Genomic DNA, 144,179 nt, shown 5'->3' with positions numbered 1-144,179 from the left:
ATCCCATGCCCTTGACCAAGCTTTCCTACTTCCAAGAGGAGATGAAGACTTACAGAAGAAGGATCCAGCAGTATTTGACTCCACTCAGGACCCCTTTGTCCTACAACTCCTTGAGGAAGTAAACTAGTTGAAGGCCGAACGTCAGGCCGAAATACCTGACTGGAACCAACCTAGGCCTGGCCCTCTTACAAGGAGGATCCTCGACACCTCCCTCTAAGCAAAGACAAAGCAGAAGCTTGGCTTACAACTCTACATTGGAAGGAAGGACCCGATTGAACACCTTAACCTCTTTGAGTCCACCATGGCATACCAGATGCACACTGACGAAGAACGATGTCTTCTCTTCCCCTCTACCCTCTCTGGTAGAGCTCTGAATTGGTATTGCCGTCTTCCACTTGAGACAGTAGACTCATTTGAAGAACTGAGGAAACTATTTGTCTCTTAACACATCTTCCAGACAAATCGCTTGCAATCCGCAGATGACTTGTACACTATTTGCCAAAAGCCGAATGAGTCACTATGAAAGTATGCTAGCCGTTTTAGCCATGAGTATTCTCGCTGCACTGAGGCAGATGACAAGACCGCCCTTAAAGCCTTCACGGCAGGCCTACGCGACTATTTTTTCAAGTACATGATCAATGCTAACATTTGGAAGACTTACTCTGAGGTAATGGCACAGGCTTATAACCATGCCTCCGCCGAGGCAATGACATATCAAGGGAAACTCCCAACAACTATCCCTTATTAGCAAATGGGGAGTGGAAGCCAAATCTAACCGAATGAGAAAACCTCAACCTTCCAAACAACAGTGACGCTTCCCTCTGCCCTACCTAATACCTCGCCAAGTCAACATGCGTATCATTCTAAGGGCAAGAGGTAAGACTTCCATCTTCACTAGTCTCATTTTAATAAAAAGAGTAAGGGGCACTATCGCGATAACCAAAGGTATCACCACGATAATACTCGCCCCCATGTAGTCAATGTAGTGGGCCAAACACGTATCAAGAATGGTCCTACCCCGAGGTATGAGACATACACACCTTTAAACGCCACATGCACGACCATTTACCCCAGTATGACTCACTTGATACCAAAGCCAAGGCCGAGGGAGCCAGATTTCAAGTCCACAAAGAACACATACATGTTTTATAGTTACCACGAGTATAATGGCCATGACAGCGAGAAATGTATCACCCTCCGTGATCATATAAAAGTTTTGGCACGTGAAGGAAAAATTGACCAGTTTTTCCTTCACCCTCCAAAGGATAACTGCAACCAACGCCAAGTGAATGTGATATATTCCATAAACGGTGGCACACCCATATCTGAATCTTCCAATAGGGCAATGAAAAACAATGAACGAATGTTGAAGCCTGGCCACCAAGTGTTTCACGTGGAAGACATCAGGGGAGGCAAGTGTTTAATGTGATAATTATAAGCACACAAATTAACCCTCTTTTTATCAGTTGTAGTGAAGTATGTAAGTAGGGATCGTTCTGGACCGGGGATTAGGAGGGATTGTTAATCACTTGGATTTGACTCAAAAACGTAAAAACACAATATAAGACACCAAACTAGACCCAAAGAATGCAAAACTAGAGTTTAAAACACTAAGACAAACCAAAAGACTCAAAACAGCAAGAAAACATTCAAAACTGCCTTAAAACTACTTTCTGAGCAGTTTTAAGCACTAGAGAAGAATTTGGACGAAAATAGTTATAACTTGACTCAAGATACTCTAAAAACACAAACTAAATTGATTTCTAACTAATTTGACACTCCAAGTAAAGGGGGATTTTGATTTTGACGAATTTGGAAACAAAACTTAATACTTTGTAAAACGAACAGATTTTAAAAATGAATTTGATGGAATTTAATGGATGGGAAGCTAGCTAAGGGGTTCATCTCCACACATGTTATACTTGCACACAAAACGATTTCTAATTGCTTTTCAATAAACCATGAATTCTCAACGCCCCAGATTAACCGTGAATTGCACTAATTAACCCTTAGATTTTCCTAACGTTATTGAATTGGATGATTGCATACGACAACCCAAAACATTCCCCACAAGTCCCCTACATGATTGCATAATAGAGATACAAGCAAGAATCATTAAGTTCTTTGAAAACCATAAGCATTGACGAAGCACTTGTTACTATGATTGCATGAAACTTATGCCAAGCATTTACTTAACGCGATTGAGATCATCAACCTTTACTACTTGTGAATATAATTCCATAACGATTAGGTGAAATTTCCTTATATCCTAGCATTAGATTTACGCATGATGATTAATCGTGCACTCTCAACCAACACACACAAATCAATGTAATTCACATAGATAAGTAAATTGAATTCACAACTTATGAAACGCAATTAGAAGTAATCAAATCATATCGCAAGCATAAACATGTATTTCGAATCCCCCCCTAGCCAAGGGGGGGGGTTTAGTTCCTCATACGTACAAAACAAAGATAAGTAAATTTAACCATTGAAATCGAGGAAAATAAACACCTAAAAATTCCAACAACTCAAACTTGAATTGTATGAACGTTTAGGCACTCTTCTCTTCCTCTTTGTTGTGGCACAAGGTCTAAGGAAAGGTTTTGGGGTGGTGTTTGTATGTGGAATGGAGTGGGGAGTGGTTGAAATGGAAGGGGATGCACGGCAAGGGGAGAATGGTGTTGGAATTGGAAGGTGAAATGCTGGAAATGAATGTGTTTTGCACGGCAAAAGGGAAGTGTGATGGTGTGTATGGGATGCATGGGTTTTTATAGGGGGAATGGGAGAATATGTGGCTAATTGTTTAAGAGTGCATGTGGCTCTTATGATTGAGAGTGCATGTGGCTGAAATAATGATGGAAAAACAGCTAGGAAAAGAATGATTAAAGAGGGAATGCATGTGGAAGTGTGGCTGCAATGAAGGAGAAAAGCTGGAATGGATGTGTGATGCACGGCAAGGGATGAATGGTGCTGGAAATGAATGTGAAAGCATGTGAGTGACAGCTAGGGTGAATGATGATGAATGCATGTGGATTAAAGAGGGAATATGGAAGAGAATGTGGTGCAATGATGAAGTAGGAAGCTGGAAATGCAATGTGAAAGCCACGGCAAAGGCTTGTTGCTAGAATTGAAAGGTTTTGCACGGCTAAGGATTTGTTTATTGGGCTAGGCCCTTTGTTTTATGTCCTAAAGTGCATACAAGGCCTTCAATTTCGTCCATTCCTTTTGGTCCAAGCATATGCTATCCATTTCAAGCCCAATTTTGCTCCAAAATGCTCCAAACTGCACCTTTTTGCTTCCTTAGCCATATGAACCTAGAAACACACGAAAATGGCATAAAGGACTAAAATAACTAAAGAAACACAACGTAAATGCATGAGAACAAGCCAATTAAGTCGCATAAATATGCTCCTATCAAATTCCCCCACACTTAGCTTTTGCTAGTCCTCGAGCAAAACAGAAAAACAAAACAAAACGAAACAAAACAAACAAACAAAAGACAATCTAAACCTTCCAACGTTGCCTCAGGGATTTCCAATGCACATGACATGTTAAAAATTCATTATCTCCACAGATTTTAGTCATCTTCACACTTAAGTACATTCTTAATCATAGTCACCACATACTAGTTCACAATTAAGCATTTAAAACCATGTTTTGAATGTAGTAACATGCCTTAGAGAATTTGCTCAATTTCTTACAAGATATGCCCTCAATTTTCACTCAGAATTTCTTACTACACACCCTAATCTAGTTATATGTGAGAAGATTGATGTAAACATGAAAAGAACACTCACATATATATATATATATATATCACAAAGATAGCAATTTCTGGAGTTAATAAACATGTTTAGATATGATCTCATGAATGGAATGCTACTACTTAGATGCGAGAACCATTGACACCATATGCTCATACCAACTTCAAACTCCACAAATTGAAATGCACAACACTCAAGATAGAAGTCAAGGGTTGTAATGGGGCTTAGGGTATTGGTTAACAATGGAAAGATAGAGGGAAACAAAGGTTCTTAAAGCAATAGCAAGCAAAGTAATGAAATTGAAACTTAGAACTCACTTTAAAACACAGAAATCAACTTTTAACACAAAGGGAAGAACTAAGCAACAATCAGGGCCATATTCAACATTTTTTGGACCCTTTTCTCAACTACCATAAACATGTGAACTTATTTTCATTTATTTCATACTCTTTTTTTTTTTTTTTTTCTTTTCACAACTTTTTCTTTTCTTTTTCTTTTTCCTTTTCTCTTTTCCACCCGTGCCTATGGCACACTAACTCACATGAAACCTACTTCCCCCACACTTGGGTTCTGCCAAACATTAATCAAAGGGAGTTAAATTCAAATCATGCTTTGTTATGCTTCAAGAATAAGGGCATGGAAAGTCCTAATCTAGGCTAGGTGAGGATAGTGTGGGTTAACAAAGAATGTAAGCTTAACAAGGCTCAATGGGGTTAACTTAAACATATAATGAAGTAGGATACACGGCAATTTGGCTTTGGTGGTGGTCACTACACAACTTCTTCTTGAATATGTGTTATGCAAATCAATAACATGCTTTGAATGAAATGGGCATGAGTTCTAGCATTTAGAACTATATGATGAAACGCCTTCTAAGTAGTAACCAAGCAAAGAATAATGAGATCATGTAACGACTTTTTAGAAAACAATAATGCACAGATTTTAACTCTCCAAATAATGTTTAGGCTCAAGTCGCACAAGGTTGTAGCGTTTGTTTGAGTTCCTTCCTTCAAGCATGTTACAAAAACTAATTTTTCTTTTATGATTGCATGCGAAGTCATACATTATAACCATAACCAAGCATATACCAAGAGTAAATCAAACTTTTCTTCATGTTTATAACTCTTTTTAACAGTCATGCAATTAAAAACCAAATCCTCATCATTGCGTTGGAAGGTACCCTAAGACACAAACACACAAAAACGACTCAAAACACTCTTTTTAGGCTTTTCAAAAAAATTTTAAGTGATTTTCGGAGTTATAAAACAAAACACACTAAAACACTCCAAATCAGCTTAAAAACATTTTAAAACAGCAAGTAACAACACTTGAAGTTATGGGTGATAAAATCCAACGAATTTGCATCAACATCCTTAATTTGCATCAACATCCTTAGTTACCCCCCACACTTCAATCAAACATTGTCCTCAATGTTTTAAGCCTAAATTCACACCAAACAAAAGTAAACACATAAACAGCAACTAAACATACTAAACATGGCAGAATGTATCTAACAAAGAGAAGAGTTTAGGGACGCAAATCTGGTTATGGAGTGTAAATTCCATCTTCTCCTTGGTGATTGCATTGAGGCTTGATCTTGAGTTTTTTCCACAGGCTAATCTTGAACTGGGCTGGAGGATTCTGACACATGGCAGGCAAGCACGAGGTGGAGGTGATGACCTGTTTCTTTGTTCAATCTTTCCAATTCGTATTGAAGAGGGTTAGAGGATAACTCAGCATATGCAGTTGTTGCATTTGCTGACTATCCACAAGATTGATGTTTTATTGTCACTCGTCTTAGCTGTTCTCTAAGCAGATGTGGTCCCTTCTCTGGAAGTGTATCAACCGTTGAAGATGACTACTCGAGAGCAACGCTAGGTAAGCAACCAGGGAATAGATTCCAGGTAGTCGGTTCTAGATTGGAAGACTGACTCCAAGTGCCGGCTGATTGCTCTCTTTCACTTTGCCATGCGAGTAATAACAAGGACAAAGGAAAAGACAGGGAAAGAGCATGATATGAGATACCTTTGCTTTCGGCCTTGATGATATGAGATACTTTTTCTTTTGAAGAAGCAGCGAATGAATCAGCACATATATTTGTTGCGCTTGTCTCCACAAGCTTCGATCTACCGTTTCCTCCTGCCTCATCTGTACTCCAGGCATCTGGTATCTTCTTTGGGGGTACATCAATGGTTGAATAGGTGTTCTCAAGGGAAGAAGAAAACTGAGCATGTTGAGAGGTTTGGTTGCAGCTACATTCTCGGCCGAGAAGAAAAGTCATGCGTTTTTGGATGTATGCCTTGCCATGAATGTTGACGTATATAGGAATTGTAATGGCAAGTAGTAGTGCGGATGCGGCAATGACCTCCACGCGTTTTCAACTTTGTTAGAGATCTTTTGACAAAGTTGCACGCTTTATCTGAAAAGCCGAGATTGCGGCTTTGTCATCCACGCTTGTCGGCAAAAGTGTGTAGTTGGGATAATGACCTCCACGCGTCTTCAACTTTGTTAGAGATCTTTTGACAAAGTTGCACGCTTTATCTGAAAAGCCGAGATTGTGTCTGAAGAGTTGGCGAACTTTACGCAGGAAAATCCGGCTTTGAAGAGTGGTGTCTCTTCAATTTTGAATCGGTGGTTGTGTCACCTCTCCTTTTATAGATGTATCGATCACCTCTAACATGCACACTTTGAAGATTTCCCATTCGTGAAAGTCGTCTTCAGCCCTTTGAGATTTTACTCCATCCAAACCTTCTCTTTTAACATCTTTGAAAATGGCTAACCCATCTAACATTTGCTTAGATTTGAGTCTCAGCAGTGATCCGGTTGTGCCACGTCAGGGTAATGTATGGTGCCCGTCTTTCTTATCTTCTAATGGCCCTATTACAGGTGAAGACTCCGTGATGACAGATGCAACAACAGCTACAATAGTAGCTAGGAACCTCCTCACTCCTAAAGATAGTAGGCTGCTTTCAGGACGGTCCGATGAGTTGGCCGTTCAAGAGTCCCTAGCTCTCAGTGTTCAGTGTGCGGGCTCTGTGTCTAACATGGGCCAATGCCTACTTGCTCGATCCCGTCAAGTTGAATCATTGATGGCGGAGGTGGAAAATCTTAAGCAAGAGATCAAACAGCTTAAGCACGAGAATAGAGGTTTGCACGTGCTTGCAAATAACTATTCGACAAGCATGAAGAGGAAGCTTGATCAGCTGCAAGAATCTGAAGGTCGAATTCAAAGTGACCGTCAAAGGTTTGCGGCTTTCTTCCAGAGGCACCTTTTTCCTGCGTCATCTAGCGTTCCACCAAGTATTGAGGCCTCAAATGATCTATCTTTGATGCCTCCCGCTCCGATGCCTCCCAATCCAAGAGTTTTGCCACGTAGTGGGGCTTCACGTAAACAACCTTTGTGAATGCTCCATCTTTCTCCTTTTTTTTTTTTTTTTTTTTTTTTTTTTTTGGGCACTCACTTGAAATTTCTCGGAGATCAATGAACATGCTTTGTTTTATTCAGTGTATTGGGTTGCCTCCCAAGTAGCGCTTTCTTTTACGTCTTGTAGCCGGACGAAGAACCCAATCACTCCAGATTGGAGCCCACGGCACCCAAGGGGTGTCATCCACGGTGTGCTCCACAAAGTTCTCATAATAGGGCTTCAAACGATGCCCGTTTACCTTAAATTCATGTCCCATTTTCAAGCTTTGGATTTGGACTGCACCATGAACAAAAACATTAGTAATAACAAACGGTCTAATCCACTTGGAACGTAACTTACCGGGAAACAAACGTAAACGGGAATTGAACAATAGCACTTTCTGCCCAATTGAGAATGATTTCCCACGGATCATGTTGTCATGGAAAGCTTTGGTCTTTTGCTTGTAAATGCTTGCATTATCGTACGCCTCGTGCCTTATCTCATCAAGCTCATTTAATTGCAATCTCCTTTGACTTCCCGCTTCATCGCGGTTCATGTTAAACTTCTTGATGGCCCAAAGTGCTTTGTGCTCCAATTCAACGGGAAGATGGCACGCCTTGCCATAGACAAGTCGAAAGGCGGACATCCCAATGGGGGTTTTGTACGCCGTACGATACGCCCAAAGTGCATCATCTAACCGTAAGCTCCAATCCTTCCTTGTTGGCCCAACGGTCTTCTCAAGTATTTGCTTGATCTCTCGGTTGGAAACCTCGGCTTGGCCATTCGTTTGAGGATGGTAAGGTGTAGAAACCTTATGGGTGACATGGTATTTCCTCAATAACGCTTCAATGGTCCGATTGCAAAAGTGTGACCCTCCATCACTAATGATCACTCGTGGCATTCCAAACCTTGCAAAAATGTTAGTTCTAATAAAATCTGCAACCACTTTAGAATCATTAGTCCGGGTGGCCTTGGCTTCCACCCATTTTGACACATAATCAACCGCAAGCAAAATATACATGAAACCATACGATGAAGGGAAGGGACCCATAAAATCAATACCCCAAACATAAAAAATTTCAACATTTAGGATAGAAACCTGCGGCATTTGGTCCCTTGCACTAATTCCACCCATTCGTTGGCATTTATCACAAGTTAAGCAAAAAGTTTTAGCATCCTTAAAAATACTAGGCCAATAAAATCCACATTGTAACACTTTGAGGGCCGTGCGTTGTGTGCCAAAGTGCCCTCCACATGCATATGTATGACAAAAACTCAAAATTGAATGACATTCAGAATCATGCACACAACGACGTATAATCTGATCGGGACAAAATTTCCATAAGTACGGATCATCCCACACATAAAACCGTGCATCATGCCTAAGTTTATCACGTTGGTGCCTAGTGAACTCACTTGGAATACGTTTTGACACCAAAAAATTAACAATATCGGCATACCAAGGTGCACTAACCTTAATGGACAGCAATTGTTCATCGGGGAATGTCTCGGCAATGGGTAGGGCCTTTTCATTGTGCACCATTCGGCTTAGGTGGTCAGCCACCACGTTTTCACTTCCCTTCTTGTCCCGAATCTCTATGTCGAACTCTTGAAGTAGCAACATCCATCGAATTAGCCGTGGCTTGGCCTCCTTTTTAGTGAGCAAGTACTTCAGAGCTGCATGATCAGTGAAAACAATTACTTTAGTACCAATTAGATATGATCAAAATTTATCTAAAGCAAAGACAACGGCAAGAAGTTCTTTTTCCGTAGTGGAGTAGTTCAATTGTGCATCGTTCAATGTCCGTGAGGCGTAGTAGATGACATGCAGCCTCTTGTCCTTTCTTTGTCCTAAAACAGCTCCTAAAGCATAGTCGGACGCATCACACATGAGCTCGAAAGGTAGACTCCAATCTGGTGGAACAATGATGGGTGCCGTGGTCAACAACTCCTTAAGTTGGTTGAATGATGCCGTGCACTCCTTGGTGAATTCAAACGTCACGTCTTTTTGTAGGAGACCGCAAAGAGGTTGTGCAACCTTCGAGAAATCCTTGATAAACCTACGATAGAATCCTGCATGGCCAAGAAAAGAACGAACCTCTCTAACCGAAGCTGGAGAGGGTAAGTGACGTACAAGATCTATTTTCGACTTATTGATGTGAGAATTATACGCACACAAATTAAACCCTCTTTTTATCAATTGTAGTGAAGAATGTAAGTAGGGATCGTTCTGGACCGGGGATTAGGAGGGATTGTTAATCACTTGGATTTGACTCAAAAACGTAAAAAACACTATACAAGACACCAAACTAAACCTAAAGAATGCAAAACTAAAGTTTAAAACACTAAGACAAACCAAAAGACTCAAAACAGCAAGAAAACATTCAAAATTGCCTTAAAACTACTTTCTGAGCAGTTTTAAGCACTAGAGAAGAATTTGGACGAAAATAGTTATAACTTGACTCAAGATACTCTAAAAACACAAACTAAATTGATTTCTAACTAATTTGACACTCCAAGTAAAGGGGGATTTTGATTTTGACGAATTTGGAAACAAAACTTAATACTTTGTAAAACAAACAGATTTTAAAAACGAATTTGATGGAATTTAATGGATGGGAAGCTAGCTAAGGGGTTCATCTCCACACATGTTATACTTGCACACAAAACGATTTCTAATTGCTTTTCAATAAACCATGAATTCTCAACGCCCCAGATTAACCGTGAATTGCACTAATTAACCCTCAGATTTTCCTAACATTATTGAATTGGATGATTGCATACGACAACCCAAAACATTCCCCACAAGTCCCCTACATGATTGCATAATAGAGATACAAGCAAGAATCAGTAAATTCTATGAAAACCATAAGCATTGACGAAGCACTTGTTACTATGATTGCATGAAACTTATGCCAAGAATTTACTTAACGCGATTGAGATCATCAACCTTTACTACTTGTGAATATAATTCCATAACGATTAGGTGAAATTTCCTTATATCCTAGCATCCAATTTATGCATGATAATTAAGCGTGCACTCTCAACCAACACACACAAATCAATGTAATTCACATAGATAAGTAAATTGAATTCACAACTTATGAAACGCAATTGGAAGTAATCAAATCATATTGCAAGCATAAACATGTATTTCGAATTCCCCCCTAGCCAAGGGGGGATTTAGTTCCTCATACGCACAAAACAAAGATAAGTAATTTTAACCATTGAAATCAAGGAGAGGAAAGCCCCTAAAAATTCCAACAACTCAAACTTGAATTGTATGAACGTTTAAGCACTCTTCTCCTCCTCTTTGTTGCAGCACAAGGTCTAAGCACGGGTTTGATGGCTGGAATGTGTATGAATGCACGGGTTTGGTTTGTGTGTTGGAGATTATGGAAGAATTTCTGTGATGAATGGAGGTGTGGAATGGAATGGATGGTTTTGCACGGCTTTGAAGTGATTGTGGATGCTGGAATGGTAGGGAAAGCACGGCACAAAGGGCAGTTTTGGGAGATGGTAGGGGGAATGCACGGCTTTTGGGCAGATTGTGTGAAGTGTGTATGAATAATGGTCCATTTGTGGCTGCAATGGAGGTTTATTTATAATTGGATGAATGATTAAAGAAGGAATATGACAGCTAGGGAGAGAATGTGGCTGCCATCATGAAGAGTGCATGGATGTGGCTGAATAATCACATGGGAAAGCATGTGGCTGAATGGATTAAAGAAGGAATGATGATGGGAGAGTATGTGGGTGACAGCTAGGTTGGTTGGTGGCTGCAATGGAGGTGTGGAATGATGATGGGAGAGCATGTAGGTGCGGCTATGGTGGGAATTTTGGGCAGAAAATATCCTAAGGCTTTATTACTTAGTTTAGGAAAGGATGTAACTCCAAATCCCTAAGGAAAAGGAAACACAAAGTCAGAAATTAAAGGGAAAAACATGTAACTTGCGGCAAAGGAGTGCAAGAAAGGGAATGTGCTTTATTTCTGAAATTAGGCAAAGATTTTGGAATAGAAAAGGTATGTAAGTTGTGGCTGAGTTTGACATGAAAAGGGAATGTGTTTTAATGCTTTAGAATAGGAAAGAAGGCCCTCCCTTGCACGGCAAGGAAGGGAAACACCAAGGGGATACACGGTATGGCTTAAGGTTGCAAGTTTTGTGACCTAGAATAGGTAGGAACCTTCTTTGACTAAGATTCCTCATTTGATTAGGAATCCTCTTCAATTTCGTCCATTCCTTTTGCTCCAAACGTAAGCTATCCATTCCAAGCCCAATTTTGCTCCAAAATGCACCTTTTTGCTTCCTTAGCCATATGAACCTAGAAACACACGAAAATGGCATAAAGGACTAAAAATAACTAAAGAAACACAACGTAAATGCTCAAGAACAAGCCAATTAAGTCGCATAAATATGCTCCTATCACTTATCAACCTTAATACCGTTTTCAGAGACTATATGACCTAAAACTATGCCTTGTTTAACCATGAAATGGCATTTTTCCCAATTAAGAACAAGGTTAGTTTTAATGCAGCGTTTTAAGATTAAACTAAGATTATGCAAGCAACCATCAAAAGAATCACCAAACACGCTAAAATCATCCATAAACACTTCAATGATTTTCTCAACATAATCAGAAAATATGCTCATCATGCATCGTTGAAATGTAGCAGGTGCATTACATAAACCAAAAGGCATGCGACGATATGCAAAAGTACCGAAGGGGCATGTAAAAGTGGTTTTTTCTTGATCTTCTGGTGTTATTGATGCGTGAATTATACGCACACAAATTAAACCCTCTTTTTGTCAATTGTAGTAAGTATGTAAGTAGGGATCGTTCTGGACCGGGGATTAGGAGGGATTGTTAATGACTTGGATTTGACTCAAAAACGTAAAAACAGGTTTAAAACACTATACTAAACTCGAAGAATGCAAAACTAAACTTTAAAGCACCAAAACAAACCAAAAGACTCAAAATACTTAAAAACACAAAATAAGATAGATAAAGACTAAGACTTAAACAAAATATGGGGGGGGGGGATTGAGGTTTGGACGAGATTAAACTAAAATGGATAGATTGCAAAGAAAACAAATTGTAAATACGAATTTAATGGAATTGAATGGATGGGAAGCTAGCTAAGGGGTTCATCTCCACACATGTTATACTTGCACACAAAATGATTTCTAATTGCTTTTCAATAAACCATGAATTCTCAACACCCCGGGTTAATTAGGTCCGCTTAAATTAACCGTCAAGTTTTCCTTAAGTTAATGAATTGGATGATTGCATACGACAACCCAAAGCATTCCCCACAAGTTCCCTACATGAATTGCATAATAAAGATACAAGCAAGAATCATTAAGTTCTTTGAAAACTATAAGTGTTGACGAGGCATTCGTTACTATGATTGCATGAAACTTATGCCAAGAATTTATTTAACGCGATTGTTTATAAGCAACCTCCACTACTTGTGAATATAAGTTCATAACTATTAGGTGAAACTCACTTATATTCTAGCGTCATATTCATGCATGAAAATTAAGCGTGCACTCTCAATAAACATACATAAATAGGTTATCAATCAAACAGTTAAACAAATTGAATTCACAACTTATGAAACGTAATTAGAAGTAATCAAATCATATTGCAAGCATAAACATATATTTCGAATCCCCCCCTAGCCAAGGGGGGGTTTAGTTCCTTATACATACAAGACAAAGAGAATTGAAATTAAACATTGTAATCGAGGAAAAGAAACACCTAAACATTCCAACAACTCAAACTTGAATTGTATGAACGTTTAGGCACTCTTCTCCTCCTCTTCGTTGTAGCATAAGGTCTAAGGATAGGTTTGGATGGATGGGGAGTGGTTGGAGTGGCTGCAATGGAGGTGATATGGTGCAGAAATGGAAGGGAAATGCTGAAATGAAAGGAGAACTCACGGCACAAAGGGTTTGTTGTGTTTGTGTTGTGGTATGTACAATGGAATGAGGTGTGTCTTGGTAATGGGAATGCAAGGGCTTTTATAGGAGGAATGGAGGTGCATATGGCTGTTTGTTTAGAATGCATGTGGCTGGTTAATGATGGAAAACAGCTAGGAAAGCATGTGAAAGTTGGAATTGCATAAGGAACCCACGACATTGGCAGTTTTTTATGTTGGAATTGCATGTGTGTGCATGTGAAAGCTGCCAAGATGGGGGAAAATATGGAAAATGGAAGTGTGATGCACGACTTTGGGAGAGAATAGGAGTGCATATGGCTACAATGCATGTGAAAAACAGCTAGGAAAGTTGGTGGAAAGCTGGAAAGCATGTGGCAAGGTGTGTAGGTGCTGGAATTGCAAAGAAAACCCACGGCAAAGACTTGTTTGGTTGCATGTGATGATTTCTGTGGTGGGTTATGCATGGCAAGGCTGGAATGTGGTGTAATGATGAAGGAATAATGTCTTGGTGGCTGGAATGATGAAGTGGAATGCTGGAATTGCACAAGGGGATGCACGGCAAAGTAGGGAAGTGATTGTTGTTTGTGTGAAGTGTGTGTGAATGCATGTGAGTGGCAACTAGGTTGAATGAAAGGTGAATGAATAATGAAATAGGGAAGCATGTGAGTGACAACTAGGTTGAATGATGATGAGTGCATGTGGTTGAATGAAAACATGTGAATGAATGAGAATGTGCTAGGGTGTTGAAAGGTTTTGCATGGCTTTGAAGTGATTGTGGATGTTGGAATTGGAAGGGAATGCATGGCCTTGGGGTTGGTTTAAGAGAGAATGGGCTAGGCCCTTTGTTGTATGTCCTAAAGTGCATACAAGGCCTTCAATTTCGTCCAACATTTTGGCTCCAAGCATAAGCCATCCATTCCAAGCCCAATTTTGCTCCAAAATGCTCCAAAATGCATCTTTTTGCTTCCTTAGCCATATGAACCTAAAAACACACGAAAATGGCTTAAACTACTAAAACAACTAGGAATTAACAATATAAATGCACGAAAACAAGCTAAGTAAGTCGCCTTTGGATAGGCATTAGATCTATCGGCTAATTGTATGATCACACCATCGTTTTTCAACGCTCCTAGGTTCATAGATGTATAAATTGAATATGGCATGACATTTATAGATGCACCTAGGTCTAACATGGCAGATTCAAACCTAGAATTACCAATAACACACAGAATTGTAAAACTACCCGGATCTTTGCATTTTGGGGGCAGCTTGCGTTGTAAGATGGCTGAGACGTTTTCACCTACTTTGACCACCTCCTTGGTTGAAATCCTCCTCCTATTGGTGCAAAGTTCCTTCAAGAACTTGGCGTACCTCGGGACTTACTTGATTGCATCCAAAAGGGGGATATTGACTTGAACTTTCCGAAACGTCTCCAAAATGTCCTTTTCCGCTTCTTCTTTCTTTGTTTGTTTAAACCTACTAGGAAAAGGAACATTCGCAGGAAAATCATTAGTAGGAACCGAACTTCACACGTTTTTACATTTATTGGATGAATTGGACGACTTGGGATCACTTGGAACTTGCGGCACATTTGGTTCCACCTTGGTCGTGAGTGGCCTTTGCTCCTCCTCTTCAATTCTCAACTCGTCCTCCTCGTTGGAACGTGATTTGGATGGTTTGAGGTCAGATCCGACTTGCTTTCCACTTCGCAAATGCATAGCTTTTGCAGATTCGAATCCACCTTTCGGATTGACCACCGTTGAGCTAGGCAATCTTCCTTGCTCACGAAATTGCCCCATGAACTCGGCAATTTGTCCCACTTGCTTCTCCAAGTTGTCCACCCTCTTGTCTTGGATTTGCCTCTCTTTGTTTTGAGTTTGGACTTCCTGCGTCAAAGTAGTAAGTAATTGAAAAATCTTATCATTATCACTTGAATTACCTACATTGCTTTGGGCAGGTTGTGCTTCGGCTTGTGGTGGTGCCAACGGCTTTTGATAGAAACCCGGGGTTTGTTGCCTAAATCCACTTTGTTGTTGACCTTGTTGGGGGTCTCGCCATTTGAAATTCGGATGAGCACGCCAACAGAGATTGTAAGTATTAGAAAATGGATCACCACGTGATTGGTATTGGTTGCCATATCCCACGGCATTGAGTGTCTCCCACCCTCCATTCTCGATCAATTGTGGGCACGTGTCCGTAGGGTGTCCTTGCATGGAGCATACGCCACAAGAAGCTACAGTTTTGACTTTTGGACCTTCCACCACCTGAGAAAGCAACGTAGTAAGGTTAGCCATTTGATTTTGAAGTTCAGTTATGGCACTTACCTCATTGACTTGGTGTTGCCGTGGGGTACTCCTCTGTCCAACGCCTTCGTATTGTTGAGCGTTCAATGCTCGATTAGCAATCAAGGTCTTTGCAGCCGTGGGGGTCTTGTCCACCAAGGCTCCTCCCGCTGAGGCATCTAGCATTTGACGTTTGATTGGTAGAAGTCCCTCATAGAAGTATTGTAAGAGAAGTTCCTCCTTCATCTGATGCTGTGGACATGAAGCAACAAGAGATTTAAAACGTTCATAATAAGTAGGAAAAGATTCACCTTCATTTTGTTGAATTCCACTTATCCTTTTTCGTAGGAGGATGACTCGAGAAGTTGGGAAAAACTTCTCCAAGAAAGCCCGTTTCATGCTCTCCCAAGATGTGACAGTTCCGGGAGCCAATTCATACAACCAATCTTTAGCTTTATCCATTAGAGAGAATGGAAAAGCTTTCATCTTCAAGATGCTTCCATCGACATTCACCGGGATCATGCTCGAACAAACAACTTTGAACTCCTTTAAGTGTTTGTTTGGATCCTCCATGGACAGCCCATGGTACTTCGGAATGTGATGTAACAAACTTGACTTCAATTCGAACTCGGCAGTCTTATCTGGAGCCGCCCTAGGATATTGAATACATAGGGGTGCGGCATTGTCCAATCCCGAAGCGGAAAGCTCCTTGATTGTTCGGTTGCCCGTTGCCATGTCTACTTCACCTACTCTTGCCGTGGGTTTCTCTTCTTCAGATTCAGAAACGGACTCGGAGCTTTCACTTGATTCGCTAGGATCTGGGTTCTTTCTCTTTCGTCTTAATTCTCGCTCGAAATCGTCGTCAAAGTCCGAGACATGTTCACGAATCGGATGAGAACTCCGAGTCATAAACTAGTACCTAAAACAAGAAACAAAACAAGATTAAGAATCTGGAATAAAATAAAAACAAACGAAAATAAAACAATCCAAGAGATTAGCAAAGTTGCTAATCCCCGGCAACGGCGCCAAAATTTGATGTGATAATTATAAGCACACAAATTAACCCTCTTTTTATCAGTTGTAGTGAAGTATGTAAGTAGGGATCGTTCTGGACCGGGGATTAGGAGGGATTGTTAATCACTTGGATTTGACTCAAAAACGTAAAAACACAATATAAGACACCAAACTAGACCCAAAGAATGCAAAACTAAAGTTTAAAACACTAAGACAAACCAAAAGACTCAAAACAGCAAGAAAACATTCAAAACTGCCTTAAAACTACTTTCTGAGCAGTTTTAAGCACTAGAGAAGAATTTGGACGAAAATATTTATAACTTGACTCAAGATACTCTAAAAACACAAACTAAATTGATTTCTAACTAATTTGACACTCCAAGTAAAGGGGGATTTTGATTTTGACGAATTTGGAAACAAAACTTAATACTTTGTAAAACGAACAGATTTTAAAAACGAATTTGATGGAATTTAATGGATGGGAAGCTAGCTAAGGGGTTCATCTCCACACATGTTATACTTGCACACAAAACGATTTCTAATTGCTTTTCAATAAACCATGAATTCTCAACGCCCCAGATTAACCGTGAATTGCACTAATTAACCCTCAGATTTTCCTAACGTTATTGAATTGGATGATTGCATACGACAACCCAAAACATTCCCCACAAGTCCCCTACATGATTGCATAATAGAGATACAAGCAAGAATCATTAAGTTCTTTGAAAACCATAAGCATTGACGAAGCACTTGTTACTATGATTGGATGAAACTTATGCCAAGAATTTACTTAACGCGATTGAGATCATCAACCTTTACTACTTGTGAATATAATTCCATAACGATTAGGTGAAATTTCCTTATATCCTAGCATTAGATTTACGCATGATGATTAATCGTGCACTCTCAACCAACACACACAAATCAATGTAATTCACATAGATAAGTAAATTGAATTCACAACTTATGAAACGCAATTAGAAGTAATCAAATCATATCACAAGCATAAACATGTATTTCGAATCCCCCCTAGCCAAGGGGGGTTTAGTTCCTCATACGTACAAAACAAAGATAAGTAAATTTAACCATTGAAATCGAGGAAAAGAAACACCTAAAAATTCCAACAACTCAAACTTGAATTGTATGAACGTTTGGGCACTCTTCTCTTCCTCTTTGTTGTGGCACAAGGTCTAAGGAAAGGTTTTGGGGTGGTGTTTGTATGTGGAATGGAGTGGGGAGTGGTTGAAATGGAAGGGGATGCACGGCAAGGGGAGAATGATGCTGGAATTGAATATGAAAGCATGTGAGTGACAGCTAGGGTGAATGATGATGAATGCATGTGGATTAAAGAGGGAATATGGAAGAGAATGTGGTGCAATGATGAAGTAGGAAGCTGGAAATGCAATATGAAAGCCACGGCAAAGGCTTGTTGCTGGAATTGAAAGGTTTTGCACGGCTAAGGCTTTGTTTGATTGGGCTAGGCCCTTTGTTTTATGTCCTAAAGTGCATACAAGGTCTTCAATTTCGTCCATTCCTTTTGCTCCAAGCATATGCTATCCATTCCAAGCCCAATTTTGCTCCAAAATGCTCCAAAATGCACCTTTTTGCTTCCTTAGCCATATGAACCTAGAAACACACGAAAATGGCATAAAGGACTAAAATAACTAAAGAAACACAACGTAAATGCATGAGAACAAGCCAATTAAGTGGCATAAATATGCTCCTATCAGATAACCGCAACCAACGCCAAATGAATGTGATATATTCCATAAATGGTGGCACACCCATATCTGAATCTTCCAATAGGGCAATGAAAAACAATGAACGAATGTTGAAGCCTGGCCACCAAGTGTTTCACGTGGAAGACATCAGGGGAGGCAAGCATTAAAAGCCTAACTGGGATCCTATATGTTTCTACCTTGAGGAAGAAATAGGTATCATCTATCCTCACAACGACCCACTGATTGTGGAGGCTCACATAGCCCACTTTGATGTACGACGAATCCTGGTAGACACGGGAGCGTCGGTCAATATTATGTTTGTTGAAGCTTTCAAAACACTTAATGTAGCTGAACACTTTCTCGATCACTCGGTTTCACCTCTGATAAGCTTTTCTGGTGATGTCGTGCAACCTTTAGGGAGCGTACATTTACCCTTCACCATCGGTACAAGCCCGTACACAGCCACCATCACCACTAACTTCTTGGTGGTTGACTGCCCAACGACATACAATGTCATCTTTGGGCGCATATGCATTAATGATCTCAAGGCCATGGTATCCACACATATGTTGTTGATGAAATTTCCAACCCCCTATGGCAATGGTTACATCAGAGGAGATCAACTTAATGCACGATTATGTTACAACACTTCAGTCAAGCAACAACACTTGTATGTACCCAAAGAAACACTTTCTATACATGACCAAGTTATCAACACCAGCTCGGACAAAGACAAATTGAATATTCATGGTGGTAACAATCAACCTGACGATCCTCGAAATGACTCTTTCACCCAGCAAGCACAACCTGCTGAAAAGTTGGAGAAGGTTTCTATCTTAAAAGATTATCTAGATCACATAGTGAAGATTGACACCACTTTGTCACCACCCATTCAGTTGGCATTGATCTTTTTTTTGCAAGAGAACACTGAATTCTTCGCCTGGTCATACGAGGACATGCTAGGCATCTCTCCCGATATCATCTGTCATCGCTTGAGTATTGATCCCAGGACCAAGCGGGTGAGACAGAAGCGAGGATCTTATGATGCTGAACGATATGAAGCAATGAAGGCAGAAGTTGAAAAACTCAAAAGCATAGGCTTCATCCGTGAAGTCAATTATCCAACGTAGGTAGCAAATATGGTCCTTGTTAAGAAAAATCCAACCAAGGAAAGTTTCTTGCTTCAAAAGATCTTGTGGAGAATATGTGTCGACTACACCGACTTAAACAAAGGATCCCCGAAGGATAGCTTTCCCCTTCATCTCATTGATAGACTTGTAGACTCTACAGCAAGGTGTGAACTCTTGAGCTTCATGGATGCTTACTTAGGGTACAATCAAATCCTCATGAACTCTTCGGACCAAGAACACACGACCTTCACCACTGATAGAGGACTATATTGCTATATAGTCATGCCATTCGGCCTAAAGAATGCAGGAGCGACTTATCAAAGATTAGTCAATTCAATGTTCGCTGAAGAGATTGGGAAAAGCATGGACGTTTATGTTGATGATATGTTAGTCAAAAGCAAACATGCTGACCAACACATTGCCAACTTGTCTGAAACCTTCTCCATCCTGAAGAAGTATCGAATGAGGTTGAACCCCAACAAATGCGTTTTTGGTGTGGGCTCTGGAAAATTCTTAGGCTTCATGATTAGCCAACGAGGCATTAAAGTTAACCCCGAGAAGATCAAAGCAATCATGGACATGAAAAAACTAGTAACCTCAAAAGAAATCCAGAGCTTTACTAGCAAGGTGGCAGCCTTGACCAGGTTCATCTCTAAGGCCACAGACAAATGCGTTTCTTTTTTTCAAAGCACTTAAGGGAAGTAAGAAGTACATCATGTAGACTGATGAATGTGTCGAAGCATTTAAAAACCTCAAGGAGTACATGAGTAAAACCCCTCTGCTTTCCAAACCTGAAGTTGGCGACACCCTAATTGTCTATCTATCTGTCTCAGCTTCAGCAGTTAGTTCTGTCCTTATTCGTAGGGATGGTAGTATCGAACGACCTGTCTATATGATAGCAAGGATCTACAAGATGCGGAGACATAATACTCCAACATTGAGAAATTAGCTCTAGCATTAATTATGTTTGCTCGGAAACTTCGCCCCTACTTCTAAGCACATTCCATCATTGTGCTTACCAATCACCCTCTTCGACAAATACTTCAGAGTCCTGACACTTCGGAGCAAATGATCAAATGGGCTATAGCACTGGGAAAGTTTGACATCTCTTACCACCTAAAGCTAGCTGAAAAGGGCCAAGCAGTTGCAGATTTCATTGCGGAATTCACTTATCCCGTTGACATTTCTCCTACACCTAAGGCAGCAGTTTCATCACCCCTGGAAACTTGGAAGGTAAAACCAACACTCCCAGTATGGACTCTATATGTTGATGGCTCATCCAACCAACATGGTTGTGAAGCAGGACTAGTCCTGACTACCCCCGACAAAGTGGCAATGGAGTATGTTCTTCACTTCAAATTCAAGGCGTCAAACAATGAAGCTGAGTATGAGGCCCTTTTAGCAGGCTTACGTTTGGCCAAACACATTGGAGTTAAACAAATTAATATCTTTAGTGACTCCCAATTGGTGGTTAACCAGATCACGAACAACTTTGATGCTAAGGATAACTACATGGCCGTGTAACTTGCGCAAACGCAGCTTTTGCTCAAGCACTTCCACTACCAGATCACCCAAGTCCCTCAAGCGGCAACAGTCATGCAAACGCTTTGGCTCGCCTTGCCTCAGCAGTGGAAGACAAGATTGGGAGAAAAATTCATGTCGAATTGTTGGCAACACCAAGTACCATGGTCACAGAAGTGTGCAACTTGCAACAAGGGGATAGCTGGATCACCCTAATTCATGGCACTCTCCTAAATGATAAAGTCCAACCTAAAAAGATTCGATACAAGTCTACCCGCTACCTGATCATTAATGACCAACTCTACAAGTGAGGTTTTAACCTACCATACTTACGGTGCCTGACACCTGCGGAAGTGGAAATTGTCCTTCGAGAAATACATGAAGGAGTTTGTAGAGATCATGCTGGATCTCGATCCTTAGCACACAAGGTTTTTTGCCAAGGATATTACTGGCCAACACTCCACCAAGATGCCATCAGAATATCCCGTTCATATGATAAGTGTCAACGCTACGTAACTATTCATCACTCCCCTCCCCAGCCTCTTACTCCTATGATCAGCCTTTGGCCCTTCGCCTAATAAGGACTTGATTTGATCGGCCCAATGCCTGCAGGAAAGGGCAAGGTCCGCTATGCAATCGTTGCAGTTGACTACTTCATAAAGTGGGCCGAAGTAGAACCCTTGGCAACCATTACTTAGGTAAAAATAGAAGACTTCGTATGGAAGAACATCCTTTGCAGATTTGGCATTCCTAATGCGATAGTCACAGACAATATGCAACAGTTCGACAACAAGAAGTTTAGGATGTTCTATTCTAAGTTCAACATCAACTTATGTTTTGCCTCCCCGGCTCATCCCTAGTCTAATAGACAAGTTGAGGCCATCAACAAAACAATCAAGCGCACTTTGAAAACTAGCTTGGACAAGGCTAAAGGTTGTTGGCTAGAATTTGTACCCTAAGTTCTTCGGTCATACCGTACTTCATATCGCACTTCAACAAGAGAAACTCCATTCTCACTTGCCTTTGGTACAGAGGCTGTTGTCCCAGTTGAGCTTGAGCTAGCAACATTCCGAGTCCAAAACTATATGCAAAGTGAAAATGACAAACAACTCACCCTCAGCTTGGATCTAGTCGAGGAACACAAAAACCAGGCTCACTTAAGGAAAGTCACCTACAAGCAGCGCATCTCCAACTACTATGACTTAAAAGTCAAACCTCGTTCTTTCAAAGTAGGGGACTAGGTATTGAAGAAAAGACTAATCTACGATAGAGTCCCGAGTGAAGGCACGCTTAGCCTAAATTGGGATGGACCGTTTGAAGTTATTGGCATCAGTCGCTCTGGTTCTTACAAGCTCAGAAGCTTTGATGACAAGACCCTTGGCCATCCATGGAACACTGATCACTTAAAGTACTATTACAAGTAGACTCCCACTGTATAAGTGTTGAACTACGTCCATTCGGCATCCTAGGTAATGAAGGCCATTTGGCATCAATTCAATAAAGAAGTGATTTAGACAACCTTGTCTTAACTCCCTTACATCGCTATCACTAAAACGCTCAGGTTTGAAGCTTCAACACGAATGCTTACAACATGAAATAAAGTCTATATATATGTCAACATGACTTATAACCAAACAAGAGATCTATTCAAACATAACCAAACATTCATCAATGATAGTACAAATACTTGGCAAATAACATCAAAGCGCACAGTACAAGGTTGCAAACATGCATAAAAAAAAAAAAAACCCTTAGCCTTATAACATGGCATATGCCAGACAAACAACAAACTAGTACATCCAGAGTATATGGCACATGCCAGACAAATAACAAACTAGTACATCCAGAGTACATGGCACATGCCACACAAACAACAAACTAGTACATTCAAAATACATGCAAAAAAAAAAAAGGCACTATGAGTCATCCTCATCTGAGGCCGAACCCCTGACAATATCACTCTACGTTTCAACCGCATCGCCATCGCCACCATCCTCGGTATCTCCAGAACGATCCTCATTCTACTGAGACTGCTCACCGACACTAGCCTCATTATCAGAGTCATCCTCACTACTAGGATCAACTACGAGGATGAAGGCTTCACCTTTTTGTCGGTACTCATCCATCTCATCACGGTACTTTTGGATAATGCTTCCATTATCGTAACGTTCAAGGATGGCCATCAATTTCCTTTTCTCAAAATTAGCCACCCGGATGCAGTAAGGTTTAAAAGCATCTTGAAAAGCTTGGGAACCTAAGAATTCCTGCACGGCAACATTCCTCTAAGTTGGGATACTCCTCTTTAGCTCAGAAACTTCAACCAAGGCACTATCCAACTCCCCTTTCACCTTGGAAACTTTGAGGATAGTAGTCTCCAACTGTTTCCCAGTCCCCTCCAGTTGTTTCTTGAGCCTCACGTTCTCACCATTTCGCCTATTCAAACTCTCAAAGTGTTGATCTTTGAGGCGGATGGCCTCAGCCAAAGCTTTGCTCGTTTTTCTAGCATCATTCACAAGCTGGTTATTCTTTTTAAACTTTGCCTTGTACCGCTCAACCTCTCGTAATCTGTTGTCGTACTCAGTCATGACCTATATGACAAGATGATCGTCACTACCAAGAAAAAGAGGGAAGAAAGTAAAGAAATGACAGAATAACACTTACATAAGAAGATAGCCTTATCATTCGGTCATGATCTGATTCATTCTCATCTAGCGGCTCGCCAAGCTCGTTAATAGTGGATCGACGTCATGCCAAGCAATTATTGACAAACCTAAAACTATTTGGCTGCATGGCAACCTTCAAATCCTTCCAATGGATGCTGCCAACCTCTTCCTTATACTTCCTTTTATGGCTGGAGCTAGGGTCACCTTCTTGGTCAGTGGACTTCATGGTTGGAGGAAAGATAGGATCGATGGTAGGAAGAGGAGGTAATAGTTGTCTCTCCTCCCCTGCAACTATGGCAGCAGCATACCCGATAGCCTCAGCTTCAACTCTTTTTGAGGTAGTGATCTTGAGGACCTCCTCTTGCAACTTAGGTTTAGGGGCTGGCCTCACCCGGTGTTTATGAGCTCCCTTGTGAAACAAAATGTCATCTACGGGAACTAACATGGGTGCTTTCCCTTTCTTGATGCTAGTTCCCCCTTTCTTGCTCATTTTCTCCACTGAACAAGAAAAATCAAAGTAAAGAATGCAACTTTGTAAAAGAAAGAGGGGGCAAAATGAAGGATACAACTTACTTGCTCGTCTCTGGCACTCCGACACTAGGGGTTGGAAATCGTACTTTCGAAACAAAGGTCGTAGCTTACCCAAATGTGTATCCTCCTTAGGCACCCTTAACACATTCTCTACATCAGCCACTTCCCGTCCGGACAATTTAATGTTGCATCGAGTGATTGCATGAAGGAAAATGTTAGACGCAAGAAGAAACTACAACAAATAGCAAACAATGCGAACAATGGATACATTACAACCTACAATCTGGAAGTGAGTAAGAACACGTCGCTTAGGCGTGACACCCCTAACATGCTCCCAATCATCATAAAGAAAGCACCAACGATTTTTCCAAGTGCAGTACGCCTTTTTCTTACCAAAGACAATACGCTCTCTCACTCTGACAGGCACACTCGACATACCCTGGGCATGCTTTCATTGGGCACATCTTATAGCATTAGCGCCACTGATGGAAGGAAGGCTCACCACCACATTCCATCCAAATAATATAAAACCCAACCAAGGTATCCCAAAAACCAGGATTGAGTTGTCCAGACGCATATCCAATGAAAGATAGCATCCGTTGCAACCAAGGGTACAAAGGCGACTTCATCCCTAAGGTCAATAATATTTGGTATAGAACAAGACATGACCCTTGGGCGGTTCAAAGAGCAATTCTACATGATGTACCAAACTCATTCCTACATTGCGGGGGATACTACATGACTGCCTTAGGGCTTCAAGCTGTCTTTCGCTATCCAACAAGTTTTTCTCTAAAAGGTCCGCTGTGAACTCAGAGCAAAATATGGGTATGGCGTCAAAAACAACCCCCTCACCCACTGACATGAAGGAGGAAGAACCAATATTGGCTAAAGTTTGACAATTGCGAAAATCATCCAGCGTTTCTTTGGCACAAGACTCTAACAAAGGCCCTGAAGACTCCAACATTGCAAGCTCAAACCTAGAGCTAGAGCTAGGGGAGCCCTCATCACTAGGACTTCTAGACTCTGACATCTACAACCAACAGAAACAAACTCTATCACTACATGAAAGATCGAAACATAAGGAAGTTCCTAGGGCATGAAGAAAAAGCTCAACCAGTTCATCATGTTCTTAACCAAATACATGAACACTTAGACAATTCAACCAGAATGAAAGCATGTGATCTAGTTGAGAAGATTACCAACCTGAAGATGATGCAAAGCAATGCCGGAATCCCTCTCAACTAGAGAACACTCTGTCTTCCAAAATTACTACAAAATAAGCAAATGAAGGCAAGTTAAAGAGTGGAGACTTATCCTTCTTATATAAGTTCAACAAGAGCAAAGAAATTAAAAATTCAAATTCAAACCATGAGAAAGCCCCACATGGAAAGTCTTCAAACTTCCACAAGCTAGGGAATTTCAAACTTCAAATTTTATGTTCCCCCTATTCCAAAAAAACAAAAAACAAAAAAAGAAAAGAAAAAAAAAAGAAGAAGGGGAACACAACAACTTCATCAAGGGAAGACAACAACAATTCTCAAAAGCTTCACACACTCTTGATCAAGATAGTGTGAAGCAAAATCAATTTATGGTGCCAACAAAAGCTTTAACAAGTGAAGGGCAACAACAAATGCCAAAAGTCTCACACACTCTTGATCAAGATAGTGTGAAGCAAAACCAATTTATGGTGCCAACAAAAGCTTCAACAAGTGAAGGGCAACAACAAATGCCAAAAACCTCACACACTCTTGATCAAAATAGTGTGAAGCAAAACCAACTTATGGTGTCAACAAAAGCTTTAACAAGTGAAGGGTAGTAACAATTCTCAAAAGCTTCACACACTCTTGATTAAGATAGTGTGAAGCAAAATCAATTTATGGTGCCAACAAAAGCTTTAACAAGTGAAGGGCAACAACAAATGCCAAAAGCCTCACACACTCTTGATCAAGATAGTGTGAAGCAAAACCAACTTATGGTGCCAACAAAAGCTTCAACAAGTGAAGGGCAACAACAATTCTCAAAAGCTTCACACACTCTTGATCAAGAAAGTGTGAAGCAAAATCAATTTATGGTGCCCAACAAAGCTTCAACACAAAAGCTTCACCTACAAAGTTTCAACACAAGAGCTTCATCTACAAAGCTTTAATACAAAAGCTTCACCTACAAAGGTTCAACTCTCAACTACAAAGCTTCAACACCAAAGTTTCAACACAAAAGCTTCAACACCAAAGTTTCACCTACAAAGGTTCAACTCTTAACTACAAAGCTTCAACACAAAAGCTTCACCACCAAAGCTTCAACACAAAAACTTCAATACAAAAGCTTCACCTACAAAGCTTCAACACAAAAGCTTTAAAGCTTCAACACAAAAGCTTCAACACCAAAGTTTCACCTACAAAGATTCAACTCTCAACTACAAAGCTTCAACACGAAAGTTTCACCTACAAAGGTTCAACTCTCAACTACAAAGCTTCATCAATGGAGAGCAACTACAATTCTCAAAAGCTTCACACTCTTGATCAAGATAGTGTGAAGCAAAATCAATTTATAGTGCCCAACAAAGCTTCAACACAAAAACTTCACCTACAAAGCTTCACTTACAAAACTTCAACATCAAAGCTTCATGCAAAAAAGAAAAAAAGGAAAGAAAGAAAGAAAGAAATGAGCCTAGGCCTCCCTTTCTTTGGGCTTAACAACTTTCATACCAAATATATATGAAGGAGGAGTTTTGGATAACCACTTAGAAAGGAAAATGGTGAAGTTTTGTTTGGAAAATTGCCTACTAGCAAGACACCTACCACCGGAGACTTGGGGGACTCCTACTATATACCACTACACCTTGATACTCAGAAATTTCGCGACTACTCAGTGCCTTGGATTTTTCAAGTCCCCAACCGAGAAGTTTTTCCTCACTCAAGAAATTAAGGGAGCACTACTTCAACCTACAAGGTCCACCCATGAAGTTTCAACATGAAAACTTCAACAAAATAAAAAAATTCAAAGAACTTAGTGAAGGATACGTTAGTGTATTTAACACAACACATTGAATGAAGTAAAGCTTATTTATTGATATCTTCGATAAATTACAAATACATGAATACATATGAATCAAAACAAACAGGAGGGCGCCTTCACAAAGGCTACTCAGGAGAAGTCTCAACACTCGGCAAAGCCCCAGAAATAGGAGGCACCGGAGGGTGATTATTTAGAGCCTCAGTACTGAGCAGAACCCCAGAAAGAGGAGGCACCAGAGGTTGATCATTTAGAGCTTCAGTATGTGGTATACCCCTAGAGGACGAAGGCAATAAATGCCTTTCGAACAAACTCACAAACCTCTGATGATCATTTAAAATCTGACCCTTAGATTCCTGTAACTGGTCAAGCTTTTTCTTTATGGTTGTAGCATAGCTATGTGCGAGCATGTGCAACTGTCTATTCTCGTGCTTAAGCCCTTTGATCTCTTGTTTGAGACTTATCACTTCAGCCACCAATGATTCAACTTGGCAGGTTTGAGCAAATAGGCGTTGGGCCATATTAGCCACAGAACCTGCACACTGAACACTGAAAGCCAGAGAATCCTTAACAGGCAACTCATCGGATCGTTTGGAAAGTAGTTTGTTGTCTTTGGGAGTGAGAAGAATCTTGACCATCACCGCAGCAGTCATATCATTCTTCATCACAGAGTCCCCAATAGTAAGGGGACCAGTAGGAGATAAGAAGGATGGGCGCCATATGTTATCCTGAGGAGACATGGCTACCTCTTCTACAGTATTCAAGTCCAAACGATGGTCGGACGGGCCAGACATTCTCAGAAAAGATGAAGAAAAAATGAGGTACAGTAAGTCTCAGAAGTACGAAAATAAGGAAAAAATTCCTACAAGCAATAACTTTTAGAATGGACTCCTTGAACTTAATTGGTGCTCTTATAAAAGAAAGAGCCAGATCTTCAATAGGGTGCTTGTTCAAAAATCAAAGAGGCACCACTCTCCAAATTTCGAGAAGCGGATTTCCTGAGTTAAAATTTATTAGCAATCTTCACACGCGACATCAGTTCCTCGGATACCAATGACAACTTTGCCAAAGAACTTTGACAAAATTAAGACAGGTAAATGTTGAAGGCCCAGTTACCCTACTATTACCCACAAGGATAAAGGAACAGCACCACTGATTGATTATTGGAAAATTCTTATGTGTGTCAACCTCTGTGCTCCATGGCAAAGTAGACTTGCAAAAATGCCTAACCTTTCTTCATATATGAGAAAACACTCCTAACAAGATTGCTTTCCCAGAAATCGAAGAGGCACCGCTCTCCGAATCTCGAGAACCATATTTCCAACAAGATTGCCTGCTCAGAAATCGAAGAGGCACTGCTCCCTGAACTTCGAGAAGTCAGATTTCATTGGATAAAATTTGTCCACAATCCTCACATGCAACATCAGCTTTCTGGATACCATAGACCACTTTTTCAAAGTACTCTGACAAAGTTAAAACACGTGAACCTTGCAGCGACCACTACATTACTCTGACTGAGTAGGGTAAAGGAACAGCATTACTACTCGCTGTTGGGACAATTCCTATATATGTCGACCTCTATCCTCCACAGCCAGGCAGACCTACCAAATAAAAAAAAAATGCTCAATCCTTCCTCACATCCGAAATGGCACTCCCAATCTAGCCTCTCGGAATACTCCGTCTTCTTCTCCCTCGACAATACCCATGCCAACCAGCCACATCAGAGCAAGAATATCTCATATCATCAGGGTTGAAAGCAAGAGTATCCCATATCATGCTTTTTCCCTGTCTTTTCCTTTGCCCTTGCTCTTACCTGCAAGACAAGGAGAAAGAATGCAATCAGTCAGAACCTGAAATCAAACTTCCGATCTAGAACTGATTGCCCGAAACCTTTGCCTGATCGCTTGCCTAGCATTGCTCTCGAGTACTCATCCTCAACTGTTGTCAAGGTCACGAATTCCTTCGGCAAATACCTCAGAACAGTTGGTACGATATTGGCTCTTTACACTGAAGCTGCCAAGCATGGAAGAGTCATTGAGAAGTGGTGCTTTGAAGGACCATTTAAATGCAAAGGTTACGCACCATTTCTACTATACAAAAGATCGAAGCAGAAGGTTTAACCGCAAACTAGAACAAATCATTACAGCACAACGCCCTTCTTGTGGAACCACACAATCCAGATGGAAGAGTCTAAGTCAAATCCAAGCTCGGTATCATTGCTCTAATTGAAGAGATCGAGAAGCCTCAACAGTTTTTTGCTAGCACTATTGTCGAAGAACAAAGCTTCGCTATACCACATCTATTACTTTGTCAAACAGTAAAAGTATCCCATATCATCAGGATCGAACATACTCCAGGTTTGACGAACTTGTTTTGACCCTCAAATTCTGGAGTCAGCTTGCTCATTTGGAGGAAACCAGAAAACCCTCCAGCCCAATTCAAGAATACACATGTGGAAAGTCAAGTACAACAAAACGCGTGCCGATTCATCCGTCTTCTCCAAAAACAAGAGTACCTTATATCATCTCTCTCCCCTGTTTTTTTTCTTTATGCTTGTTGCTGAATGAGAGACAAGGAGAATAAGTATAATCAGCCAAAACCCAAGATTAACCTACCGATCTGAGACTGATTGCTTGGAACGCTGATTGCCTACCTTGTCTATCACCTCCTTCAACAGATTTCCTCGCTTAGAGACTTAGGGGACTCCTACTATATGGTTTGTATCGCACTTGACCAAACCTGAAACTACAAGTAAGCTTCAAATGAAAATGATACATTACCTTGTGCGTCAACGCCAACTAAAGATACCACTCCTGGATGAAGGAAAAGTACTTCTAAAAGAAGATGCCACATCTACTTACAGGACATAGAAGGCAAGTGAATGCGACACCACACTTCGGTACTTGGAAGTTTCGTGATTACTCAATGGCTTTGATCTTGCAAGTCCCCAACCGAGGAGCTTCCCTCACTCGGGAACTTAGGGAGCACTGTTTGTACCATACTTGACCAATCCCGAAACTACTAAGCACCGTTCAACAACATACCATCAAGGACCCACAAGACTTTTCCTCCAACCAGGAGGCCAATCACAACACGACACATGTTGGTATCAGAGGCCAATCACAGTGCAACACGTGTCGATATCAGAGGCCAATCACAACACGACACATGTCAATGTCAGAACAAAACTAGAAACTCTCTTCTATAAAAGGGGATCATTCTCCCACAATAATGCCTAATGTCATTTGTACTAAACTATTCATTAGAACTCACTAAAAGAGAGCTTGAACCTATGTATTTGTGTAAACCCTTTACAACTAATGAGAACTCCTCTACTCCGTGGACGTAGCCATTCTGGGTGAACCACGTACATCTTGTGTTATTTGCTTCCCTGTCTCTATTCATTTACATATTTATCCATACTAATGACTAGAGCAATCTAGCGAAGGTCACAAACTTAACACTTTCTGTTGTACCAAAGTCCTCGCTAATTTTGTGCATCAACACGTCTAGACATCACATATGCAGTGAGCTAGGCAAGCTAGTTTATGCACTCTCTCACTGTTGATCACCTTCACATTATTAAAAGAATTTTGCGCTAGGTCAATAGGGCAAAGAATCATCATGCGTAACAATAAATCCATTACCATTAGTGGCTACACAGATGCAAATTAGGCAGGGAATGCACTTGATAGAAAATCTACCATAAGCTATTGTACATTTTGGGGGAGGGGGAGGAATCTTGTTAGTTGGAAGAGTAAGAAGTAACAAGTAGTAATTGCTCATTCTAGCGTAGAGGCTGAATATCAAGTTATGGCAGCCATTGCCTGTGAACTTATTTAGCTTAAAGGGCTTCTTTCAGACTTAGGGTTCCCTACTCCATCCTCTATGTCCTTTATGTGCGATAATCAAGCAACCATGCACATCGCTGCCAACCCTGTGTTTCATGAAATAACCAAACATATCGAAGTGGACTACCATTTCATTAGAGCTCAAGTTCAAACTCAAGTCATACAGACCATCTTCACACGAAGCCATGATCAACTAGTAGATCTCTTTACCAAGGCACTGGCATTAGCTCCATTTCATCGTTTTTTGGGCAAGCTTGGCTCAATTAATCTCCTCGATCTAGCTTGAGGGGGAATATTTGACGATATGGAGTGACTGATGCTATATAAGTCACCCCACTGATGCTGCATATGTATATTAGACGATATAGGGTGACTGATGCTGCCAAATTTTATGTTCCCTCTTTTCATGGGATTCTCTATTAAGTCTAATCCCTTAATTTAAGAAAGATTGACAACTAGATGACTTGTTGATAGTTGTGTGCTAGCTACTTACTACACTCCCTTAATTTAAAGAGTGACAGCTTTAGGGTTTACTGGGTTAGTAGAATTTGCTAAGGTAGGATTGCTTGTAACCTTGTACCTTATTATATATCCCCCATTATACATTCAATCAATCTATGAAAAATACATTGAAACTTAAAGCTAAAATATCCACAAATTGCTTCTGCCATTTGCACCAATTGGGTTCAGTTTATCTGTCTTTGGAAAATTCTTCAAATTGGGTTTTGCACCAGATGTCACGACTTACAGCACTCTAATCGGCTTTCTTCTTCAAAATAGAGAGGCCGAGGCAGCATCAATTTTCAACAAAATGTTGTAGAGTGGTAATTGCATGCCACATGTTGTTAGTAAAGGTCTTTTGCATGAAAGACAACAACATTGTAGCTATCCAATTACTTAAGAAGATGGAAAAATGGGCTTGCAAACCTAACGTGGTTATTTGTAACATGATTATCGACAGTCTTTGCAAAGATACACTAGTTGTCGATGCACTGCACATGTTAAAAAGGATATCTCGGATTGATTAGTCAAACATTGTAAATTATTCATTAGTGATTTACTTCCTTATTTAACCCTCAGTCAGCCTTGATTATAGGTAATAGAGTAGGATCGTGATATACATTGTGTATATAAGAATATAACCTAGTTTTGTGAATAAACAAGAAAGAAATTCCATCGTATTGAGTTCTTTTAGATGGTACCATAGTGATCGAACTGGGAAAAACACAAAGCAAGAAATACAAACCCTAGCAAGCATAGCCATGGGTGACAAACCAAACAAGTCAACCTCTTCAGACATGACTTTGTATCAAAAGTGGGAAAACCCTAATCACCCACTCCACCTTCACCACTCGGATCAACCCGGTGTGATACTTGTGCCGCAATCGCTAGTGGAAGAAAAAAAATTAGGGCTTGTTAATGGAACAATCAAGAAGCCAAGTGATGAACATATTGAAGAACTAGAACAATGGAATCGATGCAATAACCTGGAGAAAACGTGGTTGCTTGGTTCCATGTCAAATGAGATCTCGTGAAGTGTCATACATTACAAGGATGCACAGCAAATGTGGCTCAACTTGCAAGATAAGTTTTCTCACGTGAACATCGTTCAATTATTTCATATAGAAAATGAAATCCATGACTGTGTGCAAAACAATATAACAGTAAGCTCTTATTTTACTAAACTTAAGCGTCTTTGGGATGAATGTGATGTCTTGTGTTCGATCCTAGCATACCGTTATGAGACAAAGAAGGAGATAATGTCATATGTCGAAACTCAGAAAACGATGAAGTTCTTCATAGGCTTAAATGACTCGTATGCTACGGTTCGTAGCAACACTTTGTTGCTCGAGCCACTACTTACTGTAAACAAAGCCTATGCACTTGTCCTTCAACGTGAGAAACAAGCCGAAGTCTCAAGTGGAAATAGCACTATCCAACCAGAAGCTGATGTGTTCACTGTGAAGCGCGTTGGTCACGAGACTAAATCCGAAAACAATGGTCAGTGCTGTGGAAAGTGCAACAAAACAAACCACAGTACAAAGAACTGTCGTGCTTATGTTAAGTGCACCTTTTATGGCTGGAAAGGTCACACCTTTAAGTTCTGTTACAAGAGAAAAACAGCTGCAGAAAATGAGTCAAGTCATTCCTTTTCTTCCAAAGGGAACCAGGTTACATCACATGAAAAAAAGGAGGTGATGCCCAACTTTCATTTCTATAAAGAGGATTGCAAGTAAATCCTTCAAATGTTGAGCAAAATAAGTCTTCCTTTCGCCTCAAACGTTGAAGAACTTTCAGGTAAAGCTTTTTCTTTTACATATAATGGGAAGAAAAATATATGGATCCTAGATAATGGTGTTATGAACCACATAGTTTGTAGCCCTGATCTTCTCACGCATTCAAGGCATGTTGAGAATCACACTGTTGAATTACCAAATGGCTCTTTTTCCAAAGTCACCCATATTGGACAAATGATCTTCTCACCCAATCTCATTCTTGATAATGTCTTAGGCGTACCACCTTTTAGGTTAAATTTGATAGCCATCAACAAATTAGCCTATGAATCTTTATATATCACCATTTTTCTAAACCATTTTTATGTTATACAAGACCTACGCTCGGGGAAGATGATTGGGACGGGAATTGAATGGAAGGGGCTCTACTACCTCGACCCACCAAAGAAAGGAATATGCAACCACGTTCAAGTCACTTCTCCTAGCCTTTGGTACCAACGCCTTGCACACCCCTCTCAAAAAGCTTCCTCGTTATTTCCTTTTTCCAATAATAAGTCTTGTGATTCCAATAATTGTTTGATTTGTCCATTAGCCAAACAGACAAGATCATCTTTTCCATTAAGCTTTATTTCTAGTAAATCATGTTTTGAGTTAATACATATTGATATTTGGGGTGGCTATCAGGTTGCGTCTCTTTCAGGTGCCAAATATTCTCACTATTGTAAATGATCATACTAGGAGCACATGGGTTTATTTGATGAAGCATAAATCAGATACAAGAGAACTCTTAGTCCAATTTATTCACATGATCGAAACTCAATTCAATGCTAAGGTCAAAATAGTGTGCAGTGATAATGGCCCTCAATTTAAACTTGCAAGTTTCTATGCTCTCAAAGGAATCCTACATCAATCTAGTTGTGTCAACACACCCCAGCAAAATGGTGTCGCCAAACGTAAACATCGGCACTTACTTAATGTGGCTAGAGCATTACTCTTCCATGCTAGTCTTCCAAAATGTTTTTTTTTTTTTTTTGGGGGGGGGGGGGAGGAGGGGGATGCAATTCTTGCTGCGGCATACCTCATCAATAGGACACCAACACCTCTCCTTCAAGGGAAAATACATATGAAAAACTGTTTCATAAGGAACCAAACTATTCCCACTTAAGAGTCTTTGGCTATTTATGTTTATGCTTTGCATTCACTCATGCACAACGACCTTCCAAATTTGATCCCTGTGCAAGTCGTTGTATTTTCCTTGGCTATCCTTGTAGTCAAAAGGGTTATCGATTATTTGATCTTACACTTAAGAAGGTTTTTGTCTCACTAGATGTTGTGTTTTTTGAGGATCAATTCCCTTACCAAAATCATGATCTTTCCGCTGTGCCACACTCCATTTCATTTCGTCCCACTTTATTTTTGCCATTTCTCAACCCCCCCTTCTTCAGCCAATCTCTCAGGGGACACTTCTCCTGATCCTCCTAGCCACCCTATCATCACATCCCAAGATCCTACTTCTCCACCACATCTCTTCCCAACCATGGTTACTTCCCTCAACAACTCACCTTCTACAACACTGCCCAACCCTCCATCTTCACCTTCACAACCACTTTTTGCTAACTGTGTCTCTCATCCTCTCTAACGAGGCACGTGACCCACAAACCATCCACCTTTTTTGCAGGACTTTCACATTGAGGCAGCCCTTCCTTCCCGCGTTGGTCCCACATCTTCCACCAGCATGGTTAAGTTCTTAGGTACTTCTCATTCTCTTTTTCATCATTTATCCTATGGTCGTTTGTCTTATCATCATAAAATCTTCACCACCTACTCTTCTCAAGGAACCTATAAGTTTTTCACAGGCTATTCAGGATCCAAAGTGGTGTGAGGCCATGCAACATGAAATTGCGGCACTTCAAGCCAACCACACTTGACCCTTATGCATTTGCTGGCCAGAAACATCCCATTGGCTGCAAATGGGTCTACAAAATGAAGTTTAAACCTGATGGAAGCCTCCAGCGGTACAAAGCTCGACTTGTTGCAAAAAGATATAGTCAAATGGAAGGTGTTGGTTACCGAGAAACCTTTGCTTCGGTTGCCAAACTGACCACTGTTCGTGTTCTTCTCAATGTTGCCTCACTGTGAGGTTGTCATATGGCCCAACTTAATGTGAACAACACATTCTTGCATGGTGATTTATATGAAGATGTCTATATGTCATTGCCTCCTGGATTTGGACAAAAAGGGGAGACTCGAGTTTGCAAATTAAACAAATCCATTTATGGTTTAAAGCAAGCCTCGAGACAATGGTTTATCAAACTATCCAATGCTCTTAAGGCTGTTGGATTCCATCAATCATGGTCTGACTACTCATTATTCGTCCGAAGTCGTCAAGGTAGTTTCATAGCATTACTGGTCTATGTTGATGATGTGATACTCACAGGAAATAACTTACAAGAGATTGAAGAGACCAAGCAATTTCTTTCCTTACGTTTCAAAGTAAAGGACTTGGGGCAGCTTTAATACTTCTTGGGGATCAAATTTGCAAGATCAAAGAAGGGAATCACTTTATGTCAACGCAAGTATGCGTTGGAAATATTAGACAATGCTAGTTTCCTTGGTGCCAAACTCTCACGGGTTCCTTTGGAACAAAATCTGTCTCTCACACAAACAGATGGGACATTACTAAGTGATCCATCTTCATATAGGCGACTCGTGGGTAGATTAATTTACTTGACCATCACAAGGCCTAATCTAACTTATGTCGTTTATGTATTGAGTCAGTTCATGGATAAACCACGACAACCACACCTTGAAGCAGCTCACAAAGTTCTTAGGTACATCAAACAAGCTCCTAAACAAGGAATATTTCTACCTTCCACATGCTCATTGCAATTACTAGCATTTTGTGACGCTGATTTGGCTAGATGTAAAGACACTAGAAGATCAATAACTGGTTATTGCATCTTACTTGGTCAAGCACCAATCTCTTGGAAAACAAAGAAACAAAGTATTATATCTCATTCCAGAGCAGAGGCAGAGTATCATTCTACGGCCACTACGTGTTGTGAAGTCATATGGTTAAAGAACATTTTGAAAGATTTAAGAGTAAACCATGCACAACCTGTTATGCTATTTTGTGACAATCAAGCAGCTTTACACATTTCTTCAAATCCGGTATTCCATGAACAAACAAAGCACATAGAGATAGACTAACACGTAGTGCGTGAGAAGATTCAAGGAGGGATGTGCGAACAGCCTATATACAAACAAAAATCAGCCAGTTGACTTGTTTACCAAAGTGCTTGGTTTGGTTCAATTTGAAACATTGCTTGACAAGTTGGGTATTATCAATATACACTCCGACTTGAGAGCGAGTGTTAAAAAGGATATCTCGGATTGATTAGTCAAACATTGTAAATTATTCATTAGTGATTTACTTCCTTATTTAGCCCTCTGTCAGCCTTGATTATAGGCAATAGAATAGGATCGTGATATACATTGTGTATATAAGAATGTAACCTAGTTCTGTGAATTAATAAGAAAGAAATTCCATCATATCGAGTTCCTTTAGAGCAAATCTTCTCAAAAATGATTAGTAAGGGTATTTCCCCAACTGTTGTTACCTATAACACATTGATTCACAAAATCTGCAAAATAGGGAAGTGGAAAGAAGCTACGAGATTGTTGAATGAAATGGTGTGCAAACATATCTTTCCAAATGCGCCCACATTCAATGTCTTGGCTGATACTTTATGCATAGAGGGGATGGTCCAAGAAGCAAGGAACATGTTTGAAATGACGATTCAAAGCAATATTGAACCTGATACGGTTACTTACAATTCGCTTATGGATGGTTACTGTTTGTGAGGAGAAATGGACGAGGCAAACAAATCTTTGATCGAATGCTTAGCAAGGATTGCATGGTTGATGCTTATAGTTATAACATATTGATAAACGGCTATTGTAAGCATATGAGGATAGATGATGCCCGAATGCTTTTTACGGTTACTTATAACACTCTTATGAATGGGTTCTGCAAGATGGGGAGAATACAGGATGGGCAAAACTTGTTCTCTCAAATGCAAGCTAGTGACCAACTTCCAGATGTTCAATCTTATAATATTTTGCTCGATGGTTTGAAAAAGATGGAGGGAAAGAAGTTGGATTTTAATATTGTAACTTACAGTATTCTTATTGAAGGATTATGCAAAGCTGAAAAAGTTGAATACGATCGGGATCTCTTTCGTAGTTTGTCATCAAAAGAAATTCAACCTAATGTCAGGACATATACTATAATGATCATTGGATTTTCTAATTGGGGGCTAGCAAGTGAAGTAGAAAACTTGCTTAACGAAATGGAAGAGAGAGGTTGTTCTCTAGATGGTTGCACGTGCAACACAATTATCTGAGGGTTTATCCATAACAAAGAGACATCAACGGCAGTGAGGCTTATTCAAGAAATGGTGGAGAGGGGTTTTTTTGCAAATGCATCAACTGCGGAATTGATTGTTAATTTATTGTCTAAAGATAAAGTAGATCCCACTTTGTTGGCATTTATAGAAGAGGTATTCATCAAATTCCCCCCTGAACTTGTGACCATTAACCAATTTCCCCCCTCAACTTTAATTTTGGCCAATTCCCCCCCCCCCTCAACTCTCATAATTTGTCAAATTTCCCCCTCAACTTTAATTTAGCCAATTCCCCCCCCTCAACTCTTATAATTAGTCAATTTGCACCCTACTATTAATTTTTAAATTTGATCATAATTAAACAAGTGTGTGTAAGAAACTAAACAAGATGCATGTTAATCATGTTCCTATATCTTTATCCTATTACAAATAGATTCAAATTTAGAATTTTACAATTTATTATAGATAGTATTATTAGTCATAATAAATCAGTATGGAGTAATTTTATTTGATTTTTGACTATACAAAATTGATAACGAAAGGGATTGATGTGTAAATTTTTGTATGTGAATACAATTTTCTTTATAAAAGTGAAAGCTAAGTTCAAGTAAATTGCAGAGAATTGAGCTTTAGTGAAAAAAATGGCTAGTCTATTCATAATTTTCGACTCCTTATTAAAAATAACCCATTTTATTGAAATAGGTCTGATCCATGAGTTTAGGATTATTATTTCTTTTTGTTTTTATTTCTTCTTCTACATGCTTTAACGGTTTAACCCGATTCATAACTTTTTCTTATAATCAACCCATATCACATACTAATTGTATTATGTTTTTGTACATTTTACCCTATATTATGTAAGTGAGTTTATGTTAATTTTAGTACTTTGTTGGAACTTATTAGAAAGATTGAAAATTAAGAAAATAATAGATGGAAAATTAAAAAAAAAAAAAAAAATTAACAATAGGGTGCAAATTGACTAATTTTGAGAGTTGAGGGGGTGAAATTAGCCAAATTAAAGTTGAAGGGGGAAATTGACTAATTATGAGAGTTGAGGGGAAAAATTGGCCAAAATTAAAGTTGAGGGGGGAAATTGGCCAATGGTCACAAGTTTAGGGGGGGAATTGATGAATACCTCTTTATAGAAAGACCATGATGAAATTGAATTGCATCATTTCAGTTTTGACGAATGATATGTGTTATTAATTTAATTTATCAAGTGATAGAGCAACTTTTATGTTACTCTTTTAAGATGACGAGTTATGTTGGAGAAGCAGAGTATATGGACTGATATGAAGTTCGTAGACTTATTTATGACTTGTTTACCTTCTCTTTTGCTTTTTGGTGATAATTCTGTTAAGGATATGAGTCTGATGGAAGAAGCAATGGAGGAAATGATAACTACAGGAGGACTTGATCCATTTCTTAAAGTTGTGCAGTTTTGCTCTAACACCAGATACAATATACACATCTGATCAAACGATGTGATGTGTAATTAGAAGGATATGCGGATGCCATCCTTCAGTATACAGACGCCGAAGCATTTGGTCTCTCAGACATCAGAAATCTTCAGCATTGTTGCAAACAAGTATCTGAAGCTTCATTTCACTCGCTACTAGACAGCCAAATTCAACAGAAGAAATTGAATTCGCCTCATCTAAGTGCTGCCCGGGATTTGCAGGAAACTTCGTTTCAGAGGTTACTCCCCGCAGAACCATAGATGCCCATCTTGAACAACAGTCCGAACAAACTATGACCTGCAAGTTTGAAGGCGTTCCTCTCATGGAGCAAGCTTTTCATTCTCTCTGCATCACTACCTTCCAACACCAGCAAAGATGTTGGACATAAGCACTTAGTCCCCTCCGCATCCTCGCTCCATCTCAGTATCTTCTTCGTCACCCTCTCACCCATCTCCACATACAAGCACCCAAGAGCGTCCTCCAAATCACAACATAAACAATATTGCAAGGAATCTTCAAAGCCATCTTTTGTGTTTCTTCTATACTCCCTGCCCTCCGTAGCATATCTATTAAACACCAATAGTGCTTGATGTCCGGTGCAATTTCATACTCGTCGATCATCTTCCCAAAGTTCAGCCCCTCATCAATTAATCCTCCATGGCTGCAAGCATTGAAAATACTCAATAATGTCACTCGATTCAGTTTGAGACCAACTTTCTCCATGCTTGTAAAATTCTCAACAGATTCTTTCCCAATTCCAAGCATTGAAAATACTCAACAATGTCACTCGATTTGTGCATCACCCGACCGGTTGTACTTGTTTGTCACATTCTTTCCTTCCAACAGCGGATGCTGTGGGAAGTACCATTTTTGTGTACTTGTTTGGACAAAATATTGTACATAATTCAATCACGCCGTGGTCCTTTAGTTCGACATTCATTTATTTGAAATGGAAAGTAGAATTCATGAACACTATGTTAATCAAAATACAGAAAATATTCACCTATTTGTGTAAATCCTCAGTTTTTGTTTTCCGGATTGCGGGTTTCAGATGAAAAATTATACAGAAAAGTAGAAGACTAGTTCCAAATACCAACCTTGAGCAGCGTGAAAAACTAGTCGTGTTTTTTTTTTAACAAATAATATTATCTGCACTAAAAAGGTGGGAGAATGAGCTAAACCTTATCATGGGCTAGTAATTAGCAATAATGTGGTTTAAATTTGCCTTTGACGACAATCAAACATAAGATCCCTCACTTACAAATTAAGAGAAATAATAAAAAACTAATCGTGTTTGGATGTGATAACTGCTTGTTTGTTTTTTACTTTTTAATTTTTGAAATTAAAAAAAAAACTTTTCAATTTACTGTTTTACTCTTACATTACACAACCTTCTTCAAGGACCCAGATACTCTCTGGATCCAAAGGAACTGAGCTTAATGATTAAATAATCTTGACCGTTAAAATTTGATTCAACGGCTACAAACAGGAGGCTCCTCTAAAAATTATAATAATTATAGCCGTTGAATCAAATTTTAACGGTCTGAATCATTTAATTCTTGAACTCAGTTCCGTTGAGTCCAGAAAGAATCCGGTTCCCTTGTTTCAAGAGTTGTATTTTTTTGTTTGAAGGGCTTTTATGTGCAATTATTTTGTATGAAGCCTTTGGGAACAGTGAATGAGTCGGTTTTCACCAAAAATAGGAAAATCGCTCGTTATTAAAGCTAATAAAAAAAAACAAAGTCGTGCTAACAGGTTGAAGCAGATTCTTGCCTCCATAAATCATCCTCAGCAAAAGTTATTCGGAAAGAGGATTTACGCACGGATTCGCTGACGCACTGGAGACGATGCGGGCAACAACACCTGCTGTTGCTTCTTCTTCTTTGAAGGTTGGTTATGGCGGCAGCAGCAGCAGACTTAGACTCAGAGGTATGCTGCCTTGTCTTCTTCAATCTTCTTCTGTTCTTGTTTTCTTCAACAATTACTTGGCTTTGTGTCACTCTCGCGCTTCTAAATCAACCGAATCTAGAAACACCCAACAACACCAGCGTGTGAAAATCAGTAATGTTGAGGATGCTCTCAATATGTTCGACGAAATGCTTCAAAGGCGTCCTCTGCCTTCCGTTGTCCCTTTCAACCAAGTCCTGACTCAACTTGCCAAGTTGAAACATTACTCGGCAGTCATCTCCTTGAATAACCAAATGGTTATGTCCGGAATTCGTCCTGATGCTTATACCCTAAACATTATCATTAACTGCTTTTGTCGTTTGCACCAAATGGGGTTTGGTTTGTCAGTCTTGGGTAACTTCTTCAAATTGGGTTTTGAACCAATTGTCATGACCTTCAACACTCTAATCAATGGCTTTATTTGTGAGGGTAGAGAGGCTGAGGCAGCAGCACTTTTCAACAAAATGATAGAGACAGGTACTTGGAAGCCTGATGTGGTTACATTCAAAACACTAGTAAAGGGCCATTGCTTGAAAGGTAACAACACTGCAGCTATCCAATTGCTTAAGAAGATGGAAGAATGAGCTTGCAAGCCTGACATAGTTGTCTATAGCACAATTATTGACAGTCTTTGCAAGGATACTCTAGTTGTTGATGCACTGAACCTGTTCTCAGAAATGACAAGTAAGGGTTTTGCTCCCAACATCATTACCTATACCTCTTTGATTCATGGATTTTGCAAAGTAGAGAATTGGTAAGAAGCTACAAGATTGTTGAATGAAATGGTAAGTAAACAAATCTTTCCAAACGTGTGCACCTTCAGTGTTTTGGTTGATGCATATTGTAAAGAGGGTATGGTCCAGGAAGCAAGGAGCCTGGTCGAAATGATGATTCAAAGAGATATCAAACCTAATACAGTTACATACAATTTGCTTATGGATGGTTACTGTTTGCGAGGAGAAATGGATGAGGCGAAAAAGGTTTTTGAAGTGATGCTTAGCAAATGCTGCATGGTTGATACTTGTAGTTATAACATAATGATAAACGGCTACTGTAAAAGTAAAAGGATAGATGATGCCCGAATGCTTTTTGTGGAAATGTCTCATAAGGGAGTTGTTCCAGATACGGTTACTTATAGCACTCTTATGGATGGGTTTTGCAAGATGGGGAGAACACAAGATGCACAGAACTTGTTCTCTCAAATGCAAGCTTGTGACCAACTTCCAGACATTCAAACTTATACTATTTTATTGCATGGCATGTGTACAAACCAACAATTTCCCAAGGCAGTTGAATTGTTGGAAGAGATGGAGGGAAAGAAGTTGGATTTTGATATTGTAACTTATAATATTCTTATTGATAGTTTGTGCAGAGCTGAAAAAGTTGAATATGCGTGGGATCTCTTTCGTCGCTTATCATCAAAAGGAATTCAACCTAATGCCAGGACGTATAATACAATGATTAGTGGATTTTGTAATGGAGGGCTTGATAGGAGCATATTCATGCGACTTAAATGGCTTGTTCTCGTGCATTTACGTTATGTTTCTTTAGTTATTTTAGTCCTTTATGCTTCTTTTGTGTGTTTTCAGGTTCTAAGGGCAAGGTATGCAAAAGGATGCCTTTTGGAGCCTTTTGGAGCAAATTAGAGATTGGAATGGATATCATATGCTTGGAGCCAAGAGGATGGACGAAATTAAAGACTTGAAGTCGGAAAGTTAAATCCTAAAAGACCTCATGTTTAAGCATCATTGAAGACTCCTACGCATTTTAGAAAACAACATTCCTTGCAACCTTAGGACATTGTCGTGTGTTTCCTTGTGTCTCCCTTCCTTGCCATGCAAGGAAGGGCTTTGTTCCCTATTTTTAAACACTTAAAGCATTCACTTATCATATCATTCACTTATCATATCATACACTTATCACTTATCATAACCATACACTTATCACTTATCATACTCATAATCATCTACACATTTCAACCATTTAAACATATGCATTTCAACTCACATGCACACCCACCTCTTTCCACCTAATCCACATGCATTCACAACACAACACACCACAAACACTTCCATTTCCTTCTCCTAGCCGTGAGTCTCCCTTAGAATCAAAAAACCATCTTTCATTTCCATCACTCCTCACTCCCATTCCCCCAACCAACTATCCCTAGACCTTATGCTACAACGAAGAGGAAGAGAAGAGGGCCTAAACGTTCATACAATTCAAGTTTGAGTTGTTGGAATGTTTAGGCGTTTCTTCGATTTCAATGTTTAATTTCAATTCTCTTTGTTTTGTACGTATGAGGAACTAAACCCCCCCTTAGCTAGGGGGTGATTCGAAATATATGTTTATGCTTGCAATATGATTTGATTACTTTTAATTACGTTTCATAAGTTGTGAATTCAATTTGTTTAACTATTTGATTGATATCCTATTTATGTATGTTTATTAAGAATGAACGCTTAATTTTCATGCATGAATTTGACGCTAGAATATAAGTGAGTTTCACGTAATAGTTATGAACTTATATTCACAAGTAGTGGAGGTTGCTTATAAACAATCGCGTTAAACAAATTCTTGGCATAAGTTTCATGCAATCATAGTAACGAATGCCTCGTCAACACTTATAATTTTCATGATGCTTAATGATTCTTGCTTGTATCTCTATTATGCAATTCATGTAGGGAACTTGTGAGGAATGCTTTGGGTTGTCGTATGCAATCATCCAATTCATTAACTTAAGGAAAACTTGACGGTTAATTAAAGCGGACCTAATTAACCCGGGGCGTTGAGAATTCATGGTTTATTGAAAAGCAATTAGAAATCGTTTTGTATGCAAGTATAACATGTGTGGAGATGAACCCCTTAGCTAGCTTCCCATCCATTTATTTCCGTCAAAATCGTATTTATAATTTGTTTTCTATGCAATCTATCCATCTTAGTTTAAACTCGTCCAAACCTAAATCCCCCCCCCCATATTTCGTTTAAGTCTTAGTCTTAATCTATCTTATTTTAAGTTTTGCATTCTTTGAGTCTAGTATAGCGTTTATAACTTGTTTTTACGTTTTTGAAGTCAAATCCAAGTGGTTAACAATCCCTCCTAATCCCCGGTCCAGAACGATCCCTACTTACACACTTCACTACAATTGACAAAAAGAGGGTTTAATTTGTGCGCGTATAAAACTCGCATCAGGGCTAATATGTGAAGCGGAAAGCTTGCTTAGAGAAATGGAAGAGAAAGGCTGTTCTCCAGATGGTTGGACTTACAACACAATTATCCAAGGGTTTATCAATAACAACGAGACATCAACGGGAGTGAGATTTATTCAAGAAATGGTGGAGAGGGGTTTTTCTGCAGATGCATCAACTACGGAGTTAGATCGTTAATTTATTGTCTAAAGATAGAGTAGATACCGCTTTGTTGGCATTTATAGAAAGACCATAATGAAATTGATTTGCATCTTTTTAGTTTTGACAAGTTTCGGTGCATCCTTCCCTTGAATGCTACATTGGAGGAGGGAGTTGTTCCACTGTCGAGTCCAATTCGGGTAGCCATTCGTTGGTGCATCACCTAGTGACATATGATATGTGTTGTTAATTGAATTTATCAATTAAGATTATGAAATCTGTTGTTCAAGCAGAGTATATGGACTAGTATGAAATTTGTAGACATGTTTATGACTCGAACACCAATCCATGAGATTGCCTCTGCTTGCTTTACTAATCCTGCAAATATGCATATTAAGTGACAATTCAGGTCAGATATAAGAGTCCAAGACTAGTTCCCAATTCCGACCTTGCGCAGCATGAATAACTAGTTGTGTTTGAACGTGATAACGGCTTGTTTAACCTTTTTTTTTTTTTTTTTTTTTTAATCTTTTTTTCTTTTTGGGTATGGTACATTTTACCTTCTTAGGTTTTGGTGCAATTACAACCTCATACAACATCTTCAAAACATTTCAATCTCATACATTTAATATTATTTTTTTTCAATTTCGTACAACCATTAAAAAATCTGTTAAGTTAACCGTGAATTGATGACATGGCAAATATGGGATCCCTATTTGTGTTGACGTAGTTGCCACATTTGTGTCACATGGCTAAACACTTAATAAAAATTTTAAAATATTAAAATAATTAGGGTAAATTACGCTTTACCACCTCAGGTTTGAGGTCTATTGCAACCTCATACAACATCTTTAAAAAATTTCACTTTCATACTTCACGTACTATTTTATTTCAATATAATACATCCTTTAGATTTTCCATCCATTGGTCTGTTAAGAGCTAACGTGGCTGCCACATTTATCCTGACCTGGCTGCCAAATTTATGCCACGTGGCCTTTTTTTTTTTTATGTATTTAAAATATTATAATAATTTACCCTTTAAAAGAAAATTATGTATTTATGCTATGTGGCTGCCACATTTATGCTGACCTAGCTACGACTTTTGTGCTGACCATCCAAGAAGTCTCTAGCGACATCTCCAACGAATGTGAGCTCGAACTCATCGCCGAAACGGTTTTGACGAGGAGGCACGGGTCTATGAAGACGAACCAAGCTGCACTGGCTTGGATAAGAGCTTCGGGTTTTCCAAGTACATTGGGAACAAGTATGAGATGGGAGAAGAGGTTGGGAGTGGGCATTTTGGGTACACTTGCAAAGCTACGTTCAAGAAGGGTGACCTCAAGGGCCAGTAGGCCGCCGTCAAAGTCATCCCCAAAGCCAAGGTTTGCAGTTTCTTAGTTTGAATGGATTTACTAACCAATTAAGCTGTGGATGAGGGGTTGCGGAGGTGGGGTTGTGGGGGTGGGGGTTGCGGGGGAGGTTGGGGTGGGGTGGGATGGGGTAGGTTTTTGGATGGGAGGGGAAGTGAAGAGAGTGGAGGAGAGGGAGGTAGGTCGGGGGAATGGGCTTCTGGGTTTCAATTATTTTTTTTTTTTTGGTAAATTACATTTTACCCTCCCTCAAGTTTAGGGGTAATTTCAATTCTTTACAACATCTTTAAAACATTTCAATTTCATACATTTATTTATCATTTTATTTTAATTTCATACATCCGTTAGAAAATTTGTTAAGTGATGACGTAGCAAATATAGGATCCACATTTGTGCTGATGTGGCTGCCAAATATGTAACACGTGGCAAAAATAATAATTTTTTAAGCATTTAAAATATAATAATAATTTACCCTATTATTAAAAATAAAAAAAATAAAAAATAAAAAATAAAAAACCTCGACTCTTTCCCCTTCCCCACAGCCCAACCCCTCCTCCTGCCACGGCTTTCGACCTTTCTGGTGTGGTGGGGCCTGTCATTTGGGTTGATCTTTCGGGATTCGGGTTTGAGTGACCCGGAGAACCATGTGGAGGAGGACTCGCTAAAGTGGTAGTCGATGGAGGAGTAGGAGGGGGAGGGGAACCGGAGGGGGAGGGGAACCGGAGGGGTTGATGACAAGGGTGGAGTGAAACAACATGGCAGTCTTTTCTCCATCGTGGGAGTTGCGCAAGGGGCTCTGGACGTAGTAGACGGGGTGGCAACCTGAGGATCTGGTGGGGGACGACGGTGCGAGGCTGGTCACCTCAAAGTCGGTCTTAGCATGCATTGTGGCGGAGGTTGGATTGTTTGGTGGTGGATTGGGGATGATTTAATGGAGGGTGATTTGGGGCAATATTGTGTGAGCTGCGCTCAGTTGCAATGAAAAGGGGGAAGATGGGTTGCAAGGAAGAGGAAGGGGAAGGGGTCGAGGAAGATGTTTAGGATTTTTTTTTTTAAATAATAGGATAAATTATTATTATATTTTAAATGCTTAAAAAATTATTAATTTTTGCCATGTGGTAAATATTTGGCAGCCACGTCAGCAGTGGATATCATATTTGCCGCGTCATCACTTTCTAACGAATGTATGAAATTGAAATAAAATGATAAGTAAATGTATGAAATTGAAATGTTTTAAAGATGTTGTAAGAAATTGAATTGACCTCAAACTTGAGGGGTAAAATGTAATTTATCCTTTTTTTTAGGGTAAATTACACTTTCATACCTCAGGTTTAAGCTTTATTTCAATTCCTTACAATATCTTTAAAACATTGCACTTTCATACCTTAAGTACTATTTTATTTCAACATAATACCTCTGTTCCATTTTCCATCCATTGATCTGTTAAGAGCAACTCCACTCCTAAGACTTTGCGCCAGCATCCAGCTCATTTATCCACTTCAGTGAACAGTAATAGACCCTAATGAACAGTAATAGGCCAAAGCATCTCCACCCCAAAATAAATGTGCTGGCACCCAATCTAAAAATGCTCTGGCACAAACGATCTCCACCCCTACAAAATGCGCTAGCACCCAGTCCATTCAAGAAGAAGTTGTGTAGTGACCACCACCATAGCCAAATAGCCTTACTTCCCATATTTCGTATATGTTGTAAGTTTTAACCCCGTTGAGCCTTGTTTAGCCTTTATTCTTTGTTTACCCACATTTTCCTCACCTAGCCTAGTTTAGGACAATTCCCACCCTTGTTCTTAAAAGATAATGAGCATGACTTAATTGAATTCCTTTTGAGTTACATTATGAAAGAAAATGAGTGTGGGGGAGAGAATGTTTAAGTGTTTATGTATGTTTGGAGATTCAAAAGAAAAGAAAAAAAAAGAAAAGAAAGAAAGAAAGAAAAAAAAAGCTTGAAAAAAATGAAAGAATGAGTGATTGAAGGAAGGGTCCAAAACACCAATTCTGGCCGTAAATTGTCTAAATTCTCCCTTTTTGTTCAAAAGTTGAGTTTTCATTCAAAAGTGAATTCTAAGTTGATTCAAGTGCTTTGCTCACTATTTCTTTAAGAACCTTTGTTTTCCATATCCTTTCTTTGTTATCCACACGCCCCGAACCCCATTACAACCCGTGACTTCAATCTTGAGTGTTATGTGTTTCAATTTGTGGAGTTTGAACTTGGTATGAGCATATGGTGTCACTGGTTCTCGCGTCTAAGTAGTAGCATTCCATTCATGAGATCATATCTAAACATGCTTATTAACTCCAGAAATTGCGTTCTTTGTGATACATATATGTGAGTGTTCGGTTTCATGTTTACATCAATCTTCTCACATATACTTAGTGTAGGGTGTGTAGTCAGAAAATCTGAGTAAAAATTGAGTGCATATCTTGTGAGGAATTGAGCAAATTCTCTAAGGCATGTTACTACATTCAAAACATGGTTTTAAATGCTTAATTGTGAAATAGTATGTGGTGACTGTGATTAAGAATGTAATTAAGTGTGAAGATGACTAAAATCTGTGGGAATGATGATTTTTAACATGTCATGTGCATTGGAAATCCCTAAGACGATTGTTGGAAGGTTTAGGTTGTGTTTTACTTGTTTTGTTTCGTTTCGTTTTGTTTTGTTTTTCTTTCTGTTTTGCTCGAGGACTAGCAAAAGATAAGTGTGGGGGAGTTTGATAGGAGCATATTCATGCGACTTAAATGGCTTGTTCTCGTGCATTTACGTTATGTTTCTTTAGTTATTTTAGTCTTTTATGCTTCTTTTGTGTGTTTTCAGGATCATAAGACGTGTTTGACGAAAGGATGCATTGTGGAGTGTTTTGGGGCCTTTTGGAGCACTATTGGGCTAAGGATGGATAGCTTATGCTTGAAGCCCAAGTGTTGGATGAAATTGAAGGCCTTGTATGCACTTGAGGACACAAAACAATGGCCCTAACCCAATTACATTCACATTGTCGTGGGCTTAACACAAACACCATTCCTTGCCATGCAAGGGGGAGCAATTTGGGTCCATTTCATGCACTTAAACCCTAGCCCAATTACACACCATTGCAGCCAAATCCATTCTTTGCCATGCACATTCACCACCAATTCAACCACATGCACTTATTCCTCCATCATTGCACAACATTGCAGCCACATGCACCAAAAACTACACTATGCCGTGACTTCCCCTTCATTCCTTCCACATGCAATTCCAACCTAACCCACATGCAACTCTTCATCATTGCACCACAAATCAGCCACTCACATGCATTCACACACACTTCACACAAACAACAAGTCTTTGTCGTGCCATTCCCAATCCCTTTCCAACATTTCACATGCATTTCCACCTTGGTCATGCTTTCCCATTTCATTATTCATTCACTTTGCATTCATTCAATTTAGCCACATGCACTTATTCTTTCATCATTGCACTACCAATTCAACACATGCATTCATCATAATTCACAACACAAAACAGCCACACAAACCAACCCATTGCCGTGAGTTTCCCTTGCCATTTTCAGCCATCACACTTCATCATTGCAGCCAGCATTCACCCTAGTTGTCAATCACATACTTTCCCATTATATAATTCAAATACATGCATCTGTAATCATTCAATCACAAGCTTTAATTCACAAAACAAATCAGCCACAACACACAAACACACCCATGCCGTGCACACTCCCATTGCATTTCCAGCTATTCCACATGCTATTTCAGCCACATCCCTCCATAATCATTCAAATCATTGCCGTGCACATGCTCTCCCATTTTCAGATTGAAGCCACATCCATTTCCAGCACCAAAACACCACTCATTGCCGTGGCTACCAACCCATTTCCAGCTTTCACATGCTGCAACATGCATTTCCAGCTTTCCACCCATTTTCCTAACTGTTTTTCACATGCATTGCAGCCACATTCTCACCCATTCTCTTCCTATATAACCACACACACTTCATTCATTTGCATCATTCATTCCACACTTCAATTCACTCCCCATTCCATCTCATTTCATACACAACACCACAACACAACACAAAAACAGCATGCTTCCAAGCTTACCGTGGGTTCCCTTCTACTTCTCCTCCATTGCTTCCATTTCCACCACTCCCCAAACCATCCACACCATCAAACTATCCTTAGACCTTATGCTACAATGAAGAGGAAGAGAATAGGGCCTAAACGTTCATACAATTCAAGTTTGAGTTGTTGGAATGTTTAGGCGTTTCTTTGATTTCAATGTTTAATTTCAATTCTCTTTGTTTTGTACGTATGAGGAACTAAACCCCCCTTGGCTAGGGGGGATTCGAAATATATGTTTATGCTTGCAATATGATTTGATTACTTCTAATTACGTTTCATAAGTTGTGAATTCAATTTGTTTAACTATTTGATTGATAACCTATTTATGTATGTTTATTGAGAGTTCACGCTTAATTTTCATGCATGAATTTGACGCTAGAATATAAGTGAGTTTCACGTAATAGTTATGAACTTATATTCACAAGTAGTGGAGGTTGCTTATAAACAATCGCGTTAAACATATTCTTCGCATAAGTTTCATGCAATCATAGTAACGAATGCCTCGTCAACACTTATAGTTTTCATGATGCTTAATGATTCTTGCTTGTATCTCTATTATGCAATTCATGTAGGGAACTTGTGAGGAATGCTTTGGGTTGTTGTATGCAATCATCCAATTCATTAACTTAAGGAAAACTTGACGGTTAATTTAAGCGGACCTAATTAACCCGGGGTGTTGAGAATTCATGGTTTATTGAAAAGCAATTAAGAAATCATTTTGTATGCAAGTATAACATGTGTGGAGATGAACCCCTTAGCTAGCTTCCCATCCATTCATTTCCGTCAAATCCGTATTTACAATTTGTTTTCTTTGCAATCTATCCATTTTAGTTTAATCTCGTCCAAACCTAAATCCCCCCCCCTATATTTCGTTTAAGTCTTAGTCTTAATCTATCTTATTTTAAGTTTTGCATTCTTTGAGTCTAGTATAGCGTTTTAAACTTGTTTTTACGTTTTTGAGTCAAATCCAAGTGATTAACAATCCCTCCTAATCCCCGGTCCAGAACGATCCCTACTTATACTTATACTACAATTGACAAAAAGAGGGTTTAATTTGTGTGCGTATAATTCTCGCATCAGCTGCCAACTGTCTGCCACATGGCAAAAATAATAATTTTTAAATTTTTTTTAAAAAAGCTGAATTTTTACAAAAAAAAAAAAAAAAAAAAATTGAAACTATGTGACCTACATCTGCAAGAAGAAGAGGGAGGGAGGAAGAAAAAAGAAAAAAGAAAATTCAAACTATCCCTCCCCCCCCCCCAGTGACCCACATCTGCAAGAAGAAGAAGAGGGAGGAAGAAGGAGAAAAAAAAATTAAGCGACCTGCATCTGCAGTAGGAAGAAGAAAAGGAAAAGGAAGGAGGAAGAAAAGGTAAAAAAAAAAAAAAAAAAAAAAAAAAAAAAAAAACCAACCACCCCCCGCCAGGACCCTCCTCCGTTGGCCTCCTTGCTAGACCCTCCCCCTATTCCTTCTGTCCTTCCCCCCTCGGCCGTGACCTTCCTCCCGTCCCCCCCTCTCCCTACGTGACCCTCCTCCCTCCGCAATCTGGTGATTTTCAGTTTAGATGAGTTTTGAAAATACTAATACTTTGAGTTTGAGATGATTTTTGAACTGGTTTTATGGTAGATGGGATTTTCAGGGGTGGGTGATGGGGGATTTTTGGGAGGGGTGGCTCGAGTGGGATTTTGGGGTTTTTTTTCTTTCTTTCTTCCTCCCTCTTCTTCTTCTTCTTCTTCTTCTTGCAGATGTGAGTCATTGGGGTTTAATCCACTTTCTTCTTCTTCTTCTTCTTCTTCTAAGCAACCTGATCCCAAAAATCCCCCATCACCCCTTCCCCCTCCCCCCCCTCCGCCCCAAAATCATTCGCCTACTCCCTCCTCTCCAAATATGAGAGATGGAGGCCGAGAGCCTAAGACAGAGTAGACTTGAGAAACGAGAGCTTCTTGATCATGCAGATGTTGATGACAAAAATAAAGATCGGATGCGAGGTGGGTTTTTCAATGGACGAGTCATACTCAATGGTGGTGTACTAGGGGAAAAGCTCGACAGGGAGGTTCTCGTTGGAGATGGAGGTGTAGTGGGGAAGAAAGTGGTTACGGGTGAAGCAGAAAGGGCAGATCCAGATCTTGGCGGTGTAATAGACGGTGTAGAAGGGGTTGAGAACGAAGCGGCAATGAAGGGGCCGGGCATGGAAGGGAATGGCTTGATCAGAGTGTAGATGGCGGAGACTAGGACTATGCTCAGTCAAATATGGGGTGGGTGATGGGGATGGGGATGGAGAAAGGGGTGGATGCTGGGAGTGGGAGAAGAGGGTGGGCTCGGGCGGGGAAAACAAAGGGGATTTTGGGGTTTTTTTATTTATTTTATTTATTATTTTTTTTACTTTGCTTTAATTAATTATTTTAATATTTTAAATCTTTTATTAAGTGTTTAGCCATGTGGCACAAATGTGAAAGCCATATCAGCACAAATGAGGACCCATATTTGCCATATCATCACTTAACGGTTAACTTAACAGATTTTTTAACGATTATATGAAATTGAAAAAAAATAATAATACTAACTATATGAGATTGAAATGTTTTAAAGATGTTGTATAAGGTTGTAATTGCATTGAAACCTGAGGGGGTACAATGTAATTTACCCTTTCTTTTTTGTACAACTCTTACATTATAAAACTTTTTTTCTTTTTGTTTTTTGAATAAACGATATTATGTACACTTAACTGGTGGGGAGTGAGCTAAGCCTCACAATGTGCTAGCAATAATGTGATTCAAGTATGCTATTGACGAGAATCGAACCTGAGACTTCTCACTTACAAGTGAAGAGAAATACTGTTAAACCGTAGTACTAAGTGGTTATACAACGTTTTTCAATTTCATGAGTTTAATTTTTTGTTTGAAGGGCTTTAATGTCCAATTAGTTAAACTACATATCAATAGAACTCTGACTATCAACTAAAATTTTATAAAATTAACATTCTAACCTACTAATCAAAACTAAACAGAAATAAAAGATATGGGTCCCAATATAATTTCACACAAATTTTAAAAAGTAATGTTACACTTACCACCAATTTGCACATTTGAATCATTTCTCCAATAGCGGTGGGGCAACCAGCACATGTGGGTCTTATCTCTGTTAGGAGAAAAACTTATTTGGGGCTTGACTTGCCGCTGGACTTCGCTGAGTAGCACTACAATCCACTCAAAACTCTCCACGTGGCAATTCTTAAATATAATCTCTTATCATTTTTTTATATTTAAAATTCTCATAATTATTTTTCACTAATTAATATATTATATATATATATATATCAATCTAATGTTTCCATTTTTTTTCTTCTTTCTCCTTTTTTTCCTACTTTCCCCCGCCTTTTATTTCTTCCCAAACTTCCCTCCACTTTTTTTTGTCATTCTCTTCACCATCTCTCCCACTTCTTTCTCTCTCCCAGTTGTGGTTCTTGCTTTTTATGAAATTCTGCACTTTTTTATTCAAAAAATTTCTTTGCTTTCTTTCCCCCTCCTCTCTCCAAATACAAACATTTATTTTCCCCCATTGTTTCTCTCCTCTCTATAAATACCAAAGTGCACACTCCAGATTATCAAATTAATTTTTTCATAACCTATTTGTTATCTTTCATTTTATTTGGATCATAGTAGCTTTCTATTTTCAAGAAAGTACATCTCTATCAAATATAATTAAATAGAAAAAAAAACCCTGATACGCCTATATATGTGGGTTATTCATGTCAAGTTCACATGATCAAAGCAACTATTGTATAAAGAATGAAAAGAAACTTATAGATTCTTCGTTGCTTTCCATGGTGTTATTTTTTTATTTTTTATTTTTTATTTTTAAGGACAGCAAGAAACAAAACTGGAAGAGAAAGGAGTGGAAGAGAGTACTAAAGACCTAGGGCAAAACAAACTAGAGGGAAATTTGGGAAGAAAACAAAATAGGGGGAAAGAAGGAAAAAAAAAAAGGAAACATTAGAATTAGTAGAAAACATAATTATGAAAATTTTAAATATAAAAGAATGGAAAAAGATTATATTTAAAATTTGCCACGTGGCGAGTTTTGAGTGGGTTGTAGTGCCACTCAGCGAAGTCTAGTGATAAGCTGAGTCCCACACAAGTATTTCTCCTTTGTTAGAGAGATAGTACAAATATGTGGTAAGAATAACAATTTTGTTTTTTGAAGTTTCACCCACAGATTCTAACATATCGTTAACATTATGTTTGAATAAAGATATGATAGGATTTTATTTTCTAAATTTGTAAATTTTCTTGTTTAGTTAACCTAAAAGAACAAGGAAACTAGATACGGAATTTGTTATTTTTAAACTCTCAATCATGGAAATTGGAAAATGACACTTATTTATATGGAATTTAAACTTGGGAATTGGAGGTCCCAAATTCCAAGTTTTTCTTCTAGGCGAAAATTCTAAATTTCTATGTTTATGAATCCAAATGAGGGAATTAGTGCATGTCAATTTTTAAATTATAACCTTTACCCCAATTCTAAGTTTTTCTTCCACACGGAAATTCTAAATTTCTATGTTTATGAATCCCAACAAGAAAATTAGTGCATGTCAATTTATAAATTTTAATTTTTATCTAAATTTCAAATTTATTTTCTTCATCCAAACGTAATGTAATATTAAAAATAAAAAATAAAAAAACCTTTCTCTCTTCTCTCTGCTTTCCCACGTCTCCCTTCCTTCCATTCTACACACATTATGTGGGCATAAGTTAGTTTTTATTAAGTTTTTTTTTTTTTTTTTATTTTTATGAACAAATGATATTATTTACATTAAGGGAAGATGATGGACTTAACCTGAGCTAATAATAATATGGTTCAAAGCGAGTATCGAATCTAAAATTTGTCACATACAAGTAAAAAGAATATCATTTGATCGTAATACTAATTCGTTTTTTGGAAGCCTTTTAGAATAGTGAATGAGTCAGGTTTCACCAAAAATAGTAAAATCATGCTAACAGGTTGAAGCAGAGTCTTCCCTCCATAAGTCATCCTCAGCAAAAGTTTTTCGGAAAGAAGATTTGCGCACTGATTCGCTGACTCACTGAAGATGATGCGGGCAACAACAGCTGCTGTTGCTTCTTCTTCTCTTTCTTTGAAGGTTGGTTATGGCAGCAGTAGCAGACTCAAACTCAGAGATATGCTGCCTCGTCATCTTCAATTTTCATCTGTTGTTGTTTTCTTCAACAATTACTTGGCTTTGTTTCACTCTCGAACTTCTAAATCTCCCGAATCTAGAAACACCCAACAACACCAGCCTGTGAACATTGTAATGTTGAGGATGCTCGCAGTGTGTTTTTGAAGAAATGCTTCAAAGGCGTCCTCTGCCTTCCGTTGTCCTTTTCAACCAAATCTTGACTCAACTTGCCGAGTTGAAACATTATTCGGCAGTCATCTCCTTGAATAACCAAATGGTTGTGTCCAGAATTCGTCCTAATGTTTATACTCTAAACATTATCATGAATTGCTTTTGTCATTTGAGGAAAATGGGGTTTGGCTTTTCTATCTTGGGAAAATTCTTCAGATTGGGTTTTGAACCAATTGTCACGACCTTCAACACTCTAATCAACGACTTCATTCGTGAGCATAAAGAGGTTGACGCAGCTGCACTTTTCAATGAAATGATGGAGGGAGGTATTTGCAAGCCGGATGTGGTTACTTTCAACGTACTAGCAAATGGCTATTGCTTGAAAGGTAACAACACTGGACCTATCCAGTTGCTTAAGAAGATGGAAGAAAGCGATTACAGGCCTGACATAGTTGTCTATAACACGATCATTCACAGTCTTTGCAAGGATACTCTAGTTGTTGATGCACTAAACCTCTTCTCAGAAATGACAAGTAAGGGCATCGCTCCTAACGTCATTACCTATACCTCTTTCATTCATGGATTTTGCAAAGTAGGGAATTGGAAAGAAGCTACAAGATTATTGAATGAAATGGTGAGTAAACATATCTTTTGTCACATCCCAGCCCGGGCCTTCACCACATTCCAGGCTCGACTCCATTGTAGCACGATATTGTCCGGTTTGGGCCCCGACCACGCCCTCACGATTTTGTTTTTGGGAACTTACACGAGAACTTCCCAGTGGGTCACCCATCCTGGGATTACTCTCGCATGCTACTTGCTTAACTTCGGAGTTTGGACAGATCCCAAAGCCAGCGAGCTCCCAAAAGGCCTCGTGCTAGGTAGAGATGAGAATATACATATAAGGCTTACAGGATCCACTCCCATGGGCAATGTGGGATGCTATAATCCATCCCCCTTAGGGGCCTGATGTCCTTGGCTCTGATACGAAATTGTCACATCCCAGCCCAGGCCCCCATCACATCTTGAGCCCGCTCCACCACCGTAGCACGATATTGTCCGCTTTGGGCCCCAACCACGCCCTCACAGTTTTGTCATAGAAATAGAGAACGAAGTAACTAGAAAGGTTGTTATAATATAATCCCCCTCTTTTCTATAGGGATTGTCTAGAAAACGGGTTGTTCTGAATACATTCAGACAAAAAAACTAACATAGATGTTATGGGTGGAATTTTTTTTTTTTCGTTATCCTAGAATTGCTCTCGCGCGCTACTCGCTTAACTTCAGAGCTCCAACAGAACCCGAAGCCAGTGAGCTCCCAAAAGGCCTCGTGCTAGGTAATGATGAGAATATACATATAAGGCTTACAGGATCCACTCCCATGAGCAATGTGGGATGCTATAATCCACCCCCTTTAGGGGTCCAATGTCCTCGTCGCCACATATCCGGCCAGAGATTGGCTCTGATACCAAATTGTCACATCCCGGCCGGGGCCCCCATCACATCCAGGGCCCGCTTCACCACCGTAGCACGATATTGTCCTCTTTGGGCCCCGACCACGCCCTCACGGTTTTGTTTCTGGGAACTCACACGAGACATTCTCAGTGGGTCACCCATCATAGGATTGCTCTCGCGCGCTACTCGCTTAACTTTAGAGTTCTTACGGAACCCGAAGCAAGTGAGCTCCCAAGAGGCCTCGTGCTAGATAGAGATGGGAATGTACATATAAGGATCACTCCCCTAGGCGATGTGGGATCTTACAATCCACCCCCCTTAGGGGCCCGACGTCCTTGTCGGCACACCGCAGCCAGGGTTAGGCTCTGATTCCAAATTGTCAACTCCCGGCTCGGGCCCCTACGACATCCCGGGCTCGACTCCACCGTAGCACGATATTGTCCGCTTTGGGCCCCGACCATGCCCTCACTGTTTTATTTTTGGGAACTCACACGAGAACTTCCTAGTGGGTCACCCATCCCGGGCCCCCACGGCATCCCAGGCTCGACTCCACCATAGCACGATATTGTCTGTGTTGGGCCCCGACCACGCCCTCACGGTTTTATTTTTGGGAACTCACACGAGAACTTCCTAGTGGCTCACCTATCCTGGGATTGCTCTCGCACGCTACTCGCTTAACTTCAGAGTTCCAACAGAACCCGAAGCCAGTGAGCTCCCAAAAGGCCTCGTGCTAGGTAGAGATAAGAATATACATATAAGGCTTATAGGATCCACTCCCCTGGGCAATGTGGGATGTTACATCTTTCCAAATGTGTGCACCTTCAATATTTTGGTTATACATTTTGTAAAGAGGGATGGTCTAGAAGCAAGGAGCGTGGTTGAAATGATGACGCAAAGGGATATTGCACCTGATACAATTATGTACAATTCACTTATAGATGGTTATTTTTTGCAAGGAGAAATTGGCAAGGCAAAAAAGGTTTTCGAAGTAATGCTTAGCAAATGGGTTTTGTAAGCGTAAAAGGATAGATGATGCCCGAATGCTTTTTCTGGAAGTGTCTCAAAGGGGAGTGGTTCCAAATACTATTACTTATAACACTCTTATTGATGGGTTTTGCAAGATGGGAAGAATACAAGATGCACGTAACTTGTTCTCTTAAATGCAAGCTTTAGGCCAACTACCAAATATTCAAACGTATTCTATTTTGCTGTATGGCCTTCGTAAAAACCAACAATTTCCCAAGGTGGTTGAATTTTTGGAAGAGATGGAGGGAAAGAAGTTGGATTTTGATATTGTAACTTGCACTATTCTTATTGAAGGTTTGTCCAGAGCTGAAAAAGTTGAATATAAGGGAAATGGAAGAGAAAGGTTGTTCTTCAGATGGTTGCACATACAACAAATAACGAGTCATCAATGGCAGTGAGGCTTATTGAATAAATGGTGGAGAGGGGTTTTTCTACAGATGCATCAACTACGAAGTTGATCGTTAATTTATTGTCTAAAGATAATGTAGATCCCACTTTGTTGGCCTCTATAGAAAGATCGTGATGAAATCGATTCCGTATCTCTTCAGTTTTGACTAGTTTCGGTGATTCCTTCCCTTGAATGCTACGTTGGAGTATTGTTCCACTGCTGAGTCCAGTTCAGGTAGCCATTCATTCATGCATCGCCTAGTGACGTATGATATGTGTTATTAATTGAATATATCAAGCGATAGAGCAACTTTTATGTTACTCTTTTAAGATGATGAAATCTGTTGGAGAAGAAGAGATTGGCAAATCTTACGAGCCCCAAGAACCGAAACAGCCGGAAATATGGCTAGAAATGTAATCCGAGTAGGTTCAATAAGATCTTCAACAACCATTTTAGGAAACAAAGCAACAGCCTTCTGGGGCTGATTCATGCGCGAGTACGCATCAATAATAGCAGTACAGGACACAACAGTAGGCTTCGGCATCTGGTCAAGCAGAGACCAAGCCAATTTAAGCCCCCATTTGCCAAACCATGTATCGTGACATTCCCAGTGACAGAATTCCCCTGCGGGATTTCATTGAACACATTGAGAGCAAGCGCCAACAAGCCACAAGCAACATACATATTAATCAGGAAATAACGAAAGGATTCGTGCATTACCCGAGAGGTTAGGGTTAGCTCAAGAAGTGAGAGCGGGTGGGAGAAATGATAGAAAAAGAAGACAATCAAACATTTGGAGGCACTGAATGAACGAAAATTTGAGCACCCGATTGAAATTCAGAACGATATGATTTCTTTGTATATTTTTGTTCTTGACCAACAGTTCCTCCCAAAGACATACTTCGCTGGAAACCCCCTATTAACATCCCAAAACTCTGAGCACGAGAATTAACACGATGCTTTTAACTTTTCTTTCTTTTCTCTTTATCCTTTCTGTTTTTTTTCAGCTCTACGAGTAACGTAGTAACCCTATGGTATATACATTGTACCTCTCTGAAGTAAACTAGAGCAAACATGCCTTGGGTAGTGCCGGAACAGAATCACCAAGCATTACCTCTTCGTCCTGCTCTTCAGTATTACCTTCAAGAGCTGTTTCATCCACTTCTGCTGTGAAGTTCAGCGGCCCTTGTGGTATTCCAAAGAGTGTAGTGAATATCTGTGTATGGCATTCGTCACAAAAGTAAATATAGGTGAAATGGCCCTCGAATGGAAGCTTATCTGTAGGAGTTTGAGACCCTCTTGTCCCACATTGGTCAACAGTATTTTTTCACTAGCCTTTATATAGACTTATTCCTTTTTCTTAGTAATTAGAACTTGGACTATTTGGAAATGGATTGAAGGCTTGAGTCTTATGGTTGTGTGGATTAGGCTTGATGATTATACTATAATATTAATTAAGTTTTTAATTAAATTAATTAAAAACGTTTTGATTAATAGACACAACTCTTTAGAAATAGTTGTATCTCTTTAGAAAGAGTTGTATAGCTTCAGATACATCCAAAAGATCTTTGAAGAGGTATGAAAGAGCCTATATAACTGGAGTCCTCAGTTCCATCAAAAATCATCTTTTTCTTCCCCCTTGTCTTCCATACAAAATTTCTAGAGAGTAAACACACAAAGCAATTCACTAGAGTTCTATAATCCAATGTGGGTTGTAGAATTAGGTAGTTGTATCCTGGACGAGCAGACGTTGTAGAACTACAAGCACACGAGTGGGACGGAAAGACTATTGAAGGGCATAGCGTTTGCGCTAGCCTCTACCTTCAATTCATTCAAGTTAGTATCATTTTAATTTTTTGTTACTATAACATAATTGCATTCTGTGTTACAAGTATTTTTGAATAATAAAGTACAAATATTTCGGTTCTGTATTTTTGTTATTTTATTGTTTCTAAATTGTTCTCCAACATTATCTACCTCAGCTCCTTGTAAAATCCGGTGAACGAAATCAGTCATCGATGCTGGGACCACCTTATCGTCCATCCCTTGTCAAACATTGGAGGAGAATGGTCTGGATTAATACAAAATTCAATAGGAAATTAATACCTCCGATGAAAAAAAATACTAAACGCTCTGTATAGTTTGAATGAAGCCATTGTATGGCGAGAGATTCGTTGTGGTTACAAGGAAACAGCTATCAACAGAAATCTGTCTACGAGTATGTTACGCCATACATTACTTTCAGAACCTGAGACGAATTTCGCATTCTCGTAGCAGAAATCTTCCCTCGACGAACTTAGGACAAGTAGTAATTCAAACCTTTCTTATGTTAGCATGAGGAAGAGCAACTCAATTAGAACAATCCTGTCAAATGACTGATCTCATTGTTATTGACGAGTCTACTCAACATATTACCTCGTCTTCTATCAAAAGATTTCAAGTATCTCAGCAGTAAAAGTATCGATAGCTCAAACAAACATGTAAACGACGGAGATGCTTCTGACCTGCCATATGTGTATTGGGCCAAAGATGCCAATGTATTCTTCCTGAGCTAAGCTGAGCATGGACTTAATCCAATTGAGCACGCCTTTCCCTTGTTCTTTCTTCTGCAATTTGAGGCATGCAAGGCTGAAACCCCTATTTGACACTTGCAAAACAGCTTCCTCCACGAAGGGTTTAGAGATTCTCTGCCTAATTGATTCTTCTGCATCCCTTTGCCAGAATTCTTCGTAGATTGGGTCCTCCATCAGAGCTTTATCCTGGAGAACAAAATGAAAACTCATACAGGTAAAACAATAGTCATTGTGGTAATCATTTAACACAAACAAATGGGAGCTGAATGATATGGAAACCGTGACAAGTGAGGGATGAACCATGAAACACTTTCTGCATTGTTAGAAGAGAAGACCTCCAAGACCAGATCAGTCTCCAGCTTATACAAGGAACATATGCATTTGTTGTAATAATCAAAATTTAGTTGTAAGATTTGTAAATATTTCAATCTGTAAACAAAATGTTGATAATGATCCTCACCCACTTTCCCAGTGACAATGACAGCCATTGATCGATTTGTCCGTGCTTTCCAGACAAGAAGCTTCTGTGATAGAAGTAAGAAAGAAATCTAGGAAACCTCCTTGCCAAAAATTACAAAAAAATTCTGCTTTGCTTCCACTTCCCCCAGGTCATGCATCTCTCTTCCCTGTTCATGATTGAATCGTACGGATTCACCACTGGAGCAAACATGGCTGCACCCGTTAAAGTGTAACCTGCCATCATTACAACTATAGTCATCATTGCCATAAAGTAAAGACAACAAGGGTGTGCACTCTGGAAAGGAATGTTGCATGTGATTGCTGACTCCTGGACAGCAGGGAGGTCATTTACTTTGTATTATTGCTGCATGTGTGCTGTTGCATCCGGTTACAAGGGTGTAAAGCTTTCTTTGTATTGTGTATTAGAAAGCCTTCCCATAAGCCCTTCTATGCAATGAAATGTATTACAATTCAAATCAGAAAATTTAATATGGTATCAGAGCAGGATTAATCCTTGCCCTGCTCTGCCTTCACTCTTCCGCTGCTATATTCCCTCTTCTATTTTATTGTGTGGTTGATTCCAGCCATGGGTAACGACCAAAGCCCGGATAGAGACAGGCCAAAAGCCTCCAGTGCATTTTTTATTCACATTCTCGTCTCCGATGGAGACAATCGTTCTACTTGGTGTAGATCACTTTCTGATACCCAATATCAACAAATCATCTCCATTATGAACAACAAGAGGACTGGGCAGCCAACTGCTCCTTAAGCCAATGTTGCCGGCAATTCATCGGTTTTGTCTAAACTCCCAGATACAACATGATCTGCATTCAACATTATATTGGATTGTGGATAGCGGGGCAACAGATCACATTTCTCATCTATCACCCAGTCATAATAAAACTACAACACAACATGATTTTGTTGGTTTACAAAATGGAGGACAAGCTGCAATTGAAAGCTTTGGGTCTATTAAATTGTCATCAGCGATATCTCTTGATGGAGTTTTACATGTGCCAAAATTTTGTGTGAACTTATTGTCTATGAGCAAATTAACTCGGGGGTTGAAATGTATCGTGATATGTTATCCGGATTTTTGTGTTGTGCAGGACATGGATATGAAGATGACGATTAGCCTGGACAAGCATTTTAGTGGGCTTTACTACCTCACACCAAGCCAAAATCCTCACCTAGTCAATCATATTAACCGCACCTCGGGACTTTGGCACCAACGTCTTGGACACCCATCATCAGCCCCTCTTCACTCTTTATCCCAAACCATCCCAGAAATCATATTTGATTCTAATTACGCATGTTTGTGAGGTTTGTCCTTTAGCAAAGCAAACTCGCTTATCTTTTGTTTCAAATTCCATAAAATCGGTTGCACCTCTTGATTTGATTCATTGTTATATTTGGGGACCACACAAAATTCATACACACATTGGAGCACATTATTTCCTAACTATTGTAGATGATTTTACTCGCTTCACATAGTTTCATCTCATGCGTTTTAAATCTGATATACAAACATTGTTGAAATCATTTTTTTTCTTGGGTCAAAACACAATTTAATCATGAAATTAAAGCTCTACGTGCCGACAATGGGGGTGAATTTGTATCGATGCGTGCATTTTTAGATGCTCATGGCACCATTTTTCAACATACTTGTGCTCACACTTCTCAACAAAACAGGGTGGTTAAGTGCAAACATCAGCATCTTTTGAATGTTGGCCGTGCATTACGCTTTCAAGCCAATTTACCTTTAAAGTTTTGGGGGGAAAGCATACAAACCGCTTGTTATCTAATAAATCGTCTTCCTACACCCTTACTTTCATATAAATCTCCCTATGAACTCTTGAATGGCACATCACCCGAATATTCTCATCTCCGGGTTTTTGGGTGTTTATGTTATGCTACCAATCTTACTCCCTTGCACAAGTTTGACACACGTGCACGCTGTTGTTTTTTTTTTTTTTGGGATATCCCCTTGGTCAAAGGGGCTATCGAGTCTATGACCTTGATAGCAAGCAAATCTTCACATCTCATGATGTCGTTTTTCACAAGCACATTTTTCCTCTTGCTACCTCACCACCAGAAAATCAACTAGATTCCCCTGTATTACCCATTCCTCATGATGACCACGATTCCAAAAAGCAAGCTAGGCGGCCACCTAGATGCTGGGAGTCAAGCTACGGCCGCAATTATTCCAAAAGCGTTCAACAAATCAGTAAGGGTATTAGGCAGCACCTAGGCAGCCGATTGTACGGGCTAGGCGGCCACGGCAACGGACTAGCAGGTTCTGTTAAAAAACTATATACAGATCATTGTTTAACGGCATCGCCTAAAAGATGAGGCGTTCACATAATATTGAAGAAAGAGAATGAGAGAACATAAGGGAAGAGAGAGCGATGCAGAATTAGAATAACAGATCTGCAATTGTAGGGATAAACAAGAAATTGACTTGGACGATTAGGATTTCTTCGATCTAGCATGCAACGTTTTAGAAGATTTCTTCAATGCACTTGACATTTTAGGAAATTTTACAAAGGAAAAAGAAGATGGGCAGTGCAGGAAAATTTTACAAAGGAAGATGGGCGAAATAATTGAAGGCGAGGAAGAGGAAACAGAAAAGATAAAGGCCTTCATGATTTCCAAGGCATCAATAACCCATCCCTTCTCTTTGACCGGTGTCCACTACTAATTACCCACCTTCAGTCTCCAATTAATTACCCACTACCAACTCATAATTATAATAAAATAAAATAAAAATAGTTACCCTCTCCACTAGTAAATATGTTGTATATGGGTAATGTTAGTTTTGTTAGAGAGACTAAATCTTATCCATGGATTTCATACAAGTATAATTTTTTTAAGTGTCAATATGCACTTATTTAAAAGATATACACAAAATTTACCTAAATTCGCTTAGGCGCTAGGCGCTAGCCCGCCGCCCGACAAGCGCTTAGCGTTTTTTAGAACCTTGATGATGACACATATTCTCCTTTAGTCTCAGCCCAAACACCCACACCATCAAATCCAAATCCACTTATAGACCCCACAAATTCCAACTCTCATATAGACAACGCAGAAAATCTCTCACCACCCGCCCCAGAACCTGCTTCACTACCACAACCCGCCCCTCCACCCCAGTCCGTTTTTCCTCCACTTCGTAGTTCCGATTGAATTAAACATCCACTTGCTCGTTTCAGTGACTATTAGACTCATCATGCTGCTTTGCTCATGCCCAGCGCCGTCCTTTCCTCCATGTCCGGTACGCGATATCCGCTTCAATGGTACGTCTCCTACTCTCATTTATCTCATGCTCACCAATCATTTGTGCACAACATATCTCACCTGGTCAAAACAGCTTCTTATGAGCAGGCTTGTCTTGACCCCAAATGGATTACAACCATGAATTCTAAGATTCAAGCTCTTGAAGACAACCACACCTAGTCCATGGTTCCTTTATCTCCTAATCAACGATCCATTGGATGTCAAAAGCACGGTTAGAAGGGGAAGTGATTATCACACCAAACGATACCTAAACAAAACTTCACTCGTGGAAAATTCACTTTTGAATTAGGTGTCGAAAGCATGGCTAGAAGCAGAAGTCCGGACAGAAAGATCATATAGATTTACACAGGGGTACATCTCGAAAACAAGAACCAACCAAAAGGGGTTTAGGAAATAGGCCAAATGAAAAGGAAGGAGCATCCTCTCCAGATCCTCTTTGTGAGGATCCCGAGGATCCTCCAATCAAGTATGTTTATCGTACATCATGCGGTCATAAATCATTGTAATTTTTTTAGGGAACTGTTATTAGCATTCCAAAAATCTCATTTGGCACCCCTCACAAATGTATTTTTCTTTCCAAATATAGAAAGTTTGGAGTACCAAATGTCACATACCCTGATCAAGATCAAGGCATGCTGGCCGTCACATGGGAGTGACGTAACCATGTGCACAGTGCGGAAGCTAATAAAATAATAATATAAATAGTACGAATAAATAAAAACTAGCTTTACACAACGTAATAAAAACAAGTGCAAGCGAGTGTGAACCCTAAGTTTAGAGCAAGAACGCCTAATGCAGTCCAAAAGGAACCAACACAACAAAAGCACACCCGAGGGTGGTCCTACACTGGTGGTGGTCTGTCATATATGCCGGGAAAGTCCTCAGGGAAGCCACCAAACGTGCTAGCCAACTAGAACCTGGAGGGGCGCAAAACAAAAGCATGAGTGGGCAAAAACAAAGCTTTTCGAAAACCAATTTAATAAATAAGTTCTAACCCCTCGCCGTAAAACCTGTATACTTCCCAGAAATAAAATATACATAAATATGTCATGCTCGAAAAATGTGCCATGCAATATGTCTCGAAATAATATGCCAATGCTCAGGAAACATCAAATCAATGCCATATAATCTGTCAGTCGGAGTCACCTAACGTGACCTGTACGGCTGAATCTAGAGCTAAAATCACCATCTCACTAACTAGACCTGCACACGAGTCGAAACCATCTAAAGTGGTCTGTATGACAGGCCTAGGTGTAATATAAGTACGCTCTAATGCTACGATCACGTGAAGGCTGGGCGAATAATCGCGAGTCACCTACGAGTCGGAACCACCTAAATTGGTATGTACGACAAGCCTGTGCACCTAACTTGGATCCAAGATGAGCGTGTGGTGCGGGAGGTGAACATCACATGAAGGACTGTGCCCTACACTGAGCGGGAGCACTAACACCGGGGGTGCAGGTTATGAGCTCTCTATGTCTCTATAATCACTATTGAACGTAAATATAAATCATACTCACCTGGCACTTACCTGTGCATCCACGGCATCAATACACATGCATATATATATATATATATATATATTCGTACTCATCCTGTAAATCCCACATCTTTTACAAAACAATGATGTTTTGTAGGAGGCAAAGCCTTCCATATTGTAGGAGGCAAAGCCTCCTATATTGTCAATGTTTTGCAAAACAATGATGTTTCTGTTGAAGGAGAAAATACTTCTGATCCAGATTCTTCTCAGGAAATAGAAACTAGTTCTGCTATTCAAAAAATTGAAAATGCTTTTCAAAAAATTAATATTCAACCAACTTTTGATTTGAAACGTATTCGTACTCATCCTGTAAATCCCACATCTTTTACAAAAAACTGGTATCCCAGACCAACACCTCATGATCTCCAATTTGAAGAAAGAAATATTCAAAATCAATTTTCAGTCTCTGCTGACAAACTCTATGAATGGAATATAGATGGATTGTCAGAACAAGAACTTTTGAACAAACTTCAACACATGTCCATGGTTGCCAATAGCTACATTTCAAATCACAATTTTACACAAACACAAATCGTTGACCTACTAGTCACTGGTTTCACCGGAATGCTTCATTCTTGGTGGGAGAAGCACTTAACTTCTCAATCCAGAGATAAAATACGCTTTGCAATCAGAAAACATGAGGAAGGACTTCCCATCTTTGACGAAACGATAGGACAGGAAATACCCGACGGAATAAATACTTTACTTTACACGATTATAGAACACTTTATAGGAACACCTAGCAACGTTACTACACGTATTCACGACCAACTGAGTAATTTAAGGTGTCCAACCTTAAGTGATTTCAGATGGTATAAAGATGTTTTTATATCCAGAGTTATGCTTTGGGAAGATAGTAATCAACCTTTTTGGAAAGAAAAATTTATCAATGGTTTACCAAACCTTTTTGCTCACAAAATTCGGAATGTTTTAGTAAACGAAGAAGGTGTCATACCTTATCATACCCTTACTTATGGTAACATAGTCAATGTTATACAAAAGGAAGGATTGAACATGTGTATCGACATGAAGATTTCAAAACAAGTTAATAAAGATAAATCTATTGCTAAATACGAACTTGGAACGTTTTGTGAACAATATGGTTTACCTCCAATAGCTCCTTCAAGTAAAAAGAAAACAGCCCAACAAACAAGCAGGTTTTCTAAACATCAATCCAGATTTTATAAAAACAAAAGATCTTCCAACAAACCTTTCCAAACAAATAAATTTTATGAAAAACCATCTTCAAACAAAAAACCTTTTCGAAAATCTAAAAAGGATTTTCAGAATAAAAAGGGAAAATGCTACAAATGTGGCAAATTTGGTCATTTTGCAAACGAATGTAAAGTTAAGAAGGTTATTAACCAGCTAAAAATCTCTGACGAAGAGAAAGTTCAACTTATCCAGGCTTTAGAAATTAGGAACACCGACTCTAGTCAATATGATAAAACTTTGGATTTTTCCGCCGTAGATTCTAATAGTTCTAGCGACGTTTCTTCGCCAAACATTAAGTTTGGATGCACAAACGCTTGTTGTAATAAAATTTCAGTACTTAATAAACAAGAAGAACAAGAAGAGTTTTTAATAGAATTAATTAGCAAAATCGATGACCCTGATTTGGAATCTTTTTATTTGAAAAAACTCAAAAATTTAATTTCTCTTCATGAACCTGGCATTAGCCAAACTTCTTCTCAAAAGATTTCTCTCAGTACTACTTTAGAACGTTTTAATAAACCCAAAAAGGAAATCACCATCAAAGATTTGCAAAAAGAAGTTAATCAAATTAAATCGGAAATTAAGTTTTTAAAATCCGAAAATATCGAAATTCGCTCACAACTCAGTAGAGTTCACACCCAAACACTTGAACAAGACAGTTCTTCTTCACATTCTGTTTCCGACGCACAGTCAAACAAATCTTCTTCTTCAAAAAATGTTGTTTTAAGTCTTTTAGACAAAATTAGAATTCGTAAATGGTATTCAAAAATTAAGATAATAATCAAAGATTTTTCTTTCGAAACCATCGCTTTAATTGATTCAGGCGCAGATTTAAATTGCATTCAAGAAGGATTAATACCTACAAAGTATTATCATAAGTCAACTGAGGTACTTAGCGCTGCAAACCAATCCCCAATGAAATTAAAATATGAGATCCCCAAAGCCCATGTTTGTCAACAAAATGTTTGTTTTAAAACTCCATTCGTTTTAATTAAAAATATTTCTGATCCAGTTATTTTAGGACTCCCTTTCATTGCATTAATTTATCCTTTTAAAGTTCATCACAACTATATTTCGACAAAGGTTTTTGGCCAAAAAATTACTTTTGAATTTTGCATGGAAACCGATCTTAAAAAGTTAAAACAACTTCAAAAAGATAATGTTTCGAAAACCCTCAACCAGATTACTGCAAAATCCCAATAAATTGAATTTTTGCAAGATGAAATTAAACACAAACGAGTTGAAGAACAGCTCGCAAAAAAATCATTGGTCGAGTCTATTAGCCAATTTTCTGACAAACTTATTAAAGAAATTTGTTCTGACCTTCCCAATGCTTTTTGGCACCGAAAACAGCATATTGTTAAACTTCCCTATGTTAAAGATTTTGTTGAGTCAAAAATCCCCACAAAAGCCAGGCCCATTCAGATGAATCAAGAAATTTTAGAATTTTGTAAAACAGAAATCAATCAACTTTTGGAAAAAGGAATTATTCGTAAAAGTAAATCTCCATGGTCTTGCCCTGCTTTTTATGTCCAAAAAAATGCAGAATTAGAACGTGATAGGAGCATATTCATGCGACTTAAATGGCTTGTTCTCGTGCATTTACGTTATGTTTCTTTAGTTATTTTAGTACTTTAAGCTATTTTCGTGTGTTTGTAGGTCCAAAGGGCTAAAGGAGCAAAAAGATGTATTTTGGAGACTTTTGGAGCACTTTTGGGCTAAGGATGGTTAGCCTATGCTTGGAGCCAAAGTGTTGGACGAAATTGAAGACCTAATTGAAGACCAAAGTGTTGGAACCTTGTTCCCTTTAGTTTTAGGACATTTAAACCTTTCCTATATCCTTAGCCGTGCATAACATTCCAACATTCCACTCCTTCATTTCAGCCACACTCCCACATATCATTACTTATCATCACCACTTATCACTTATCATAATCACATATCATACACTTATCATCACCACTTATCACTTATCATAATCACCCATAATCATTCACTTAAATCAGCCACATGCATTCACCCTTTAATCCATGGCAGCCACCAACCAACCTAGCTGTCATGTTTCCCCTTTCATCATTCCCTCACATTCTTTAATTCAGCCAACACATGCTTACACATGCATTTTCAGCACCAAAGAATCATTGCACATGCATTTCCAACCCACATGCATCATTTAATCATTCAAACATGCAGCCACATTCACTTTACCTAGCTGTCATGTTCCCTCTCCCATCCATTTCATCATTGCACCACCAATTCAACACATGCATTTCATATTTAATCATTCCCTCCTAGCTGAAATTCACATGTTCTTCCATCCATTCTCTCCCTATAAAAACCATACACACTTCACACAACATTCATTCATTCTTCCATACACATTTCAGTCACAAACACCAACCATTCCCTTTGTGCCGTGAGTCTCCCTACCAATCCAAACACCATCACTTCCAACACTTCACTCCATCACATATCCATTCATCCATAATCCCCAAAACTATCCTTAGACCTTGTGCTACAACGAAGAGGAAGATAAGAGGGCCTAAACGTTCATACAATTCAAGTTTGAGTTGTTGGAATGTTTAGGTGTTTCTTTGATTTCAATGTTTAATTTCAATACTCTTTGTTTTGTACGAATGAGGAATGGAAGAGAAGAGGGCCTAAACGTTCATACAATTCAAGTTTGAGTTGTTGGAATGTTTAGGTGTTTATTTGATTCTCTTTGTTTTGTATCATGAGGAACTAAACCCCCCCTTTGGCTAGGGGGGGATTCGAAATATATGTTTATGCTTGCGTTTTGATTTGATTACTTCTAATTGCATTTCATAAGTCGTGGATTCAATTTGTTTAACTGTTTGATTGATAACTTATTTATGTATGTTTATTGAGAGTGCACGCTTAATTTTCATGCATGAATATGACGCTAGAATATAAGTGAGTTTCACCTAATAGTTACAAACTTATATTCACAAGTAGTGGAGGTTGCTTATAAACAATCGCGTTAAACGAATTCTTGGCATAAGTTTCATGCAATCATAGTAACGAATGCCTCGTCAACACTTATAATTTTCATAGAGCGTAATGATTCTTGCTTGTATCTCTATTATGCAATCATGTAGGGGACTTGTGGGAAATGTTTTGAGTTGTCGTATGCAATCATCCAATTCAATAACGTTAGGAAGATTTGAAGGTTAATTTAAGCGGACCTAATTAACCCGGGGTGATGAGTTTCATAATTTATTGAAATGCAATTGGAAATATTTTTATTATGCAAGTGTAACATGTGTGGAGATGAACCCCTTGGCTAGCATCCATTCATTCCATTTCATCAATTTCATATTTACATTCTGTCTAGTTTATTAACTTGTTTCGTTATTTCAATTTTCGTCCAAAACAAATCCCCCTTTAATTTGAAGTCTTAAATTAGTTAGAAAGTGTTTTGATTTGTGTTTCTAAGTATTTTGATTCAAGTTTTCATCCAATTTCGTCCAAATTAGTGTAGGTGCTCAAAACTGCCCAGAAAGTGGTTTTTAGGCAGTTTTGGGTCTTCTAGTTGCTGTTTTGGGTTTTAGGCTTGTTTAAGTGTCTTAACTTTTAGTTTTGCATTCTTTGAGTCTAGTTTAGTGTTAAAGTGTCTTAATTTGTGTTTTAAAGTGTTTTGAATCAACCTATAATCTTAAATTCGTCCAAATTTGTGTTTAAGGTCAGAAACTGCCTAGTTAGTGTTTTTAGGCAGTTTTGAGTCTTTTGAACCTGTTTTGAGTCCTTTGAGTCTTTGTGAACGTTTTTAACTTTGTTTTTATGTTTTTGAGTCAATTTAGAGGTTTTAGCAAGCCCTCCTAATCCCCAGTCTAGAACGATCCCTACTTGCATCCTTACTACAATTTGACAACAAGAGGGTTTAATTTGTGTGCGTATAATTCTCACATCAGAACGCGGTGTTCCCCGATTAGTTATTGACTACAAACCTTTAAATGATGTTTTAGAATGGATCCGTTATCCAATTCCTAACAAAAGAGATCTGATAAAAAGACTTTCTCAAGCAACTGTTTTTTCTAAATTCGATATGAAATCAGGTTTTTGGCAAATACAAATCCATGAATCTGATAAGTATAAAACTGCTTTTGTAACTCCTTTTGGACATTATGAATGGAATGTAATGCCTTTCGGCTTGAAAAACGCACCAAGTGAATTTCAAAATATTATGAATGAGATTTTTAATCAATATAGCCATTTTTCCATTGTTTATATTGATGATGTTTTAATTTTTTCAAAAACCATAGATGAGCATTGGAAGCATTTGCATGCATTTACTAGGATCATTAGGTCTAATGGGTTAGTTGTCTCGGCAACCAAAATTAAGTTGTTTCAAACCAAGATTAGATTTTTAGGTTACCATATTTACAGGTCTACTATCCAACCCATAGACAGAGTTATCCAGTTCGCTGACAAATTCCCAGATCAAATTATTGATAAAACTCAACTTCAACGATTTCTTGGATCTCTTAATTATGTCTCTGAATTTTATCCTCATCTTCGTCAACAATGTAAACCTTTGTTCGATCGTCTCAAGGAGAATCCTCCATCATGGTCCCAAAATCATACTTCCATTTTGCCTTGCCTTGGCATTCCAACTCCCGACTCTCTCAAAATAGTCGAGACCGACGCTTCTGATATTGGTTATGGAGGTATCCTCAAACAGAAAACTTCTTCCAGATCTCCTGAACAAATTGTTCGTTTCCATTCAGGAATTTGGAATCCGACTCAAAGCAACTATAGTACTATTAAAAAAGAGATTTTATCTATTGTATTATGCATTAGCAAATTCCAAGATGACTTATTAAACCAAAAATTTTTAGTTCGTGTTGATTGCAAATCTGCAAAACATGTTTTACAAAAAGACGTTCAAAATATTGCATCAAAACAGATTTTCGCATGCTGGCAAGCCATATTAAGTATTTTTGATTTTGAAATTGAATACATTAAAGGCAGCCAGAATTGCATACCAGATTTTCTGACCAGAGAATTTTTGCAGGGGAAGAATGGGTACTAATCCTACTCAACAACGAAGGCTCCCAGCCACCCTTACCCAAACCCCAACACCAATAAAACAAGAGTCCATTCCTGACTCTTCATCAGCCCTCACCATCACCAACAGATTCACTCCTTTAGGATCAACAATAGGAAATATCCGTCCAAACTACCAAACGGCCTTAGCCACCCCTTATGATCTCTACTCTTCAGTACGTTCTCTAGCACCTTCACAACCCAAAACACCTAGCTATGCTAAAACATCCCCATATGTCCCAAACCCCAATTCAGAAAAGCTTTTTAGCATCCCTCTTCACATCGACAAAAACCAACCCCCAGAGCGCATTGCCAAATTACTCCTTCCACCAAATTTTCATTTCTTACCAACTGAATCCTATAAAAGCCTAAAATATTACCAGGCCATCCTTTCAGAAACAGAAAGCATTGCTATTAAGCCAATTTACAGCACCACTCATCAAAACAAAATATTGTATCATTCACTCCATATTGGAAAATTCCTTACCGAACTCGAATGGGGAATTCCCCTTTATCACACAAAACCCCTTCATACTCAGCATGTTCTCATCCCAAACAATCATTACAATTACTATGATTATATCCAAGCATGGACCAACATTTTCCTCCACCAGACAGAAGATTTTAGTCATTCATGGTTCATAACCTTTGATAAGAATGTCAGATTGCAGTTTCCTGCATTGTTTCCAGATTGGTGGGCTTCCCATGGCCCAAGCTCTTCTATCATTCCAGATGACCTTCGTCATGTGCTCACAAACAATTTCCAACCCAGTTTTGACAGAAGTCGTTTCGACAACAGAGTTACTATTTTTTCACTGCTCATAGCCAAGTATAAGATCCCATGGATTCTCAAATGGAACTTTGAAGTAGACACTGGTGGTATTTACAGAACCCGATGGGTAAAATGGTGGGATAAATTCAACCACCAAAAAATTATTGATCTTGTAAAAGTGGAATTTCCCCAAGCATCTTCTCAGGCACTGCCAATCAAAGTTTCAGCTTCGTCCTCACAAGCTTTGCCAATTCATCAGCAATTTCCTGAGCTGCTAAAAACCCAAGAGCCAATTCAATCCTTATCAGACATTAGTCCGTCATCTTCCTTCAAAGGAAAACCTTCTAAGTCCTCCAGCTCGAAGAAAAAGGAGAAATCTGATAAGTCCTCCCAGCTTCTGGACTTGGCTTAACAGCTCATGGCTAAAGCAGCGATGCTACAAAAAAGAAAAGGTTCAGATTCGGACTCTGACGCATCTGATGCCTCATCTCAACTTCCCTCCAAATGGGCAGATCAAGCAGATCTTCAAGATGCCCAGGACCCATTTGATTATTAACCTACATTATTTGCCCATGTGATTGTACCAGCCAACAGCATCTTCAGCAGTAGCTGCCATCATTTCCTCCTCAGAAAAGTCACTATTCATCAACAGTGAAAGACAAGAAGTCACTATTCATCAATAGTGAAAGACAAGAAAAGTCACTATTCATCCAACTTTTGTGAAAGAAGCAACGTGATTACACAGTCACCTTTCATCCTTTTACCAGCTTTCTTCGTATGGAAGCAGGATTCCCGGATCTATATTGCAAGCATCATTCATTCTCCTCTCTCTATAAAAAAGGTTTTCATCTTCAGAAGACGCAGAGTTTTTTAAAACACAAGAATTCAGTTCAACAATATATATCTCTGCTCATCCACAAAGGACAGAGATTTTAAACACTTGAAATACATATATATTATCCAGGATGCCTGCGAGCTCCAGTCTTTTGTTGTTCATTATCTGCCATTAGGCAAAAAAACAGTTTGTAATCTGCATTGCAGTAAGTTTAATAAACTTATTTTCAAAATCTATCTGCATCACTAATTTTAATACATTTTCAATATGAATATAACACCTATGTTTAGTTTAATTGTTTGCATTCATGTTATAATTGATCATACATGGATATTCCGCTTCAATCAACCTCAATTTTTTGTCATTCATTATCTCGAATTACTTCAATGTTTATATGTATTTTGCTTCCGCACTCTGAATTCTATGGAAGGCTTTGCCTCCTACAATATGGAAGGCTATGCCTCCTACAATATGAATATATATATATATATATACACGACATAATGCATGAACGAATGGCAACAATAAACATGGCATAATAATGTAAAAATAATTTTTAAATTCATTTCTAGGAAACGTATAAGTATATAGGTATATACGGAAAACCAAAAGCCCACTCACTGGTACATAGAAGGGTCGTAACCCCCTTGCCTCGAGTGACCGCGCTCGTCCTTGGGATACGTCTCACCTATATGCGAAACAACTATAAAAACGTTAATTTTAAAGCACATAACCAACCTTTAGAAATAACTTCTCATACATTGCTCAAATGGGGTGTATGAATACACCAACGTGATCTACTCAACCTCAGAAACATCCCCATATTTTTAGAAAAAAATTTCATCGCCGCACGCGCCGGCCACGCGCAGGCACGTGCCTAGCACGCTAACGGCGTCAGTTGACGCCGTCAAGAATATTCCGTTATCCCCTAACGGTTTCCGTCAACGGCGTTAGGAATATTCCGTCCAATTGATGAAATATTCAGTCGTCTTCTCCGGCGAGACTCCAATGCCGTCGCCGGCGCCGGAAAATCGGGAAAATTTCAAATCGTCCTATCTTCTTCGTTTTTCAACCAAATTTCACAAAATTGGTACCAAAATGAAGCTTACAACGAGAGGAACAAAATCATACCACTTTCAAGTGCTAAAATCCACGAAATCTCACCTAGAAAACTCCACCATTTCCGGCCAACTTCGAAACTCACAATCCCGACGTCCAAAACCTTCAAACGAACCATCCCGAGCCTCCTAGGGACCTCACCAAGCTTCCTACAAGCTTGAAATTCCCAAAATCGTGAGAAATCACGTGTGCATGAACAGTACCAAAAATCGGGTATGCCGAGTTTGACGTGAAAACGAAGGTAACCTTACCTGAAATAGGTATGGTTGGACTCCTACGAGCCTCACGAGCATGGATATGTATTTAATTTCTTCGATCTGTGAAGATTTAATGGGTGTGTGTGTGTGTCCGTACGATGGTGATGATAATGGAAGGGAAAGGGACTCGGGGTAGGGGGTACAGGGCAGAGGAAAGGTGAGGGTGAGTGTGGGGAAGTGTGTGGTGCAAAACCAGCCACACAAACCAAAAAGAACAACCACACAATGAAAAAATCTCGCTAGGGGCAAAATCGTCTTTTCACGCGTACGTATTTAAAATTTCCGGGACGGACTGTCACAAAATGAGATTTGTAGAGTGCCAATAACAATTCCCTTTTTTTTTTTAATCTAAAATTGAATATAAGCATAACCTAATGAAAACTAGCCGCACGATGTATGATGAAATGATGTGATTGGAGGATCCCCGGAATCCTCACAAAGGGGATCCAGAGAGGATCCTCATTCAGGAACAAAGACTTTGATTAATTAAATAATTAATTAAAAAAGATTAGTAGCCTCTTATGTTATCAACAGTCGCTTTGGCCGAGTGGTTAAGGTGTGTGCTTGCTAAGTGCATGGGAATGCCTTGCGAGAGTTCAAACCTCTCAGGTGACGATTTATTTTTAATTTTTGTTTAATGTTTTTAAGCCATACTTGTGGTGCTCTATCTGCAGGATCATGTAAATTGGAACGGTCAATATTTGTAGAGATTACTTTACATTCGCAACATGGCCATGCAAAGCTTTTTTATCATTGTCCAAAAACTTAACAAGAAACTAAAAGTAAAAAGAACCAAGCGTCTCGTGATAGGATGATGAGACAATGTTGTCAATGTAGAAAATCATGTTTTGCCATAAAAAGTATGTACACATTATAAAACATATTGTGTACATCTTTACATATAAAGCCAACAATCCTTTGAGGTCACAAGCTTCTCCAAAAATTTATTTTTGGACAAAAATGCTCCCAAAACAAAAAATTTCAAAAGCAACCCAAAATAATGTTGTATTTTCATCATTTTAATAGTGGTTTTTTAATAAATAATTCTTTTTGTACTTTTGTTTTAATTAGTACCTCACAATAGGTTAGCAACAATGTGATTCAATCAGTTGTTCAATAAATATTATTTCTTTATTTTTAAACACGCTTATAACATCTTAAGAGGTGTGTAATGCCGGTTATAAAAAAGGTCTTTCATACGCGCATAATAATGTGATTAAATTTGTTGTCAAATGATTGTTTTTTTTTTTAACAAACGATATTTTCTACACTAAGAGGGAGATGGTGGGCTTAGTCTCATAATGGGCTAGCAATAATGTGATTTAATCAATTTTTTATTAAATATTATTTTCTCTATTCTTAATGTAAATTCAATAAAATGTAGATGGAAATTGAAAGACCGATTTTATTATGTGAATTCAGCTGCTTTGATTGGTGTGTGAAGGGTTTTTTCTAGCATGATCTAAGATTAATCATTTGCTTCAAATATTTGACTTTCCTTTTGTCAATTCACACATATAAATACATTTTAAAACGTGTAAGTCAATTGTAGCACACCATGATTCAAAAAATGCCTTTTGCACGCGCGTAAGCACGTGCATGAAGGCTAGTATATATGGTACATTCATCAATATTAACCAAAAGTTACTGTACCATAAAACGTTTGGTAAATTATTCAAACCAAAAACTTGGGTACATTCTTCAAAACCAAGAAAAATAATAATAATGAATATTAGGCTTAATAACATTAGTAAATTTTTTTCGAATACCTTGACATGAATTGTCACATCCCGGCCCGGGGCAGACCACTTCCCGGCCCGCTCCACCACCGTAGCACGATATTGTCCGTTTTGGGCCCCGACTACGCCCTCACGGTTTTGTTTCTGGGAACTCACACGAGAACTTTCCGATGGGTCACCCATCCAGGGAATGCTCTCGCGCGCTACTCGCTTAACTTCGGCCCGGCCTAGGGCGGACCATTTCCCGAGCCTGCTCCACCACCGTAGCACGATATTGTCCGCTTTGGGCCCCGACTACGCCCTCACGGTTTTGTTTCTAGTAACTCACACGAGAACTTCCCAATGGGTCACCCATCCAGGGAATGCTTTCGCGCACTACTTGCTTAAATTCAGAGTTCCCATGGAACTTGAAGCAAGTGAGCTCCCAAAAGGCCTCGTGCTAGGTAGGGATGGGAATATACATTAAGGATCACTCCCCTGGGCGATGTGGGATGTTACAATCCACCCCCCTTAGAAGCTCGACGTCCTCGTCAGCACACCACGACCAGGGTTAGGCTCTGATACCAAATTGTCACATCCCGGCCCGGGGTGAATCACTTCCCAGGCCCGCTCCACCACCGTAGCACGATATTGTCCACTTTAGGCTTACCATTCCCTCACGGTTTTGTTTTTGGGAACTCACGAACAACTTCCCAGTAGGTCATCCATCATGGGATTGCTCTAGCCCCCTTCTCGCTTAACTTCGAAGTTCCTACGGAACCCGAAGCCAGTGAGCTCCCAAAAGGCCTCGTGCTAGGTAGGGATGGGAATAACATTTAAGGATCACTCCCCTCGGCGATGTGAGATGTTACATGAATACATTTTCAAATCAACGAGAAAAATGTACCCATATAAGTTTAAAAAAAATAGATTAGAAAAAAATTGAAATTTACAGCGTAATTATCATTGTATTGCATAACTGAAAATATATATACAAGATACAATCCTTGTTTTATAAGGAAACAATAAACAATAAAGGACACAAACATATATCCTTCCTAAAACATGACTCTAATAATTACAAAATATTTACATTCCTTTTCTCCTAAATATTGACTTATTCCAATACTCCCCCTCAAGCTGGAGCATAGATATTACTCATGCCCAACTTGACAAGCGAGTCATCGAACCTCCTACTACACACGGCATGGGTAAGAATATCTGCAAGTTGTTCCTCCAAGTTCACAAACGGTATTAACATAATCTTCTTCTCCAACTTTTCTTTGATAAAATGTCTATCAACCTCAACATGCTTAGTCCTGTCATACTGTATTGGACTCTCAGCAATTTCTCTCGCGAACTTATTATCACAATACAACTTCATTGCCCCTTTTTGTTTAAAACCGAGACTCTAAAACATGACTCTAATAATTACAAAATATTTACATTCCTTTTCTCCTAAATATTGACTTATTCCAATAAATAAAAAAAATAAAAAAAGTGAGTGGATTTTAAATTTAAAAAAAAGGGTACGCTTTACATTAAAAGAAATTGGTACATTTTACATATAACAATTGGTATATTTAAAAAATGGAAAAATTATACAAATAGGTATGTTTAAGAGATTAAAAAATTGAAAATCGACTAGACTTGATGACACGCCCGGATCCCGACACGAATTCTTGTATTTCAACCAGAATGTGACAATTCAAAGAGAGAAAGGTTTGCACAACTGCGCCAAATGGCACAAATTCGGAGGTCGTGACTTCCAACTGACGTCATAACAGGCACACTACTACAGTAACATAAGGTCCTAAGTATGCTCTGAACAAACCTGGCTCTAATACCAACTTCGAAGTTAAGCGAGTTTGCGCAAGAGCAATCCTAGGATGGGTAACCCACTGTGAAGTTCTCGTGTGAGTTCCCAGAAACAAAACCGTGAAAGTCTGGTCGGGGCCCAAAGTGGACAATATCGTGCTACGGTGGAGTCGAGCCCAGGATGTGACACTCAATGTTGTGGTAATGGCAACAACCATGGTCAGCGTTTTCTGATGAGAATGAGCTGGATTTTGGAATAGCTGCGGACTAAGATTTAAGGGGTGGGGCCCAATTTTTTATTTATAATTTATTTTTTAATCAATGCGGACAAATTTTATTGTTATATCAACAAAAAGGTGGGATCCATAGTTGACACATCATCACTTAACGGTCAAATTAACTAATGGATGTATGAAGTTGCAATGAAATAGTAAGTAAAGGTATGTGATTAAAATGTTTCAAAAATATTGTATGCAGTTGCAATTGACCACAAACCTAAGGGAATGAAATGTAATTTACTCGAAAAATTAATAAGAGAAACCCATAAGACGTCAGCCTCCCATCTCAGGCGGCGATTTATTTTTAATTTTTTGTTTAATTAAATAGTTAATTAAAAAAGATGAGTAGCCTCCTATGTCATCAACAGTCGCTTTGGTTGAGTGGTTAAGGCGTGTGCTTGCTAAGTGCATGGGGATCCCCCGCGAGAGTTCAAACCTCTCAAGCGACGATTTTTTTTTAATTTTTGTTTAATTAAATAGTTAATTAAAAAAGATGAATAGCCTCCTACATCATCAACAGTCGCTTTGGCCGAGTGGTTAAGGCGTGTGCTTGCTAAGTACATTGGGATCCCCCCCCCCCGGGAGAGTTTGAACCTCTCAGGCGACGATTTATTTTTGTTTTCTGCTTTTTTTTTTTTTTTTTTTTTTTTTTGGCCATGCTTGTGGTGCTCTATTTGCATGATCATGTAAATTGGAAGGCCAATATTTGTAGGGAGTATACGTTAAGTTTACAACGTTTTTTTAATCATTGTTCAAAAACTTACGAAACTAAATGTAAAAACAACCAAACGTCTCATGAAAATCATATAGAAAATCATGTTTTGCCATAAAAAGTAAGTACTCACAAATATTATAGAACATATTGTGTACATATGTATAGTACATTCATCAATATTAACCAGAAATTACTGTACCATAAAACGTTTGGTAAATTCTTCAAACCCAAAATATCAGTACATTCTTTAGAATGACGAATAATAATAATAATAATAATAGATATCATGCCTAATAATATTAATAAATTTCTTCGAATAACTTGGCATGAATACATTTTCAAATCAACGAAAAAGATGTACCGATATAAGTTTAAAAAAAAATTAGAAAAATATGGGATCCACAGTTGCTACATTATCATTTAACGGTCAAATTAACAGATTGACTAACAGATGTATGAAATTGAAATGAAATAATAAGCAAATGTATGTAATTGAAATGTCTTTAAAATGTTGTATGAGGTTACAATTAACCACAAATATGAGAGAGTAAAATGTAATTTACCAAAAAAAATTAATAAGAGCAACCCACGAAACGTCAGCATCTCCTCTTTCTTTTTTTGCAAAACCCTACAATTGTAAGACTATAAGAAATGGTTACGCACAATTATAAGAAAGTTTGCTGGAAGAGGAAGAAGAAAGAGAAAAAGAGAGAGAGAGTGTGAAGTACCAAATGTTTCCGTTTGCCCGTTCAGGTTTTGCATTTCTTTCCTCAACCGTTGAACATTCGCGTTTAATTTATTTTCGTAAGCTGTAATTTCCTGTGTTTATTAATTTTACTTTTCATTAGGGTTAGAAAATTGAGCAATAATATATTATTGTGATGTATTTTGAAAGGCTAAAGACTCTTCGGTTCTTCCTTCTCTTGAATGCTACATTGGAGGGAGTTGTTCTGCTGCTGAGTGCAGTTTAGGTAGCCATTCATTCGCGCATTGGCAAGTGATCAAGCAACTCTTATGATTCTCTTCTTTTAAGATTATGAAATCTGTTGAAAAGCAGAGTAATGAGACTGATATGAAATTCGCAGACATATTTATGGCTTGGTTTAACTTCTCTTTTATTTTTTAGTAATAATTATCTTAGGGAGATTATGAATAATTAATTTTAAAGGATATGGGTCTGATGAAAGAAGCAATGGAGGAAATGATAGCTACAGGAGGAGGACTCAATCCATTTCTTAAACTTGTGCAGTTGCTCCAACACCAGATACAAATTACAATACACATCTGATCAAATGATGCATCCGAATTCCATCATGAAAGGTACAATCTGTATCCGATCAAACGATGTCAGATGTGATTAAACAAAGAATATACGAATTCCATCTTTTCTTAATCATTTTTCTATCTGCACTAAAATATTGCAGGTTTAAAGAAGTTTACAAAATTTCAGGTATATTCAATTAGAATTTGGATTTAAATAATTTGGAAAAGTTGAGGAATTTGAAGGAATTTGAGAGATTTTGTAGTGTATTGTAACCATTCACAAATTTTACATGTCTCCATGAAATTTCGAAAAAATTGAATCAAAATTTTATATAAAATCTTTACAAATTCCCAATTGATTACACTTTCTATTGTGACTGGTACGATCTTATTATTTTGACCCCATTTTATAAGGTAGTTGTCTTTAATTTTCTCCGTCAAATAGGGATATTGAAGCTTGCGAGCTTTACCCTTCTTGTTTTCAAACTAAGAAGAAAAACAAAATCGCGCTAACAAGTTGAAGCAGATTCTTTCCTCCACAAATCATCCTCAGCGAACGTTTTTCGAAAAGAGGATTTACGCACGGACTCTCTGACTCACTGAAGATGATGCGGGCAACAACAGCTGCTGCTTCTTCTTCTTCTTTGAAATTTGGTTATGGCAGCAGCAGACTCGGACTCAGATTCGGAGGTATGCTGCCTTGTCTTGTTCAATCTTCTTCTGTCGTTGTTTTCTTGAACAATTACTTGGGTTTGTTTAACTCTCGAGCTTCTAAATCGATGGAATCAAGAAACACCCAACAACACCAGCGTGTGAAAATCACTAATGTTGAGGATGCTCTCAATGTGTTCGACGAAATGACTTCAAAGGCGTCCTCTGCCTTCCATTATCCCTTTCACTCAAGTGTTGGGTCAACTTGCCAAGTTGAAACATTACTCAACAGTCATCTCCTTGAATAATAAAATGGGTATGTCGGGAATTCATCCTGATGGTTATACTCTTAACAATTATCATTAATTGCTTCTGCCATTTGCACCATATCGGGTTCGGTTTATCTGTCTTTGGAAAATTCTTCAAATTGAATTTGGAACCAGATGTCTCAACCTACACCACCATAATCAATGGCTTTCTTCATCAAAATAGAGAGGTCAAGGCAGTAGCACTTTTCAATAAAATGTTGGAGAGTGGTAATTGCAAGCCAAATGTTGTTACTTTCGGCACCTTAGTAAAGGCCCCTTGCATGAAAGGTAACAACATTGCAGCTATCCAATTGCTTAAGAAGATGGAAGAAGGAGCTTGCAAGCCCAACGTAGTTATCTATAACATGATTATCGACAGTCTTTGCAAAGATACTCTAGTTGTTGATGCACTGCACATCTTCTCAGAAATGATTAGTAAGGGTATTTCCCCAACTGTCGTTACCTATAACACATTGATTCACGGTGTCTGCAAAATAGGGAAGTGGAAAGAAGCTACGAGATTGTTGAGTGAAGTGGTGCGTAAACATATACTTCCAAATGTGCCCACATTTAGTGTCTTGGCTGATACGTTATTCAAAGAGGGGATGGTCCAAGAAGCAAGGAACATGTTTGAAATGATGATTCAAAGCAATATTGGACCTGATACAGTTACTTGCAATTTGCTTGTGGATGGTTATTGTTTGTGAGGAGAAATGGTCGAGGCGAAAAAATCTTTGATCTAATGCTTAGCAAGGATTGCATGGTTGATGCTTATAGTTATAGAACATATTGATAAACGGCTATTGTAAGCCTAAAAGGATAGATGATGCCAGAATGCTTTTTGTGGAAATGCCTCATAAGGGAGTTGTTCCAAATACGGTTACTTGTAACACTCTTATGGATGGGTTTTGCAAGATGGGGAGAACACAAGATGGGCAAAACTTGTTCTCTCAAATGCAAGCTAGTGACCAACTTCCAGATGTTCAATCTTATAATATTTTGCTGGATGGTTTTTGTGAAAACCACCAACTCTCTATGGCAGTTGGATTGTTGAAAGAGATGGAGGGAAAGAAGTTGGATTTTAATATTGTAACTTACAATCTTCTTATTGAAGGATTGTGCAAAGCTGAAAAAGTTGAATATGCATCAACGGCAATGAGGCTTATTCAAGAAATGGTGGAGAGGGGTTTTTCTGCAGATGCATCAACTACGGAGTTGATCTAATTTATTGTCTAAAGATAGAGTAGATACCACTTTGTTGGCATTTATAGAAAGACCATGATGAAATTGATTTGCATCCTTTTAGTTTTGACAAGTTTTGACAAGTTTCGGTGCTTCCCCTTGATTGCTACATTGGAGGAGGCAGTTGTTCCACTGTCGAGTCCAGTTCAGGTAGCCATTCGATCATGCATTGCCCAGTGACGTATGATATGTGTTATTAACTGAATCTATCAATTAAGATTATGAAATCTGTTGATGAAGCAAAGTATATGGACTAGTATGAAATTTGTAGACATATTTATGACTCAAATACCAATCCATGAGATTGCTTCTGCTTGCTTTACGAATACTGCAAATATGCATATTAAGTGACAATCCAGGTTGTAGATAAGAGTCCAAGACTAGTTCTTAATTCAAACCTTGCACAACCTGAATAACTAGTCGTGTTTGAACGTGATAACTGCTTGTTTAACCTTTTTTTTGTAATACTATTTTACAGCTCTTGCATTATAAAACGATTTTCCTTTTTTTTTAATATACGATATTTTGTACACTTAACAGGTGGGGAGTGATCTAAGACACAATGGGCTATCAATAATGTGTTTCAAATACGCTGTTGACGATAATCGAACCTAAGGCTTCTCACTTATTAGTGAAGAGAAATACCACTAAACCGTAGTATTAAGCGGCTATACAACGTTGAAGTAAAATAGTAAGTAAAGATATGTGATTAAAATGTTTCAAAAATATTGTATGCGGTAGCATTTGACCACAAACCTGAGGGAATAAAATGTAATTTACTCGAAAAAGTAATAAGAGAAACCCATCAAACGTGAGCCTCACATCTTAGGAGGCGATTTATTTTTAATTTTTGTTTAACGACATAGTTAATTAAAAAAAGATGAGTAGCCTCCTACGTCATCAATAATCGTTTTGGCCGAGTGGTTAAGGCATGTGCTTGCTAAGTGCACGGGGATCCCCCACGAGAGTTCGAACCTCTCAAGTGACGATTTATTTTTTTCGAATAACTTGACATGAATACATTTTCAAATCAACGAGAAAAATGTACCCATATGAGTTAAAAAAATAGATTAGAAAGAAATTGAAATTTACAACTTAATTATCATTGTATTGCATAACTGAAAATATATATATACAAGATACAATCCTTGTTCTATAAGGAAACAATAAACAATAAAGGACACAAACATACATCATTCCTAAAACATGACTCTAATAATTACAAAATATTTACATTCCTTTTCTCCTAAATATTGACTTATTCCAATACTCCCCCTCAAGCTGGAGCATATATATTACTCATGCCCAACTTGACAAGCGAGTCATCGAACCTCCTACTACACATGGCATGGGTAAGAATATCTGCAAGTTGTTCCTCCAAGTTCACAAACGGTATTGACACAATCTCCTTCTCCAACTTTTCTTTGATAAAATGTCTATCAACCTCAACATGCTTAGTCCTGTCATACTATATTGGACTCTCAGCAATTTCTCTTGCGGACTTATTATCACAATACAACTTCATTGCCTCTTTTTGTTTAAAACTAAGACTCCAAAGTAACATCTGTAGCCAAAGAATCTCACACACACCCTGTGCCATACCCTTATACTCGACTTTAGTAGAGGACCGAGATACCACATTCTGCTTCTTGCTCTGCCAAGTAACCAAACTACCTCCAACAAAGGTAAAATACCCAGATGTAGACCTTCTATTGTTCACATTACCTGCCCAATCAGCTTCAGTAAATCCCATAATCCTCATATGTCCATGACATTCATACAAAATTCCTTTACCTAGGGAAGACTTCAAATATGCCAAGATTCTCATTACCGCCGCCATATGATTCACACTTGGTGAGTGCATAAATTAACTAACCACGCTTACGGTGTAGGCAATATCCGGATGAGTGTGAGACAAATAAACTAGCCTTCCCACTAGTCTTTGATATCTACCTTTGTCAACTGGTTCCTGATCTTTATAAATCCCCAAATAATGTTTCTCTACGATGGGAGTGTCCACAAGTTTTCCATCAGGAGGAACACCACGATTTTGCCTTTGCGGCAACTTATATGTACTCACAATATTATCTGGATTAGTTACATGAGCATTAGTGGAACTAACCTCAGGAATATCCAAAGAAGACACATTGGGTGGCATTATCGAGCTCGAGAGATAGGGGGTTGTGGATTCGGTAGCTACTAGTTGCTGGGATGGCGTTATTGGTTAGGCAGATTCCTGTCGACATTCTGCATCATACTCGGCAGGTTGTTGCCAACAAGACTCAAGCTTTTCGGCGCTCAGTGGCTGAACGATACTCCAATTCTCAGCATCTTCTTGTTGAAAGCCCTGACTGTCTCCTTGCCGAGAGCTTTCATAGCTTTCATTTTCAACAGACGCTCCCCCTGAGCTATATTTCCAACCACTCAAGATCACCAACACTCTTCTCCCCCTGGTGATCAGAAAATGATGGAATTGAAGCATAAAAATACTTGGACTCAGAAAAAGTAACATCCATGGTCACGTACATATGGCGAGTTTCAGGATAGTAGCACTTATACACTTTCTGTTGAGGAGCAAATCCAAGAAAAACACACCGATGAGCACATGGATCCAACTTACTGCGATGATTCTTGTGAATATGAACATAGACCACACACCCAAACACACGAGGAGTTAGAGTATTGGTGGACACTATAGGAACAAAATGAAATTTACGGTTTAATTATCATTATATTGCATAACTGAAAATATATATACAAGATACAATCCTTGTTCTATAAGGAAACAATAAACAATAAAGGACACAAACATATATCCTTCCTAAAACATGACTCTAATAATTACAAAATATTTACATTCCTTTTCTCCAAAATATTGACTTATTCCAATAAAAAATAAAAACAAAAAGTGAATGGATTTTAAATAAAAAAAAATGGGTACGCTTTACATTAAAAGAAATTGGTACATTTTACATATAACAATTGGTATATTTAAAAAATGGAAAAATTATGCAAATAGGTATGTTTAAGAGATTAAAAAATTGAAAATCAACTAGACTCAATGACACGCTCCGATCCCGACACGAATTCTTGTATTTCAACCAGAAGGTGACAATTCAAAGAGAGAAGGGTTTGCACAACTGCGTCGAATGGCACCAAATCTAGAGGTCGTGACATCCAAATGACGTCATGACAGACACACTACTACAGTAACAGAAGGTCCTAAGTATGCTCTGAACAAACCTGGCTCTAATACCAACTCCGAAGTTAAGCGAGTTCGCGCGAGAGCAATCCCAGGATGGGTGATCCACTGGGAAGTTCTCGTGTGAGTTCCCATAAACAAAACCGTGAGGGTGTGGTCGGGGCCCAAAACGGATGATATCGTACTATGGTGGAGTCGAGACGGGAATGTGACACTTAATGTTGTGGTAATGGCAACAGCCATGGTCAGCGTTTTCTGGCGAGAATGAGCTGGATTTTGGAATAGATGCGAACTAAGCTTTAAGGGGTGGGGCTCAATTTTTTATTTATAATTTATTTTTTAATCAATGCGGACAAATTTGACTATCATATCAGCAAAAAGGTGGGATCCATAGTTGACATATTATCACTTAACGGTCAAATTAACTAATAGATGTATAAAGTTGAAATGAAATAGTAAGTAAAGGTATGTGATTAAAATGTTTCAAAAATATTGTATGCGGTTGCAATTGACCACAAACCTAAAGGAATAAAATGTAATTTACTTAAAAAATTAATAAGAGAAACCCATCAGATGTCAGCCTCCCATCTCAGGCGGCGATTTATTTTTAATTTTTGTTTAATTAAATAGTTACTTTAAAAAGATGAGTAGCCTCCTATGTCATCAACAGTCGCTTTGGCCGAGTGGTTAAGGCGTGTGCTTGCTAAGTGCATGGGGATCCCCCGCAAGAGTGCGAACCTCTCAGGGGACGATTTATTTTTAATTTTTGTTTAATTAAATAGCTAATTAAAAAAGATGAATAGCCTCCTACATCATCAACAGTCGCTTTGACCGAGTGGTTAAGGTGTGTGCTTGCTAAGTGCATGGGGATCCCCCACAAGAGTTTGAACCTCTCAGGCAACGATTTATTTTCATTTGTTGTTTTTTTTTTTTTTTTTTTTTTTTTTTTGTTTTAGCCATGCTTGTGGTGCTCTATTTGCATGATCATGTAAATTGGAAGACCAATATTTGTAGGGAGTATACGTTACGTTTGCAACGTGGCCATACAAAGCTTTTTTTATTATTGTCCAAAAACTTAAGAAACTAAATGTAAAAACAACCAAACGTCTCAGGATAGGATGATGAGACAATGATCCCAATGTAGAAAATCATTTTTTGCCATAAAAAGTAAGTACTCACAAATATTATAGAACATATTGTGTACATATGTATAATACATTCATCAATATTAACCAAAAGTTACTGTACCATAAAACGTTTGATAAATTCTTCAAACCCAAAATATCAATACATTCTTTAGAACCACGAAAAATAATAATAATAATAATAATAATAATAATAATAATAATAGATATCATGCCTAATAATATTAATAAATTTCTTCAAATAACTTGGCATGAATGCATTTTCAAATCAACGAAAAAGATGTACCCATAAAAGTTTAAAAAACTAATTAGAAAAATATGGGATCCATAGTTGCTACATTATCATTTAACGGTCAAATTAGCAGATTGACTAAGATGTATGAAATTAAAATGAAATAATAAGCAAATGTATGTAATTGAAATGTTTTAAAAATGTTGTATGAGGTTACAATTAACCACAAATATGAGAGAGTAAGATGTAATTTACCAAAAAAAAATTAATAAGAGCAACCCACCAAACGTCAGCATCTCCTCTTTCTTTTTGTGCAAAACCCTACAATTGTAAGACTACAAGAAATGGTTACACACAATTATACGAAAGTTTGCTGGAAGAGGAAGAAGAAAGAGAAAAATGAGAGAGTGTGAAGTACCAAATGTTTCCGTTTGCCCGTTCAGCTTTTGCATTTCTTTCCTCAACCGTTGCACATTCGCATATAATTTATTTTCTTAAGCTGTAATTTCCTATGTTTATTAAGTTTACTTTTCATTAGGGTTAGAAATTTAAGCAATAATATATTATTGTGATGTATTTTGAAAGGCTAAAGACGCTTCTATGCATGCTTGGAGGAACAATCTGAGTTTGTCAACCATTATCTTAGTCATATAGGTTCGGTTTTGCTCAATGGTAATCTTAATTGTTCATGTTTTGTACTATCTTACTTAACTTGACACCTTATTATATTATCGTTATGTTGTAATTTTCAGTTTGCCATCAGATTTTTAGTGCATAATTACCTAATTAGTTTGTAAATTTGACACCTGACTTAGTGCTATATGTATTTTAAGTGAAGAACGAAGTTGAAGTTTGTAACTCACACAATTCAGACATGGACAATTGTTGAATACAGGTGCTCTTCATTGCTGACTTGTTTCACGGCTTTAAGCATGCAAAACTTTCATGCTCAGTACTTCTCACTTTTGCATCTAATAACGTTTTCCATTGCCTCTTAATACTAGTGATATTCATATTCACTTGTAAACGAGATGTCTTAGATTTTAACCACATTAATATGACTATCCTATTGTGAGACGTTGACCACTACTTCCCTCTTGGTATAGATAATATCGTTTGTTAAAAAAAAATTAAAAAATGTTCAATTTTAATGTAGTATCATATGTTGGAAAGACTTACAGAAGTATTTCAGCCTCCCCTGACGACCATCCTGTAATTCACCAGCATCAAGATTGAATCTAAGACATGTCGTATGAAATACGGGCCCTTATTTCTATATATAATTGTAGGGATGGACATAAAAATCATAGAACCAAATCGAACAACGACGTTATAAACCGGAAAAAACCATGTTGACAAAAAAAGTCAACTTACGTTCAAGAACCGGATCAAACCATTCATATCCATTCCGATTTTCATCTTGGTAGAACCTTAGAACCAGACCGAACCATTTATTTATTTTTTTTAAATATCTTAATCACTTATATATAGACTCAAGCAAATTTAATTAAGTCCAAGTTTAAAATCATGATAATGCTTTCACCTGCTCTGCTCATTTGTTAAAATCATAATAATGTCTTTTCTTATCGTGGATGTTCTAAAAGAGGGGGTTTAAAACCTAAATTTTAAGCTTTAACGCGAATGTTGAATAAAAGAGATTTAAATGTAGTAGTTTGAATTATTTGAGACTTGGGCTTGTTCTTCTTCATGCTTATATTCTCCCAACAAAAATGAATCATTTTTTCTCGTTGATTTGTGTATTTATTTTCAATTTGCGTTTATCTAGAACTAGAAAAAAAAAAAAAACATGAAATTCATGGTCTTGAACTCTCACAACTCTTTGATTTGTGAGCAACTCTCAACTCGCTAACTTAGAGATGCTAAAGATGATGCGGGCAACGATTGCTGCCTTCCGTTGTCCCTTTCAACCAAATCTTGACTCAACTTGCCAATTTGAAACATTATTCGGCAGTCATCTCCTTGAATAACCAAATGGTTGTGTCCGGAATTCATCCTAATGTTTATACTCTAAACATTATCATGAATTGCTTTTGCCATTTGCCCCAAATGGGGTTTGGTTTGTCAGTCTTGGGAAACTTCTTCAAATTGGGTTTTGAACCAAATGTCGCGACCTTCAACACCCTAATCAACGGCTTTCTTCTTAAGAATCGAGAGGCCGAGGCTGCAGCACTTTTCAATAAAATGTTGGAGAGTGGTAATTGCAAGCCGAATGTGGTTTCTTTCGGCACATTAGTTAAGGATCTTTGCATAAAAGGTAACAATAGTGCAGCAATCCAATTGCTTAAGAAGATGGAAGAAAATGCTTGCATGCCTAACGTAATTGTCTACAACACGATCATCGACAGTCTTTGCAAAGATTCTCTAGTTGTTGATGCACTGAACCTCTTTGTAGAAATGACGAGTAAGGGCATTGCTCCTGACATCATTACCTATAACTCTTTGATTCATGGAGTTTGCAAAGTAGGGAAGTGGAAAGAAGCTACAAGATTGTTGAATGAAATGGTGGAGAAACCTATATTTCCAAATGTGCACACCTTCAATGTCTTGGTTGATAGATTTTGCAAAGAGGGCATGTCCAGGAAGCAAGGAGTGTGGTCGAAATGATGACGCAAGGGGATAAAGCATCCGATACAATTACATACAATTCGCTTATAGATGGTTACTGTTTGCGAGGAGAAATGGACGAGGCGAAAAAGGTTTTCGAAATAATGCTTAGCAAAGGCTGCATGGTTAATGCTCGTACTTATAGCATATTGATAAAAGGCTATTGTAAGTGTAAAAGGATAGATGATGCTCGGATGATTTTTCTGGAAATGTCTCATAAGGGAGTTGTTCCAAATACGGTTACTTATAACACTCTTAAGGATGGGTTTTGCAAGATGGGAAGAATACGAGATGCACAGAACTTGTTCTCTCAAATGCAAGCTTGTGGCCAACTTCCAGACATTCAAACTTATTCTATTTTATTGCATGGCATGTGTGCAAACCAACAATTTCCCAAGGCAGTTGAATTGTTGGAAGAGATGGAGGGAAAGAAGTTGGATTTTGATATTGTAACTTACAGTATTCTTATTGAAGGATTATGCAAAGCTGAAAAAGTTGAATATGCATGGGATCTCTTTCGTAGTTTATCATCAAAGGGAATTCAACCTAATGTCAGGACATATACCATAATGATTAGTGGATTTTCTAACCGGGGACTAGCAAGTGAAGCAGAAAACTTGCTTAGAGAAATGGAAGAGAAAGGTTGTTGTCCAGTTGGTTGCACGTACAATACAATTATCCGAGGGTTTATCAATAACAACGAGACATCAACAGCGGTAAGGCTTATTCAAGAAATGGTGGAGAGAGGGTTTTCTGCAGATGCATCAACTACGGAGTTGGTCGTTAACTTATTGTCTAAAGATAATGTAGATCATGCTTTGTTGGCATTTATAGAAAGAACGTGATGAAATTATTTTGCATTTTGACAAAGTTTCAGTGCTTCCTTCTCTTGAATGCTACAGTGGAGGGAGTTGTTTTGCTGCTGAGCGCGGTTCAGGTAGCCATTCATTCGTGCATTGGCTAGTGATGTATGATATGTGTTATTAATTGAAGCTATCATCTTTTAAGATTATGATATCTGTTGAAAAAGCAGAGTAATGGGACTGATATGAAATTCGTAGACATATTTATGGCTTGGTTTAACTTCTCTTTTATTTTTTGGTAATAATTATCTTGAGGAGATTATGTATACTTAATTTTAAAGGATATGGGTCTGATGAAAGAAGAAATGGAAGAAATGATAGCTACAGGAGGAGGACTCAATCCATTTCTTAAACTTGTGCAGCTGCTCCAACACCAGATACAAATTACAATACACATCTGATCAAATGATAGATCCGAATTCCATCATGAAAGGTACAATCTGTATCCGATCAAACGATGTCAGATGTGATTAAACAAAGAATATACGAATTCCATCTTTTCTTAATCATTTTTCTATCTGCACTAAAATATTGCAAGTTCACCATTGAAACAAATGCCTTGAGTTGTTGATATGAAGGTTCACGAGTCCTGTTGGTAATGTATGTCCAATAAGAAGGCAATTGCAAGTAAATGTTTGGCTCCATCAGTCTTCCATTTCTGAATCCAGGACAGGGAGGATGCTCAGGGCTGAAGAATTAAGATGCATGCCCCAAACAATCCCCCCATATTAACAGGTACAGGTGTTGAGTAAATTTCAATAGTGCTGGGATGATAAACAGACTGGATGACTAGTAAAAGACCAGCAATTTGGAAGAGCTCAATTTGGCATAAATGTGGCGTTAATCATTACAGTTATGCCTTCTCCCAACTGACGGTGTTTAATTAAGCGAGCATATGCTAGTAATTACCAACCTGAAGAGAAAGTTGCGATTTCATATCCCAATACAAGGCAAAAACTGGCGGACTTTTCCTTCCAACTGCGAGTCTGCGAGTACTACAAGCTCCTGGGTGAAAACCAGAAGGGACACCTGATACAACGGCTATGTACTTCTCAGGAAGCCTTTCTTTCCTAAAACGAGCACCAGCATAAGATGTTGTAAGAATCTGGATATCTTTACAGATTACTACCATGAATGAAGACTGATTTGAGTTTGCAACCACTTTAACTCTAGTGAACCCTAGAAAGTGTGGTCGTGCTACCTCTCGGAGTGATCCAAGAGACCTGCTGGCATGAAGCTCGAAGCATAAGTTGACATATCCATTGGTGGTATAGGCTTGAAAATGTAAGGTTTCTTTTTATTGGATTACTATTATAATCTCGAATTAGAAACGCTGCAGCAGCATTACCATAATACCATTGGCATGAACAAAACCATCAGAGCTAATTTTAAAAATGCATATATTAGCCAAATAGGAATCAAGTCAAACGCTAATTAGAATCTCTCAAAGTGGAACTCTCCATATACGCTCCGAACTGTGCTCTCCGGCAAGTTCACCATCGAAACAAATGCCTTGAGTTGTTGAAATGCAGGTTCACAAGTCCTGTTGGTAATTAGGAGTGTATTCAATTGAAATTTTGAGGGATTTAAATTCTTTTAATGAATCTAGGCGTATTCAATTAGAATTTTAAATGATTATTTAAAATTCAAAGTATATTCAATCAGGATTTTAAAATAATTTATTAAAATCCTTAGAAATCGGGTGTATTCAATTAGAATTTTAAAAAGGTTTATAACATTTCATGTGTATTCAATTAGAATTTTAAAAAGGTTTATAACATTTCATGTGTATTCAATTAGAATTTGGAAAAGTTGAGGAATTAGAGGAAATTAGAGAGATTTTGTAGTGTATTATAAACATCCACAAATCTCACATCTCTCTATGAAATTTCGAGAGAATTCAATCAAAATTTTATATAAAATCTTTACAAATATGTTAAATTCCATAAAAATCTATAAATTTATAAATCTATTTAAATTTCTTAAATTACTAATTGAATACGCACCCTAAATTTGGGAATGGTACGATATTACTATTCTGACCTATTTTATTAGGTAGTTGTCTTTAACTTTCCCCGTCAAATAGGGATATTGAAGCTTGAGAGCTTTACCCTTCTTGTTTTCAAACTAAGAAGAAAAGCAAAAGTTAACAGGTTGAAGCAGATTCTTTCCTCCATATATCATCCTCAGCAAACGTTTTTCGGAAGGAGGCTTTACTCACTGACTCGCTGAAGATGATGCGGAAAACAACAGCTGCTGCTTCTTCTTCTTCTTTGAAAGTTGGTTATGGCAGCAGCAGACTCGGACTCAGATTCGGAGGTATGCTATTTTGTCTTGTTCAATCTTCTTCTGTTGTTGTTTTCTTCAACAATTACTTGGTTTTGTTTCACTCTCGAGCTTCTAAATCGACGGAATCAAGAAACACCCAACAACACCGTCGTGTGAAAATCACTAATGTTGAGGATGCTCTCAATATGTTCGACGAAATGCTTCAAAGGCGTCCTCTGCCTTCCGTTATCCCTTTCAACCAAATCTTGACTCAACTTGCCAAGTTGAAACATTATTCGGCAGTCATCTCCTTGAATAACCAAATGGTTGTGTCCGGAATTCGTCCAGATGTTTATACTCTAGCCATTATTATTAATTGCTTTTGTCATCTCAACCAAATGGAGTTTAGTTTGTCAGTCTTGGGTAACTTCTTCAAATTAGGTTTTGAGCCAAATGTCACAGCCTACACCACTCTAATCAACGGCTTTCTTCTTAAGAATAGAGAGGCCGAGGCAGCAGCAGTTTTCAACAAATGATGGAGAGAGGTAATTGCAAGCTTGATGTGGTTACTTTTGGTACACTAGTAAAGGGCCTTTGCTTGAAAGGTAACAACACTGCAGCAATCCAATTGCTTAAGAAGATGGAAGAAGGAGCTTGCAAGCCTAACATAGTTGTTTATAGCACAATCATTGACAGTCTTTGCAAGGATGCTCTAGTTGTTGATGCACTGAACCTCTTCTTAGAAATGATGAGTAAGGGCATTGCTCCCAACATCATTACCTATACCTCTTTGATTCATGGATTTTGCAAAGTAGAGAATTGGAAAGAAGCTAAAAGATTGTTTAATGAAATGGTGGAGAAACAAATCTTTCCAAATGTGTGCACCTTCAATGTTTTGGTTGATACATTCTGCAAAGAGGGTATGGTCCAGGAAGCAAGGAGCGTGGTTGAGATGATGATTCAAAAAGATATCAAACCTAATACAATTACAAACAATTCACTTATGGATGGTTACTGTTTGCGAGGAGAAATGGACGAGACGAAAAAGATTTTTGAAGTAATGCTTAGCAAAGGCTGCATGGTTGATACTTGTAGTTATAACATAATGATAAACGGCTACTGTAAAAGTAAAAAGATAGATGATGCTCGGATGATTTTTCTGGAAATGTCTCATAAGGGAGTTGTTCCAGATACGGTTACTTATAACACTCTTATGGATGGGTTTTGCAAGATGGGGAGAACACAAGATGCACAGAACTTGTTCTCTCAAATGCAAGCTTGTAGCCAACTTCCGGACATTCAAACTTATTCTATTTTATTGCATGGCATGTGTGCAAACCAACAATTTCCCAAGGCAGTTGAATTGTTGGAAGAGATGGAGGGAAAGAAGTTGGATTTTAATATGGTAACTTATAATATTCTTATTGATGGTTTGTGCAAAGCTGAAAAAGTTGAATATGCATGGGATCTCTTTCGTCGTTTATCATCAAAAGGAATTCAACCTAATGTCAAGACATATACTATAATGATTCGTGGATTCTGTAATGGGGGGCAAATATGTGAAGCCGAAAACTTGCTTAGAGAAATGGAAGAGAAAGGCTGTTCTCCAAATGGTTGGACGTACAACACAATTATCCGAGGGTTTATCAATAACAACGAGACATCAACGGGAGTGAGGCTTATTCATGAAATGGTGGAGAGGGGTTTTTCTGCAGATGCGTCAACTATTGAGTTGATTGTTAATTTATTGTCTAAAGATATAGTAGATGCCACTTTGTTGGCATTTATAGAAAGACCATGATGAAATTGATTTGCATCTTTTTAGTTTTGACAAGTTTCGGTGCATCCTTCCCTTGAATGCTACATTGGAGGAGGGAGTTGTTCCACTATCGAGTCCAATTCAGGTAGCCATTCGTTCATGCATCGCCTAGTGACTTATGATATGTGTTATTAACTGAATTTATCAATTAAGATTACGAAATCTGTTGGTGAAGCAGAGTATCTGGACTAGTATGAAATTTGTTGACATATTTATGACTCGAATACCAATCCATGAGATTGCCTCTGCTTGCTTTACGAATCCTGCAAATATGCGTATTAAGTGACAATCCAGGTCGGAGATTGATGCGAGAATTACTTGACACTCAAATTAAACCCTCGTTTGACAATTGTAGTAGAATGGATAAGTGAGGGATCGTTCTAGACCGGGGATTAGGAGGGCTTGCTAAAACCTTCTAAATTGACTTAAAAACATAAAAACACAATATAAAACACTATTTAATGCTCGAAGAAAGCAAAACTAAAAATAAGAAAGATTAAGACTAAGACTTCAACGAAATAGGGGGGAATTGGATTTGGACGAATTTAAACTAAAACGTAAAAACAATATAAAACGTTAAATTAGACTCAAAGAATGTGAAACTAAACGTTAAAACACTAAGACAAACCAAAAGAATCAAAATGCTTTAAAAACACAAACTAAATTGATTTCTAACTATATTGCACATTAAAGCAAAAGGGGGATTTGAGGTTTGACGAGAATTGAAATAACGAAACAAGTTAATAACTAGACAGAATGTAATTGATGAAATAAGATGGTTGGTGAATTAGCTAGAGGTTCTTTCTCCACACATGATATTTATGCATATGAATCAATTTCCAGTTATTCCTTCATTGAATTATGAACGACAATGCCCCAAATTAACCGTGACATCACTAGTTAACCCTCAGATTTTCCTTATATTATTGGATTGGATGGCATCATTCGACAACCCAAAACATTCTCAAAAGTTCCCTACATGTCATCATAATAGAGATACAATCGAAGATCATTAAGAATAATGAAAACCATAAGCATTGACAAAGCACTTGCAACTATGACATCATGTTACTCATGCTAAGAATTAAACTTAACGCGATCGTGACAAGCGACCTTCACTACTTTCAAGTATAAGTTAGTGACGATTATGTGAAACCTTCTTAAACTTTAGCCACATATTCATGCATGCTAATTAAGTGTCGACCCTCAATCAACAAACACAAATAAGTTAATCATCAAATAGTTAAGCCAATTGCATTCACGAATCAAGAGTTCATAACCGGAATTCATCAATTCATATTACATAAATAATCATGGTATTGAAATCACCCCTAGCTAAAAAGGGTTTAGTTCCTCATAACTTTGAAATCAAAGAAACACCTAAACATTCCAACAACTCAAACGTGAATTGTATGAACGTTTAGGCCCTCTTATCTTCCATTCCTCATATTACAAAACAAAGAGAATTGAATTTAAACTTTGAAATCAAAGAAACGCGTAAACATTCCAACAACTCAAACGTGAATTGTATGAACGTTTAGGCCCTCTTATCTTCCTCTTTATTGTGGCACAAGAACTAAGGGATGTTGTAGGTGTGTTGAATGGATTGGGGGATTATGGAAATGGAAGAAATGGAGGAAAAATGGAAGAAAAACTCACGGCTAGGGAGAAGATGGAAGTGTTTGTGGTGTGTTGTGTATGAAATGAGATGATGAATGAATGAATGGGATAGGAGTAGTGGAGGGAACATATAGGGAGAGAATGGATGGGAGAGCATGTGAATGATAGCTAGGAGAATGATTAAAGGGGTGTGAATGGTTGGAAATGCATGTGGGTGAATTGGTGGTGCAATGATGAAAGAATAAGTGCATGTGTGTGTTTTGTGTTGGAATGAATGTGGATGCATGATGAAAAGTTAATAAATAATGCATGTAGGGTTAGGAAATAAAATCATAACTTAAAGGGGGGATGATTAAAGGATGTGGCTAGGTTGGAAAGGTGTGGAAGATGGATGGAATTAGGGGGAATGCATGGCAATGATGGGGAGTTCTTTGGTGATGAATGCAATGATGAAGAGTGAATAAATAATGCATGTAGGGTTAGCTAGGTTGGCTTTGTTTGGGTGCATGTGAGTTAAAGAGGGAGAATGTGGTGAAATGATGAAGTAGGAAGGTGGAAATGCATGTGAATGCATGTGAGTGCATGTGTGTGTGAATGGGTGTTTCTTGATGGTTTTGGGGTTGTGATGCATGTGAATGCATGTGGCTAAGGCTTGTTGATTGGGCTAGAGGTTTTGCATGGCTCAAAGGATTGTTTGATTGGGCTAGGCCCTTTGTTTTATGTCCAAAGTGCATACAAGGCTTTCAAATTCGTCCAACACTTTGGCTCCAAAAATATGCTATCCATTCCAAGCCCAATTTTGCTCCAAAATGCTCCAAAATGCATCTTTTTGCTTCCTTAGCCATATGAACCTAAAAACACACGAAAATGGCTTAAACTACTAAAACAACTATGAATTAACAACATAGATGCACGAAAACAAGCTAAGTAAGTTGCCTAAATATGCTCCTATCAGAGATAAGAGTCCAAGACTAGCTCCCAATTCCAACCTTGCGTAGCCTGAATAATTAGTCGTGTTTGAACGTGATAATTGCTTGTTTAACCCTTTTTTTTTTTTTTTTTGAATAAAAGATATTATGTACACTTAACGGGTGGGAAGTGAGTTAAGCCTCACAATAGGCTAGCAACAATATGGTTCAAATACGCTGTTGACGAGAATCGAACCTAAGACTTCTCACTTACAAGTGAAGAGAAATACTGTTGAACTATAGTATTAAGTGGTTGTACAACTTTTTTTCAATTTCAAGAGTTTAACATTTTGTTTGAAGGGCTTTTATGTCCAATTAGTTAAACTGCATATCAATAGATCTCTGATTGTCAACTAAAATTTTATAAAATTAACATTCTAACCTACTAATCAAAACTAAACAGAAATAAAATATAATTTTACACAAACTAAATTTTGCTATTTTTTAAAATGTAATGCTGCACTTACCATATATTTGCATATTTGATTCATCTCTCTAATAGCGTGTGGGCCGCCAACGCATGTGGGTCATATATTTGTTAGCAAGATAGTACAAATATATTGTAAAAATAGCAAATTTGTTTTTTGAAGTTTCACCCACATAATTCTAACATATCTTTAACATGTTTGAATAAAGAAATGACAGGGTTTTATTTTCTAAATTTATAAATTTTCTTATTTAGTTAACCTAAAAGAAGAAGGAAATTAGATACATAATTTGTTATTTTTAAACTCTCAATTATAGAAATTGGAAAATGACATTTATTTATATGGAATTTAAACTTGGGAATTTAAGGTCCTAAATTCCAAGTTTTTCTTGCAAGCAAAAATTCTAAATTTCTATAATTATGGATCCAAACAAAAGGATTAGTACATGTCAATTTATAAATGATGACTTTTACCCAAATTCCAAGTTTTTCTTCCACGCAGAAATTCTAAATTTGTATATTTATGAATCCAAACAAGAAAATTAGTACATGTCAATTTATAAATGATGACTTTTACCCAAATTCCAAGTTTTTCTTCCACACAGAAATTCTAAATTTGTATATTTATGAATCCAAACAAGAAAATTAGTACATGTTAATTTATAAATTTTGATTTGTATCCAAATTCCAAATTTATTTTTTTTTTATCCAAATGTAATGTAATATTAAAAATAAAAAATAAAAAAGTCTTTCTCTCTTTTCTGGTCTCTCCCATGTCTCTCTCCCTTACATTCTACACACGTTGTGTTATTTTTTTAACAAACAATATTATCTACACGGAGAAGAGGAATGAATTTAGTCTTACAATGAGTTAGCAATGATATGGTTCAAATTAGTTTTTAATGAAAATCAAACCTAAGACCTTTTACTTACAAATAAAGAAGAATACCACTATACCTTAGTATTAAGTAATTGAATAAGAATATTACTGCTAAGTATCATTTAGAATAGTGAATGAGTCAGTTTTCACCAAAAATAGGAAATCATGCTAACAGTAAAAGCAGATTCTTCCCTCCATAAATCATCCTCAGCAAAAGTTTTTGGGAAAGAAGATTTGCGTACGGATTCGCTGACTCAATGGAGATGATGCGGGCAACAACAGCTGCTGTTGCGGCTTCCTCTTTCTTTGAAGGTTGGTTATGGCAGCAGCAGCAGACTCAGACTCTAATCAGTTGAGGAAAATGGGGGTTGGCTTTTCTATCTTGGGAAAATTCTTCAAACTGGGTTTTGAACCAATTGTCATGACCTTCAACACTGTAATCAGTGGCTTTATTCGTGAGCATAGAGAGGCTGATGCTGCTGCACTTTTCAACAAAATGATGGAGGGAGGTAATTGGAAGACGGATGTGGTTACTTTCAGCATACTAGCAAAGGGCTATTGCTTGAAAGGTAACAACACTGGAGCTATCCAGTTCCTTAAGAGGATGGAAGAAGGCAATTACAGGCCTGATAACACGATCATCAACAATCTTTGCAAGGATATTCTAGTCGTTGATGCACTAAACCTCTTCTCAGAAATGACTTACCTATACCTCTTTGATTCATGGATTTTGCAAAGTAGGGAATTGGAAAGACGCTACAAGATTATTGAATGAAATGGTGAGTAAACATATCTTTCCATGTGTGTGCTAAACATATCTTTCCAAATGTGTGCACCTTCAATGTTTTGGTTGATACATATTGTAAAGAGGGGATGGTCCGGGAAGCAAGGAGCGTGGTTGAAATGATGACGCAAAGGGATATTGCACCTGATACAATTACGTACAATTCACTTATAGATGGTTCGTGCGTGAGTATGCATCAATAATAGCAGTACAGGACACAACAGTAGGCTCCGACATCTGATCAAACGGAGACCGAGCCAATTTAAGCTCCCCCCATTTGCCAAACCATGTATCATGACATTGCAAGTGACAGAATTCCCCTGCGGGTTTTCATCAAACACATTGAGAGCAAGCGCCAACGAGCCACAAGTAGCATATATATTAATCAGGAAATAATGATAGGATTCGTGCATTACCTGAGCGGTTAGGGTTAGCTCAAGAAGTGAGAGCGGGTGGGAGAAATGATAGAAGAAGACAATCAATCATTTGAAGACACTGAATGAACGAAAATTTGAGCACCCGATTGAAATTCAGAACGATATGATTTCTTTGTATATTTTTGTTCTTGACCAACAGTTCCTCCCAAAGACATACTCCACCGGAAGCCCCCTAATAACATCCCAAAACTCTGAGCAAGAGAATTAACACGACGCTTTTAACTGTTCTTTCTTTTTCTCTTTATCCTTTTTGTTTTTTTTTTTAAGCTCTACGAGTAACGTAGTAACTCTATGATATATACATTGTACCTCTCTGAAGTAAACTAGGGCAATCATGCCTCGGCTAGTGCCGGAACAGAATCACCAAGCGCTACCTCTTCTTCCTGCTCTTCAGTATTACCTTCAAGACGTGTTTCATCCACTTCTGCTGTGAAGTTTAGCGGCCCTTGTGGTGTTCCAAAGCGTGTAGTGAATATCTGTCTATGACATTCGTCACTAAAGTAGATGTAGGTGAAATGGCCCTCATATGGAAGCTTATGTACCGCAGCTCCTGGTAAAATCCGGTGAATGAAATCAGTCATCGATGGTGGGACCACCTTATCGGCCATCCCCTGTCAAAAATTGGAGGAGAATGGTCTAGATTAATACCTCCGATGAAAAATACTAAACGCTCTGTATAGTTTGAATGAAGCCATGGTATGGCGAGAGATTCGTTGTGGTTACAAGGAAACAATTATCACCAGAAATCTGTCTACGAGTATGTTACGCCATACGAGAGATTCGTGGTGCTTTATTCAGTGAACAAGAATCTCAGAGACGAGAGAAAGCCATAATTAATAAGCATTTCTGCACCCTGCCTAACACGGGCAAGAGTCAAAAAGAACTTCATTATAATAGGCATAGATTCAAGAGAATCTTTATCTTGAAGCTTCAGAATCACGAGCTGAAGCTGGAGGTGATTCTGTATAATTGGGAGCCAAGTGCTGGGAGTCAAGAAATTTCTAAGTATCAAGTCCATGGTAGTTAGGGAGAGGGTTCCATGCTCAGCAGTAGCAATACAGTTACAGAGAACTGGTAGTAGACTAAGACTCACATTAGATATTTTAGCCACGTCTTCAACAGAAGCTACATCTCTTGCCCCAACCAAATGCGACTTATGACAACTGAACTCCACTGCCGAGAGAAGCAACATAAGTAAGAGCCTAACTGCAGTGTCAACCCCCATATCTGATGGCCCCGTAACTAATGCTCTGAAATCACTCAATGCTTTAAGGCCAGAACCTGATGTTTTTAGTACAAGAATGCAAACAGACGAAGGCAGGCTTTTTAATTTTAATTTTTTATAATTTTTCCTTAGGTTGGTGGACTTGCCCATTATATATGTGTATTTTTTTTTAATTTTACATTTATAAATTCATCAAATCCAACAACTAAAGTCTAATATTATCAAATCCAACGGTAATAAAAAATATCTAACGATCTAAATTTAAATTCAACTGTCAAAATAATTATAAAAAAAATATTTTATGTGTTTCGTATTTTTTCATGATGTTCCAAAAGTTTCGTATGCCAGTTTAGTGATTTTATTATTTATCGAAATCTAATATTTTTAAATTATCTTTAAATACAAAAACATATATATGTGATATAAATGTAGATAATAACATTGGGTGGACCACACAGAAAGCTGACACAAAGCTGCATCATCAAATATCAGCCATCCTCCAATACCCATTCTTACCTCTACCTGAGCATTTAAAGCATTTAAAGAGATAAATCAATTTACATCCAACGAGTTCGTAAATGTCACGTTACATTTTTAGACTCGCCATATCAAGGCCCATTACAGACAAGTCTTTCTCCAACTTTATCCACTAAAATCTCGTTTGGCAGCTCAGACTGTACTGATTATTTCTATCAGATAGTATAAATAGTTACCGGATAATATTGATTAAATTAATCGGACGTTTGATGCAGTATCAGACTAATAACCGTATTATTTATATTGTGTTTAGTACTGAACAGATAAGAAAGGGGAAGAAAAAAAAATTGACATATCTTTGTTTCTTTGTTTGTTGAGATCCGAGACGGAGAGCCGAAGAGTCTGTGGTGGAGGAAACAGAGAGAGATGCAGCGGCAGAGAAGAGGGGGGGAACTCCTACAGTAGCCAGAAGAAGATGCGGGGAGAGAACCGAAGAGTCTGCGGTAGAGGAAGTAGAGAGAGATGCAACGGCGGAGAAAGATGCAACGGCGGAGAAGAGAGAGGGAGATCCTGCAGTAGCCAGAAGAAGATGCAGGGAGAGAAAAGTCTTGTTCTGGGTGGTTGGATGGAACTTGCTGATGGTGGTGGTTCATGGTGACTGGCGGAGGAATTGGGTTTTGGGATTTGTGGGATTCTTTGGTTTCTTGGAAGCTACTTGGAATTTTGGGAAGTTTTGATTGGGAAAATGGAGGGAGTGTGGTTGGTTTTTGTAAGCAGAGAGAGCAGCTGGGAAAAAGAAGAGAGGGGAAACGAAGAAGAACAGAGGGAGGGAGAGCCCCGACTAAATTGTTCCGTGGTTTTGTTTTGAAGAGTAGCGGGTATTTACCGGATAAAATAAATGGATCGAATTATTTAATCCAATAGTTATTTAATACGAATGAACACTAAACATCTTATTCCGTATAATTAGCACTATCATGTGCCAAACGGGGCCTAAAAATCCATGAATATGCCAACAAGCACCACAATCCAAAAACCTAAATTCATATATTTTACCATATTTAGAAAGAATATACTAAAAATCTTTTGGTACTGCAAACTAATTAGATAAAAAAAAAATACTTGTAAAAAATATAAAATAAAATTTTTAAAATACTAATTACAATTCTCTATTTAAATACCGAACATATCATGGTAAAATACCAATTTTTAATCTACATTTACAAATTATGTCACTAATAAAAATTAAACACGAACAACCATCCTCCAATCGTTTTGATTTACAAATTTTGACTTTTGGTTTAAAATTTCGGTCACCTTAAAATTATCCTAAAAGCCAACGGTTCAACAACCAACAATTAAACAAGAAAATTATTATTAACTCTCCAAATTTCTCATTCTGCGTTTCTATATTTAGAAAAAAAAATACAGTTGTAAGACACAAAATTAAACTACATAATTAGATCACAAGCAATAAGCAAGCATAATTAATGTTATAATATAAAGCACTGGAAAAAAAAAGAGGGACAAAATAACTGAGAAAAAAGCCTAATTTATTTAAAGATAATAGCTCAGTTCGACAGAGAATAAAGAGTCTCAGATGAGAAACCACCGGAAGAGCATTAGACGGAAAATCAGAGAATTAAACCATAATAAGGTCCATAACCCAAACCCTAATATGACGCCACCTAATTAGTACCCAAATTTAAAGACTCATAATAACAAAGACATAGAACGACGACGTTTCCATCATCCACATATGAGCAGTCGAAACGGCATCGTCTAGGAGAGCTGGCCACAGTCGGCGATCACCACCGGCTTCGAGGTCCTTCCCTGTCCAGACCCCACCTTTTCGATGTTCTTCACCACATCGAGCCCCTCGACCACCTGCCCGAACACCACGTGCTTGCCGTCGAGCCACTCGGTCTTGGCGGTGCAGATGAAGAACTGAGATCCATTAGTTCCGGGACCGGCGTTGGCCATGGACAAGATTCCGGGTCCGGTGTGCTTCTTGTTGAAGTTCTCGTCCGCGAACTTGGCGCCGTAGATCGACTCGCCTCCGGTGCCGTTTCCGGCGGTGAAATCACCTCCCTGGCACATGAAACCCGGGATCACGCGGTGGAAGGCGGATCCCTTGTAGTGGAGGGGCTTGCCGGAGCGGCCGGCGCCCTTCTCGCCGGTGCAGAGAGCCCTGAAGTTCTCAGCGGTGCGGGGGGTGGTGTCGGCGAAGAGCTCCATCACGATGCGGCCGGCCGGCTGGCCTCCGATCGTCATGTCAAAGAAAACCTTAGGATTTGCCATTGCTAGGGTTTGATTGGTTTGTTGGAGAGGAGTGATTTGGGGAAAGAGAGTACGATTAGGGTTTGTGATGCGTGGACGAGGTGACGAGGACGAGGGGATTTATAAAAGGGTTTCTGCGGTGGATATCCAGGGCAAGCTTTTTTCAGCCGTTGGATGGGAAAACGTGGAGAGAATCCGAAAGGGGATGGGTTAACCGTGGTTGGGTCCGGGTTTTAACCGTGGTTAAGTTATGGGGACCCGAGGCTGAGTGAAGTTACTGAAGTAGGTATATGCTTTTGTCATTATTCGGATAAGGGTTCGTCGACATCTCAGATGAGAAACGACGCCGTTTGGAGGGGGAATTAGGTTGCTGAGGCACACGTGGCACACGTGCTCTTCAATCAAAAAGTAAAAACGCTCACAATTTTGACTGGTCTTACAAACCCTATCTGGAGCAGATCCAACGGTGGAGATGTCACGAGGGTTAATAAGATGCCAACAAATACGTGAAGCCAAAAGATCTGAAATTACGGGTCAGGGGGCCCAATTTTTATGCGCCCCAAAAAAAAAAAAGGGATAAATTAATGTACACCAACCAGGAAAATGTGGGTTGATCCAACAAATAATCAGATTAAATTAAAGATTAGTTGGTTCTCAATGGAGTAGGCAAATAGACACTCAAATCTATTTTGATAAGCCACAATCACGATTCACGTAGGTAAAAACATTGCTCCAATGATGTAGTCAATTTCGTATGCAATTTTTGCCTATACTCACAAGTCACAAGGTAGGCATTTTTCACTACTTCCAACCAATGTTCTAAAAAACTCTGCATAACACTGTTTAAGCAACTGGTTACCGTCTCGATTAATTTCTAGTCGTTTGAAATTAATAAAAGGTGCTTAGACCTGCTTAGGTGTCCGCTAGCCAGCCTAAACACCCGCCTAAACTTGTCTAGGTTGTAACTCTCACTTAAATAGAAAACCGATAACTTTCATTTTGCATTTTATGTTTTTCAATAAAATGTAAGAACTTGTTGAATATTTAGATGAACACTCGTTATATGCTTGTTCTCATGTTTTTAATATGTTCTAATGCTTTATACTTTATGTTATAATTTATATGTCATTTTATTTTGCAATTTATATATTCTAAAATAATTATGTATTTTATTAAGAATAAATATACACTTATTTATACAATATATAATTAACTAACTTAAATTTGTCTAGGCCTCCGTCTAGCCGTCTAGACGCTAGGCCTCAGCCTATCGCTCAACTAACTCCTAGTGCTCGATTAGCGCTTGACATCTTTTAGAACTCTGCTTTCAACATTTATAGGAAAATGTGCCTCACATCACTATTTTTTTATAATAAAGTATTCCATGTAGAGGGAAAAAAATATAAAATGAAGTATAAAAGTAGATGTTAAATATGAAATAAACTAAAATTTTGCCTGCTTAGTTTTTAACTATTCTATTGAAATGATCAACTTTTTCTATGTCGCAATTGAGTGGCCAACTCACCACGTCAATAATTATAGGATAGTTTGTCTATTTTATTTACCTACACCATTGGAGATGCTAATAGAAAATATGAACCCCATGTCAAATATGCTTTATAGGGTTATTGTTCCCAAAAAGAGGAGGGCACTTTTTTTACAAAAGTTGTGGGATTCTCTTCAAATTATTCCAATTTCTTCTGGAACTAGTAATCATGTATGACAATTTTCATTGAGTGCTTGGTCATATCTTTTTCCAACACTCATCACGTGATAGTTACTAAGCGACATGTCCCATGACAAGCATTGCTTCAACAATCCCATCATTTTGTTCTAGATAAGTTTTTGTTAAATCCCATTATTTTTTTTCTAGATAAGTTTTTTATGCAAATCTGAATTGCATAACTATCCTTCCAACTTCCTCCAAACTTGTGTATTTTAGAAAAATAATTTTACACATTATTTTTTACTTCCTGCACGCTTCTTTTAGCCATTATTTCACCTTGAATAACAAGCTCACCACCATTCTAACAACTTAAAACACCAACTTGCTTATTTAACCCTTAAAATCAAATTTCATTAAATCGTTGTAATTCAAAATTACACGAGAGAGAGAGAGAGAGAGAGAGAGAGAGAGAAGGGCAATGAAACCGCGACACTTCAAGAAAATACTTTTTCCAAAATTACATGCAATGCCACGGTAAAGATATATGTTAGGTCCCACTAGTACCAAAAACAATGATAGAAACCCATCATACCATCAAACATGGAGGGACAGAAAATTCGCACGCGACAATGATAAATGGCCACGGATTTAACAAAACATTGTCCATCAATCATACAACACATCTTTCTCGAAAGGAATTCAATACCATACAAAGACCGAAAGAAATCCCACAATTTTATAAGCAAAATGTGGAATATTTCTGAAGCCATTCATCTGATAGATACAAAGTTTTTACATTATCTTCCGAAGCCTTACAGTTTTCGGTTTTCGCCTATATGCACAAGATTATCTCACAGAAACTCATCGGCCTGTAACAGTCCTGGATATATGACCGATACCATCTGTTTCAAGGACTTCACAGATGGTTTGAGGAAAGCGTGTCTCTCTGTCGCTACAAAACACATTACAAGAAAAAATGAGTACTCAATGAATGTGCAATAACTTGGTAAGAAACGACGAATTCAGTGCAAATGGAAGGCAGTATTCAGAGAAATGGAGTTTTACCTTTTATTAACAGTTTAACTTCCTTTGAAAAATCCTCCACACGCCCTAATACAGGTCTTATGCCATATATCTGTAGAACACAGAGTTCCAAGTGCAAGGCCATCTCCATTATTTGTAGCAGTAAGCAACAGATACTCTGGACTTCGATTTGAATCTCGTTTGATCTGTTAGCCTCACACAGCTCCCTAACAATTGTAATTGCTTGGTCCTACATCAGAGATAATAACACATCCACGTTAAAAAGGAACCTCAACTCGAAACTTACAAGTTATGGTAGACCAGATGTTTTTACATAATGAAACAAAAAGCTAGTCAAAGAACAAAAACTATCATCGTACCTGTAAGCCATGTAAGATCTCAGGCATTGGAAGCTCAGGAAAATGGTCAAGATCAACAAAGCCAACCTCTTCTGCTCTTCTAGCAGCACCCTCAGCTTGTAAGCTGAGGAACTTTAGAAGAAGAAAAGTTATTCTGTAGATCTGTAGGGCAATAGAGTCGGAGAAGTATGATTGAGAAATGTGATTGCCATTTACAGATGCTTGAGTTTTCATAATCAGCGCGGTAGATGTGGTAGGGATGGCGGAGAATTTTGGTTTTGACACACAACTGAGGGCTGAAAGAGCAAACCATCCGCTTTTACTGTTGATAAATGAGGGTTTCTTGCAGCCATCAAAATCCTCTTTAAGGACAGGAGGACATAAGAGAGGGGCACTAAGAGTCGAAGGTTCTCCAAGCCGTTGAGTTCCCCGACTGATAAAAGCTAAAAGATGGATACTTTTCTCTCTCAACTGGGAATCCAATTCTTTCATGCACTTAACCCAGGAATTCCGATGTTTTGCTAACATACACATTAGCATGAGAGTGTGCTCAGTTTCTTTAAGATCAGAAAGAGAAGTTTGTCTCTGCTGAGCCCGAGGCCTGGTCTTGTCCTGATCATTAGATGGGAAATCCGGAGCACTAAGATAGTAAGAAATCATATAGGCTTTCTCTGAAAAGAAGTAAGGTATTACATTCTCCACAAGATCAGAACAAGAAGAACTGTCTCCTAACGACTGAACCATAGCTGTGATGACTGCCAAACCAAGTCCCCAAATTTGCTGAGGCTTTTCCAGTTTCTCAGATGATGAGTTGGAATTTCTGTTATCAATAGTTACGGAAGAAGACATACCATCCAAGTATTCAGTGAACAAGAATCTCAGAGACGAGAGAAAGCCATAATTAATAAGCATTTCTGCACCCTGCCTAACACGGGCAAGAGTCAAAAAGAACTTCATTATAATAGGCACAGATTCAAGAGAATCTTTATCTTGAAGCTTCAGAATCACGAGCTGAAGCTGGAGGTGATTCTGTATAATTGGGAGCCAAGTGCTGGGAGTCAAGAAATTTCTAAGTATCAAGTCCATAGTAGTTAGGGAGAGGGTTCCATGCTCAGCAGTAGCAATACAGTTACAGAGAACTGGTAGTAGACTAAGACTCACATTAGATATTTTAGCCACGTCTTCGACAGAAGCTACATCTCTTGCCCCAACCAAATGCGACTTATGACAACTGAACTCCACTGCCGAGAGAAGCAACATAAGTAAGAGCCTTACTGCAGTGTCAACCCCCATACCTGATGGCCCCGTAACTAATGCTCTGAAATCACTCAATGCTTTAAGGCCAGAACCTGATGTTTTTAGTACAAGAATGCAAACAGACAAAGGCAGGTTTTTATGTGCATACATCATAAAATAGAGAAGCAATTCTGCTTGAGCCACAAGGAAGTGAAAGACGTCTTCAGAAGCACCAGGTACTGGAGTAAATGATTCTATTGTGTCGTGGAAGCTCTGGCATATGTGATCTATGCACGAAAAAACAAGTTGATCAGGGATTTGTCTCGCTGTACTCTTCGTCTCCAGCAACTGCAGTAGCAGGCACACATGAATTAGTTTCAAAAGAAATAATATATTCGTAAAAAAAAATCCATATGACCTTTGACACAAGGTATAGCATAGTGTTCATAGACTAAATTGTCACTAATGCTGTTCAACTTCCAAAATCTTTGAAATGAGGAATCAGATGTTTGAAATAGTTTATACAAAAAAATTACAGGTTCTGTAAAATATTACACATCAACATTTGTTTTTAATTAGCTTTAAACCATTACATCTTTTACATCTGCATGATCGTTAAAATATCCAACCATAAATAGCAGTTACAGATCAAGTTTTTAACAATGAAAAAGCAAATGAAAGCAATTAGAAATTCTAGAGAGTACTTGCATTATCCCCGTAAACAGTTAAGACACTTTTTAATGCTTTCAGTGCAGAAAGCTTCGAACTTGTTAGCAACACCATTGAGTTTGCAGCTTTCATATGATGCAACATTGTTTCTGCAGTTGCCTTTGCCTCCTTCCATTTTGAATAATCCCAAAGATCTAACCCCAAATCAGCACGTACACGTTTAAGATCAAACAAGTATGTCTCTCTTCCGGTTACAAAAAGATCACCATCATCCTTGTGTTGGTAAGTCTGAAAAACATTTGATTCAATCAGGAACCGAGAGAGTTCTTTGAATGGTCCAGCACTGATTTCACGGCCTTCAAGCTCTCCTTGCAGATGATAGTAGAGATCACTAAGTATCAAATAGTTTGGCTCCTTCCCTGCACTGAAAAAAGATAATATATTATTCATACATAGGCACATACTTATCATGCAATATTCATTGCTTCCATTTCCTCACGTGGTACTCTCAGCATTCTTATGAGATATAGCACATCTTATTAAAAAAGTAATATGTGAAACAAATAAACAAAAATCAAATATGGTCTTCAAAGCCTATGCAAATTGAACCACCCAAACTTGTGATTGCATGTCACCACTAAGACGGTTTGTCAAATACTGGAACACAGTATCAACTTTAAGATCACGGGGGGATGTTCATCATATACAGTCATTATAACAAAAAGAAACACTGTTACATGCACATGCATAAAGTTGACAGCACATGCACACAAACGGATCCAAATATAACTATTGAACGCGAAAAATGGGCTGATGATATGTAGTCAATCGACATACTAAAAATATGAACACAGGCAAGAGAGTAAAAATATTTTGTAATGTTTTGAAAAAAATATAAAGTAAAAATATCATACCGTACATCTTGACAAAAGCATTGAATAACTTTTCCAAGGTTCAGTAACTAAATGCTTTACTTATACTTTGTTAACTTCAGGGACTCAAAATTAAAGTTTCACACATCATTCATATCACAGGAAGGACTGTTTTCTCAATATAAGAAAACATTTACCGGTAGGGACAGTTATAAATATCCAGAATCCTCAGGTGACGTACCGTATAGAGGCAGTTTGTTGACTTATAAATGCCTTGTTCAAAAGTGGCAGTGCTAAGTATAGAAATTCCAACAGAAATTAACAATAGCAAACATATCACCTGTAACCATGCTGTGAGTATTGAGCTAACAATTCAGAAAAGGCAGGATGACTTCTCAGCTGCCAATGAAGAAGGGTAAAAAGAAAGGTAACAGCAATCAGATACAATGCAAATTTTACATTCTCAATTTAACAAAACGGAAAGTATTAAATATGAGAATCTATAAATTAGAAACTAAACTGAACCTTTAATGGTTTTCTCAACATACAATTATCTTGGATTACAAATTAAGTAACACAATCAAGAAGGGATCGAACCTTATTTGACAGGATTCTAGACTTCTCAAGTAATGACACAGACAAACTTCCTGCATCACCAATTGATAAGTTTACCATCACACGAGCAGTTATTACACTCGCAGCAACCTGTTAAGTTACAGAGGTATGAATACTGCATTCTAAAAATTAAGAACCTATAAGAAAAAGTCTGACATCCTATCAAGGAACAACTTCGTTAATAAGTTAGTACTAATGTATGTCATACAGCATATTGAACAGAGCAATGAATAGGCGAGAAACTTTTTATACAAAAAAGGACTTTCCTAGAACAGTGAACGTAAGCGGAAACCTACATGCTTCAACTTATAAAACATAATGCAACCAACAAAAACGCACAGAATGAATGAAGATGAAATGATAAGTGATAAATAGCCAACCAAAGTGAAGAAAAACCCAGGACCAAAACCACAGACAAAATTCACAAGTTAAAAAATTAGCAGACTCGTAGAGAAAATAATTCTGACTAGAACTTACCTTCGCCCGCAAATACAACTCAGGGTCATACGCACAATAGGTAAGTGACTTAGTCAGATTGCCCAAAACAGAGCTTCCACACCAGGCTGATAAAATATCTTCAAGATCTGCAGCTTTTGATTTTTCTGATCTTACTGTATTTTGTTGTGATTCAGGCAGCTGTTTTACAAATGACTCTGCATGTAACAGCTTTTTGTGCAGGAACATATCATGCGCTATTATTTCCAATATGGCAGATTGGCACTGGTATCTGACCGACAAATCTTCAACTTCTGTCTCAGCATTTTCAGGTGGAGGAGCTTGCATACTAGAAATTATCGAAATAGGACAGGACAATTTTTTCCAGAAATTTTCAGAGCTTTTCAGGCATTCCAAAATATTAGTGTACTGACCAGCACCTTGCCACAGCGCCCTTAGAAAATTAAGAACATTCAGCAGTATTCGGGGATTGCTGCAGATTTAGAAAAAAAAAGTAAAAAAGCAGAATTTTCAGGACTGCAAGCTAAATGATGAAGGGGAAAGTAACTGACTAAGAAACAAAAACAAGAATTCATTCAGGACAAAGTACCTGTTGATAAGATTATTAGATCTTTCAATGTGATGCAAAACTGCATGAACAGCGCTTGCCTTTTCAGACTCAAAATCGTTTATTGGCAGCTTCACACCGCCACCATTACTCAGTTGGACATCCTTATTCGCTTTGGTTGGTAATACAGCAACAAGAAAAGCAGGCTGTATGAATAAACAATTAAATAAGAAAAAACTAAACCACATAGTGGAGGACTCCAGGGAAAGGTTTCACTATAACTACATAAGTTTGCTTTGGTGAGGAAATGCATTAAAATTGCCACCATATGCACAAAAATACAATGCAATCCAATTAACTAGTTATTTTTTGGAAAAAAAAAAAAAAATTTAACTAGTTCTTTGGTTGGGTCAAATCAATCTAAAACACTTTTTTCTCTTTTTTTTGCAACATAAATTTTTCTTACTAATCAAGCGATAAAATTGGAAGTTGACAAGGCAGCATTCACTTCAAAGAAACAGAGTTAAGTAAATTAGGGCAATCGATTGCTAAAACACAATGCTTGCCAATCTAACTAAATATTTGTGAACGATAAGCTCGTATGTAAACACAGAATTTAAAAGTACTTTTTTCCAAGAAATTGAAAAAATAAAATAAAATTTTGAAGCATTAACCAAACAATTGTGAAGATACCTTAAATTAAGTGGAAAGAACTGGACCATTAGCATTCTTTCTTTTGTTTCATAAGTCTATGAGTGATACTCCAACAATTAAAAAAATACAGAACTTAGCACCTACTGTAACAAACCTGATAACATGCAGCAGAAGTGAGGAGATTGACTGCAGCAACAAAGAGATCTTCATTCAATTCCGACTGCTCAAGTAGTATGTAACTAATAGAATGCCTCAGCTCTCCAATCTACGACGGTTCAGTAGTGCCACAAACAGATTTAGAAGCAGTTGATTCACTCAAGTGAATTTACAAGAAATTAACATGGAACTAAAAGATAAACATAAACCAACATTACCTGTTTGTCATCCAGACCGAAGCTGCTACCAAACAAATATGGTTGCATAAAATCGGCCATCATCATGAACAGTGATAAAACCCTAGCAGCACCAACTTGTATTCCCTGCGTTGGGAACTCGAGAATCTTAATAAAGATGCTAAACATTATAAGAATATTATCCCACCTACCATCAAGCAATTCAGTTAAGGCCAACAAAGAGTCAAAGACACATTCCCCCATATTTATAGTCTGCCCAACCTTTTCATAATTAAATGCAAATAAGATGTGCATAATGCTATATTCTATCCAGTAGTGCATGCCAGTTTGAAGGTAAAAAAGATCAGCATTACGCACCTATCATGCCCAACGGTCTGAGTAACAAACCACTGAATGCAATTATAAGTTTCCTATGAATCCATGTGTTGTACAAAGTATATAAAACAGAAAACAGAAACAAATTGACATGCAACTCCCACAAAACAATAATTAGATAGATAATGGACACAAGTAAATGAGGAACCATTCCAGCAGAACTAACAATAAAGAAATCAACATTGTAATTTGATAATATATATGTAAATACACAGTTACCGAAATGGGAGAACTGTAGTATTTAGAAACATATCAAGAATGTAATCAACAATTGAGCATGGAGAGGCCATACAGGATTGCGAAAGTAAGATATCAAGGACACAAGCGCTGCAACAACAGGAAATGGTTTGGTTGCTGATGAGAAAACTGCTTGATGAAAAAATGGAGGACTGGAAGATATATCCTGAAAATAAACCCAACTGAACATCAACTACAGTACAGAATAAAAATACGTGTAAAACCAACCATCATATTACAAATAAAGAAATATAGCTATCACAGATTCACAGATACATATAGTTGGCAACTACACAGAACACTCTAGAATAGGGTAAAGAACAGACAAGATTTTGTTATACAGTTGACTGCTCTTTTTCCTTTTTAAAGCAAGCTAGAGGGGATTTATATTTTAAACTTGTAATGTACATCAAGAAAACTCACTTTTGAACAGAAACAAAACACCACCTCTGTACATCATCTAAGTAATACCAAAAAATTGTAACATGTGCAACTTTAAAAGTCTTTCAAACATAGCATACAATCCAAAATGCATATTCAACAAGCTTATGTCCAAATACCTTAGAAAATTTAGAAAGCATGATGAAAAGAATATCTAAAACAGCACATATAGCCATCTGTAAACCTTCAATCTCTGTTAGATCAACAAGCCGGCTGAAATAAAGTCTCTGCAGAAAAATGCTCCCAAATTAGTGATCAGAACAAACGACAGCAGGTCATCACCAAATAAGATTAAAAGATACATAGCATAGCCCACCTCCAGCGCTTGGGTGGTTGTACAAACAATCCGAAAGAGAGTACTATGGATGGAAGAATCAGACAGTAACCTATCCAGGATGGCTTCATCCAACTTTCCAGAGCATGATATTGATGTAATACATTTTTTCATCACTTCAAGCACCTGAAACAGTAAAATGATGTTGGAATTGACCTTCCCACCATAATTGACATTTACAACACCAAGTTTCCATTTCATAAACCCCAACAACTGAGTAAACAGTTAACTAGCATTGAGAAGCCACATTCAGGTGCAGAAAACAATGTTCTGTACCATGTATGCATGCATGCACTGATGCACACTGCAATTCCCTAACAGGCACACATTGATGCAGACAAAGTTTCTGATATGAATTCATTTACAAGCTTGGTTATTGGGCTCATGTGTATCAGCTTAAAAATATGCTTACAACTTGATTCTTTTATGCTTTTCTTTTCTTTGATAACAAACAGTATAAACACTATTAAATTTAAAATGAAGTGAAAACAGTACAAAATTGAACAAGCAAATCCACTAAAGATACTTTAGTTCTATATCAGCTTGTTATCTACTCAACAGTTCTGGAAGATCATTCAAATTAAGGAACAAAAGGAGATAAAATCATTCAAAATTTTCCAAAAATTGAACTTCCGACTCATTGGAAGTTTGGAATATACGAAAGTGGAGATTGACAATTGGCACAACATGGACAAATTATACATATACTAAAAGAGTAACATTCAAATTAATTCTTATTGTGTCCTTTTAGACTCAGATCACTGTTACTTCTACAGTGGATTTCCTCTTCCCCCATTCCCATAAGTAACCAAAGATCACGAAGAAAAGAACTAACTCCCATTGGAATGTCATTCCAAGGACCTTAATTCGAAACTCTAGCCACCACAATAAAGTCTCACATAGTGGCATCAATGCCAAATCGAACACGAATGGAAAAAAGCCAAAGCGATTATCTTCCCAATGGAAATCTTTACAGCAACCTCCTAAAAAAGCCCTCTTCCCCATTTAACAGCACTCTCATTCATATTTTAGAAAGGTATCTGAAGGACTCATGAATCATATGCCTCGTACTCTTTAACTGGTTAAGTTACATCAATTAAAAGAACAAATGCAGAAGGCATAAGAAAGACAAATGGCTTCGCACTCACAGCATAACAAGCTACATCAAATAGGAAAACAACTGCATGCAGAATAAACAGATTTGACCTCGTATGAACGGAAAAAAAAAAACTTGATTTGCCAAATTTCTTGTCATTTCTATAAATCTAAAGGCGTTTAATAACAATAAAATTACTCTCTTGTATGTGCCTGTATGGAACCATCAATTTTCTCGGTGTTTGACGGTTTAAGGCTGATATACGACACAATCCAATTACTAAGACCAGATCAGAATTTATGTTAGTTATACATAAACCAAAAGGCTGAAATCCAACAGTTTACATCCAAGTGTGTTCCATACTCATATAAATAAACATTGGGAACCAACTTGCCACAATACCAGCACAAGGGAAACCAATTTATGTTAGTTATACACAAATCAGAAGGCTGAACCCCATCAGTTTTCATCAAGGCTGTACCTTCAATGTTACTCTCCAACGATCATGCTTCACCTTGTATTTCCAGTATTCATGGTTAACAAGAACATACTGAACAGAGAAAACAATTAAATCCTGGACAGCATCATTTTTTAATCCTGTCTCCATGAGACCTAGAGTAAAGTCCAGCACTGCAACATTTTAAAATCATCCGTGTCAAAGCAGAAAGCTAAGTATACAAAATAAAACCAAAAAACAAAAAAAAAAAAAATCCAGTACTTCCTATTTTATTGTATGTATCAACATATTTTAGTACAAAACAAATCAAGATAGAACTAGATGTTATACCAGCAAAAGCACATCAATGCAAGACTTAGCAAAACAGAAGATGGCAAAATGAATGATTTAACATATACCTGATATAGTCAATGAGCAGTAACTATCATTCTGCTCACAGTCAATTAATAGCATCTTTGCCAGTTTTCCAGAAAGAAACCATGAACCACTAGAAACAAAAAACAAAGTGATAGTAAAGGTTAGAACAAAAAAAGAAAGTGCAAAGCTGAAGAAGTGCCATAAAGAGAAACAAATCTTCTACAACACAACTGGAAACAAGTAGAGTGTTCCCAGTAAAAAAAAAGTATCAAATGAACAATTATACAGGAAAACAAATTGGCCAGCAATATACAGTGGCGAAAAATGTCTTACGAAGAATGCCAGACAAAACACTGAAAAATAAATAGAGATAAGAAAATTAAATAAAGCTCCACTTTAGATAATTGTACACCTCAATTAACTTAAAGTAAGAATGTGTAACACACATTTTTATGTATGCATGATACCAGCAGAACAAAGAAAGCTGATATTTTCTCAAAGATTCACCTTGATGGATCATTGCGGCCATTGCTGAAATCAAATATATTTGCCTTTAAAGCCAGCTCAGACACACGAGAAGGCGAACTGTCACAATAAATGCATCTTAGAAAAACAGGTTGTGCTCATGACCTAGGCCAACAACAATTCAAGCAATAATTATAGGCTCAATAACACTCAGAAGTTCAGGATATATTATTTACTCACACAAAGAATAGAAGTGTTCAAAATATTGCATATAAGATTGCACTATAAATTTAAAGAATTCTGTCATGTCCAACTAGGACTGCTAGCAGTGTAGGGAAGTCATCAACGCCAGCTTAATTTTCTTATGAGGAAAGAGAACCTTGTTACTATCAAAGCAAAATTACAAACACAGTGAACAAGTATCCACCAAAACAAAACAAACCTACAACAATGAGCCGTATCAAACATCAGAATCATAACATCAAACTCTCATGCATACGTACCTAACAACACATTTCCAGTTGAAGACATATTTGAGTAACAGTTTCTAGTCAATTGCATGCAACAAGGCTAAAAATTTATATAGAAATTAACTTAAATATTAAATATTTAGCATTTTTGCATGCAAAGGACCAGCAACTTGTTAAGTGTATCTATACCTGCACCATATCAATAAATATTAATCTTTTGTTTTAGAAGACAATGCTTTCATGTGTGTCATCTGCATTTCCTCCTGGTACAGAGGATATCAAAGGGGGAGGAGGAGGTTTGAATTGGAATTTAGGTGTGGGGTTAACGGCTCTCTACCACTGGAGCTACAATCTCCCATCATATCTATGGTTCTTCCAGTTTCACTTATTGCTATGGTTGTACTAAATGAAGGCTTTAGATAATAGCACTAAGACTTTATGAAAACTTTCAAAAGACACCATTTCTGTCAATTTTAGTATAGCACAAAACCACAGCATTAGATGGAAAAGGAGTCTTCCACATAGTAAGGATATCAAAATACCCTGAATTAGAAAGACACACAGATACAGAACAACTCAAAAGAGAATAGGGGATAAAGTTACCATCTTAACATCTTTGCCAAAATATTTATACCCACGGACATCAGAGCAGCACCGCCTGAAGTAGGAGATAGTTTTCTGACCACAGTGCAAATGATCTCAACCAACCTGGATGGTAAAACATGAAAGTGCCAATTACCAGAAATGCTAATATAGGCAAGAAAGAGGAACACACAAGCACAAACAAAAAGGTTGCTTAATTACCGCATATTACTTTCTATCTGTCCACCCATGTCAGTTGATTGGAAATGCGATGAGCTCCCAATGTCCATCAAAGCAAAACATACCGCCTAAATAAAACACCAGTACAAAAAGCTTGGTAAAAAAGAGATGGTTACAGAAATGGAAAGAAATTAAGAGAGGAGGAAAGAGGTGAAGGAAACAAGGCAAGGTTAAGCTCAATTGCAGCTAAACTATTCTCTGTCCACTCTAAACAGCACAAAAATTCAGAAGTTGGTGGTGGAGGCTGATAAAATGTCATCATATTAATGGCAACCCATGGGGAAAACTATTTCAATGTTCTGATTGCATCCACGTTTATTTAATACAGCTTAATCGAGATTCAAGGCCTTAGCCTTGACACGTTAAGGCATAATCCTTTCAGAACTCGAACTATAATAACAAAAATATAAAAAATTACCAACTTCCATTCAACCATTAAACATATAATTTAACCAGACCATCAAACTTGAATACAGATCCAAACAATATAATCAAAAAAGCAATTTCAGTAAGGGAAAATCTACCCTTCACACATTCTAGTCCTCCTCATCATCACTACAAAGATCACCATGCAAACTACCATCAAGTTATTGGAGTTAGAGGGCGTTTCTCAAGCTTTTACTGTTAGCACCTTAAACTATGTCTTTTGGGGCATGTTTTATTATGTTCGGAAAGTGTCATTTTATCCCACAAAGCGTAAGCCTTGACGAAAAGTGTATGCCTCAGCCAATTAGCGTATGCTAAATGGGATAAATGCTAAAAAAAGGAACCCTATAAAAAACTGAATGCCTCACTATGAGGCGATCCTCAAGGTGTGCCGGGCTCAAACTTTTTAAAACATACAATAGAGCATGAAAATCACCAAATTTCATAGGGAAAAACCAAATGTTAACAACAAATTGTAATATAAACTAATTGATGTAACCAATAGGCTTCGAATCCATAAAGACTCCAGCAATGAATGATGAAAACCATACTGTGTTAAAGGTAACCATCCGCCTAAATAGGTCAAGGATAAGAAGAGCCTCGTCATTTCTGTCAAAATACAGCTCCTGGGACAGGCGCATGAGCAATACTAGCACCCCAGATTGTTTATACTGTACAAAAGAAGGCATAAATTAGCACGAAACAGCAACCAAATAAAATTTAATTGAAAATACAGTTGGATATCTTATATTACTTTCCTGGATATACTGTTTTACAACCCACTTAGTAAGAATGGACATGTCACCCGTTATCTCAGAAAAAACCATGGCTAGTAGAAACTAAAGTAATACAAAATCAAAAAAGATAAAAGGAAGATAATTTAGGAAATAAAATTTTGATGTCGCACGCGTAGTGTGTATAATTGAGACATAAAAAATTAAAACAATTTAACCCTTTGAGGATAGTAATAATTTTTCACATGATAACTCCTGAAAATGACTATTCAATTTTCAAACTACACTAGAAAAAGCATTTTGCAAAACATTGAAGAGGAAGGAGAAAAACAACACACACAGATAAATGCACTAACATTGGAAAAGTCTCTTTAAAGTATAACCTAATACCCGTGCACTTATAAGCAGTCGAAAGTCTAGTGATATTTGTCTAGAATATACAAAAGTCACCAATACAAAGTAATTACCAATATTAGTTAAAGTAATTGGCCATTTACCTCCCATCGTACAAGAGCGGCATTTCCACTAACTAATCTTAAAACATGTCCACAAGTTTTACTGGGAATAACCAGACCTTCAAATCCAGGAACATGCAGCGGGAGGTGCGTCTCAACAATTTGAGACATGTCCTCCCCAACGGAGCCATTATTAATCTCAACAAGGGATGAAATACCCACAGACTTATCCAAAAAGTTATACCTGTTGACAGGATGATTACACAACAATGAGGGAACGACATAATAATTAATTCTTTAGATAATCGATTATAATTAATCGATACAAAAATTCTTCTTATTATCAAGTTCAACTAATAAAGTAAAAACTTCCTGACTGAGGATTTCGATAACCAAATTAAAGTTTAACCCTACACCCATATAGTGATTAGGTCTATAACTCATTTTGTTTATCAAAAACTAGAATTTGGACAACCATGCCAAATAAGTCTACTTACACACATTCTGCAGGCCAAGTTCCTTCACAAAGTGATGATAAAAAGCGAACTAGTTCCACTGTCCTGAAAGGAAATTCACCCTCTAAGTTGCAAAGAAGACACCGGATAGGGCCATCAATAAAACTCTCACGATCCCAAAACTGGATACAAAGTGACTCCTGCAAAATTGAGAAGAATTTCAAATACACTATTCAAACAATAATCGCAATTTGAACTTTATAATAATTATTTTATTGAATCACAGATGCTGGAAGATAATCTGTGTCCAAACCTCTCCCTGATAAATTTTGCAAAGAATATCCAGTATTAACTTCAGAGACTTATCTTCCAGCTGCACAAAACAAGGACAGAAGAAATTAGGAATACATCCAACAAAATGCCAACAAGGTTTTAGCAGAGGTCCATTATGCATTTACCTGAAGATTGATCTCATAAGATGCAATAAATGCAGATATAAAAGTTCTCAACACACTGTGATACCCATCAGCAGGCCCCTAAGGAGAAAGAGACACAAAAAATATCACTCTTTAGGAAATGAAAAGACTTTGTGAGGGAAGAGACCAAAAAAAAAAAACTTAAAATGGAAAAGTCAAAACATAAATCAAAACTCGTTGACACCTCGAGATGGATCCCAAGCGGCGAAAAAACCAAGCAGAAAACTTGAACATATGGGGCACCACTAGAAACTGATCACTCTAAACACATACACTTACAAATTGAGAATAACTTACATCTGATTCTTTCAATACATCACTTTGAAGGATTTCAACACAATAAGTCAAAGATGCAGCCTCGAACGCTTGACGAACATAACCAACATGATCAATTTCCTGGAAAATAAAAGAAAAACTAAGCACAGTAATTATGGGAATTGCTATTAGCACTCCAAAATTCTCATTTTGCACTCCAAGCTTTCTATATTTAGAAAGAAAAATACACTTGTGAGGAGTGCAAAATGCGATTTTTGGAGTGTTACCATGCTAATAACAGTACTCTTAATTATTTCTATTATTCATACAGCCTGGAATCGGAGACAACATATGCGCAGAACCACATACCATTAGTACATTGCTCTCTTCACTACCTGGAAGTGATGAAATCAGACAAAGAAAAACAGCCCAGGCTAGAATTAATGGACCTGCTTCTTTTGTTTCAAAAGCATTGAATGTTGAAATTATCGCTTCCATCTCTTGGACATCAGCCAAAGTAAAAACAAATGTGCCCTGCCTGAGGAATAACACAAGTGGTCTAACATTTAGAAAAGAAAATAAGAAAGGATATAGTTAAGGATGTATAAAGTGGCAATTTAACAATGGACACAAAGAATAGAGTGAACAATAGCATATAAGCCCTAGGGAATCAACCACTGTTTGGAATGATACTGATGAAGCTTAACAGTTTTCATTTAAATAAATAAAAAGAAAGTTACCCAGCACTAATAAGCATAATGTATATCTAAAGTTGCCTTCATGGCATGTTAAAATTACAAATCAGCTGATCCTATGGTCCTATGATTGCAAACCTAAAAATATAGATTGTCCTGAATTCCCAGTCACATTCGCGTCACAGGCTTGGCTAACAGCATGCTTATAGATCAGATAGTAGTTAAGCTTCACTCAAATCGGGAATCAGTGTTTGGATATGGAAACGTTCAACCTAGACAGCCCATATTATTTTAAAGATTTCTAGACTTGCTTGTAATGATTCAGTGGTTCTTATTTATATATAAGTATCAATCATATTGCATTCACATGAAAAAATAAATAATAAAAGAGCATATCATCTGTGCTTGGGGTTTCATAGTTAGTAGAATTTTTGACCCAATAGAAACCAATACTTAAGTCCACCTTTGTTATTTTAACTCGGTCGTGTCTAAAATACAACACCATGTCTTAATGATGAGGCAAACTAAATGCACGCAGCATCTGCCTCGCAAGTGGATTCCACCTCAGGACATTTCATACCTTGGTCTCTGCCAAAGGAATCTTCATGGAGTACATAAGCAAAAAAAATGTTGCACTGTAATGTGCAAGAAAGGTGATCTCCACAATCTAGATATTTAAATGCACAAACCAACAATTTGACCAAAGATATTTAGTGTTGCTAGATCATGACTTGCAGAATGAATACAAGATGCATCCTAACTAGCTAAGAACCTGAAAGGGATTGCATCGTGAACCATCTGGAGAAGACTTTCCAGGTCCAGGGTTTCTATAAGGATGAGAAGCAGCTGGACTTTGGTTTGATAAGAAGAACGTAGCGCTTCAGTTGATACTGCCAGATTTTCAAAGTTATAGGACCCAGATAAAGTTCCCTGCAGGACAAAGGTTTTGACTTGGACTGGATAAGAGAGTACTTTGTAAATGAATTATGTGACGAAGATAACAAAATACCTTATAGAGCAAACACAAAGTTTTCCACCTTTCACCATTACAAGTACAAAATGACTCATAATAAGCAAGGAAAAGAATGTCCAAAACCAAATTGTCTTCAATTAGTGTCTCCTCGGCCCACAAAGTGAAAAGGTCAAGATCCTAATAAAGCAACCAAACAAGATAAAATCAGGCTTTGTAACAAATACATAATTATTCAATTCCAATAAAAATGTGCATGCACACATGTACCCATGCGTCGAGACACATATTTGTACATGGGCATCAACGTAGAATTTCAAATATAAATAAGGAAACATAAGACATAAGATTGGTCAAGTCAGCAGAATAAACTATGATAGGATCGTCCAACTTGCTGAAGCTAAAACTTGTTCCACCTCTCCTGTCCTAGAGCCTCATATGAATGTAAAACAAGGACAGCTAATAAGATATTCCACACCCGAATACATGATTAGTAGGCTACTGCACAACGCATGACAGCAGGGACTTGTTACTTGTTAATATCTGGCTTAAAACTTCCCCCAGCTGTTGTTATAGCAATGACTCCCACAGTCCCACTAGGTCACCATAACCTTAGTTTCACGTAACATAACCTCCTTCAACACACTATCTCAAATAACAATATGAAATCCTAGTAAATGATAAATACCAAAGAGCTATCTCGTCCATTCTGTCAGCTTCCTATCGCCCACTACTGACATTGTAGCCAAAGCTGGTCAATCATGCAATAAGATGTTATTTGGACATCAATGAACTTCATGATTTGGCATTGCACATCCCATAAGAATGAAAAGAGTAAAGGGCGCCCGAAGAGGGAAAAACAATAATTGCTCCACTAGGGAGTAGGGATTTATAAATTTAAAGGGGTAAGATCATATCTGCCATCTAGTTTAGAAGACTCAAAATTAAACAGAGTACGTTCTTGAATTGGGATTTAAGCATACCATTTGTTCCGGGTGACTGGAGGAGAAAAGAAGTTGCAGCACATTTATCAGCTTCGCCTCCAATCCGTCAGTAATCAACTTTAGTGCTTCCTTCTTAATAGCATTACCATCTCCAGAGACGCTTTCCAAAGACACTGCATTAATGATCAATTCTCAACCGCTGTTGAAGTACAGCTCTAAAAATGTATCCTGATGCCATAGATAGTTTAAATGGAGGGGTGGAACTGATGATTGACTTACAAGCATGTGTGAGAATACTCCTGGTGCACTTCAGCAGGCACTGCCGTTCAACATAATAGTGAATAATCACCTGTGTGGGGGAAGAAAAGGGGGAAAACAAAGACAAATTAAGTGAGACAGACCACTAGCAATAAATGTCCCTCTTCTCTTTCTTTCCCTGTTTGTGGTTAAAAAAAATGTCTGATTCATGTAAGCAGGAAAAATTTTTGTTCACACTGAGCTCATCCAACCCGTACCCAAGTACTTAGAACATAGGAACCATTATAGCATCCAACATTCATATCAGTCGCAGTCAGACAATAAGTGAGATACTAACCGCATAGAAATACTCGTGCAGTATAGAGTCAAGAGCTACATCTTTGTTCTCGAGAGACCTTTCAACAAGAATGTACGATTGCACCTCATCCAGACACTTTAGACAAATAACAAGATCAGTTTCGTAGCAAATGGAGAATCAATGACCATCATTATGTTCTACAGAATACCAAATCTATCTGTTTCCAACAACATTAGAACATGCTATTAAATCAACTGAGCAGCACCCAATTGTTGAAAATTTGCATGTGGATCATTCCAATCTCAGAAAAAGTCCCATTACAACCGATTTCATTAATCCTAAAACTCCTTGATTAGTTTTACAAGAAGGTAATTGTCATTGATAATCCAAAACGAAATCAAAGTTCTCGCAGAGCCTGAAATCAGAAAAACAAAAACTTTTACACTAGGCCGAAGTTCAAATTTGGAATGTTTGGTTGATTTGAAAAATTCAAAATGTATGTATATATAAACACCAGATGTACACACATTTTAGAAGCAAAAGTGGCGTAAAAGCAGCAGTACAAACTCACCAAATAGGAGCTGACTTTCAAAGCTTTATCTTTAAACTCAGGCTTTATATTCAACTGGTGAGACCCAATTTTCACTTGCTGTGAATTCAAAGCCTCCCTCGAATTCTCATTGGGCGGCTTGAAGCGAGACACTGTGTCCACGAACCAAGCGTGATTGTCCGTTAATTTCTTTACCTAAGCAAAATACCAACCAAGTTCAACACTTTTCATACATGCATATATATATATATAGAGAGAGAGAGAGAGAGAGAGAGAGAGAGAGAGAGAGAGAGATGGGGGGTTTACCAGAATGGGAGGGAGGTCGGAGGAGAGAGAAGCATTTTCGAGCTCGGTGAGTAAGAGAGAGAAAGAGTCCCACCAGAGGGAGGCGTCGATGGACTTAGGGCTCGCCATTGATGGAGCTTCGAAGTTCAGAGAGGTGAACTTAAAACCCTAAAAGAGTGTTTCTCAGTTTCAGAATCATAAACCCAGAAAATTTTATGATATTTTATTCTTTTTCGCGCTTCAGAGTTCAGAACAAGTGAGAAAACCTGAATCTGGGAAAATTGGGCTCCAAAATTTTTAGTTTAGTTGGGTCAGAATGAAAATTGGATTTCGGATTGGGCTCAGGTTTGGGCTTCGTGCGGGTATCTGCTGGATTTCCTAATGTGGGCTCTAGGGGGTCCCATGTTATTGTTTATTTTTTTCGAACTTAAAACCTCTCACTCACTTACCCTAGACCTGAAATCATCAGAGTTGCAAAGGGTTTGTAGCTTTTTTTTTTTTTTTTTTTCTTTTGGGTGAAAGAAGAGAAGGATTAGGCGAGAATCTCTTCACAAATATTCACTTGTGAAGCACTTACTCTTTCCCCAAACAAAAATAAGATCATGGCACCCAAAAACCCACCTCCCCCCCCCCCCCCCACCCATGCCAAATTTTATTAAGCTACAAGCAGGGGCACTCGACCAAAACTTGCAAACAAATAATCAACAGAAACGGTAAGTAGGTAATAACTTAGGGGTCATTTGATAACTATTTCGTTTTCATTTTTTTTTTATCTAGGGAACAACTTACAGTAAGTAGAAACAGCTAGTACATAACTAAATGCTAATGAAAATTATTCATAGGCCATTTGATAACCATTTTGTTTGGTAAGTAGGAAACAAACGGATGTAGACGATTTAATCTCCTAAAAGTAGTTACCAAACTATATTTCAATTTTCAGTTTTTAAAAAAATGAAAACTAAATGGTTGTCAAACTGAAACCAAATCGGTGTAAACGATTTAATCTCCTACTAGCAGGTGTACCCGCACATTGCCGCGGGATTTTAAACTTTGTTCAAAGCTTGAAAATATGTGGCAAAGAGTACTATTTACAGGTTACATTATATGTAACATCCATGTAAAGACTTGAAACTTTTGGAGATGTGGGTACACGATAATTAGGAAGTGTTATTTACATCCATATATTACATAACAAAAATTTGGGATATTAATGCGCCCCAGGTAGTGTTTTTCAAAAGCTATGGTCCTACTCATACTTGTAAATTGCCCTTTTATGTCCAAACTGTAGAAAGTTCAAAAACTAAAGAATTGTTCCTTTATAGACACCCAAATGCGTAACTCCGATAATATTGTCTCCTTCATTCTCCACAACAACGTCAAACAGAAAATCAAAAAAATAAATAAATAAATAAAACTCAAAGCATAATTCAAGCACTTATTCAATCACATATGATACCAGATTTTATGCCACCAAAGTATTTGATAATATACCTCATCCCATACCAATAGAATCATGGAGGGAAAATTAGAATATCGGAATGTATAGCCACACTAAGCAGTTAACTGTGCACTTAAAGCATACTCATTCAAGAAGAACATGGCATCACAACAGGAGAATCACTACCTCAAGATGTTCTTGTAGACAATGTGCAATGGTTTTCTTTTCTTCCAAAAGCCTATTTGAGAGTTTCCGCAGATTGCTTACTAATCACTTAATTTCTCGTCCGTCGCCCTGAGGACACATTAGACATGAACTAAAATTTTTTTAAGGCTGAAATTAAAAATTCTAATTTTTTTTCCTATAAATACCTAAGTCATTTCTACATCATTTTTCACATCCTTTTTATAAACACCCTCCCTTACCTCTTCCAATAATCTAAATTTAAAATTTTCAATATTTGTTTCAAATGTCACATCTTCAACCAATGGATGAGAAATCCAGAGGCTTATTTATTTAGCGACAAGTGACACTCAAAACATATTCAACCCTTATTTTAATATGGTAATTTAATTCAATTAACCAATAAAATTAAAGAACAAACTTATAATAATAAATTATTGAGAGGGCTAAAAAATAGCATCCTTCGGTTGGAGATAGTATATAAATATGGTGTCACATCCCGACTCAGGCCCCCACCACATCCCGGGCTTGACTCCACCATAGCACGATATTGTCCACTTTGGGCCCCTACCACACCCTCACGGTTTTGAGTCTGGGAACTCACACGAGAACTTCCCAGTGGGTCACCCATCCTGGGAATGCTCTCGCGCGAACTCACTTAACTTCGGAGTTCTGATGGAACCCAAAGGCAGTGAGCTCCCAAAAGGCCTCATGCTATGTAGAGATGGGAATATACGTATGAGGTTTACAGGATCCACTTCCCTGCATGACGGCCAGCACGCCTTGACTTTGGTTGGGGTGTGTCATATGGGTCGACACTGTTCATTAAAAAATAATTTATTACAGGGCTATAATCTGGACAGGGGCTAAACATAACTCATTTAGTTGGAGATGGCCTTAATGCCCATCAGTCCAAAATCTTGTAAAGTTGATGAGGTGGCACAAAGAAGGTCTTGATTGCCTTGGGCATGAGTACTCCATAAAGGGTATTGTTAGGAAGACCAAATTTTGTAAACCAAATTATGTGGTTGTTGATGATTGGATTATTACTTAAGTGTTGATTAATGTGCTTATTTCGTATTAGTGACACATTATTTGATTTTACAAATTTTGTTTAAAAATTTAGTCTACCTAGCATTACCCTTTCATAAATATGGTACCTAATAACACCTCGGGGATCTCTGGCTTGTTAAGGTAAGCCCAACAACAAAGTGAGACTTTTGGAGGTGCTCTTGATGATGCTAAAACAGGAACAGGTACTGCATATGCTGTTTTAGGGACAACCAGGGGTGAAGCCATGAAGGGACCGTAATGGTCTTTGGTTGACCTTGACATTTTTTTCACAGAGAAAAACTAGATTACCTTTCTGATTTTCTAAGATTCTTTTAAAGGACTAGAGCCTTAACCAAAGGGAGAGAGAGGGTAGGTAAGAGAGTTGGTTTTCCTGGAGTTTAATCTTTTTCACATGGTACTGGTGGCTGTTGAAAAACATGAATTATGCTTTCATCCATGTGTGATTTTCGTGTTCTCGTTAGCCCTTTTCTATTAGATTGTTTTCTTTGCCAGTTAACAAGGCTCCCAAATGGTTAGAACATATTGATGAAATGGAAAGAAATTGAAAAATCAACACCATTGTCACCAAGCAAACAAACATCATAATCGGACCAAAAATCTAGAGTAGCAAAGTAGTGGTTAAGACGATGACCAAACATTGGATGAGACGATGACCAGATGATGCATGAGACGATGGCTAAGAAATGGATTAGTGAGCGTGAGAGATGGATTTTGCGAGTGTGCTGCAACGTTGTTTTAGGGCTAGTGTTGTTAGCAGTGTTGCAACATTTTTTTTTAACATTTTTTAGAGGCCCCTCCTAATCCGAAATCATAGCTCTGCCACTAGGGACACTTGTTGTAGTGGGAGCATCATATGAGACCGAGAAGGAATGACAACTGCTCCTTCCTCCTCCAGATGATCCCCTGCTTAATGATCGTAAGTTTGAAAATTTTTGGCTTGAATCCATATGGCATAAACGAATTTAACTTGAGTCAGTTTGTCTATGGATTTAGAAGCATTAGCAGATACTGAATACAAGGTTGGGTTATGGGATGAAGCTTAAAATCAGTGTCTTTAAATTTCAATAATAACAACATACGAATATGATTTTATAATGATAACACAAAACTCAAGTATGAATGACACACCTCAACCTGGAATGTCCACCTGGACATCGGAATCATGATGTGCTGTCTGACACCTGGAAGGTGACAAAGGCATAACGTGTAGTGATGTGGAACATATAAATAAATTAAAACCTAAAAGTGACTAATTTAGAGTGCGCATGTGAGTAAGATTGAACCCATATCACACAAGTGATGTTAGAGTATAGATAAATTCCAGTAAAAGAAGAGTAAGGACATTTATACCGAAAAGAGAAGTTTCCTAGATGACAGCTTTTACCAGCAATCATCATCATCATGAAACCTTTGCCATTAAAATCCTGGAGGGGCGAAAAATAAGGATGAGTGGGCATGAAAAATAAAGTTTTATAAACTGTTTTCGAAAATGTATAACCCTTCGCTGTAAAACAAGTATAAAGTTTTCTGAAAATATTATAATACTAGTGTGTAATACGGTACCCTGCAGCAGAAGTGAATCAAAAGATGCAGGATACAACAACAAGGTATCTCAACATTAAATCTCAAATCGTTATTACAAGGAATCAATGCTCATTAATTTATGTAGGCACACAAGTCCATTACAGAGATAATTTAGACAATGGAACAGGTTGAGTGTAGGTTTTACATTCTAGTACTACATCATGTGAGATGCGCTGGTCGCATCACATACGAGTCTAAAACATCACACAAAATGACAGGCTGTCACCAAACTCTGAATCCAAAGTGAATGTAAACGATGCATGTGAACTACACAAAGTTGGTCCTTGGCCCAGGACGGTACAAATAACTAAGAGATACTGTGCAAACATGTAATAATGAGCAGATAAAACGCAAGAATGTCATGCCACAAGTTTATCCTCACAAATAATATTAAAAACATAAAGTGTACGAAAAATCTATTTGTAAAGCTAAACACGACATGTCACATCATAGTATATATAAGCAAAAACGAAATGACTCACTCAAAGACACATGCATGTCGTAACCGTCCAACTATTCTGCCCGTAGTACACCTTCAAATGGTCCTCTCCTAAACGGAAAATTACTACACTAATCACTAAAGTAATAATAATTAATGCAATAAACTTAATTTCCCTTAGTTTGCACAAGAATGAGATTTTCGTCGGAAATTTGGAAAGAAATTCAAACGCCTCGTTGGGAGCCATTACACAACTAAATTTAATATATAATATATCAAAACGAAGCTTAGAACGAGAGGAATAAGATTAAATCCATTTTAATGCCAAAAGTTGGCCGGAGTTGCTTGAAAAAGGGCCTAAAAGCTACTGCCCGACATGGAACCTTCTGAACAGAAGGGATTCGAGCATACAAGCTCAAATCTGTGGCCTAGAGATTGTGGGAAGTCGTCCTACACCTTCAAACTCGACCAAATCAACAAGGTTTGGCGAGGTTTGGCATGAAAAATCCTACAACTTGCCGGAAAACATGGTGGGTTAGATATTTGTCCTTAAACACTTAGAAACATGCATGCATGGTAAGAATATTTACCAAAATTTCGAGGAAGAGTTTGAGAGTGAGAAATCTAGGCTTACCGTGGTCGAAGGAGTGAATGTTTCGCCAACGTTCGTCGAGCTACGCAACCAGGTCTTCGTTTTCCTTTGGGTTTTCTCACGATCAAAGGTTAAAAGTGAGTTGCAGAGACCTTTAGAAAATTTTGAGGGAATTTTGGGGAATTTTTTTGTACCAAGAGGGAGAGAGTGAGGAGAGCTACGGGAGAGAATTTGAAAGGTGATGAAGAGTTGAGTAGGTAGAGAGAGAGATGTGAACGAGCGAAAAAGGTGAAAAGAGAGAGAGTAAGTCGGTTGATATTGGGAAAAAAAGGGAAAGGTGGGGATGTGTGAGTAAAAGAGAGATGCGAGGGAAAAGTGATGAGATATGGCATGTGTGTGTGTAAGAGAGAGAAAGAGAGAGATAAAATATATTTTTTTTAAATGTAAAAGAAATGATGTCTGATGGATTATGGCACAAAAATGTGGGTTTTCAAAACTTAATAAAACAATATTAAATTGTCCACTTGCTGCACACTTAAACCAACTTTCTTAGTTTCCAACGCACACAACCCACAAGGCTAACCAGAAAGGGTGAATTTTTGCTCATCCACATTAATTGTGGTGTATGCTCACCATATATCTCTAAAACTATGTCTTCTTACTTGACCCTGATTAAAATTTGCATTTATTATTATTATGATGTAATCATCATTTTAGCATTTACCTTTTAATTTTTAATTAATATTTTTATCTTTACAATTTTATCTCTATCTTCCTCCTCCCTCTCATCTCTCCTTGTCCTTCCGCCACATCGACATTGTTCCACCTTCCCTCAACTCCAAAACCCAAAAAATAAAAAAGCAAAATTGAGGAAAGGTTTGCCCACCAACCCCCAAATAATGTCGTGGAGGTGGGAGAGGCAGGATTCGTGGTGGTTCTCGAACACGATGACGGAGGAGATGGTAAGTGGTGCATGGGCCCACCCACCAGACGATGTGCTCTATGTGGAGCCGTCGCTTCCAGTTCCTCTAATTTCCATCTCTCTGTACAACTTGATCATGATGGCTCCAAGCAGAGCCGTCGTTGGTGAAGATGCAATAAACAACAATGGAGAAGAAAGAGGGGACACAGTGAAAAAGGGAGTAAGAGAGATGAAGGGTTGGTCGGCGCCTAAGGGATAGGCGGTTGTTTTGGTGACTATTGAGTTTTTATTTTATTTTATTTATGTTTAGTTTTTAATTTTTGAATTTTTTTTAAAATAAATTACAAAAGTTAACTATGGTTGAGTGGGATGACACATGGCAGGCTAGAAAATGTGTGGTGAGCATACAACACAGTTGATGTGGGTGAGCAAAAATGCACTGATAGGATTAAATGCACACCACAAAGTAGCACACAAATGTCCTATTAATTTTCCTTATTAACAATAATATTTGTCAATTGTAGCATATGAAAATAAGGGTCTTTCCCGCAGAAGATTGTTTTATCTAACTACCTAAAATATCACAAAAACTGGGCTGCTGTCCCTACTGACCAGCCACCGAAAAATAATTATTAGACCGACTTACACTTATCTAAAGTCTACGAAATTTTATATGCATATACTAGACACACAGAGCTACACTCACACAAATTTTTGGGATTTTTGGAGTTGATTTTCTATTTAAATTAAATCGAACAAAAACAGAACAGTGACAGATTTTTAAGTAGTTCACAAATTAAGAAAAACGAGTTAGGGGAATTGCTATCCACCACCAAATAATCATGCAAACATGTTATGTTTCATTCAAATTCCTTTCATTTTTGGATGAAGATGCCCAAGTTGGCTCAATGTTAGAACTCAACCTATTACTCTTTCTTATGTAGTATGTTAAGAGAATGGCGTTTTCAACTTAACTTAGTCCCTAACATGCAATCTCGAATGATGTGTTCATAGATTTAACAAGTAGAAATTATTAAGAACGAAAAGAGTTTGAGTCATCACAAGGCATCGTAAGTACGAGCGTTGTCTTACTTATCCTAGAAATTGATTCACATGTTAATTGCAATTAACAAGTGTCTCTAGAACATATGTAGGTCCTCATTCAACAAGGGCAGGCACACACATATTCATAGCATTAGAATCCTAGATATGCTTACTAAGTATGCATCTGTAGAAAACACAAAAAGAATTCATCAATGAGACAAGTAGTGAACCAATTTTCATCCATTCGTAAAAGTAATTCAAACGAAATGTCATAACAAACTTGCAATCATATTCGGGGCTTCAAAACAGCCCCTAACTACTAAAAATTAGTTACACATAATTCTCAAATTAAACCAAAAGAAAGACATGAGTTTGAGAAGATAAAACCGAGAGAAGAGAATGCCAAGATTTCCTCCTTCATTTCCTTCCTTCCCCAACGCAGCAGCCTTGCCTTTTTCCCTTGCTTCCTTCTTTTTTTTTTCTATCTTTTTTTCACACTTTTTTTCTCCCTTTGTTGCTGCAACTTGTAGGTCTTTTCTTCTTTTCTGCTGCCACAATTTTTTCTCCATAACTCACCCCACTAACAGCCATTTAGTGATTACAATAAGTGGGAGGAAATGCTAAAACAATTGTAACTCTTTGGGCAGCCTTTATGCCCATTACTCTCACTTAATTTTTCATTTCCTCTGATATTTGAATAGGTGTTAGCTGGCTTGTTCTTGGCTGCATCAGTTTTGGCTGTTAGTTTTATGGGATTTATTGTTTTCAATGCTTTCTTGTCAGTTACAAACTGCTCAGCCTCCTGGGAACCTTTCAGTGTTTGAATGGCCATAACTTTTTCTAGAAAAATGATATTAACAATCCGTAAAATGCTCCAGAAAATAGACATCCGTAGCTTTCGAAGCATATAAGGCTCATTCTCTAATTCATTCTGAGCTGTCCGCAACTTGCTTCCAAAGTCAGCTGACCTGCACAGGCAGTTTTAACGAATTTATTACTTAAAATTCCACTTGTGTTATTTTTCTTTTCTTTACTTGACAAATCCTACAAAACACAAAAACAAGGTAAATAACTCAAAAATATATGGAACTAACTAAGAAAAGAAAAGTGAATTTGATATAAAAATATATATAAATATGAGCTTATCATGCACCCAATCAGAAAATTAGACCAAAGCAGTGGCACACTATACAAGAATTTCGAATTTGAAATTGCCTCAGGTATTTTTACACAGTTTCAAACATAACTTGTTCGTTATAATTCCGAATTGAGTTCCATTTGCGGCTCCGTGTTCGTAAAAATGAGTACTATTTAAAAATTGTAAAATAAGACCAGAAAAGTGAAAGGAAAATTGAGGTCCACGTGTAAGGCCTACGTGGCATCTCAGGGGCATTATGATAATTTCACTACGAGTAAGAATAAAAAACAATAAATTTCGGGACAGGATGTCATAATGAATATGAATATTAGAATTTCAATAATAATAACATCCGATGATGTTTTATTTATTTATAACGATAACACAACACTCAAATTCAATAAACAGTGCTTTAGGCAAAAATGAGTTTTAGCATATATAATTTAGGGTAAAGTGTTGATTTAGTCCCTGAATTATCACTATAGTATAAATTAGGTCATTGAATTATTTTTTCAATAAAATAAGTCCCTAAATTCATTAAGAATTGCTAATTTCATCACTTCTATTATATTCAAAGCTATTTTATCTAATTTTTCGTCAACTTAAGTCATTTGACACACTATAAAGTGTAATACTGTCATTTTCTCGCCTGTAAACCCTTAACATTTCATATAGGTTGCCAATCTAACGTCTAATTTACCCTCCAAAGTTAACTTTATACATTATTTCTTTATGAAAAATTATCAATTTACCCTCCAATGTGTATCACATGCAAGTAAAGTGATTTAAATTGATGGAAAATTGAATATAGTAACTTCGAATGTAATATTAGGGATGTAATTGGCAGATTTTTATAATTCAACGACTGATTTTTCTGAGGAAAAAAAAAAGTTTAGGGACCTAATTTTCACTCATTCGATAATTCAAAGACTAAATTGACAGTTCACCCTATAATTTAAAGTCATGTCTTTGAATCTCTTTTTCCATAGCATCATATATGTATAATTATTGGTAGTTCACCCTGTAATTGGTAGATTTTTATAATTTAATGACTGATTTTTCTGAAAAAAAATAATAGTTTAGGGACCTAATTTTCACTCATGCAATTATTCGGAGACTAAATTGGCAGTTCACCCTATAATTTAAAGTCATGTCTTCGAATCTCTTTTTCCTTAGCATCATATATGTATAATTATTAGGGCTGGGAAATTTTGCCATAAACCTATTTACCAACCGAACCATACCGGTTAGTTCGTAATGATATGGTATAGTTTTGGCATTTTTTCATAATCGGTTGGCATTATACCGAACCGACAATTAATGGTATGACCTTAATATTGGATTTTGTATAACAGCGGTATGCCTACCTACCAATATATATATATATATATATATATTTTTTTTTTTTCTTTCTATTTAGATATTTTAGGTATTTTTTACATGCTTGACATGTGAAGAACTAGAAAAACGCAAGTATTTCTATATTTTTTCTATTTCTAATTAGAGTACTTCAATTCAATGTTTATTGATATTTTTAATTTATTATTCAATATTACTTCTTATTCTAATCATACTTTTTTTTTTATGTAACATTTGAATTGTAATAGTTGATGGTTCTACATCTCAAGCAGAAACATCAATTCCAAATGCTTTGAAGAATTGATTCATGGAAGATTTCATATGCTGATGAACCAATATTTAGACTATATATTTCCCCTTTTATATTTCTTTTCTTGTCTAGTTTAGTTGGAAGTTTTAAGTTTGTGTGATGGTTTTGCCATTTTTTGTGTTTCTAGGAGCAGCAGAATCGAGTTTGGTGGAAAAGTATGCAAGTGGTGAAATTTTTGAGTAATTCCAGTTGGAGTTGATTCATAAGAGATTGAAGATGATCATATCAAGTTTTCAGCTAAAAAAAATTCCCAACCAATTTTTCCCAGTTTAAGAATGAAGAAAGCAGACGTTTCAAGCTTTCTAAGGACATCTCATTCAGAGCAGCTCCACCGGAGCTTTTTTTGCCCAGCACCAAGTCCAAATAACAACCAAGCACCTAGTCCATTTGCTCCAGCCCGCAACACAGCCCGGCACCCAGCCCAAGCCAGGCAGCAGGCCAGCCCATTTCGGACAGACCCAGAAGCCGGTCCAAATGGCTGGCGCGTGCACGACACTCGCGACTGGGCGCGAGTAGCCGACAGTGTCGCAAGCGGTGGGGCCCGCGTGCAGGGCAACTTGCAGTCATCCGGGAGAGGGCTACGTGGCCCTCCTCAGAGCCGTTGGATTTCCAACGGCTAGTTTTTGTAGGCTGTTGGATTTCCAACGGTAAAAAAAATTTAAATTTAAATTTTAAATTGGACCGTCCGATCACAGATCAACGGTCCACGTTTATTTCACCAAAAATTAAAAAAAAAAAAAAAAAAAAGGCCCAACGGTCAGAAATTTGACCGTTGGCCACGTGGCATCGTGTTGGCTATTGGATTTGATTATTTTTCAAATCCAACGGTCCAGATTAATTACAACATTAAAATTTATTAAAAATTAATTAAAAAATGTCAAAATTTTTTAAAAAAATACAGAAAAATTTTAAAAAATTAATTTTTTTTTTCTATAAATACCTAACCCTCATCTTCCACCTTACACCACATTTCAATATTTTCTACACTTTCTACATTTGAATATTTTGTACACTTTGAGAGAAAAAAATGACTTCGTGGAAGCTCAGTGAAGATGTTACGTTGTGTGAATGTTGGGTTCGCACTACTCATGACCCGATTACGGGTAATGAGATGGATAAGCGAGAAATGTGGAGTAAAATTACGAAATCGTTCAACGATGTACATGGAAAAGATGTACATGGAAAAGATGCAAGATCTAGTCAAGGTCTTCAAGGTCGTTGGAAAAAACTCAATGCATCATTTACTTGTTGGAAAAACGCCCTCTCTCATGCTTCTGGTAATTTGCGTAGTGGGACAAGTTTAGCGGATGAGGTAACAATATTTTTATTTATTTATATGCATTCCACCCACATCAATATTTTAATTTATTTAATTTCTTATGTAATTTTTATGTAATATGCATTCCACAATACTTATGTAATTTTTATGTAATTTTTATATAATTTTTATGCATTCCACAATTCTTATGTAATTTTAATAGACACTACAAGCACAAGCATTCTACAATGCAAAGAACCATAACAAATCATTCAACAAATGGGAATGTTGGCAAATTGTCAAAGATTGCCCTAGATACAAAATTGTGGCAACCGGTCCAGAAGTTGTCATGCACGGTATGGGTCTACACAGTTCGCCAGAAGCAGACATAGCCGAACAAGAAGCCAACACATTTGAAGACACGGAAGGGATGCCTGAACAAGTGCCAGAGACCCAACCGACTCGTCAGTCCCTCAGGCCTCAAGGTAAAAAGGCATCAAAGAAAAAAGGTAGTTCTTCCAAAAATGACTACACTAAATATATGGAGGAACTTACTCGTCAAGGTGAAATGAACATGGCATGGGAAAAGGCTAGAGATGAGGAAAAAGCTGCTGCTGTGGCAGCAATTATTGCAGCTACTGAGGCTCGTGATGCGGCGTCTGAGAGACAAAGAGAAATAGTTAATCGAGAGAACGAGATGATTAGAGAAGCACTTCATCGAGAGAATGAGATGCTTAGAGAAGAAAGGATGTCTCAAATAGATCGTGACACTATGAACAAGTCTCTAGTAGGACTGTTTCCGAATTCAAAATATTTTTGGACATCAGAAAAAAGAGATGTCGTGCGAAGGAGGCGTGCAAGAGATGCCGAAACAAGTCAAGGGGGTTCCAGCTACAGAAATCCTAGCAACCAAGATCCTAGCACCACATATCCTAACTCCACAGACTTTGTATAATTTCGCATTTATTTGTACTACTTTATTTAATTTCTTATTTATTTTTAGAACTTTATTTAATTTCTTATGTAATTTCTTATTTATTTTTAGAACTTTATTTAATTTATTATGTAATTTCTTATTTATTTTTAGAACTTTGTTTAATTTCTTATGTAATTTCTTATTTACTTTTAGAACTTTATTTAATTTCTTATGTAATTTCTTATTTATTTTTAGAACTTTATTTAATTTCTTATGTAATTTCTTATTTACTTTTAGAACTTTATTTAATTTAAACTTAAAATTACATAACCTCACCATTTAAACTTAAAAAAAAACCATTTAAACTTAAAACACCAAATAAAATTACATAAAACACCATTTAAACTTAAAATTACATAACCTCACCATTTAAACTTAAAACACCAAATAAAATTACATAACCTCACCATTTAAACTTAAAAAAAAAAAAGCAAACACACTAAATAAGATTACTTAAAAAACAATACACTTTATTCTTCAACCACAAGCCTTATTTTAATTATCTTCGCCTTCGTGCAATCTCCACTGATGGTCAATCAAGTCATTCTGGCGGGCTATGTGCCAGTATGGCTCTTGCAATGAAGTGTATCGTTGAACGATCAATTCATTGTAACGTCCATCCCGTTCCAACGACTCGTGTTGCACGGGATCTTCGGTCCGGTCATGAGCATAGTAGATTTGTGTTCTTGAGTTGTTCATCGGATCCGGCTCGTATTCATCGACAGCATCATAATCATACTCGTCTTCAACAATCATGTTGTGGAGAATAATACACGTCATCATGATGGATCGAAGAGCCTCGACATCAAACATTCTAGCTGCAGCCCTGACAATGGCCCAACGAGCTTGCAGGATACCAAAACAACGCTCGACATCCTTCCTACACCCTTCTTGACACTTTGCGAAGTGTTTCTCTTTTTCACTCTGCGGGTGTGGCACTGTTTTGACAAATGTTGACCACTTTGGGTAAATACCATCTGCAAGGTAGTATGGTCCCTCGTATTTATTACCATTAACCCAATATGTGCATCTCGGCCCACGCCCTTGTAGCAGTTCGTCAAATACTGGAGATTGGGCAAGGACATTTAGGTCATTCTGAGCTCCTGGAACACCAAAAAAAGCATGCCAAATCCATGTATCAAAAGAAGCCACTGCTTCCAGAATGATGCTTTTGGCTCCTTTTCTGTCGCCATAAGCTCCTTGCCATGCACTTGGACAGTTTTTCCATGTCCAGTGCATGCAGTCGATGCTTCCAATCATGCCAGGGAAGCCTCGCATCTCACCCTTCCTCAGAAGCCTTCGCATGTCCCTTGTCGTGGGTTGCCGAAGGTACTCATTGGTGTAGAGGGCTTCAATTGCAGAGCAAAACCGCATCAGGGACTCCAGAACTGTTGTTTTTCCCATCCTTGCGATCTCATCCACTTGATCTGCAGATACTCCATATGCAAGCATTCGCAAGGCAGCCGTAATTTTTTGCTCAGGAAGAAGACCTAGAACATGAAAAGCATCCTCTTTTTGCACAAAATATGGATCATGGTTGCAAACATCACTCATGATTTTAGCGAACAAACTTCGTTGCATTCTAAAACGACGTCTAAAAACATGATCAGGGAAAACGCTGTTGGGAATAAAATAATCTTCCAAGAGATCTTTACCTCGTCTTTCCCTTCTTCTATCGATGTTTTCCGCACGTCCGGGTTTGGCTATCTGACCCATAGCTTCCATGATACGGCGGGAATGTGAGGCCATCCGCCTTCTATGGTGATCATCCTCAAGCACCTCCATTGCGAAGGGCTCATCTCCACCTCCACCTTGGTCAAGATTGACCAATTCTTCCTGTTGTGCCAACAACCTTTTCTGCTGCTCTTGTAACTGTTTATACGTTCTCCTTGAAGAAGACATTGTAAGAATTCAAGATTTGAAAATGATAAAGAAGAATTCTGAGCTAAAAAAAAGGATTGAGTTTAGTGTGAGGATGGATGTAGGGATGTAGGGTTTATATGGACAAAAAAAAAAAAATGAGGTTCTGGACAATGCCACGTGGCACTACGTGATTGGTTGAAAATCTTAGCGGAAATCTATTCAAAAAATAGTAAGTTCGGATAATGACACGTGGCGTGACGAGATTGGTTAAAATTTTTATCGAAATCTTGCCTAAATTATTGTAAACAGGAAGTGACACGTGGGTTGTCGGGATTGGTTGAAAATCTTAGTGGAAATCTATTCAAAAAATAGTACGTTCGGATAATGACACGTGGCGTGACGAGATTGGTTAAAAATCCTATCCGAAATTAAAACTATTTTTTTTTTATTATTTTATAAAAAAATTATTTAATATTTTAAATGGACTGGGTGCCAGCGCATTTTGTAGGGGTGGAGATCGTTTGTGCCAGCGCATTTTTAGACTAGGTGCCAGCACATTTTTTTTGGGGTGGAGATGCTTTGGCCTATTACTGTTCATTGGGTCTATTACTGTTCAATTAAGTGGATAAATGGGCTGGGTGCTGGCGCAAAGTGGATAGGAGTGGAGTTGCTCTCATTGAAATCTATGGACTTTTGGTCTACCAAACGTTATGACCAATTCTGCCCACTGTAACCAATAAAATAAGAAAGTAAATGCACCTTGTATTTTGCTTTGTCATCAACACTCAGCAGAAAAGTGGGTTTTAATTCCACTCACTAGCCTTTGGAGCAAAAGAAAAGTCGAGAGGAGAAAGTGGAGAGCACAATTGCCCACTCCATTGACTAATAAAATAATCAACACACGGCAACAGAGAGCATGGCAGAAGAGGAATAGACTGATTGGAGTTTTCGATATAGAGTGCAGAACACGACAGAGGGGAGAAAACAGAGAGCAGGAAAGGGGAAGGGGTGCCGCAACTCAAAATTTGAAGAGAAGAAGAAGCATGCTCCTCTTTTTTAGGAGAAGATGATCAGAAAGCTCATCTTGTGAAAATGGGTTGTTTTCTTTCTTTGATTTTTAATGGATAATTCCTTATGTACTAAAAAAAGTATGTGTAACTAATTTCCTTTTGCTAGAGTGAGGCCATAAGGCTCAACATGATTACGTAGATGTCTCTTTCAATTGCTTAAGTGTTGTTACATGCTTGCTTTGATATTGTCAATCACTAAATTAAACTATCTATGTGCCTTGATGTTTGATCACCATTAGGATGCTTAGAAAAGTCATCGGATGCAATTTTGAACGAATGTCATGTTAAAATTGGCTATACTTCTTGTGATTGAGGAATGCAATTTCTCCTAAGGTAAATATCATACTTTTAGGGATTACATGGTTTAACAAAAGAATTTTCACCAAGATTTAATCCAAATATCATGAATAAATTGCATGTAGTGGTATGAGTTTTAGCTTGAATGTCACAAGTAAAACATGAGTAATTGAATGTCACAAGTAAAACATACACAAGGAAAACCTAACTTTCAAAGCATGTGTGTTTTCGATTACTTAAGCAATTGGAAGAGCTATGTAGGAGTGTTGTTGGTAAAGGTTGAACTCTAGCACCTTGACAATCTAATTTTCTTCAATTATTTGTATTATCTTGAGTTTCTATATTTACTTGTTTTGTTTAGTTGGATCACTATTCCTATAAGCCAATTCTCATTTTAGATATTTGTTTAAGTTATGTACAATAGTATTTAGTTTCGTCGAATTAATGTAGTTTTTAGAGTTAACTAAGTTAAATACACAAAAACTTGTAAATTGTTTATATCAGTCCCTGAGGAGATCAGCCTTGCTTGAGCCATTCTATACTACAAACACTTGTTCCCTTGCAAGAATTTTCTATGGTTTAACCCTTGTTTTACAAGTGATAAAATCGCTATCATATGCACTGGTTTTTGCTACTTCAGTGATATTGCATTATCAAAACAACAAGTTATTTGTTTTGGGATTATAATAAGGGGATCTTATAACCAGAACCGTACTTTTGAGTTTTGAGTTTTTTGTTTATGCATTAGTTGCTACAATTGAATTTAGACAATTATATTAGTTAGACTTTTGAGTTTGTGAACTTATAACCATTTGGATTATGTTTGCTGACATTGTTGTTGACTTATTAAGTTTTGGTTTGATTTCCATTTTAATTTGTTAAGTCATGATTATGTTGGCTTATCATCAATTGCAAAATTGCAGCAGCAACTTATTTTCTCTTTTCAAGTTTGTTATTTACGGGTCGGTGCATGGTCTTGCGTTGTTGTTTTTGTAGCTTATTTGAAAAACATTGGTTGTGCCATTTACCAACCGAACCAGCCAATAATTTAGGTTTCTCTTTTTTGGTTTGTTGTTTATGGGTCGGTGTATGGTCTTGAGCTGTTGTTTTTGTAGCTTATTTACAAATCATTACTTGTGCCATTTGCCAATTAAACCAGCCAATAATTTTGGCTAAACTGATTTTTGGGAATTGCAAGAAAACGGTTGGCTAGTGGTAACTAATTTTTGGTAATTATTTATATGTGGCTGACAGGTGGCACAAGAAATTTGGCACGGTTTACCAACCAAACCCAGCCCTAATAATTATTTATTAATATTATTATGAATATGGTAATAGTTGCAAGGAATAAATTTTCTTTCATAACTTCAAAGGGGCCCATACTGGATCATAAATTATCTTTGGTGTTGCTGTGTTTTTTAAAAAAAAAAAATTGCTTATGTTATGTTGTAAAAAATAAACAAATGTAAAATAAAACAGTTGAGTGTTTGGTAAACTTTTATTTCAAAAGTGTTTAAAAAAAAAAAAAAAAAAACAGTGTTTAAGAATTTGACAAACTTTTGGTAAATTTGCTAGGATTGTGTTAAATGACAAAGAGTGGGATGTTAAATATGATTTTATAATTTTTTTAGAAAAGATAAAAAATTATATATTCTATGGACACACACCCTTCTCTCCTCTCCTCATTTTCTCCGTCATCTCTCCTTCGAATTTTGCTAAACTTTCTATCTTCTCTCCATTCTCTCCGTCCTCTCTCTTATGGGTTTGCAGAAATGAACCTTCCTCTCTCCTCTCTTTCTCCCTCATTTTCTCCACCCCTAATCCTCTCCCTCACCTGCACCTGCAGTAATGAACCTGCACATGCTTGAACCTCCCGCTCAGATCGACTAATCCCAGACGACGGCTGAGAAACTTGTTGGTGGTAATTATCCCAAAAGATTTGGGGTTGGGATTGGGACTGGATCTGGTGGATCTGGGAGGGGGTGAAGTGTTTCAGCCCCATTGACAAGGGTTGCTGGTGGTGCTGCTCAAATTGGGCTGATTTGGGAAAGGGAGGAAGTCTTAGGAAAAAGAAGGGAGGAGAGGGGCGCAGGAAGAGGAAGGAGATTCAGTAGGGGTGTGGAGGATCTGGAAGGAGAGGGATGATCGGGAGACCGGGCGGCACATGCAGAGGGACAGCGATTGTCATTTTATAAAAATGACGAGGGTGTTATTGAACTTCAGAAAGTTTCATTAAAGATACACTATAGCTTTGCATGCTTTGACAAAAAGCTAATTTTTCAAAGCAGCATTTAGCAGCTTTCTTTTCTAGTGATTTCTGCTGTCAATGCCTTCAAAATAATCCTTTTTTTTTTTTAATTTACCAAAGACCTTAACTCTAAATCAGTACAGAGTATTGAGCTACTTATTTTATGGGCCATATACTTTTCAAAGTGTCTTTTACAAACTTGAAAACAGCATGGAAAATCTTCTGCTTGGAAAACGACCTAAGCCAAGGATCAATCCTTGCATCAATTGCATGCATGCGGTACCCTTTTATATTTGGTTGAGACGTCGACATGTGAACTAGATAGGCCCTTTCGAAATCGACAATATTAACTGCTATTTATCTTGTGCTTCTGTCATCAAATCCCATAGGAGAAGAAAACGCATTGAATCTATATGTCACAAGCAATCTAGCATTGCCCATACTTTCAAACCACTCGTCCTCCTAATATCGCTTGTATCAAAAAATTGGATGTGTTACAAATGATAAATGCTTACAACTAATGTCTAATGAAATGAAAGGTTTAGTAGTTAAAGAATCTGATTCATAAGGTTTTACTTTTTTGATGAGTCATGGTTAACTTGTATGCGATATGACACCGAAATACAATACATGAAACTTAAATTCCCACCACTGTAAATTCAAAGGGATTGACGACAGAATAGTAAATATTTACTACGAAAAACATGAAAAGTAACACTGTAACATAAGTAATATCCACCTGAAATTTTTCAAAAACAATTGTGATATTACAAAGTAAAGAAACACAATCCAAACAAGTCAAATAATAACTTATAAATAAACAGTCTTCCATTCTCTCAGTTATCTCTCTGATGTTTGCTTCTCTTCAAGGTTTGAACAGTTGGTACTTTTGAAGGCTTAATTTATTGTGATCTTAAATTGCTTCATGCTTTCACTTAACCACACAACGTTGATGCTAGCTCCTACTTACAACTGGAAAGAATATATAGTACTTCAATGGCCTGAGGATATTTAGGAACCAAAGATGGCAGGGGTGGAAACTTGCCAATCTTTGGGTGTGGGAACTATTTATGGGATTTTGGGGATGGGAGGAAGCTTGGGCTTTGGGTGAGGGAAGTAATATTTTGGGTGGAGTGGCGGGAGTGGTGGTTTCTTAAAGAATGGATGAGGAAGCTTGGGCTTTGGGTGAGGGAAATAATATTTTGGGTGGAGTGGCGGGAGTGGTGGTTTCTTAGAGAATGGATGAGGAAGCTTGGGCTTTGGGTGAGGGAAATAATATTTTGGGTGGAGTGGCGGGAGTGGTGGTTTCTTAAAGAATGGATGAGGAATCTTTGGCAATGGAGGGAGAGGCTTGAATGGGTGTGGCTTTGGCTTGTGGAATGGGATGGGTGGTGGAAGTGGCTTTGTGTATATTGGGACTGGTGGTGGAAGTGGCTTCTTGTATATGGGGACTGGTGGTGGAAGTGGCTTCTTGTATATGGGGACTGGTGGTGGAAATGGCTTCTTGTATACTGGAACTGGTGGTGGAAGAGGCTTCTTATAGACTGGGACGGGTGGAGGGAGAGGTTTCTTGTAGATTGGTGTTGGTGGAGGGCAAGGTTTCTTGTATACTGGGACTGGTGGAGGGTTAGGTTTCTTGTATACTGGGGTGGGTGGAGGGTTAGGTTTCTTGTAGACTGGGACGGGCGGAGGGTGAGGCTTCTTGTAGACTGGTACGGGGGGAGGGAGAGGCTTCTTGTAG

The 144,179-nt window shown here is 37.9% G+C and overlaps 6 protein-coding genes, 1 non-coding gene and 2 pseudogenes across 8 annotated transcripts in view; 6 read left to right on the top strand and 3 right to left on the bottom strand.

Annotated features, from left to right (window-relative positions):
• The first annotated feature begins 40,790 nt into the window (after window positions 1-40,790).
• LOC125468536 lies at window positions 40,791-44,327 on the top strand (annotated as a pseudogene).
• A 10,945-nt stretch (window positions 44,328-55,272) lies between these two features.
• Window positions 55,273-57,952, top strand: LOC125470241 (pentatricopeptide repeat-containing protein At1g12620-like). Its single transcript, XM_048569020.1, has 2 exons — window positions 55,273-55,728; window positions 57,869-57,952. The coding sequence occupies exons 1-2, from the start codon at window positions 55,273-55,275 to the stop codon at window positions 57,950-57,952; spliced, it is 540 nt and encodes a 179-aa protein (XP_048424977.1).
• A 21,322-nt stretch (window positions 57,953-79,274) lies between these two features.
• On the top strand, window positions 79,275-79,356 carry TRNAS-GCU. The gene has a single exon. It is a non-coding gene; the product is annotated as a tRNA-Ser (tRNA).
• Window positions 79,357-81,490: 2,134 nt separating this feature from the next.
• LOC103934323 (pentatricopeptide repeat-containing protein At1g63150-like) lies at window positions 81,491-83,068 on the top strand. The gene is made up of 3 exons (XM_048569017.1): window positions 81,491-81,575; window positions 81,980-82,537; window positions 82,959-83,068. Exons 1-3 carry the CDS (start codon window positions 81,491-81,493, stop codon window positions 83,066-83,068), a joined length of 753 nt encoding a protein of 250 aa, XP_048424974.1.
• Window positions 83,069-89,728: 6,660 nt separating this feature from the next.
• On the top strand, window positions 89,729-91,512 carry LOC125468537 (putative pentatricopeptide repeat-containing protein At1g12700, mitochondrial). Its single transcript, XM_048564431.1, is given in 2 exon segments — window positions 89,729-90,255; window positions 90,258-91,512. Coding segments are annotated over 2 exon segments (1,401 nt in total). The 5' UTR covers window positions 89,729-89,732; the 3' UTR covers window positions 91,136-91,512.
• Window positions 91,513-93,245: 1,733 nt separating this feature from the next.
• LOC125468534 lies at window positions 93,246-95,486 on the top strand (annotated as a pseudogene).
• Window positions 95,487-103,594: 8,108 nt separating this feature from the next.
• LOC103938354 (peptidyl-prolyl cis-trans isomerase 1) lies at window positions 103,595-104,418 on the bottom strand. Its single transcript, XM_009348361.2, has one exon. It carries the CDS (start codon window positions 104,357-104,359, stop codon window positions 103,841-103,843), a length of 519 nt encoding a protein of 172 aa, XP_009346636.2. The 5' UTR covers window positions 104,360-104,418; the 3' UTR covers window positions 103,595-103,840.
• A 2,060-nt stretch (window positions 104,419-106,478) lies between these two features.
• On the bottom strand, window positions 106,479-124,885 carry LOC103938353 (nucleoporin NUP188). 2 transcript variants are annotated; one of them, XM_009348360.3, is made up of 32 exons: window positions 124,665-124,883; window positions 124,380-124,553; window positions 123,848-123,943; window positions 123,532-123,601; window positions 123,292-123,425; window positions 122,348-122,488; window positions 122,111-122,268; window positions 121,013-121,181; window positions 120,686-120,784; window positions 120,371-120,448; window positions 120,226-120,285; window positions 119,955-120,112; window positions 119,500-119,701; window positions 118,820-118,939; window positions 117,825-117,910; window positions 117,624-117,728; window positions 116,593-116,670; window positions 116,127-116,215; window positions 115,753-115,901; window positions 114,158-114,301; window positions 113,961-114,068; window positions 113,456-113,566; window positions 112,810-112,914; window positions 112,590-112,700; window positions 111,824-111,987; window positions 111,256-111,706; window positions 110,761-110,868; window positions 110,504-110,562; window positions 109,331-109,715; window positions 107,408-108,970; window positions 107,070-107,277; window positions 106,479-106,956 (listed from the first exon to the last, which is right to left on the bottom strand). In XM_009348360.3, exons 1-32 carry the CDS (start codon window positions 124,770-124,772, stop codon window positions 106,856-106,858), a joined length of 5,892 nt encoding a protein of 1,963 aa, XP_009346635.2. In that variant the 5' UTR covers window positions 124,773-124,883; the 3' UTR covers window positions 106,479-106,855. The 2 variants fall into 2 exon arrangements, with proteins under 2 accessions (XP_009346635.2, XP_048420344.1); XM_048564387.1 differs by lacking the exons at window positions 106,479-106,956; window positions 107,070-107,277; window positions 107,408-108,970 and having other exon boundaries at window positions 109,539-109,710; window positions 124,665-124,885.
• An 18,278-nt stretch (window positions 124,886-143,163) lies between these two features.
• Window positions 143,164-144,179, bottom strand: part of LOC103938352 (proline-rich protein 4) — a 2,182-nt gene continuing 1,166 nt past the window's right edge. Inside the window, exon 2 of the mRNA XM_009348359.3 lies at window positions 143,164-144,179. This exon is cut by the window's right edge and continues 508 nt beyond it. Within this exon, the coding sequence (XP_009346634.2) occupies window positions 143,507-144,179 (673 nt within the window). The 3' untranslated portion in view covers window positions 143,164-143,506.

This window comes from the organism of the source record quoted next, unplaced genomic scaffold (genome assembly GCF_019419815.1).
Source record: "Pyrus x bretschneideri cultivar Hongxiangsu unplaced genomic scaffold, Pyrus_bretschneideri_v1 Contig10, whole genome shotgun sequence".
Lineage (NCBI taxonomy): Eukaryota > Viridiplantae > Streptophyta > Magnoliopsida > Rosales > Rosaceae > Pyrus > Pyrus x bretschneideri.
This window is presented reverse-complemented; position numbering and strand designations above follow the sequence as displayed.

Excerpts from the sequence above, each read along its gene's own strand:
- LOC125470241 (XM_048569020.1), top strand. The coding sequence starts at position 55,273 with ATGGGGTTTGGCTTTTCTATCTTGGGAAAATTCTTCAGATTGGGTTTT. Across the intron at positions 55,729-57,868 it reads CAAGATTATTGAATGAAATG|GTTTGTCCAGAGCTGAAAAA; the intron begins GTGAGTAAACAT and ends TTCTTATTGAAG.
- LOC103934323 (XM_048569017.1), top strand. The coding sequence starts at position 81,491 with ATGATGCGGGCAACAACAGCTGCTGCTTCTTCTTCTTCTTTGAAATTT. Across the intron at positions 81,576-81,979 it reads ACTCGGACTCAGATTCGGAG|ATGTCTCAACCTACACCACC; the intron begins GTATGCTGCCTT and ends ATTTGGAACCAG. Across the intron at positions 82,538-82,958 it reads TTGCAATTTGCTTGTGGATG|GATTGTGCAAAGCTGAAAAA; the intron begins GTTATTGTTTGT and ends TTCTTATTGAAG.
- LOC103938354 (XM_009348361.2), bottom strand. The coding sequence starts at position 104,359 with ATGGCAAATCCTAAGGTTTTCTTTGACATGACGATCGGAGGCCAGCCG.
- LOC103938353 (XM_009348360.3), bottom strand. The coding sequence starts at position 124,772 with ATGGCGAGCCCTAAGTCCATCGACGCCTCCCTCTGGTGGGACTCTTTC. Across the intron at positions 124,554-124,664 it reads CCGACCTCCCTCCCATTCTG|GTAAAGAAATTAACGGACAA; the intron begins GTAAACCCCCCA and ends TATTTTGCTTAG. Across the intron at positions 112,915-113,455 it reads TATCTTACTTTCGCAATCCT|GGAATACAAGTTGGTGCTGC; the intron begins GTATGGCCTCTC and ends TTCCCAACGCAG.